The sequence below is a fragment of the Sminthopsis crassicaudata genome, chromosome 1, assembly GCF_048593235.1.
Source record: "Sminthopsis crassicaudata isolate SCR6 chromosome 1, ASM4859323v1, whole genome shotgun sequence".
Taxonomy (NCBI): Eukaryota; Metazoa; Chordata; class Mammalia; order Dasyuromorphia; family Dasyuridae; genus Sminthopsis; species Sminthopsis crassicaudata.
Window position 1 is genome coordinate 634,120,516 of NC_133617.1, and position 127,854 is coordinate 634,248,369.

The 127,854-nt window shown below is 35.2% G+C and overlaps 1 protein-coding gene across 2 annotated transcripts; it reads left to right on the top strand.

Moving 5' to 3' along the window:
* Positions 1–2,653: 2,653 nt before the first annotated feature.
* Positions 2,654–107,113, top strand: SLC1A1 (solute carrier family 1 member 1). 2 transcript variants are annotated; one of them, XM_074282837.1, is made up of 12 exons: positions 2,654–3,024; positions 51,492–51,632; positions 80,664–80,756; positions 83,057–83,171; positions 84,178–84,220; positions 86,426–86,524; positions 87,561–87,745; positions 92,200–92,307; positions 93,808–93,930; positions 94,364–94,558; positions 99,654–99,788; positions 105,215–107,113. In XM_074282837.1, the coding sequence occupies exons 1-12, from the start codon at positions 2,934–2,936 to the stop codon at positions 105,459–105,461; spliced, it is 1,575 nt and encodes a 524-aa protein (XP_074138938.1). In that variant the 5' UTR covers positions 2,654–2,933; the 3' UTR covers positions 105,462–107,113. The 2 variants fall into 2 exon arrangements, with proteins under 2 accessions (XP_074138938.1, XP_074138939.1); XM_074282838.1 differs by lacking the exons at positions 2,654–3,024; positions 51,492–51,632 and adding an exon at positions 59,929–60,106.
* Positions 107,114–127,854: the final 20,741 nt, after the last annotated feature.

Genomic DNA, 127,854 nt, shown 5'->3' on the forward strand with positions numbered 1-127,854 from the left:
GCTTCAGAAAAAGTCAAAGTCTTTTTTCTCTATAGAGTGACAGATAAGGCTTTGAATCTAGCATCAAAGAGATATTTTGTGATGTGAAAAAATTGAATTTAGAAAACTATTGCTCAAAATACATAAAAGATTAAAGAAAGCAACAAAAATATGATAAAAGGAAATGCTCTGAAAGCTGGCCAGAATCAGCGCTGTAGATTTTGGAATACTCTGTTGGAAATACACGGGAGCCACCTGTCAGTGGCTACTGGAGATCCATGGATCTCCTCTTGTGAGAGGATGATACAAGGAAACTGAGAGGCAATTGCTGTTCTCTGACTGAAAGACGATTGCCTCGTCTGACCTCTCTCCTCTTCCCTCTGCCTCCAATTTATCTCATTCCCAGTACGCCAACACCTGTATCAGCAAAGGCTGCCCTGCAAGTCCTTCAGATGTTATGATCCACAGCTGTGGAGACTCTAGAAGAATTGACCTGTCCCTTAACAATACTCTAGAATAGAAGATGTCTATTTACAAGAAAAACAATCACTTGTGTACTGTCCTTTTCCATTAGCACTTTTTTCCTTCAATGCCTAGAGTTAAGGGGCCAAGGGCCTAAAATCAGACAATAAGGGCAAGCTAGCAGATGTTCAGCATCTCTGACTTATCCGAGAGGACTTGACTGTGCTCTTTAGGCCAGTTACAGCTTTCCCTTCCAAACTTCACAAAGATTTTGTTTGGAATTAGATTAGATAGATAGATAGATAGATAGATAGATAGATAGATAGATAGATAGATAGATAGATAGATAGATAGATAGATAGATAGATAGATAGTCTGGACCCCTCAGACAATGGATTGCAATCTCATGACTCTTCAAAACAATGATTTCAAATGCATACGATACATAAGATTACAATATAATCACAGAATACAGTTAGCAAAATATCTTTTAAAGGATCCTAGTAGACCCCTTTGAGATATCCAGCACGCATCCAGTCTTCTCTACCTTTCATCCTCCCCTCCCCTTCTCCCCCCCCCCCAGGGGAGAACAACAACTTGGTTTTCTCAAAGAATGAAATTATTTTTTCACACTAAGACAGAAATTCTTAATAAGACTCTCTGGGGAGGTGCACTTACATTTCAAGAAGAACAAAGCCTCAAGCCAGAACTTTGGGTTTAAAAAAACAAACCTAGGTAAAAGCAAGTCATGTGGGAAAGTTATGTGTATGTGGGTTTTTTTTTTTCCCTCCAAGTAATAGAGCCTTCATTGAAACAGTGACTTGTGAATAAGCAAATTTAAAAGTTGACATAAACTGTCCAATTTTAGGAATGATGATCAGGCAAAATGGCTGTCAGGGTCAGTTAAAATAGAAAAAAATTCGTGAAGGTGAAAACTGGTTGTTATGAAATTGACAATGAGAAATTTACATAGTTATTAAAAGGAAGTAAATCTTGGGAATCTATCCAAAAGCCAGGACTATGGGAATGGAAAAGAATGAGGACTACTACTTTAGACTAACTAATCCCCTTATGATCATTTAAGTGCATCTAATCTCAAGGCATAGTTCCAAGACCTCAAGTAAGGACAGTCTCTCCAGGGAAAGCTAGACACCTTGCAGTGATTGCACCAGACATTAATCAGAGTTTATAATGCACATGCCCAATTAATCTCCAAGATGATCTGACCTTGCTGTGGTCTCTGAGACTTGGATTGAAGTTTGACACTTTCTTGAACAAAATCACTTTATCTCTGTGAGCCTTAGCTCTTCCTCTACAATAAAAGGGACTGATATTTATACTACTTTATTATTATTTTTATTTATACTACTTTAAAGGATTGTCCTAAGAAAAGCTCTGTATAAATCTTAAAGCACTCCTATAAGTGGTCATAATGAATGAACAGAGCTGTAACAATGAGAATGTGCTTTAGGTAAGCCGACTAGAGAAGCAGAAGAATATATAAGTATCTGTTACTCCCAGCACTTTGCCTCATTAGGAAAGGGAGTGCAGTTTTGTACCAAGAGTAGGTATTTAAGTGCAATTGAGTTCTGTGGGTGAACATTATGGAAGACTGCATAGTACTAATGACTAGTGAGGGGGCATTCAGGACGGACGATTTAGAAGATTGTATGTATGCTAAGAGCCAAATCTGGGAAAGTGAATGAGTTGAGCAACAAATCATAGTAGGGGGGAGGGAGCTTAGAGAAAATTTAGACTAAACCCCTGCCCTCATTTGACAGCTGTAGAAACTGAGGGTGGGGAAGAGGAAGTGGCTTGCCTCTTAGGTTGTTACACAGGTAATAAGCAGCAAAACCTGGGTTCGTAACGTATCACGATTTAAAAATACAAGCGTTCTCGTCTCTGAAAAAGCAAAAGGAGCAGAAGAGACTAAATAACTCTGGAGGCAGGGGAGACTAAAGAAAAGGGATCCGAGCTTCTGTCGCCGCCACTTGGCTGGGCACTGTAGTGCGGCCGGTGCGGAGCTCTCCCCGCAAGCCGCAAGCCCTTCGAGGACTTACTCAGCCTCCCACCCAACTGACTCCGGCTCGCGGCTGGCCGCTCCTCCCTCTCCAGGCCCTGGTTGGCCCGGGCGCTGCCTAGCGCAGAGGCAGCGGGAGGAGCCGAGCCTGCCCAACCCGGACGACTCCCCCCGCTCCCTTCCCGTCCCCCCACCCCTGAGGCTGGCACTCGGGTGGCAGAAGCAGCGCGCACGGTTGCGGGCTTCCGGCCTCAGAGAGGCAAGCACAGGAGCGGCAGCAGCCTCCGGAGCAACAGCCGGCCTTGCGGGTGGCACATCCAGTGGACTCATCCTCCGCTGCCCCAGCTCGTCACCGCCTGCTCTGTCCTGAGTGGCCGGAGGCTTCCGACCTCTTGGGACTCCCACCGCCAACATCAAAAGCCCCTCAGCAAAGGATCAGAGGCTGCTGGCGCCGGCAGCTTCAGCATCCACCATGGGGAAGCCAGCGAGGAGGAGATGGGACTGCAAACGATTCCTCAAGAACAACTGGCTTCTGCTATCCACAGTGCTAGCTGTGGTCCTAGGTTAGAGAGGCGGGGATGGGGATGGGGACCGGGATGGGGATGGGGACGGGGCAGATGCGAGGGCAGATGAGGGAGTCTCTAGGGAGAAGTATTTGAGGGGTTAGTTTCTTGACGATGCGACGGCACAACTCCCGAACAAAAAGTGTGCACCCCAAGACTCGAGGTTTTGTGCAGCATGTGTAGCGTATGTATGACTGTAAGTGTGGGTGGCACAGCTGTGCCTGCCCACGGGCAGCCTTGGAGCATGTGTCTCCGGTTGGGGAATAAGGAGAGGGGGGAGGGGGCAGAAAAAATTTTTTAACCTAGGCACAAAATCCAAAGTCTTAGAGGTGGAACGATTCCCCAGCGATCATGTAGGAGAACCCCCTGGTGTTTTTCAGACAGAGAGAGATGCTTCCCCGAGCCACCTCCTGGCCACGTTTATCTTTTCATGCAGAAGGAAAAAGGGCTTTTTCTGTGGCTCCCTATTTGCTGTTCGCTGCCGGTTTTTACCAAGAACTAGCAGTGGGTTGGGGGGAAAAGAGGGGTTAGTGCAGGGAGGAAAGGAAGGGAAAGGGAAAAGGAAATAGCCCTACTGTCTGGCAGCGAAAATAATTATGGTTTTAAAAATAATCTTTGTATCCTTTAAAAGAAAAAATTCCGAATCACCATCTTCTGGAAGGGGCTTGAAGGTGAATGAATGGACTATTCGACTAAGGCTTATTTAGATGCTGAATGTCATAGTCTCCTGATGGGGAACTGGTTCTTGGGTATATGGGGATGTGAGTGTATATCTGTGTATAACTGGTTTATATGTGTGTGTGTGTGTGTGTGTGTGTGTGTGTGTGTGTGTGTGTGTGTGTGTGTGTGTAAAACTGGTTTGTGGGAATGTGTGTTGCCGACACTAAAGGGAGGGGGTGGCTGCCACAGCGATAGCAGCAAGTGCATTCATTTTCACAATGTCTGAAAATCTGCCAGTTGGATTTCTATATGAAAGAAAGAAATAGAGAAGAAGGAAGGGGGGGGAGGTCTTATGGAAAAAAGAGGTAGCCGGAAAAACAAGATCCCTCCTCCTCATTACCATCTGAACATTATTCTTTATTGTCATTTGCTCAGATGACACTCCTCCCTTTCTAATCCAAGCTTTCTTTCACTCCATATTTCTTCTGTTTTTTTCCCCCTACTAGGCTGCATTTAAATAGCATAATTCAGGCAACTTACTTGGCTAGGTGAGGTTTCAGTAACTGATCAGAGAAGTAAATTAATCTCCTTCAGCTATTTAATTTCTGTTAATGTAAACAGATCCCTACCCTCCTCCCCCAAATCAATAATAATTTGATTTAACAATATGTTAATGTGTTAAGGATCTGTGGTTTCTTCCGTGTATTCCTTTTTTCTCTATAGATCTCAATCTATCTACAACTTGTAGTTTTAGAGCCTTAATAAATATTTATCTATTGAATGTTGCTATATATGAAGATTTATAACTTATAGAATTTAGAGTCTTTAATTATTGACATTTACAAAGTGTTTTATGTACTTTATCTTATTTTGAGCTTTGTAGTAACCCAGACAGGTGCATATTGTTGATATTATCCCCATTTTTCAGTGAGGAAAATCAGAGACTCAAGGAGAATAAAGTGACTTCTTGTTTGTTCGTGTCAGACTTTTCATGACCCCATCTGGAGTTTTCTTGCCAAAGATACTGGAGTGGTTTGCTATTTCCTTCTCCAGGACATTTTACAGATAAGGAAACTGAGGCAAATCGGATTAAGTGATTTGCCTAGGATCACAGAGTGTCTGAGATCAAATTTGAATTCAGGAAGATGTCTTCCTCATTCCAGGCTGAGCACTCTAACATTGTGCCACTTAGCTGTCCACGATATGAGTTGGGGATATGAGAATCCAGGTCTTCTTGACTTCAAGCCATTTATTTACTCTAACCTTTTATTCTATAAAAGATAAACTTGAGGCTACTTTTTCTCTTCTTAATACTTCTCCTCTGTGTCTTCTCCCCTCTGACAAACTTCTATAGAGTTGGGCCATCCCTTCTGAATCCCAATATTCTATATATTAATAATACTGTTACAGCCCATGGGCCTTTCAGAAGGCCCAAGATTGGAATATCCCTCTGACCTCTGTCCACTTTTGGAGCCTGTAATAAGAGCAAATTTGTAAAAGTAGCAGGGACAAATGTAGGTGTTTTTCCCTTCATTTATCTCATGCAGTTTTTTCTAATACTATTTTAGCATTTCTGCTGGTCTTCATGGAAAGATATGAGACAGAATTATATCCTTTTATCATTAATAACTTAAATTTACTTAAGGTCTTGCAGTTCTAAAAAGCCTTTGCAAACATTTTCTCAGTGAATCCTTAGAACAATCCTGGAAAATAGGCAGCAGTAATAATAGTTCATGTTGATATAGGGAGTCAAATGCTTTCCTCAGAACAATCCTGTAAGGTTGATAATGCATAGATAAAGAAATTGAGGTTCAGAGGGGTTGTATAGCTCAAAGACAAGGTATTTTAGAAATGGGACCACAAATCGGGTATTTTGATTTCTCCATGTTCAGAGGACCTTCTGGAATTCTTTACCATACCAGTGCCAAAATTATATGCACATCAAGGGGAGAAAGTGGAGTTAAGAGAAGTCATATAGAATGACAGGATTAGAGCTGCAAAGGACATCTGGGGTCATTTAGTCCAACTCCTCCTCTTACAGGTGAGGAAACTGAGACTCAGAGAAAGTAAGGTATTTTCCTACACAAGAAGTAAGAAGCAGATGTAAGATTTGAACCCAATTCCACTGACTCCAGAATCATTGATTTCTCTGTTGTCCCACACTGCCTAGAATCTTGTGTGGCAAGAGCCAAGGCAGGAATTCAGGTCTTTCTAACACCAAATTTAGTGTTCTTTCCAATATGACTACATTCATTCATACAGAGACTGAAAGTTTTCACACATCCTCACAACAAATCTGTGTGATAATTTAGGTGGTGCAAACAATGCACAATGGTAAAAGATATTTATTTAACTCTTTAGAATGATAGATATATACATATATGTGCGGATGAGGAAACTGAGACTTAGAGAAGTAAGTGACTTCAAGGTCACATAGTTCATAAGTATTTGAGATAGATTTTGAACCCAGATCTTTTCTGACTCCAGGTTCAGAATGCAAGCTATATTCTAGACTGTCACAGTAATATTGTTAGCTTTAATTTACAAATGAGAAAACTGGAGCTTTGGAAGTTTTAAGTTATTTGTTCCAGATTCTTTGGCTAATTAAATATCAACACCAATATTCAAATACAGTTTTTCTATCCAAGCTCCATGTTCTTCCTGCTATACTGTTCTGCCAAATAGATGTGGAACTTGGTAGAAGCCTTTAGAGGACCTCAGGTTTAAACCATATTATATTGTGCTATCTGAAAACACAGGGGTTCTGCCAATTTTCCCCCAACCCAACCCAACGTATCCCCCAGCCTGCATCCCAGACCCTTACAATTTTACATAGATTTTAGTGTCTCTACCAAGAAACAAGTCAATTCAACTATACAAATATTTATTAGGAACTTAAATGCATTTTTAAATTTACTTGTGACATTCATTTATTTTAAAAATCTTAATAACAAATTCCCTTCTTCCTCCACCAATTAAGAAGGCAATAAATATAATATCAATTATACAAATGAAGTAAAAAATATATTTTCATATTAATTAATTGCCAAAAAAATAAGGTAAAAACGTATGCTTCAATCTTCACTCTTGAGTTTATCAGTTCTCGCTCATTAGGTGGATAGCATTTTTCATTGTCCTCTGGAATTGTCTTGGATCATTGTCTTGATCATAGAAATAATCTTGTTAAAACTGTGTACAATGATCTGGTTCTGCTCTCTTCACTCTGCAAAAATCCACATAGACGTTCCTAAGTTTTTCTGAAGCCATCATGGCTGTCGTTCCTTATAGCCCAATGGCATTCCATCATAACCATATATTGCCAATTGTTCAGCCATTCCCCAATTGATGAGTATCCCCTCATTTTCCAATTCTTTGCCCTCACAAGAAGTGTTGCTATATGTAGGTTTTATATATAGGTACTTTTATTTGAGATACTAACTTGTTAATGATATTGATATATCAAACAGTTTTATTGCCCTTTGGATATGGTTCCAAATTATTCTCTAGGGTGGTTGGATCAGTTCACAATTCTAGCAACAGAAGCACCTAAACTTGTTAAGTAAAACATAGAAAACAGAGAGAGTTTAGAAAAATATATAAATATTTATTGAACTGGAAGGAGCCTTAATGCAGCCTTCTCACTTTCCAAATAAAAGAGCTAAGACCCAGAAAGGTCAAGTGACTTATTTGCCCAAGTCTATGCAGGTAGTAAGAGACAAGATGTAAACAGATCCCCCTGACTTCAAATCTAGGGTTCTTTCCATGATCAAAAAGAGGGGAAAATATAATTTTTAGGTTTTTAAAATGTTTTTGCAGCAAACTGAGTGAACAGATAGGGGAAGAAACTTGACAAATCATTTTTTTCCTACTAAGATTTTAGCCTTTCTAGAGAAGACTAATCTTTCTCATTGTTCATTAACAGACCCAAGAAAAGAAAGTTTTAACCTCCAAGCAAATCTTAAACAGCCAGATTAAAGCATGGTGGAAAGAGTACTAACACGGAGTCAGGAACCTGGATTCTCCTATATATACAATTTAGACCTGGAAGGAGCCTCAGAGATCTTGTTGTCCATGTGGTTCTTAACTGTCTTTGTACCATGAATATGGTACTCTAATGAAGCCTAGAGACATTTTCTCAGAATAATGATATTAAATGCACTAAAATACACAGAATTATGTAGCAAACTTACATAAGTCCCAAATACCTTCCCCAGGAAGTCTTCCTCAAACCTTCGTTATTTCCAGCCTAGATGTTCTAGTAGAGCCCTGTGATTATTCCTGGTTGGCATCCTAATCATAAGTGATAAATAAGTAGATTTTTTTCTTCAGGATGTTCTTGAATCTCCAAATTCTAGACTACCTTACTGGTCCTTTGTTATATGGACTGCCATTTGGAAGCCAGATCCCCATATCCTCATCCTGCCCTGTCCAAATGGTCTTGAAGCTGAGACTGGATGACCTTTGCTTCGAGCTATCTAGAGATATCAAAGAAGGTTTTTACTAAATAAAGTCTCAATTAAATCACTTCAGAGGTCCCTTTTAACCCTGAGGTCCTATGATGCTAAGATAGGTTAAATCATTTGCCCCAAATTCTCCAGTAAACAATTATCAAGGCTGGGATCTGAACCTAGATGCAGTAACTCCAAATAAGGAGCTCTTTCCATCACAGATGCTCAGCTCCTTCCTGGCTTGTGACCATGTCTAAATTATGTAACTTCCTTGAGCCTTAGTGATTTTATCTGTAAAATGGGTAAAATCATAACTTCATTGCCTACCTCACAGGGTTGTTGTAATAAGTAAAAGGAAAAATGAATATGAAGTATCTTTTAAACTAGAGCACAATGTTATCATCATTATTATTGTTGTTTCTTCATTAATTCAATAAAGATTTTATAGAGGGTCCAGATAGTGGGGAACTCTGGGTGAGGTATAAGACCCTTTAGTCCAGTGGCACTCTGTTGACATGTTTGGTTTGGCTCCCCATCCGTCCTGGGGATAAAGAAGTCAGGGGGCATGACAACCTATGTTGTAATTAAAGCAGACATATACTAAAGTTGTAAGGAGATATCCAAGTTCTTTATGTGGTCCCACATGCAAAGTAAACTATAGTTAGCACATGCATAGTGTGCTATAGTTATGTAAGTATATTAGAGTATATGAGACTAAAAAAATTTTGAATAAATGGACGTCTGCTTAAACATCTTTGTGAGTTCCACCCTTCCCTTCTCACCCATGATCAGGATTCAGGATGGCAGCAAAATCCTCTAGTGAGCAGGTCTGGACAAGATTTCATAAGCATCTACTACATTCAGAGATCTATGGTAGACATTGGGAGGAGAAAATGATTGAGAAGATCTGACCCTTCTTTGTCATGACATTGTAGTTGTGTCTTAAGAGGATAAGATTCATATGCATATAATCATGTGTAAAATAAAATGTTATTCATGGTCCAATGGGCAAAGGCATTTGCCCTGACTTTATTTGTTATTATTCCCTGTGAACCGTTTTGTTTTACACTTCTAAAGGCTTTTGCAGGGTGGTTGGCTATTAATTTGTTAACTCAACTATTCATTCTGGCCTTTTAGCTATCTGATGAATTAATTTGGAAGGATTTTAAAGTATTATTTAGTGTACTTCTTTCTCTGTTTTTATGAATAAATCTCCTGATATCATAAAGGCAATATCTTGTAGACATTTGTGTGTGTATGTGTGTGTGTGTGTAATATGGTGAATTGTTTTTTGTTTTTTTGTTTTAGTAGAGATGAGTTTTGTGAGCTTACTTGTTTCTTTTCTCTTTTTCTGAAGGCTCATAAAGTACATTCATGCTTTTAGCTTCTCTAGAAAAAAGTCATTACTTCTTCCTCAGATGGAGAACTGAAAGGGACCTTAGAGATAACCACTTTCCCATAACTTTCCTAGCCCAGAAACTGATATAGTAGATAGAGCACTGGACTTGGAGTCAAATTTGGTATCAACTTTTGCTAGCTGTGTAATCTTAAGAAGTCACTTTACCTCTGTTTTGCCTCATTTTTCCACATCTGCAAAATGGGGATGCTAATAGTAGCATTTATCTGCAGGGTTGTTATAAAGATCAACTAAGGTAATATTTGTCCAGCAATTAATGCCTGAGATCACATAAATATTAACTATTTCTTTTATTAATCTTTTGAGACCATTTCCCTTTACCTGTGCATCACACACACACACACACACACACACACACACACACACACACACACAAAAGATAGTTAACTTTAATTTCAATACCATATGACAAGAACTCACCTTTACAATGTATGTTAAATTTTAAAAAACTTTTTTTTCCACAAGAATCATGTGAGGCAGACTCAACCAAATATTATGCTGTCCATTATACAGATGAGTACATGAAAGTTTAGAGCAGCAAAGTGATTTGTCTCAGCATTCCTAAGCTAGTAAGTCAGTGACAAGATTTCTCCTTAGTCCAATCTTCTTTCCTCTGCAACATGTCTTTTAATTCATTCAGGGAAGAAGATTCTTTAGCCTCAAGGAAGTAGGCATCCTTTCTACTAGCAGGTGACATCTAGTTTAAAGTTGTCCCTCTAAGTGGTATAGGGGTGTTCAGGGAGGATTAACATCTCCAGTGAGAGGGCTTACTGAGCCTTTTTTAGGGCTATCACCTAACTCTCACCTGTGGCTTCAAGAAATTGTAGCACATCCAGTAGTCATGCCCCTATTAGACCATCTTAACAGATAGGCTATGCCATGTTAAGGATCTCAAACAGGTCTCAACCCCTGGATGAGTTAGGGGGTGTCTACACCAAACATGTGACTTTCCTCAGAGGAATAACAGATGAGAGCAATTTGTTTCAATGGCCATAAAAGTATCTGAAGCAGGCACCTAAGAGTGCTTAGAGCTTACTCAGAGATCAGACACCAAGGTTATCCACTTTAGCCAGGGCTTTCTGACTTTCATCTTGCCCCTAGACTTCAATTATCTGGAAGAAAGGGGTGAGACTGACAACTTTGTACAATTCTGACTCATTTAAATCCATTCACAAGCAAGTTAAAATATCACCCTTGTGATATCATTGATCCTCTTCAAAAACAAAGGATGAACAACAACAATTTGATGGTATGCATGTATAATCTACATTAGCCTGTTTATTTTGCTAATGGAGAAAAAAAATTTACAGTATCCTATCTATAATCCTTTAATAGATCATATTAATCTCTTGTAGTTTATCTCTTCTGCAAAAATGGACAAATAATACTTAGTCTCTCACAAAATTGAAAATGTTTTGTAAATCTTAAAAGTATTACGGAAATATGAGCTATTATATGTTCATATTTATACAATCTCCTTCAAATAGCTATACAAATGTTAGTTTTTCTCATTCATAATTATAAATAGTATTGGCTCAATAAGAGGTAATAGTTCCATAGCACTTTAGAGCTTACAAAAGTATTTTACCCATTATCTCATTTGGTGAATTCTCAACTCAAAAAAAAGATAATAACTAATGTTTATATGGGTATACAAGGTTCACAAAGCAATTTTCAAATATTATCTCATTTTATACTTAGAAGTCTGGGAAGAAGATGCTGTTATTTTCCCTTTTTACAGATGATGAAACTGAGGTAGGCAATTGTTAAAGTGGCTTGCCAAGGGACACACAGCTAATAAGTGTCTGAAGATCAGGTCTTCTGATTCAAGGATTAATGCTCTACCCTGGGCCACCAAAGTGCATTAACTTTATGAAATGACATTGCACATATTATTACCACCATTATACAGAAGAAGCAGCAAAAAAATCAGATTTCAATGACTCCCTGAGGTTCAGGTAATATAAGTAGCCAGTTTTGAGCCCACATCTCTCCTGATTCCAAGTATACTTGTTAAACAACTTTATGAACCAAGATCACAGTTAGATTTATTTTATTTCTTTTGGCAAACCTTTAGAAGAGAATAAATATTTATGTATTGCCTATTTTATGCCTGGCACTGTGTAAGCATTTTTCAACAGCTATTCACTTGATTCTCAAAACTACCTGTGAGGTATCTGCTGTTACTGCCATTTTACAGATATGGAAACTGAGGGCAAAAAAAAAAAAAAAAAAAAAAAAAGTTAAGTGACTTTCCCAGAATCATACAGTTAGTAGTGTTTGAAGCCATATTTGAACCCAGATACTTTTTGATTATTGCCTGTGTTTTTTAAGAGCAATAATGATTTGATTGTATTAGTCAATTGGAAAAAAAAAAATGTCATTCCCCATTTACACTCAAGGAAGGTGCTTATCTGTATCATTCTTTATTTCACTAAGTCTAGGATTTTAAGATGTTTTGTTATTAATTACAGCTTGGAAATGAAGATCTATGCTTTTATCTCCTTGCCTTGTGCAAACAATCAACTTTTGTTCTTTTAAAGACACAACCTAAGCTGCAAGAGGCATACACAAATACTTTTTACTAGCTGGAAGAATTAATTCTTTAGAACAGGAACAAGAGAAACATTAGGTCTAAGATTCCAACAAGGACTGAATGTTTCTCAAAAGCAGACCCTGTTAGAGGTTGGACTATCAGATTCTCATTCTAAGATTGTAGAATTTCTTTATCAGGTACTAAAAATAACTTTTTCTGGCTATTTATACATTGAAGTCAATGGTGGCATGAATACTTCTTGTTCTTATCCCCTTAAAATGAAAGGACTCTATAAACTGACTAAGAGAAATAGTCTAACTATGTCTTATTAGAGTTTATTTAGGTCCTTTCCATTCTGAAGTTCTAACATTTAACTTCAGGGAAATTTAAATTTTTCTTATATTGATAAATCAATAAGCTTTTATCCAATCTACCTTTTCAGCCTTACTATATGTTACTCTCCTTCAAGGACTCTGAGGTCCTTTCAAACTGAACTTTGTGTTTTTCGTAAACAAAACCTCATCTCCTTCCATAACCTTTGCCCAGGCTATTCTCTGTGCCTGGAATTCCCTTCTCATCTCTACCTCTTAATATCCTTTAGAGTTCTGCTCAGATGTCATCATATATTTAAAGCCTTTTCTTATCTCAAACTTATTAATAACTTTAACTATTCGCCCCTATTATTTCTATTTATTTTTAAGATATTTATTTATATATATATATGTGTGTGTTGTTCCCTGATATATATGTTCTTCCTTCTTGAGGGCAGCAGGTATTTAACATTTTTCTTTATATCAAATGAAATAACATGTATAAACATGTAAATTTTACAAACCTTAAAGTTCCATATAAATGATAGCTGTTGTTACTATTATAATTGTTGTTACTGTATTTAGTGCTTTAACAAATACTTGAAGATTGATTCATGTTTTGCCAAGCACCTTAACATTTTTCTGTTCTTTTCTCCAAAATAATCTTTCTTCTCTAGATTTTCATGATTCTTCTTTCTCCTATTCTCTTCCTCCATAACTTTTTTTAGGTCCCTTTGAATCTTCATCCTTATCATACTAACTGTAGGTAATTTCAAGTATCTGCCCAGAGTCCCCTTATCTTCTATCCCAACATTTGCTTTGTGACATCATCATTATCTCTTGATAGATTGTAAGTTCCTTGATCAGAAACTGGTATTTTTTGCCTTTTTGTCCCCCAGTACTTGATATATGGTGTGTGCTGTTGTGAAATTAAGCCAGTTTTCTTCAGGCAAGTTTTCTTTTTATTAAAAGTTCAAAGTTTTTATTAAAAAGATGGTTGTTTTACAGTAATTAGGAAAGATAAAATATTAAATACATTTAAAGATTATACACATTTTAAATATTTTTTAGGTTATGCTTTTGTTAAAAAAAAAAAAAGGCTATTGCCTTTTGAAGTCTTTAGAAAATGATTCTTAAGCCTTGAAGGGTTGAAGTGTATATATATATATATATAAAACATATATGAATGTATATGTTGTAGATCAATAAATATATAACCACCATATAAAGTCATAGGGTCAGGGACCTAGCTGTATTTGCCTGCAGGTCATTCCTCATCTTGCCATATAACATACAGCCCACATAATTTTACACTTATCTTCCTAAGTTCTAAAGAAATACAAGGTGAAAGAGAGCAAGTTTATTAACAAATTATAATGTTAATAATTAGCTCAAGTCCCCATTCCAGATAATTAACTATTAATCATGTAATAAACTGGAGAAATGTCCTTTTTCCTTTAATAACTTCATTCTTTTCTATAATTAAACATTAAAATCACTAAATTTATGCAATTTATTACAAATTAAAGTAATAATGTAGTGAAGACATTTATGTATTTTGTTAAAGTAATAATGTAGTGAAGACATTTATGTATTTTGATTAGGACAGATATCATTGCCAGAGTCGCTTCTAATCTTCATTACTATGTATTTATTGATAGATGGCATGTTTCTTGCCTGAAAACAGGCTTACACAACTCAGTTTACTCCAAATACTTATTAAAGGGTCTTCAGATTCTTCACATTTCTTCTCAAAATAATAGTTAAATTTAGTCTCTCAATTAATAAGCTAAATTAGGAAGTTTTTTTCAATAATCACAAATCATTTCAAAATACACTGTACTTATCATCTCCTCATGAACTTTCCATAAAATTCTCTTGATAAGGTTCCTTTGAAACATATCCCTTATGGCAGTACTGACAAGTAAGAAGTTTCACATCTTCTCCTTTTTTTTTTTGTCTTTTCCATAGATTTCTCATAAATTGTTCTGAATCATAAATAAAACACACTTTTCTTCCTCCTGATTCCAAGCTTTTCTTGGAAACTGCTTTTCTCAAATTCCATTTACCTTCTTTCTGACTGCTAAAGTTACAGTAATAATATCTATGTTTTCTGTAAGAGGTAGATTGAAAAGGAGTGTTACATATACATCAGCTAACAGAAAGAGGGGAAAAAGCATTAAATCTGATCAAGCTATCTCTTGGATCTAGATTTTCCTATGGCATCTGTCTTTAAATATCTTATCACAAACACGTGTGAGGAAGGATATAAACTCCAGGATTTACCTAAGGGTCACTGAGATTAGACTAATTGTAACAAATGAACATCTTCCTGGGTAAAGAATTGTAAAGTTGTGGAAGTAAAATAGAAAATGAGGGTTCTGAAACATATATGTTGAGTTGTATGATAGTGGGGAAAAAAAGACAATTTTAAAATAGAAGTAGCTAAGTTGACTTCTGTAAAGCTTAGTACATATGTATTGCTCCTTCCCGCTAGAATGCCCAGTTCACTTTAGCTAATTTTTGTAAAAAGAAAAAAAAGCCTCAAAGAACACTAGTAGTCAGCTTTTTTCTCCTTAATATTGAAGTTTTGAATTGAGGAGCAGCACAGTGGAGTATAGAGAAAGCCAGATTCAAAGTCCAGAACTCTTGGGTTCAAATTCCATTACTAATACATACTGGCTATATGGTCATGGACAAGTCACTTCTTCACTGACTTCTCAGTATGACTTCTCAATACCCTGGAGATTTGTCTAAGAGAAGATTCTGTTCTGTATTGGTGGAAGTTTTAAGGAATGCATTCTGCCCAGCCAACAAGGATATATTTCATTCCTCTGATTTTTCTGATATTTAGTACTGAGCATTTGCTGATTAATTAAATATTATTTTTAAATGTATGTTCTGTCTCCTCAATTAGATTGTAAACTACATGAGGTCAGGACCCTTGCTCTATATGCATCTTATTCTGTGTAATTCATGAGACTATTCATATATTCAGTATTCAGTAAATATTTGCTTTAGTGGGCATTCTCATCATGTGGGTATTCACATCTGGTAAAGTTAGCATATAATTCAGGATGAAAATATAAAAATTCTATTTCTCTTTCTTTTGCATTCTTAATAAAAGCTAATTCCTGGTGGAAAGAATGGAATAGATTTACTGTAGTATTAAAAAAAAAAAAAAAAGAAAGAAAGAAAGAAAGAAAAAGAAAGAGAGAGAAAGAAAGAAAGAAGCATTGAAAATATGTCTTTGGTGACTCTCAAGAACGAAGAATTTCTATTGTAAGCAGATGATCATTTAGCTCTGGATAGAGCTTTTTATCATAGACTGGCTACAGTGACAAATCATTCCCTGACTTTCTTCTGCATTTTCCAACCCATCCCTACCTTTGCACATTTATCCCAGCTGTTTCCTTATACACACTTGGGTTATTCTCCTTCCTTTTCCTCTGCTGAGATTTTATCCATTCTTCAAATCCAGCTTCCTCTATGTATTCCTTTCTTATAACTACAGGTCCCCCCCCAGACCTGAGCTGTACTTAGTCTGAGACAGTCAATATTTTAGTTGTTCTTTAGCAACTAATGGGTTTTCTCTACAAATCAATCAATATTAAACACCTCCTGTAGAGAGAACTCTGTACTAGACTGAGGGATATACAAAGTTAGTTGATATTTGGATTTGGAGAAAGTTAACTAAATTAATTAGGTAAAGGACTTTGATTTGTGGACTTCAGTAACCTACAGAACCTAGAAGAATTGGATTAGTCACTTAGCCCCATTTTTCATACGTAAATTTTCCTTCTGGAGAAGGAAATAACAAATCACTCCAGTACCTCTGCCAAGAAAACCCCAAATGGGGTTCAGATTCAGATATGACTGAAAAGCATAGGAAAATTTCTGTAAATATGAGATGTTTCTAAAGTAATGATATTGACACAAAGCCAAGTTTTACTGTTTGCTTCATAATCACACCTGATTATGATCTCACTGATTATAACCATATTATATTATATTATTCTATCTTATACTATTCTTGTGTTCACATTACATTGTTTTTATGTCATATATTAACATGACATACCTTGTTTGCATGTAGTCTTCCCCAGCAAACTATGAGCTTTGTAAAAGCAGGGAGTGGGTTGTTTGTTCATTTGTTATCGATTTTTTTGTTATGTTTTAAGTTTTTTTCTGTGTATCTCCAATACTTAGCAAAGTGTCTGGCACAGTAGGTGTTTAATAAATGCTTGTTGACTTGACTGAAATAATAAAATATCCCTTCCCTAAAGAAATTTCCATTCTACTGCCTGCCAATCAATCTTTACTCTATGCTGGGCTATCATTCCTTCAGAGATTACCTTGCCTACTCTCTATATATATCTTTTGTATACCTAGTTATTTATATTTTGTCTTTCCTATTAGAATAGAAGAACAAGGACAGTTTGCCTTTCTTTGTATACTCAGGACTTGGAGCACCTGGCTCATCCCAAGCATTTACTAAATATTTGTTGATTATAAGAACAGTTCCCACTTCTTTTTAACTCCTTCAGATTTAGAAAGTATTTGCTTCACAGCAACCCTATGAGGTAAGAATTACAAGTGTTATTCTATAATAATAACGGTTATTATTATTATTTAGATTAGAAATAAAGACTTGGAGAATTAAAATGACTTGCTCTTATTAACACAGACAGAAAATATAAGAGTAGGAACTTGAACTCAGGGCTTCGAACACCAGGTATAATCCTTTTTCCTCTTTCCACACAGTATTTATGTTTCTAAAATTTAATCAGTTTCAAATGCTGTGTTCCTGTAGCATTCCTTCCCAATTTTGCCCTTTATTTCTTGTGAGTGAAAAGGAAGTCACTCAGAAGGTTTATAGCTATCCAGAAATCTTTATTGTAGTTATTTAGTAGTTTTCAGTCATATCTGAATCTGAATCCCATTTGGGGTTTTCTTGGCAGAGGTACTGGAGTGATTTGTTATTTCCTTCTCCAGAAGGAAAATTTACATATGAAAAATGGGGCTATGTGACTAATCCAAGCTAATAAGTGTATGAGACCAGATTTGAACTCAGGAAAATGTCTTCCTGATTCCAGGCCCAGCACTCTGTCTACTATGCCACATAAGGGCCCATCTGAAAATCTATTGGAGCAAAATGCCTTCTTTACTTGAGCCACTTAAGTATTTCAGAGGATGGCCCACAGATTTCCCCCCAACCCAGGAGTCTTAGCAATCACCTGCCTTTGCTAAGACTTATTAATACCTTCACTGGAGTGTTCTTGAACTGATAGCTTCTGACTCCCCATTGTGTCTCAGGGACTGGAGGTCGGGGCAGATCAATAAGATTTGGCTGGGGGGGTATTACCAAGTTGACATAACATGGAATTATAAGTGTATTGTTTCATCACTGCAGGGATTGGAAGAAGCCTAATTAATTTATGTTTTTAGTTTTAAGCATCTTAGATTAAAGAGGCTTTCAAAGCATAGAAATGTCTTGCTTTGAAAAACTCATTGAAAACAACAGGAATGACCCAGTTCCCATATTAATAGAATGAAAGATGAAACAGACTTCTTGCATCACATGCAGTACTTAATCAACTTAATACAGCAGAAACATAAATGGCATAATTGTGAACCTTTTGTGCTTAGAGCAAAAGTGGCTCTTTGTATACAAATGCATTTCTGGACAGCTGTTGAAATACTCAAGTGGACACTTGTATTTATTTGATCTACAGTTTTTCTTCTATAGCATGCTGTAACTACAATGTTTTTGTTTTTTAAAAAAAAATCAACCATTACCATTTAAATAGGGTTGTAAACTAATGAGTTTCCTATAATGCTAGCAATAAATTTCAGAGGTTTATTGGCACTTTGATATTTTTGCAGGTCATTCATATCTTTTTCCACTAAATCTATCAATGACTCATTATGACATGGAAAGCTCAGCCACAGAAGTTCATTAAGTGACAGCTCAAGGCATTGAGAATTATGATTGTCCTAGTGACAGGAATATACAGACTAAGCAATCAATCAGAATTTATTAAGCATCAGTTCTGTGCCAGACACTCTTACCAGGGACTGGAGATACAAATTAAACAACAGACATTTATTAAGCTCCTACTTGCTGTGAGATATTTTTTCTAGATGCTAGAAATACAAAGATATTCTTGTTTATTAAAGGGAGAAAAAAGAGAAGAGGGAGATGAGGGAAAAAGAAAAAGAGAGGAAGATGAGAGGGAAGGAAGGGAGGGAGGAAAGAAGGGAAAAGAAAGGAAGGGAAAAAGAAAGAAGGGAAGGGAAGGAAGGGAAAGGAAGAAGGCGGGAAGGCAGATAGGAAGGGATTGGAGACAGAATCATATTTTAATTATAAATATTCTGTAATACACTGTATGTACACTTCTGAAAGGCTCCTACTAATCATTTTGATGGTCACAGATCCATAAAATAAAAGATTCAGACAATAAGCTATGTTTTTGTGTAGATAAAAATATGAGAGGTTAGATAGGTAGCATTAATGCCAAAGGAAAGTATCCATTCAAAATTTTTTCTTAGTTGCTACATATGAAACACTGATCTATACTAGATATAAAGTAAAAAAACGATAAAGTTCTTTCTTTCAAGGAATCCACAGGCAAACAAGGGGATTCCATACTCAAAAATCTTAGGTGGCTTTCAAACGTCTATGGAATCAAGTTCAAACATTTTTGCTAAGTATTCAAGATCCTCCACAATATGACTTCAACCTAATCTCACTTATTCCTTTCTCCATACTCTAGATTGGAGCCAGAATGATTTATTGTCCATTCCACAAACCTACCAAGTACTTCCCTATACCTGTTTTGCTCATGATATTCCATAAGCCTATAATTTCCTCCTTCCTCATACTAATCCTAAATTCCTATCCATTCTTTAAAACCCCACTTCTGTGACACTTTCACAAGTAGATCTTGTTTGATTGGCTTCACATTGCCAGAGATTAGTCAAACTTTCAGTCAGACATCTCACAACACATGTATAACTATATGTCTAAAATATATATACTCTAATGCTGTGTGTTAAGTTATTTGTTTTATCCTCTCCTGTTAGATTATAAGCTCTACGAGGGACTGTTACTTTTAAGCTTTAATAACAACAAAGTTTTGGTATAGTTTGTCACGGTGATTGTGGTGGTAGGAGGAGGAGAGTAATAATAGGTGGTAGTAGAAATAGTAGTAATAATAATAGTAGTAGCAGTAGTAGCTACGAGTAGTAGTAGCCAACATAAAAATAATGATTTAAGTTTTGTAAAGTACTTTTAATATATTATCTCATTTAATTCTCTCAACAACCCTATATTTAATGAATGAGATAGTCTGTGCTGCTTTAGAAGAATCAGAATCCCTAGGGGGCACCAGCTGCTTATATGTTTTTATATTAACAGTTAAAGTAATCTTATTTTTCACAAAATGTCTCACATCTTGTTAAATGATGTCTGATTTAATGCACAGTAGTCTTTTATGACACTGTAAAACCACTCAAAATACTCAACAGTTGGAGATGTTTTGAGAGGGGAACCTCCTTTTTGATAGCAGGAAGTCCCCATTAGGAACTCTCTACTCAGATGGAATGACAGATCTAGTTACAGTGGGTCTCAATGAATGTTTGTGATGGTGCTTTAATTAAGAAAGATGCTTTAAGCAATATGCTATGGTGGAAAGAGCATTGAATCACAGGAGTACTTGATGCACTATTCACAGCCTGTGACCTTGACTTCATACATCTATTTTCTCTGAACTTCATTTTCCTCATCTATAAAATGACAGGATTGCAATCTTGAGGTCTCTTTCAGCTCAAAATCTATGATCCTTTGATCCTAAAATGATATATATTAATTCTGGTTAAGCCTTGATGACTGAGGCCCAGTGGCATTTTGGATCCCCAAATTAGATAATAGACCATGGAGACTGGTCAGGAATAGTCAATCATGGTTCAGGATTATCTGTAGAAACATCTTTGCATATATATGTGTCTATGTGAGTAAGTCTCATTTCCACATTAATTACTTGTAGAGAAATGTGATTACATTTAATAGAAGCTGGAACTGAAAATAATTGTCTTAAGGAGGCAAAGCTCATTGGCCTCATGCCGGAAAAATGCCAGTAGCCTGAAAAACTGAAAGTCTATGGTAGTCCCAGATTTGCTACTGTCACATAAATAGTTAGGACTTCAAGATCCCTAAAAGAAAATTAGCAAGTTACAAATGCTAGCAGGCAGCCCATTTAAAATACACTGTCCCTACAGAGTAGATTCCTACTGAAATTGTTTAAATTGGGCTTTTCTACTTTTTAATTTTAAATCTTAACTGTGAGAGAACTCACAACCCAGCTGTGTTGGACCAGTAATTCAGGCCCCCATCTGGTTCTGTGCATAGATTTCAAGAGAGCTCTTCATTAATCTTTAGGACAAATATCTAAATAACAGCAAAGTGAATATGTGAAGGATCTAGCCCCTCTTAACCTCAATTTCTTAATTTATAAAATGAATACCTTGACTTTTATGGCCTGTCAGTCACTTCGAGTTCTAAATCTATGAACTAATGAATCCATGTCTTCAGATTCCAATCACTCAATCTATCTACTGGGCTTATCCATCTCATCAATTTTTTGTAACTAGACCTGTCATTCCATCTGAGTAGAGAGTTCCTAGTGGGGACTTCCCTCTACTAACTCAAGAACTCTGCTCCACAATTTATAGTCTAGAGAGTTGCTTGTGGACATGAACATTGAGAGGTTAAACTGTGATCTCAGAGTCAAAGGCAAGCCTTGAAGCAAGAACTTGAAAGAACTCTATTCCATAGGCTGCCTCTCCTAAAATTTGTGCTCTACACCTCAATAAAATTGGTACAATTTCCAAGTGACAAAAGTGAAATTTGGAATTCAAGAAGGTGTGTGTGTGTGTGTGTGTGTGTGTGTGTGTGTGTGTGTGTGTATATATACATATATATATATATACATATATATATATATACATATATATATATATATATATATATATATATATATATATATATATATATATATATATATATATATATACATATGTAAAATATGGTAGCTTTACAATGTTAAGAGAACTAAGGAAAGTATTCAGGGTATGTTGGACAGCTCCTCCTATGGCAAACTTATAGGACAATGTCTCTGAGAATGAGCAGAAGTAAATGAGGTGCATCCTTTGAAAGAAGCAGTGCAACTTAATTCTCTGTATGAAGCCTTTCCTGCTCTTCTCCCACACTCTCTGTTAGTACCCTGTTAGTACCAGTGGCACTGGGCTTTGGATCCCCATACTACTTTGTATTCATTTCATTCTTATTTACACATGCATATTTGTGTACATCTTGTCTCCCCCCAATAAAACATAATATCTTTGAAGTTAGGGACTGTTCTATTTTGGCTTTCTGGATATCTCCAAAGGACACAGTAGATCTTATATATTCTTATTCATAATTGTACATTTAACTATTGCTGGCAATATTTATTGACCTATGTGTATATGTGCATATGGATATGTAAATCAAAGGTATTGACCCTTAACGGAACACAGAAGTTGAGGTATACCCTGTAGAGGAAAGATATGAAATATAGTATTGTGTTTAAAAAGATACATAATCTTTGAAAGGAAATATTTCCATTTCAGTGTGGTCTATGATGTTATCAGTAGTGCTATACACAGTTTTATTAAAGCAATGAATCCTGGTGACATATTTCATTGTCATAAATTTTAAAAACAGAGGCAGAAATAAAAGAACAAATAGAAGACTATGTCTTGATGCTCTCCCTTGCTGCTAGTTCCTTCCTATAAACTTGATCAGATTTCTCCAATAACCCCAAATCAGTTCTTCCATTCTATTTCCCTACCCATTTCCACCATCTTTGTCCTCTTTTACAGGATAGATAGAACACTGGATCTGGAACCAGAAAAACTCAAATTAAAATTTGGTCCTAGATACTCACTACCTTTATGATTTTGGGCTAGTCATTTTCCCTCTGAGTTTCCTCATCTGTAAAATGAGGGTAAAATAATACCTACCTCCCAGTGGACTTAAGAAAAAAATGAGACAATGTTTATAAAATGCATTGGGAACTCCAAGGCATAATATAAATGCTAGCTGTTGTTATCATCATCATCATTATCACCATGCCTAGATCATCAAAACAGTCTCTTAACAGATCATCCTACTCTGCTCTCTACTTTGCTCCAATTCATCCATCATACTACTGTAGAAATAATTGTTCTTATATATAAATCTAATCATGTCCCTCCTTTGTTCAGAGGCACTTAGTAGATGAATAAAGTCTAGAAGTCATAGGGCCTCTTGGCTCACAAGGAGACAGTCTATTTCCATGGAACTTATGCTCTAATTAAAGAAGGTAAAACATTAAAGAGAGTTGGAAAATGAGGTAAGGAGATAGAGGAGAAGTTCAGTTGATCTAATAATGAAGTGAGACATATGACAGGTTTCTCAAGAAATGTTCATCCCAGTGAGGGACACACCAATCAATGAATATACTTTAGGGTAATAATTCTTAGGTGGTCACTGAAGTAGAGGTGGAATGATCTACCAAGTGACTTGAGCTGGGAGTGCAGAGATAAGGGACCATGGATAAGGGACTTTGTACATGTGGGACTTGGTTGATATATTAGTTAATTTTGCCAAATTGCCCTTTTTACCTCTTTCGATATTCTTTATTCTTGATTTGATAAGTAGTGGAGATAGACTGTAATAATAAAAATTATATAAAAACAAAAAATATATATATTTGAAAAAGTTGAGCTCATTTTTGGAGTTTCTGTTTTATTTTAATTCTGTGAACTTGTGAAAAATAGATTGGTGAAGTAGATCGGTTTAGGTAGGAATAATAGCCATTATAATTTAGACATTATTCTTTCTGCTCAACTGCATTCTAGGGAATTTTTGCTGTCAGTAAAATAAATAATAAGGGTTTTAATCTGGCTATTGAGAATTGCAGCTTTTTCAAACCTGGATATCCACTTACTTTGTCTTTTAAGAGGACAGAAAGAAATTTTTCAAGTAGGTTCATTAAAAGGTTGGAATACCCACTATTGACTATGTCTTAGATACTGATGCTAATGCTATGTGATCACATACCATCTTTTATAAAGGAAGTTGACCACATGCATGTACATATGTGTGCAAATGTAGATTTGCATGAGTTGATGCATGTATTATACATGTATACACACATGTACAGCAAAACACATATGTATTCCTCCTTTCTAACACAATGCATATACATTATACGTACATTTAAGCTATGTCTGTTACATATATATGTATATATTTAAATATACAAAGAGGATGTCACAAGGGTTTTAGTATAATTCCAAGTTTTTAGGGCTTCCCTATGTGTATGTGTGTATGTATATATATATATATATATATGTAGAGAGAGAGAGAGAATACATGTCTATAAAGAGTCAGTCTTTGAATCAGTGGGATATGAGCTCATTTCACCTCTGACACATGCTATTTTTGTGATCCCATGCAAAAACAATCAAATAGATCTCCAGATAGATTGCCAATGTTATCCGTAGAGGGAGGTTCCATACTCTGAGGGAAATACTGATCCAGACATGTGGTTTCACGCCATACTATATGTATGTATATAAGTCTGTGTTTCTTCTGAAACACAACTGAGGAAGGAGAAAATTTTCATCTATTTACCAACGTATTTTTAGAGTTTCTAACTCCTGATTTGATTGAGTATCTGGTATTTTATCTACCATTGGTAAAGTTCAATGAGATATAATGCTGTTATGGTGACAAAAGCATTGGTCCAGCACCTATTAGCTGTGGGACCTTGGGAAACTTCTTTGAACCTAATCTGGACCCTCTTTTATGTATTGTTATCCCCAATAATGTGTGAGGATTTTCTTTTTTTTTCTTTTTCTCCACATTTATTTATTTTTAATTTGTTAAATAAAACAAGTATTTCCATAGTGTAGTATAATAAAAATATGATTACACATGAAACTCCAAATCTTTTATGTATAATTTGCTATTCCTTTTAAATATATAGTAAAGTTATCATGTAATTTCTTTTTCACCCCTTTTTTTTCTTTCCCTTTCCCCACCTTGCTCCCACCCTATAGATAGCTACCATTAGATACAAATGTGGGAGTTTTCTGCCTATATCCCTAGCATTTAACCAAGTGCTAGACATATATTATGCACTTAGATGCTTTTTCATTCATTCATTCATCCATAAAAATAGAAAAAAATAATGCTGGCTATAACATTCTTCAGGGTTACTCTGAAGAAAGTACTCTGAAAACCTTAAAGTTTTGCATAAATATATTATTACTATTGCTTTATTAATGATAATTATAGACCCAACAATTATTATTATTGTAAGTAATAATAATTGACATAATTAGGCTTCTACAGGGAGGGCCCTAAAGTACCAAGGACTTCTTGATTAGTAAAGCAACTCTTGTCCTCTCCACATTCTGCTATCCCTTCTGAAACTTAGCTAGTTTATTAACTTTTGAAAAGGAAATATGAAAGGGAAGAAGAGAAAAGTAATTTATTAAATCATTACTATGAGCCAAATACTATGCTAAGTGTCTTATAAACATCATCTCATTTGATCCTCAGAAAAAACCTGAGAGATAAGTAATGTTCTTATTCTCATTTTAGAAGTGAAAAAACTGAGACAGAATGAAGTTAAAAATAATTTTTCCAGGATCACCTAGCTAATAAGTCTCTGAAGCCAAATTTGATCTCATATTTTCCTCACTTGAAGCCCAGCACTCTAATCCATTTTGCCACCTAACTATCCTGCTTTAGATTTAAGGTGACTTATTTATAGAGGCAAGGGGGTAGCAAAACTTTTTTTGAAGGGGGAAAAGTAGCCAGGGCAAGTCAACAAGTATTTCCTTTTTTCATGTCCTCTAATAATCTCAGAGGAGAAATTTTCCTCCAATTTCATTTTGCTTTTTGAAGTGGGAGCTCATGTTCCTAATAATTTAAGTACAGTGTTTCCCTTAGCAACCTCCTTGGCCTATCTTTTCCAATTCATTTTCTTTTTTTATCTTCTTTTCAGAGTCCTTTGGAACTTCTCTAAAAAAGCTGGCCAGCACTTTTCTAAAATGAAACATTTAAAAATTGGAAAATTGGAAAAAGGATTCTGAACAGAAATTTTTAAATAACTTATCTGACCAACTCCTCTGCAATAAGCATTCCACTCTCTGTCCTTACCTGGAGATATGAATTGGGCCCTGCTCCACAGAAACTTTTCCCCCTAACTCTGCCAAAACTTGGTCAGCCATATTTTACCTTTGTTCTTCTGAGTCAATGTTGGCAGCAACATCTGTGCAATGCATAAAGCAATGATTCTCCCACCTACGCTTGAAATACTCTAGTGTTTCTCCAGTTTTTTCAAGGAAATTCAGTAGAATTCATTTTTAATTAATTTAAATTATGATAGCTCATAGCTGCTATTTACAATCCTGTAGGCAGAACTCTAACCTATCCCTATCAAATAAGTTTATGAGAGGTAGAAGACAAATATGCTAAGAACAAAATAAAAATCTAAGGTGAGTGATGATAATAAGCATATTTACATAGATCTTGAAGCTCTACAAAAACCTTCTTTAAAATAGTTTTCTAAAGGTAGCATCCTAATCATACAAATTAGGCAAATGGAGCTCAAAGAGATTAAATTATTTATCCATGGTCACATAACTAATAAATATTAAAAACGGGACCCCAAATTCAGATTTCTAGTTCAATTCCAATACCAATATTCTTTCTACAATATATAATATTTTACTTAACTATGAAAGCCCATGAGTACAAACACATGCAAATTCTCTCTCTCTCTCTCTCTCTCTCTCTCTCTCTCTCTCTCTCTCTCTCTCTCTCTCTCTTTCTCTCTCTCTCTCTTTCTCTCTCTCTCTCTCTCTCTCTCTCTCTCTCTCTCTTTTTCTCTCTCTCTCTCTCTCTCTCTCTCTCTCTCTCTCTCTCTCTCTCTCTCTCTCTCATCTGCAGCATAGAATAATTCTAGAATTAGAAGGAAGAGATACTGCCACAACTCCTAGGAAGTTGAGAAAAACTATAATGTAAGAAATGAATTCCTGGTGAGCATATAGTTAGTAAGTTAGATAGAGCTAGGGTCAGGAGGAAAGAAAGAAATGTGACACAAGCTTGTGGGTTGAACTAACCAAACAAGTCACAAACGGGTTGAAAGAAACTTCCTTCTCTGCTAAATTTTTACTCCAGTTACAAATCTTAGCACCCAGACAGCCCACGTCCATAATTCAGGCAAGCAAAGACAAAAATGATGGAAGCCTTCCTCACTAAATGGCAGTAATTACATATGGAGAAAACCACATTTGGGGGAGTTGGTTGGATTTCCTCTACTGGAGATTTACTCTGAAGGGAAACTGCTTTATTGAAATTGTGTAATGAACCCAGAAGGTGTTTGAGAGACTTGTGAAACTAGTTATTAGTAAGAACAGCTCTGTGCTGAACTTAAGGAAGAGGTGTGGCATCTGAAGCCCAGAATTCCACAGCCTGCTATAAACACTAAAAGCTTGCTTGAAAGCTGGGCTGTCACCTCATGTGACATCATGGATTAAAGGAAATGCAGTTTATGTTATGTCTCTAAGACAACCTTTGAAGAATGAAAGGGGCTCTTAATAGAACCAGGACAGTGGAGAGGAATTGACAATGATATGCAGTAGCAAAAAAATAATAATTATTATAATTATAGGTTTACGCTAGTATTCTACTTCCAAGGGGAAAGTTTGAAGTATGAAGATTCAATTCAACAAGCATTTATTGAACACTTACTCCACACAAGGTAACAGCTAGGTGTTGAAGTGGCTAAAGTGATAGATGTAGAGTTAAAAAGTTCTAAATTAAAATCCTATGCACTTAATAGCTTTGTGACCCTGGGAAACACACTTAACTTCTGTTTCAGTTTCTTCTTCTGTAAAATAAAGATAAGATAGCATCTGCTTCCCAGAATTTTAATAAGGATAAAATAAAATAATATTTATGAAGCACTTGTAGACTTTAAGGTATCATATAAGTGCTAACTTTTATTATTATCACGATTACTATTAAAAAGGCAAAGCACTGTACATCATTTAAACAAATAAGTAAATACATTATGATTTGGAGAGTGAGAAAAGTAACAAGTCCTGAGTATATGGAAAGGTTTTAGTTAAGAGATGGGATCTAAGTTGATCCTTGAAAGAAGCTAAAAATTCTGTTGTGTAGAATGGTTTTTTGTTGTTCAGTCATTCAAGTTTGTCTGACTCTTTATGACCCCATCAGCTATATAGCACACTAGGCCCTTCAGGCTTTTCACTATTTTCCAAAGTCTGTCCAAGCTCATAATCATTTCTATAACAATATCTAACCACCTCATTCTTTGCCATTCCCTTCTCTTTTTGCCTTCAATTCTTCTCAAGCTGAGGGTCTTTTCCAGTGACTTTCTTTTCTTCTCACTGTGTAGTCAAAGTATGTAATCTTCAGTTTTAGTAGTTGTCTCCTAATAAATAGTATGAATTAATTTCTATAGTAATGTTTGATTTTATCTCCTTGCTATCCAAGAGACTCAAAAATCTTCTCCAGTGCTACAATTTGAAAGCTTAGATTCTGTGATACTTAGCTTCCTTTATTGTCTAAATCTCACAGCATAAATTACTACTGGAAAACCATGGCTTTGACTAAACTGATCTTCAATGACTAGATGACATCTCTGCTTTCCCATATGCTGTCTAGTTTGCCATAACTTTCCTTTCAAGGAGCAAGCATCTTTTAGTTTCATGGCTACAATCACCATCTGCAGTAATATTTGAGCCCAAGAATATAAAAAAGCTAACACACTGCTTCCATCTTTTTTCACTTCTATTTTCCAGGAAATGATGGGATCAGCTACTATGATTTTTTTATTTTTTTAATGTTAAGCTTAAAACTAGGTTTTACCCTTTCCTTTTTTACTCTCATCACAAGGCTTCTTAATTCTTGTCTTCTTTCTGCCAACAAAGTGCTGTTATCTGCATATCTGAGACTATAGATATTTCTCCTGGGAACCTTAATTCTGGATTTTGATTCATCCAACCTGCATTTCCCATGATGTGCTTTGTATTTAAGTTAAAGAAATAAGGTGACAATATACAGATTCATCAGACTCCTTTCCCAATTTCAAACCAATCAGTTGTACTATGTTTGGTTCTAACTGTTGTTTCTTGACCCATATATACATTTCCTCAGGGCACAAGTAAGGTGATCTGTACTCCCATTTCTAAGAATTGCCACATTTGTGATCCACACAAAAGCTTCAGTGTAGTTAATGAAGCAATAGATGTTTTTCTGGAACTCTCTTGCATAATCCAGCAAATGTTGACAGGTTGATTCCTAGTTCCTCTGCCATTTCAAAAACCAGCCTGTACTTCTGGTAAAACTAAAACCTAGTCTTGCTAAAACCTAGTTTTCAGAATCATAAACACAACAGCCAATTGTTTAGTGACTTAAATATTCTTTGGAATTGCTCTTCTTTAGGATTGGAATACTGATCTTTTCCAATTCAGTTGCCCACTATTGATTTTTCCAAATTTGCTGGCATGTTGAGTGTAGCACTTTAACAGAATCGTCTTTTAGGATTTTAAATAGCTTAGCTAAACTTCTGTCACCTCCATTAGTCTTATTTCTTCATCTGTATAATGAAGTTGATAATATCATCAACCTCAAAGATTTCTTTCAAGAATCAATTGAGATGTATGTAAAACACTTTGCAAACCTTAAAAGTTATATGTGTGTATATGTGTATATAATAAACATTATTATATTTCATATATATGCATATATATATATATAATGTAATAATGTTTATTATTTTCTTGCCCTCATGACTCTCAAAATCTAGTAGAACATTCACATATAATCATAATACACATTACTAAAAAGTTCACCATCAAGTTATAAAAGCATATCACGTGAGGCACAAAGGAGAAAAGTTTGGATTGAATTGGAGAAAGCTTCATAAAGTTTCATCCGATGATGAAGCCAAATTCAAAACATGTAAAGGGAGATGGGGGATATTCTAGAAATAAGACACAGCATGGAAACAAAAGCCCGAGGCCAAAAAGCACGGCATGTAATCAGGGGACAGAAGGTAATCCAGTTGGCTGGTGCCTAAAGTGTGTGAAAGTAATTCATATGAAATAAGCATAGAAAAGTTCATTGGCACCAGATTGTGGGCTGCTCTTGAAGGCCAGGAAAAGGGTTTGAACTTGACTCAACAAGAAATCTGGAACCACTGGAAATTTTTGAGTAGAGTAATGACCAAATACATGTACAATGAAGATTATCCTGGAAGCAGGATAAAGTTTGGATTAAAGGGGATCTATCCAGGAATACAATAATGAAAGTCTATATTAAAGTTTGGGCACTTATAACAAAGAGGAAAGGATAGATATTGGTGGCCCAAAGCAATTTAGCCTTCTACTCTCTATCTACTGCTTTTCAGTAGGAGGGTGGGGTAGAGGGAATAAGCATTTATATAGCACTTACTATGTGCCAGGCAGTGTGTTTTGTGTAGGGTTTTCCCCTACAAATATTGTCTTGGTCATTTTGAATAAAGCATTAACAAAGTCTCTTAAATTGTTTTCATGAACAGGATGGAGAAAAATGGGCTAGATGACAGTACCATTAGATAGATTTGGAACTGATTGAGTGACCAGACCCTACCAATCCCATCTTGTCAAAGAAGCCTTTGCCAGTACTTCTTATGCTAGAAACTTCTCTCTGAGATTATAGCTTTGTCTATATCTTATATGTATACAATTGTTTGCATGTTGTCTCCCTGTTGGAATGTGGGTCTGTCGAGGGAAGGACTATCATTGCCTTTCTTTGTATCTCTAGAACCTAGCATAGAATGAGCACTCAGTAAATGCTTATTTAATATGAATTTGGAAGGACTAGTACAATGGATTATTTCATTGAGCTGTCCTTGGTGTCAGACTGTTTAAAATTTTTATCAACATCTTTTTACTTTACTCACATATTTGGGGTTTTAGTGACATTTTAAAATCTAGTTACATTATTTAAACTTTTACCTGGACTCATAATTTTTAATTTTTTTTACCCGTGTTGTAATTATTTTGAGTATTTGAGTCATCATGAACACCAACTAATGTTCTTACCCTATAGTATCTATTTAAGAAGCAAAGGTTCTTAAGCTGTGGTCACCATCCCATAAGGGGTCATGTAACTGCATGTGGTTGTGAAAATTTGGCAGCAGTAAAATGTATCAAATATTCCATCAAGATCTAATTCTTTATGTAAAATAAACAAGCACATCCATGTTTTAGCATGCAAATTTGTTTTCATCTTTAATAAATGTTAAAATTATAATATAACAAAGAATTTTTAAAAATTAATTTCTTTATGATTTATTATCAGGAAATGTTTGATTTGTATATTTATTTTATATACCTATATATCCAGGGTCACAAAAAAATATCTTGGATGAAAAAGGGTTACAAATGGAAAAAGTTTAAGCCTTGTTTTAAAGGATCATGCATCTATCTGCAACTGTGTCTTTGATTCAATCCAAATTCAAACTTTATTTAAACAAATAAGAGATTTAGAAAAGAAGATCTTAATCTTGTCATTCTAAAAACAGTACAAGAAGTTATTAGACTTATCCTGATATGTTCTAAGGATAGAAGCAGGAGCAAAGAGAAAAGCTCAGAATAAAAAAGTTCTAAAAACTAGCACCACACAAAAACAGAATGGCAGCTTCAAGAAATGTTGCCAGTCACTGGAAATTATGTATAGATAGGTCTTCCCTATTCAGAAAAATGTATCACACCACTTCCATCCACTTAAATAAGTATCTTGTATCTTTCATCTGTTTTTTTCTGCCAAGTTCCTAAAAGAATTGTCTACTTTTCTCATAATTCTACTTTGGATTTTCTACCCACCTCTCAGCAACTTGCAACCAAGCTACCAATTCTATCTATCACCTTACCAAACCTGCTTCCTCTATGGTAGTAACCATATCTTTACTACTAAATCCAATGACCTTTTCTTGGGTCTCATCTTTCTTGACTTCTCTTCAGGTTCTGACACTGATGGTCAATCCCTCCTCTTGGATAGTCTTTCCTCCTTCAGCTCTTGTGACACCGCTCTCCTGATCTCTCCCATTGCTATTGATTGTTGTATATTGTTTTGCTTGTTCATCATCCATCTTTATCCCTTTAGTCATAGATATCCCTCAAGTCTCTGCCCCAGTACTTCTTCAATACAACAAATTTGTATTATCTATAATAGTCAAGGCACTCTTTTTTTATCTACATATTTTCTCTCTTAGAGATCTTAGGTTCAATTATCTTCTCTATGCAGATGATTCAACGCTATATATCAATAGACTTAATATTTCTCTTTAACTATACTCTATAATTACCAACTGCCTACTGAGTCACACATCAGCAAGTCAAACTCAACAAATCCAAAACAGAAATCATCATTTTCCCCCCAGATTGACTCCACTTTACCATACTTTCCTATTAATATCCAATGCACCACCATACTGTCTGGTTCATAACCTCAAAGTCATTCTTTACTCTTTTATCTCCCATGTACTCCTCTCCTATCACTTTCCAAGCCATATTGAGTCTACCTCCATAACATCTTAAACCCATCCCATTCTTTTCACTTATATGGCTTCACCTTACTGCCTTATATATAACTAGTTTTGTTTATTCTTTATGAGCATGTGTGTGTGTATGTGTGTGTGTTTTGCCTGCTCAATCAGAATGTAATCTCTTTAAGGGCAAGATCTATTTTATTTTTTCACAGTATCCCCAGAACCTACCTTAAGATCCCTTCCAGGGAAAGATATTTCAAATTATTTTTAAATAATAGAGGGCTCCTCATCCCTGACTATAGTGAAAACCAGGACTCTTTATCTGTTGGATTTCTACTATACTTTCCTTCTATCTACTGTATTTCCCCTCTATTATGTCTTCAGACTAGGCTTCTTTCCTGGAATACTATAGGCACTTAATAAATGCTAACTGACTGCTAATTCCCTTTATGGATCCTAAAGGCAGAAACTGGATCACAGACTTCCTTGCACATAGGACAGGAATTTATTGGATCTCTGCTAAGTCATCAGTTCTGTTTTTCTATTATAAAAATGCTTTGTCTCTATATTGATGGTTTTCCTTTTGTATTTCTTTTTAGATGACTCTAATTTAGATGTGAGATTTTTGATGTTATCCTTGATTTACTGAAGACCATAAATCAAGAATCACAGCTTCTTAAAAAATTGATCATCTTCTTTGAGCTGTTAATAAACAAGTCTAGCTTTCCTTAAGTTGTCAAATCTTCACCTACAGATGGTGAGAAATTAAAAATGAATAAGTTCAGACTTAAATAAGCAATTGGAAATTTGAACATAGAGCTATTTCTTTGGTAGTTTGCCATGCTACTAGCATAAAGATTTTTTCTCCCCTTTACACTTCATCAAATAACCAAATATGTAGGACAAAATAACCCATTCACTCAACAATTATGTATTTTATACCTTCTGTATATATTCTATCACACTAGGTGCTGGAGGAAATACAAAATTAAATAAGATACAGTCCCTACCCCCAAAGAGCATTTAGAAAAGGTATATGACAATACAATATTTGCCATTACAAAATACATGGATTAAAGTCATTAAAAAATAATACTTGAGGTCCCTGTTGAGAATATATCAGGAAAGTCTTCATGGAAAAGGTAGCATTTGAATTGGGCTTTAAAGGATAGGGAAGAAGAGAAGTATTTCTATCTCTGGTATCTATCACACCTTTTTAATCTCTACATCCTTTGATCATATCTTTAGTGGCCAAACTTTAAGTTGATGACCCTCTTAACACTCTGGCCTTCTCTTTCTCTCTCCCTTCCACTTAGAAACACAAAGGGCAGATAAGTCTCAGACTTCACCATTTCCCAAAACTTTTCTACCTCCATTGTCTTGTAATCTGAAATTTTCTTCTTTCATCATAGTTTCCTATCCTGTCCATGTTACTGCATTTCTCCAAAACTTGATCTTTATACTCAGCAGAACCTCAGATCCCAATATCTCTGCGTTCCCAAGGCATCATTAGTATTCTGGCTTACTTTACTTTCCTTCACAGTCTTGATCCTGATTACCAATTCAACAAAGAAACTCTTATTGGTCTTTTAATTCTCTGCTCTCTTTCCCTACCAGTATTTATCCCCTGCTATTCTTCATCCCTGGGTCACCCCAATCTATGCTCACTTTCAATTCCTACTCCTGAATTACTAGATACTGCTGGAAGATGTCACAATACCATGGAGACCGTCAATACAAATTCATGATTTCTGTCATCTTAGACCCTTCATCACTGTTTAAAAATCTTTTTTTTTCTTTCTCTGATTACCTCCTTATCATATTCCTCGAAGTGTCTGATCTTGCTTTACTTGAAAGATTGAGGACAACTATGAGGAGCTCTCTCATTTCAATTTATTTTCAATTCAAAACCTAACTATATCTTAACCATCTTCTCTTTCTTTACTTCAGTTCATTTTTAATTGAATTTTTTAAAAATTCTGTCAACAGTCACAAACAACTCAAAACACAAAGAACAATTATGTGAGAAACTGTGAAGCAACTATAATTTGCTCCATTTTCAAAGAAAGAAGAAATTCTTCTTGATAAGACTAAGCTCTCAATTTGTGCCTTGATCTTGATATTCATTCATTCATATTTCTCTCTCTGTTCTGTTTCTTATCCCTCTCCCTTCCTCTTTCTTTCCCTTTTCTTCTCCTTCCCCCTCTCACTCACTTCTTTCTCTCCTTTCTCATTTTCTTACTTTTTCTCTCCTTTGCCTTCTTTCTTTCTTTCTCTCTGCCCTTTCTCATCCTTTTCTGTCTATATATATATATATTTCTCTCTCCCTCTCTCCTCCTTCTTTCCTCCTTTCCTATCTCTTTTTTTCTCTCATTTCTTCTCTCATTCTCTTTTTCCCTTCCCCTCCTCTCTCTTTCTAAGGACAAAGCCTTTTTTACTACCTTACCCATATTACTTCTATTAAGCTCCTTGAGGAAGATATTTCTGTTCCATTGTTTTTATATGCCTAGCATCTAACCTGATACCTTGCATGTAATAAGCATATAATAAAAATTTGTTCAACTTAATTGTAATGTTGATTGTATTAGCTTATGTTATATCAGGCTCTTATAATATGTAGTATGTTCCGGGGAATATGAATTGATTCATCAAACCATATATTTCAACTGATTGATACTCTCACTAATATGAGCACTTCCTCCAGTAATGTAAAACATTAATCCATAACAGTTTTTTTTTTTCTTTCTATGCAGTTTTGATCTATATCTACCTACAAATTTTGCAGAAATGATCTACTTTTTTATCTCTTATCCCTGAGACTTTGGACAAATCACTTCATTTTGGGGAGACCTCAGTTCCTCTTCAGAGAATGATAATTATAATAACTAACATTTGTATAGTGCCAGGCATTATGTTATACACTTTAAAATTATAATTTCATTTGAGCCTAACAACCTTGGAAGATATTATCTCCACTTTACACATGAGGAAAGTATAGCACATAGAGGTTAAGTGATTTGCCTAGGGTGACAGAGCTGGCAGATCTTCCTAAATCCAAGCTGAGTGCTCTATTCACTATATAAAGTGCTCTATTCACCTTGCCAACTAGCTACTAAAGGAGCAGGCTGAACTAAATAGCCTCTGAGATCCATTTTATTTCAAAATGTTTGACTTCATAAATCTGTTCACCATCTGGAGACCTTTCTCTTGACTTTAACACTGAATGATTACCAGTAACGATCTGAAGCTATTATTTTGCCTCTTTTTCACTTTGTGTCCAACCCAATTTCTTTTTCTTTTACACATTTTCTTGATGATTTATTTTCTACCAGTTCTTCTATATAAGTCACCATTGCTAACCAGAACATAGTCTATTTTCACTCACTTTCTGTCTCTCCATTGTCCTTGGAGTTTAAAACTAAACTTGAAAATTGTTATATTTCATGATTTACTGCATTTTCAGAAGAACATTTTTGTTAAAAGATGGGATTGCTTTTTTATCAGGACATAGCTTCTAATCATTAAAAATACTATGTAAGTTCACAAACATAATATAACCTGCTGACTGCTATTTGGGTTCAGCTAGGCAGTTCAGGAATCAGGCTTGGAGTCAGGAAGGCTCATCTTCCTGAATTCAAATCTGGCCTCAGACATTTACTAACTTGGGCAAGTCACTTAATTATGTTTGCCCCAACTTCCTCATATGTAAAATCAGCTAGAGAAGAAAATGGCAAACAACTCTAGCATTTTTGCTAATATTCACTTCTGGACCCAGCCTGAACAAGACACATGTATTGATTAGCTCCATGGATAGCTTACCTAATTCTATGTTATAGTCTAGACCAGAGATTTTTAATATTGGATCCATAGATTTCAGGATTGAGTAGAGAAGGATGAGGAGAGGGAAGAACAACTATATAAGTGAAGAGGGGGAAAAATAGGGGTTTCCTTTGTAAACCTATGTAGTTTATTCATTTAAAGACATTTTTTGAGGAGTCCATAGGCTTTCCCAGACTACCAATGGGGTCCATGACACAAAAAAAGCTAAGAGCCCCTGAATTAGACAATAGGCATTCTTCTCCCTGTGTTTTTATAGGCTCATTTAATTATAGACATTATGGAAAGACATATAAATTGATTCTAACAGAAGCAAATAGAACTAAGAGAACATTGTAGACAGCAACAAGAATATGTGACAATCCACTGTGATAAACTTGGCTCTTTTCAAGAATGAGGTGATTCAAAGCAATTCCAATAGATTTGTGATAGAGAAAGCCATTCACATCCACAGAGAGAACTATGAAGAACGTAGCATTTTCACCTTTTTTATTATTGTTTTTTGCTTGCTTTGTTTCTTTCTATTTTTCTTTCTTGCATTTTTCCCTTTTGATTTGATTTCTATTGCACAATATGACAAATATGGAAATATGTTTAGAAGAATTGTTCATGGTTGCTTATTGTCTGGGGAGGAGGCAGGGAGAAAAATTTACACAAGACTTTTGCAAAAGGTGAATGTTAAAAACTATCATGTGTTTGAGAAAATAAAATACTTAAAAAAAAAAAAGAATTAGAGAGGTATAAGAAACTTCAAGATAATTATAAAGTCCCTTTAATTTTTAGGAAGAAACTTGAAAAACAAAAAAGCTAATTGACTTTTTAAAGATGACACAGCTAGTTGTAGATCAAAGAGGACGTGTTTTTTGTGACTTTACATAATTTTACAAAGCTCACTCAGATGACATAGGCCTAAGAAAGAATCAGAATCTAGAATCAGAAGATCTGGGTTCAAATCTTACCTATGATATTTATCACCTGTATGATTTGGGGCAAATGACTAACTTCCTTTGGTCTCAGTTTCCTCATCTGTAAAATGAAAGAATTAGACGAAATGCTCTTTAAGGTCTCTTCTTGCTCTAAGTCTGTGATCCTTTGAACATAAATAAAATATATGCAAAATAAATTCAAAGCAATTTAGAAAAGAAAAACCATTAATAACTGAGGATATCAGGAAAGACTAGGGGAATCATTCTAGGTAGGTATCCAGGGGTAAGAAGTAGAATATCACTATAGGAGCAATAAGTTGACCAGTTTAGCTGTAAAACATGTGAGGAGATAAAATATAAAATTAGTCTTGGAAGAACAGAAGTTTATAGGACTATTTTAAGGCCACTATTAACTGAAAAAAAAAAAAAGTTGAGTTTAATGATTTTCATTGAGTTCTAAACCATCCTAGAAGTCTATGAGGAACCCTGTATAAATCTGAGATAGTCAACCATGGCACAAGATGACAAAAGGAAGAAAAGACTCAGAGGTGAAAGGTTCTTTTCACTTGAATATTTGTTTAAGGAGAATTCGTCATCCCTGATCCAGCCAGATAAAATTCTATTGTACTGAGGACAAAGCTTGTTGTTGTATTAAAAGAAAAAGAAAAAAAAAGAAAAAACAATGATTTGGAGTTGAAGTGGAAAAGCACCCTACAGAAGATGAGTTCAAGCCTAGACTTTACTTATTTCATCTCTCTGGAAGTCTCAGTTTCCTCATCTGAACAGTTATATCTAGTTCACAGAATTGTTAGCTGAGAAACCCCTTTAAATACCAAGTAAATATGAGATATTATTCATTTGACCCTTGTCCTATCCTGATCTCATCTCCCCAATCCACAACCCTTATCAAACTTGAAAGTTACTCAAAAATCCTGGCTTTGAAACATCATTCATTGCAAAATTTATCTGCAAACTAAATACAAATAGCTATTTTGCCAATAGTTGATCCTGATGAGGTGAGATAAGGAATAAGTGAGATTCTTTCTCTTGGAGACACCAGTTCAGGAGTGAAAGAATTCGCTAATCCCAGAGGCTATGGCAAAGAGGCTTTATTGTTAAAGAAACACTAAGAGGGATTCTCTCAGCCACATATCTTTCTCAAGGGAGAGATCTGCAAAGAATCATTTTTTGAAGACCCATTTTATGTGTACGTCTAGGGGAAGTTTGATAATTCTCAATTGAATGTGAAATATTGCCTGGGTTATATGACTACCCAACAAGATCAATAGGACTTTGATTTGCTCTTGAATGATACAGCTTTTCTCACTCTGAGAGGATGTGAGCCATTTGGGTTGTAGATTAAAGAGGACATGTTTTTTGTGACTTTACATAATTTTACAGAGCTCACTCAGGTCATAGGTCATACAGAGTTTACTTGAGTCATCTCCACTCTCAAACAGTTAATCCCAAATTCTTTTGGAAAAGGAATGAGGGTCTCAGTTTTTCTGAAGGTTCTTCAGGCTAGGAGGGGTTGAAGAGCTGTCCCTATTAATGAGGAGTTGTGTTTGAAGGAGAGAAACCAGATCTGAAGACAGCAGCTGCAGCATCCAGCGGATGTTGTGCTTGCCCATCAGTTGTCCCATGATACCCAGGTCGCAGGAGAAGTTGGAAATTTGCAGCTCAAAGCCTAGAGGAAACAAATCTCATGAGTGATCTGAAAATGCAGGGGCCAAAATGATCAAAAAGGTAATAATTAGAAGTGGAGTTAGTATAAGGGCCAGTAGGGATCATATCCAGGAATTCCACCCAGAGGAGGACTGGGGAGGCATGAGAAAATTGCTCATGGATGTCTTGCATCCAGGCAGCTTTCTGTAAGATTCTCTCGGTGTGCAGCTAGACTTTTCTTGAGTTGTTAACATACATGCAGCAAAAGGTAATGACCAGAGCACAGACACCTCCGCCAGAGGCAAGGAGATAATCTAAGACCATTTAGTTATCTAAGACCATGTTAACAAGAGAGTCCAGGGACTCTTGTATTTCCCTGAGAGAATGTGCAGTTTCATTGGCAAACTGGTTGATTGTGGCTGTCAGGTTGGAGAGAACACTTTCATGCTCTAAATATGCAACCTAGGGAATTAGCATCCCAGTCCCTTTCTTCAAGTACCACAGAGCATTCTCCCCAAATCCCAGCTTTTGTCTCCTCAGTAGGGTGGGGCTGCATCTGGGGCCCTGGCTTTGTATACAGTGAAAGTGGTAATCAAGTAGTCTAAGTACAAGACTAAGTGCAAAGTGCTTGAAAGGAGTCAGGCACTGGGTGGAGAGAGTCACAGGTAGGAGAGGGTCCCAATCAGAGGCATTCCTCTTAACAAGCCTTTTAAAGACATTGAAGTATAATGGAGGACTTATTTTTCAGAGGAAAGCATATCCCTTTGGTGCACAAATAGTATCTGAGGTCAGATTCCGAAGCAGCCTCCTAGTTGTTCATCCTCATGGATGATTGTAGTCATGTAGCATTTTATCAATCAGAATGTTAGTTTTCAGGAGGTTATGGAGGAGCTTTAAAGAAGGAGCCATAGAAGCAATGTGAAGGAGCTTGCCAGGATAATCCCGGAATGAGTTCCCCACGGTTACTTTCTGAGGAGGTGCATGCTCACAGGTGCACCTGGCCTGTGACCCACCTGTGCAGCTGGTGTAAGTCTCCGAGGTGAAATTGCAGCAGGCCTGAGAGAGATCACACTCTCTTGCACCCACAGTATTGGTGGTACAGGCCAGGGTCCCCACATCAGGAATATAAACCTGGCCATAATGGGCCACAGTGACAACCACTGTCTCTGTGGTGTGATGATTGTAGATATGAGATCCTTCCCAGCCAGAAAGCAGGGGATAGCGGGGTCAGAGTAGTTCCCCTGGGGGGGTAGCTAGTACAAAAGAGGTAGCGTCCAGGGAAAAGATGGTGACATGTGGGAACGGGACCTTTGCAAAGACTGCATTAGGTCGCATCTGTGGGCGGGGGGGGGGGGAGAGGGGAGAGGGGTGGCACACCCAGCAATCCTGGATACCCCCATTCCCTGCAGAGTTCTCTAATCTGACCAGGAAGTTGTCGCCCCACTGGCAAGAGCCCACAGATAAGACCAGGAAAGCTGGAGAGAGAGCATCAGGAGTAGAGTCCTCATGATGAGAAGGAAAGATCACCCTTCCTTCTCCAGAGATGTCTCAGAATTCTTGTGGAAGAGAAACTTCAGGCCCTCTGTGGGCTCCCAGAAGTACTCTGGGGTATATGAAGGAGAGGAAATAGAAGCAGCATTTTTAATTCTAGAAATGAGTCCAGCTGGAGGACCTTGCAGTTTAACTGCCCTTGGAGTAGTCAGAATGATCTTGTATGGACCTTTCCACTTTACACCTAGAGGGTCAGATCCTGGGGCTTCCAGGTTTTTAGGGACACCGTGTCTCTAGGACTTACAGGGGAGGTAATTTGAGCCTGAGCCTCTTTGGGGCTAGGGAGATGCTCATTTGCGTATCAGAGAGCGCCTTTTGACCCGCACCCAGCTGAGTAGCAAAGGGAGTGACAAGATGCTGCTCCAAATTCACAGGAATGTCAGTAGTGAGGAAAGGCCGTCCATACAGGAGTTCAAAAGGGCTCAGCTTAATCATCTCCCGAGGGGCAATTCTGACTCTGAGAGTAGCCCCAATGGGAGATTCTTCATCCAGTCCTCTGGAGTCTCTAGGCATTCTCTTAAGCATGTGGTTCATTTTCTCCACCTTCCCAGAGGCCTAAGGACTTCAGGCAGAGTGGAGAGGATAAGAAATATGAAGTACTTGGCTATCCCTTGGGTTACCTGAGAAATGAAGGCTGGCCTGTTATCACTCTGTAAGAAGCTGGGCAAGCCAAAACGCAGTATGGTCTCTTTCAGCAAGCACTTGGTCACTTCCTGAGCCTGGGGTCAGATTCTAGAGCCTGAGTAAGGACCCCCAAAGCCTGCCCGAGCCTCTCATCCACATACAGGGTGAAAGGTTTCTGTAAATCAAGGAGGGCAAGGGCAGGGGCAGCGGTCAGTTTGGCTTTCAGGGTTTTAAAAGCCTTGGCCTGCTCAAGTCCCCATTCAAGAGGAAGATTATCGGGGCCTTGAGTAGAGTCATAGAGGGGTTTGGCAATAATTCAAAAATGAGGAATCCAGATTCTGCAGAAGCCAGCCATGTCTAAAAAGGTACGCAGTTGATTCTTTCAGGCAGGGTCTGAGAGGCTTAGGATAGTCTGTTTTTTCCCCTCAGAGAGCAGGAAGTGGGGGTGAGATTGTGGCCCAAATATTTGACAGACTGACAGGCTATGTGGGCCTTTGTTACGTAAAGACACCCTGTAGCCTCTTGAGGCTAGAATATTAGGGCCTTTGTGGCTGCTTTTAGGGACTGACTCTTCTCTGGCGGGGCTGCAGAACAAAATATTGTCCACATATTGGATAAGACTGCTGCCAGGCAGCTCTAATTCTCTTAAATCTTTAGCTAACTCTTGTCCAAACAGATGTGGATTCTCTCAAAAGCCTTGAGGTAGATCAAAGGGGACATGGTTTTGCGATTTTTACATAATTTTACAGAGCTCACTCAGATCAAACAGAGTTCACTAGCATCAACCCCTCCCAGAATTCTGTCCCAAAGAGAATTTGGCTTTTGATACTTTAATATACATTGTCCTATGTTATATTGGAATAACGATTTTAATTGTGATCCTTCGAACATAGTACATTTGTATAATTTTGTTGTTGAGTTGTTTTTCAGTCATGTCTAATTTTTTCTGATCCATTTATGGGGTTTTTCTTGCAAAGATATCATTTACTTTTCCAGCTCATTTTATACATGAGGAAATTGAGACAAATGGGGTTGTTCAGTTATATCTGACTCTTTGTGACTTTCTGGGCCATAGAATTCCAGTACTGTTCAAAGATAGTGGAGTGGTTTGCCATTTCCTTCTCCAGTGATTAAAGCAAAGAGAAGTTAAGTGGCTTGCCCAGTATCACACAACTAGTAAGTATCTGAGAGGGTCTTCCTGATTCTAAGCTCAATGCTGTATCTTCTGAACCACCTACCTGTCTCCAAAAACTTTTTTATGGTTAAGTTGACTTGGGTTCACACAGAAAAGACAAGATTGTGCATCAAAAACCACATTCTTGGTTATGTATTAAGTGCTCTTGGACTGAAAGGTTAACTTGGATGTAATTTCTGCTGGGCTGGGCACACAATTATAAAATGGAGGCAAGTGAATAATAGATCTTGGTTTGTTTTGTCACTATTTACATTTAGAATGAGACGGAAAAAGAAGATCCTCCTATGTACCTAAAGTGATAATAATCACTATTGCAGTATAGGACATAAATACATAAAAGTACCTATTAATGTTATTCTAGAACGTTAGAATATTCTATGTTCTATTAAAGTTTTATTTATTTTGTTAAATATTTTCCAGTTACATTTCAATGTGATCTACTACTGCTTTGGGTAATGCCTTAAATACTGTTGGTGGATTAAAAAAAAAAAAAAAAAAAAGGCCTGTTTATAAATTGACAAATATGTGCTGACCTACATTGTTTACAAATTCTATACCAATGAATTCATAGGTCTATTCCCTGTCCCCTATTAATATAATATCATTTGATCCCCATAACAACACTGTGAGACAGAATAAATATTATTACTTCTGATTCAAGGAGAATACATTGATGCTCAGAAAAATGACTTAATTTACCTATCATCTCACAGCTAAAAAGCAGAACTAGTATCTGAAGCCAGGTCTTCTGCTTCCACAATGCTGACTTTTGCTAATCATCCCAATGTCTTTCCAGAATAGTCATTGTTAATGTAGCTGGGCCAAGAAGTAAATGTTCTAGTTAATCAAGTGTTCTAGTTGATAGCTACTATTACATATTCAAGATAGAGTAGTAATTTTCAAAGAACAGAAATCCATTAAAGTGCACTTGATAAAAAGTTCTGTCTTTTATTCATAATGTTCTTGGAGTACTTCAGCCATAATTATGAATGTCAATTATTACATGGAAATTACAAATTCTGATTGAGAGCATGCCAGAGAAGCCAGTTCTTCCTTTATAAGTTTATAGAAGTACAATGATACAAGAGGTATCATTCCTCTCCCTCACATAGGAATTGAAAACCACAGGAAAGAGCGCAGGAATCTTAACTACCCATTTCATCTTTTAAAAACAATCATTTCAATAACCTAATCCCTCAATTTCCTTTGAGTAAAATTTGTACTATCTATCTCACCAGAGGTATGGAAATATTTAGGATCTTTATAAAGTTTTTTATATACGTCAGAGATTACAATAAGAACCACTAAACTTGTTTTTTATCTTAGGTTCCAGGATAACTGATTGAACTAACTCTTTAAGGTACTGATCAAAAAGGTAGTTGGCTCAGAGTAGCCTATCATCACTCTTAATCTAGATTTGGGAATTTGTTATTGTGGGGAAATCCAGCTGGTCTGCAACTGATCTGCAATTTTATATTCTTAGAAAGTTGCCTGGAAGCTCTGAATATTTAAGTGACTTACTTACAGTTATTTGTGCAGGGGCCCTCCATCCACTATGTCTTAGTGCCTTACTATGTCGTATCCTGGTAAATATCTTCATGTACAGAAGTCAATGCCTTATATTATTATCATTACTTTTGTTACCATTTTGTAGTAATGTGGATCACACGAAGACTGTAGTTCCTCCTAACTTTGAAACAGGAAAAGGAAAATTTGTTCATCTTTTCAATTGTGGTATTCAATTATAAAAAAAAAAAAGTGACAGCAATAAAATATCAGTATATAGTTAATAAAAATAGTTAATCCATAAAAGGAAGCAACCTAGAATGTAGTGAAATAAACAAAGACTTGAGATATTAAAGGAACCATTCAACTTGGACAGATATTCAATGAAGCATTCATGAAAATTTTCATGAATCACATGAAATAGGAACATATGGAGGAGTAACAATCTGTAAGAATGATAATAATAGCATGAATTTATATAAGTTTATATGGAATTATAAGATTTTCAAAATATTGGTCTTACAGTCACACACTTTGACACATTATCATAAAGTTATGGATGAGCAAATTAAGGATCAGAGAGATAATATGACCTAATGGTTACACAGCAAAAAAAAAAAAAATAAATAAAATAAAGTCTTGGAGCCAGAATTCTCAGCTCCTCTGCTTCTAAATCCAGAGATCTTTTTACTATAATACATAGCCTATTCTAATAGAAAAAATATTTATACATTTAACTATTTAGATACTATGTGAGTTTTCTTATAAAGAATGTGAGTGTCTTCTTTGTAAAAAGTAATAATATTACTAGAGAAAGAGGGCAGCAAAGTGGGGTGGTAAATAGATCACTAGGCCTAGAATCAAAACAACCTGAATCCAAATCCAGCTTCAGACACTTAATAACTATGTGAAGCTGGACAGGTCACTTACTCCTGTTTGTCTCAATTTCCTCATCTGTAAAATGACCTGGAGAAGGAAATCACCCCTGTACCTTTGCCAAAAAAAAAACTCTAAATGGAGTCACAGAGTCAGATAAGTCCAAAGCAACTGAACAATAAAAATATTTTAAAGTTATTTGCTAATATTTAGCAAATATTAATAAAATTCATCATCTCAGAGGATTATTATTAAATGCTATGCAGGCAGCCTTTAGGCTTCTTTCAGCTAGCATCTATTTTCTGAACTAAAGTGAGCATGTTGAACTGCAGCATCTCCTTTTAAATTAGTAATACTTATATTCCTTCCTCAAAGAACAGAGAAATTGCTGTGCTAAATGAGAGCTCAATTTCCAATCTCCTAGTTGTTTCATACCTGTTTTGACTGAGCACTTATAGATTTAATAGCTTTCTCATGGTAAAAGACTGTACTTTGGCTGTCCTGGAACCAAGAGCTGCTTACCCCAGTAAACGTGGCTAAATCTCACTTGACAGATTTATAGAGCCAGAAAGGCACCTGCATCTTTGCACAAAAGAGCATAAAAAGTATGTTCCTTTTGAATCCAATGGCCAAAGAACAGTTCACAAAAGAAATTTTAAAATTTAGTACATGGATGAAACATGGAATATTGCAAAAGAACTTGCATTTGGAGTCAAAGGACCCAAATTCAAATCCCAGTTTTGCCATTCTTCCAATATGATTTAGGGTATATCACTTTTTCACTCAGACAACTTAATGAGCCGTATGACCCTAGGCAAATCACTTTATCCTAATTGTCTCAGTTTACTTATCATAAAATAAGATGTAAAAGAAAATGGCAAATCACTCCAGTATCTTTGCCAATAATACCTCAAATGGGGACTGAAACGACTGAACAACTTTTCCATTTCATATGTCATCTGTTAAAATGCCCAAGGTCATTCTCAATGATATTTTTATCTTTATGATATCTTTATGATATTCTTGATTAAGTAAGACTCATAGACTGAGGAAATTATTTTAAGTACTTCTGAAAATAGTATTTACTCAGGAATATTTTCCAGCTACTATTTGAATAATTTTCCCTCTACAAACATTCTTAGAATCATAGGCACTTTAAGGATCTTTTTAAGGGTCTTAGTGATCATTTGGTTCAGCAGTTCTCAAAGTGTGATCTGGAGTTGCTCAGGGGACCCTGAAACTACTTTAGGCAGTCTCCAGAGTCAAAATATTTTCATAATAATACTAAGATATTTTTATTTCTAACATTATAAATATAATGTAAGATTAATATAATATAATATAAGAGGGGCAAATGAGAGATTTAGACTCAGTGCTCTAGAAAATTTTGAGATCATTTTCAGCCTACCAATAAGTTATGATCCAAAACAAACAATACAGACCAGAAAAAGATATCAAGGAAATTGTCATTTTTTAAAAAAATTTATATATTAGATGAGTTTATATATTGATTGATGGCTACTTATTTTTAACATGTTGGGTCTAGTCCTATGTCTTCTAAATGCCCTCCACTCTATTTTCTCCTATCCTATGCTAAAGCTTCTTAAACTGAGAGTCACCACCGTATTGGGTCATGTAACTGAATGTAGGAATCATGCAATTATCATTTATTATCAGTAAATGTTTGTTTTGTATACCTATTTGATATGCCTATATACCTGAGGTTGTGTAAAATTTCTTGGGGAAAAGGGGTCATGAATGGAAAAAAAGTTTAAGAAGCCCTGACCTAGGTTCCCAAATCCCCAAGTTGTGATTTTTGAGACTGAAAAGAACTAAGCATTGTAATCATGGTTTTTCCAGGTTTATTACCTCTAATTCCTTGCTCCTTTGGGAGTATTACCAGAAAATCAGATGCTAGTCATCACTGAGGGTGCAGTAGTCTTAGGAGAATGCTGTGATCTTTACTGTTCTTGATGCACTGGGAAGCCCAGCAGAAAGTTGACAAGCCTTATTTAAGCTCTTTCTATGTTGCCAGACAATGCAAAACATTAAGGATACAAAAAGGCAAAAACAGCATTATGGGAATTCTTAAACCTTTTACATTCCCTGTGACTGAAGGTAACACTTAGAGGACTCTGTTGGTTTTGTTACCCACAAACATCATGCTTGAGCTTGAACTTCCTGCTAGATTTGATTTTATTCTCAATTATCTTGTCTCTCCCATAAACCTGACCTGAGGTAGTCTTCTGGGAGCTTGTATTCCCTGTATGAAATACACTTAATAAAGAAGGAACATGGCCTATCAGATATAGAGTCATAGCATTTCAGAGTTGAAAAGGACCTTAGAGGCCATTTAATCTAACCCATGTCCCCCAAAAGAATCTTACATAATTAACAAACTAATCCTATATAGCAGGAATTAGTTGTTTTGGCTTCATAGACCCCTTTGTCAGTCTGTTGAGACCTATGTATCCCTTCTCTGAATGTTTTTAAAGGCAATAAATAAAACATACAGAATTACAAATGAAACCAATTATATTGAAATACTGTTATCAACTTTTAAAAAATCCTGATCCCCATGTTAAAACCTCTGCTGTTTAGAACCCTCTATAATTTATCTGAGTCATATCCATCTTTTGCCTGAAGACCTTAAAAGAAATGGGATTCACCACTTCCCAAGGCTTTTCATTCTACTCATGGATAGCTTGAATTGTTAGGGAGTTTGGGGTTTTTTTGTTTGTTTGTTTTTCTGAAGTCACATCTAAATTTGTCTCTTTTAACTTTCAACTTATTGCTCCAAGTTCTATTCTCCTAAATCCACAAAGAACAAATCCATTTAAATGGTGGTACATTGGACAAAGCAGGGGATCTTGTAGTCAAGAAGGCCTGGAGCCAAATTCTGCATCAAATACTTACAAGCTGTGTGTTCCTAGGCAAGTCACTTAACTTGTTTTACTTTCCACATCTATAAAATGAGCATGATAATAGCACCTACTTCCAGGAATTGTTTTAAGGATCACATTACTTAACAAATGTAAAGTATTTGGCATATCATTATCCCTCTTCAAGAAGATAGTCTTCAAATACTCAGATTGCTAAACTTCTGACTTAAAAATTTTTCCACTACTTGTCCTTTGTCTAGTTTTTCAAATTCAATTATTGGCCCAGAAATCCAAGTTAAAACCTATGTCTTCCTCTTATAGCTTTGTGACCTTAGTCCGATAACCACTCTAAACTTCTATTTCCTTATCTATAAAATGAGGATATTGGACTACATACATATCTAAAGTCACTTTTAGCTAAGAATTTCCACATTCTGCTGAAATGTAGTCATGTTCCTTGAGAATTCAATAATTACATCTTTGATTTTCCTATCATACCCTTTCTTTCAATAACTATATTCTCATGGGGTGAGGGTGGAGAGAGAAAAGTCATGTTAAAACAAATGACAACAACATATATCAAGAACATGGTTAATAAAAGTCTTCTATTGATAAATAACCTATAGCCTGCCAGGCTGGACCCTGACTACCATGATTGCATCTGACCTCTTGGATCTCTTATCTCTTTTATCTGCCCCATGTTAAGGTCACCGAACTCAAATGACATTCTCCCTCTAATTACCCTGCTTTCATGTGCTTTTTCAATGATACAGTCAATTACCAAAAGTACAAGTAATAAAACTGGAGGCAGATGACGCAGTTGAGCTTTTTGACTGCTCAAAAGTGCTAGTTGGGCACTTTTAGGATTTATCTCTATCCCCCTTCTTCTTATAGAGCCATCTGCTGTTAGCCTCCCCCAAGAGGCTTCCAGAGGAATCTGTATAATCACAGGAACACAGATATAGAGCTGAAAGGGACCTTACAGAGCATCTTTTCTAACCCTTTTATTTCACAGAAAAGAGGGCCTAGAGCCAGGGCACTTGTGATTAGCTCAAGATTATACTGGTTATAAGTGTCAGGACTAGGATCTGAACACAAACCCTATATGTGGTTCCAACTTCAGGATTCTTTCTGCTGTACCCTCATTATTTCTAATATTGTAAGTTTTTTAGAAAGGAGAAGGAGGTCTAGAGACAAACTGCTCTGAAACTTCACATCATCATAGGTTTAGAATTAGAAGGGACTTTAAGGCCATCAAGTCTTATAACCTCATTTTTACAGATGATCTGAGATCAAAAGAAAGTAGAAGCCTTGTCCAGGGTCCAACAACTAGTATGAAAGTAGTGGGATTTAAATCCAGGTTTTCCTTATTCCAAGTCAAACATTCTATCTACTATGTCTTGAAAAAGTTCCTTTGCACCTCAGTTTCCTCTTCTATTAAATGAGAAAAATAGACTTGATGTAAGAAACATAGCTTCTTAAATTGGAGTTCTCAACCCCTATGAGATCTAACAACTGAATGTGGGTATTTGATTTGTATACCTATTTTATATACCTATAAACCCGGGATCATGTAAAAATTTCTCAGGCAAAAAGAGTTGTAAGTTCCAAATGAAATACTCTACCATCATTATATTTCTTTTTATGGTCCTTTCATTTACTTGAAGTTGATATTTTGGTATATTAGAAGTTTTATGATTTCCTTGGTGTGGACACTTCCTAAAACAAGGTTGATCACAATCCCCTTTCCACCTTAGCTGATGGTTTCTTGAGGTACTGTAGCAAAAAAAAAAAAAAAAAAAAAAAAAAGTCATGATTTGACAGCCAAGTCTCTGAAGATTTTATTAGACTTTAAACTTTATTAGACTGAGCCCCAGAGAAAAATCGGCCATAAGGCCTATAGTCAGAGTATTTTTTAGCTTTGTAGAACCTGCTGGTAGCAAGGTCTTACAGGACTTAAGGGCTATTCCCTGAAAGAAGAATGAAGGACAAATAATGCATTCATTGGAATTTTACTCCTTGGGAATTTACCAAGTCCAGAATGAATTGAACATGTCTTTAAATTAAATACTGAACTCCTTGAAAGCAAAATCTGTTTTGACTTTCTTGCATTCACATCTTTCAACATAGTGCCTGGTACATATAAGGTGCTTAATAAATGCCTATTGAAAATATAAATTTATGTTTATAGAATTTTTTATTATTCTAGCATTTGCAGACATATCTTAATTTGACAAAATACAAATCAGTGGGAAAAACAGAACTGATATTCAAAGATTTGTGCTAGCAATATCATTTGGAAGTACCTGCATTTCAGTGTAAGATTATTAGATTTATAGCTACAAGGGACCTTAAAGATTACCATACCCATCTCCTTCATAAGATCATAAAATGAGAGCTGAGTGGGACCTGAAAAAGCATTGAGTCCTATTTTACAAATTTTACATTTTACAAATGAGGAAACTAAGACACAGAATGGTTGTGAGTTGTCTGGTATCACCTAGCTAATAAATGAATAAAGCAGAATTCAAAGTCTTATTTTCCTGATTTCAAAGCCAGTGATCTGTCCACTACACTGTAATAGCTTGATTTTAAAGACATGAAACTGAAACCTAGAAAATTGAAATGATTTGTTCAAAATTACTAATATTTGAGCTGAGACTTTAACTCTATTCTGACCTCAATTTCAGAGCTCTTTTGATAATCCCATCCAAATGTATAGCCCTTTTTATGTTTTTAAATACAACCCTTATGTTAAAATGTAAAAACCATTCTTAATTTATAAGCCTGAATAGGATAAGTAATGTTATTTAGATTTTATCTATGGATTTTAGCTCATGTTCATTTCCAATCTCACAAGTATAATATGACTCTAACATGTGTACAGAATTAAAGCATGTATCTTTTAGAGCAAGTCATTCAACTACGTTGAGTAATTTCCTAACCCAAGATCCTACCTAAGATGATACTACAACTAAGTTGCTCAAAAAGATATTTCAGATGAAACACTTCAACTTCCCCATGAGGCAGTTATAATAAATAAATAAAATTTGTGTCTCAATCAATTTGTTATCTTGCTGTAGAATAAATTTTATTTCATTATAAAATAAAAATTTTATTATGAAATATGTGAAAAATTAATAATTAAATGAAATATTTATTTTATTTAAAAAATTAAAACTTTTTAAAATAATTTTTTAAACAAAGAGAAACAATATGGATATCTAATTTGACCTCAGAGCAAAGAAGACTTGAGTTAAGTCTAGTCTCTGACACATGTTGACTTTGTAGCCTCAGCTAAGGAACTTAACTTTTTAATGCTTCTAAAGCAGGGCTTCTTAAACTTTCCCATTCACAACCCCTTTTCACCAGAAAAATTTTTATATGACCTCTGATATATAAATACATACATATATACATATATATATAATTATACAAATCAAACATTTATTGATAACAAATCACAAAGAAATTTCTTTTAAAACAATTCTTTGATGTGCATATACTTATACCATTTGTTAAAGACAAAAGCAATTTTACATACTAATGACATGGATTGTTTTTTACTTAAAGAGTTAAATCTTGGCTGAAATATGTGATACCTTTTACTACTGTCAAATTTTCCACAACTTCCACATTGTTATATGACCCTGTATGGGATGATTTACAGTTCAAAAACCTTTGTCCTAGATAACTTTCTTAAACTCAGGTGCAGCTCCTATCTCTTATTTAAAAAAAAAAAAAATGCATACAGCCTAAAGACATTCATTCACAGATTTATTTATTTATTTCATTAAGCTAGAAGTGGCATTAGCTTTTTCAGTAAAATTTTGATGGCTGATTATCCCTAAATTATCAACTAGTACTATCTGTTTCCTTAGATAATCTTGTTTTTCCTTAGGATTGGATAAGGTACAGTAGAGTAGGATAGAGTAGGGTAGGATAGGGTAGAATAGAATAGAATAATCTCGGAAAATGAGGTTGTTTGTAAATTCCTGGCTTCCACTCACAGGTATTTGAGAGAATGTCAAAAATTAATGCAGCTAGATATGAGGAGAAAGAACTGGTTTGGGAGCTGGAGGTTCTGGATTTAAACTCAAGCTGTATGCTCTTTGGAGAAATCACTTCTTAACCTTTGTGGACCTTAGTGAGTTAATCTGTAAAATAAATGGATTGGACAAGGTGTCCTCCTAGTTCTTTCTACCTCTGAATCTATGATCCTGGGTTTTTGGTCTTTTTGTTTTGTTTTGGTTTTTTATGGACCCTTCTTGAATGGTTCTATTCACCTGTCTTTGTCTTTAATTTGTGAATAAAATGCAAAGGAGGTTTAAACAATCTTGAGTCCAACTTTATTTTCTCTCCCCTTTAGGGATTGGAGTAGGAGTACTGGTCCGAGAATATAGCAAGCTCTCAAACCTGGACAAGTTCTACTTTGCCTTTCCTGGAGAGATTTTAATGCGAATGTTGAAGCTCGTCATCTTGCCTCTCATTATATCCAGCATGATTACAGGTACTCTCAGAAAAACTAATATCTATTAGTTTTTTGCTGGGTTTCACCAGTTAGAGACATATTCAGTAATACCAAGAGCTTTTGCATTTGGAGAGTGGTTTTGTCCTTTGGGGGAATTGTTTGTGAGAGACTTAAAAATAAACTTAGGTGATGTTAATGCTCTCAATTCTTGCCTCTCTGTTTCTCTCTATATGTTTTTTGCTGTGTGTCTTTGTCTCTCTGTGCCTGTATCTCTGTTTCTCTGTGTTTTCTTCTCTTGTCTTTCTATCTGTCCCCCCTTTCTCTCTGTATTTTTGTCTGTATTCCTCTTATCTGTCTGTGTCTGTCTATCTGTCTTTCTCTCCTTAGATCTTCATTGGTCAATTCAGATCATAGGTCTTCTAAAGAAGACACTATTATTCAGAGTTGCTATAAATAGACTCATACTCAGTGACAGGAGGCAAGAGAAAGAACATTTGGTTATCTAAATACCAGCCAGTGTCCTCTGGCAAAACAAGGATGTCAGTTTTAATAGCATTTCATATAACTCTTCTTCTTCTAGGCTTCTGTAGCTAGAAGAATGTAGCAAAAAAAGATTTCCCAGGTAGCTATAGGTCGAATCTATATCTATCTAACTAGAGATAGCATCACAGACCTAGGGCTGAAAGGGATCTTAGAGGCTATCATGTCCAACCCCCTCTTTTTAAGATGAGGAAACAGATTTATCCAAGCTCACCAAGATCACATAGTAATAAGCATCAGGGGAGAAATGTTCTTCCTGCTGCATCACTTCTATAATCTAACAGAAAGAACTTTAGTCTCCAGTCTAATAGGGGCAAAGGCAGAAGCTGGAATGAACCTAAGAGAACATCTAATCCAGATCCTTCATTTTGCAAATAAGAAAGTTGAGACCTAGTGAAAAAAATGATTATTTTTCTCTTAATATTAATAATGAATCATTGAATTAGAACCAGGATTTTTTTTTTTCAGAAGCTCATAGATTGTTCAGTCTCTAAGGAGCATTGTTGATTGATGAGATTACAGAATCCCCAGGGTACTTGCCTTTCAATTCTGGGTGAAAGATGCTTTCTAGAGAACTTTACAAAGAATTTAATATGAGGTCAATTCCAGTCCATTGTGTTGGATTTGTGTAGGGGAGGTAGATCCTTTTGTCTAGATTACCTTAGATGGGGTGATATAGATATAGAAAAGTCTCTTTGACCAACACTGTGATTAGAGTCACTTCCCTCAATTAAGATAGATCCACCTTTCATTATAATATTCATTCTTCTCATTAATTATTAGCCAACTGGAATCTATTGCCATCCTCAAGAACACCCATTCTTCTAAGAGCATATAAGGGTTGAGTAGGTTCCATGAGGAGGGTCTTCAGCATTTAAGAGTATCATTAACCTCTTTTATTAATTATTGCTTTCATTATTAATAAAAATGATTAATTACGCAGAAACTATGTCCCTCAAACTTTTTATACATCACTGTAGAGAAGGAGTTTCCCCAAGACCACACAGTTAAGTGTCAGAGCTGAGATTGAAGCCTAGGACCATTGATTCCAAAAATGACATTCTATACTGTAATATGTGACACTGCCCACAGCAAAGATTCAAAGAATTTCCTGGTGCCATCACAGTAGAGCAATTACTGAATAGCCAAGAGAGCTGATTTATTGCCTACCTCTAGCAAAGTATTAGCTCTGTTACCCTTAGCAAATCACTCGGGATCTGAGTTTTGTTCCTTCATCTGTTAAAATTGGGATAATAATACTTTGTCGACCTTACAGATTTATTGTGAAGGAAACCCTTTGTACAATAAAAAGAATTATAGAAAAAGCTCCTACTTCTGCAAAGAAGGGAAGAAGATGAACTTTTTTAAATCTTCTGGTACAAGTTTGAGGGGTTCTAAGTGGCATGGTGGCTATAGCACCAGACCTACAATCAGGAAGATTTGTCTTCCTGAGTTCAAATCTCTCCTCAGACACTTACTATACTTATCTATAAGATACTTATCTATGTGACTAGGTAAGTCACTTCACTTTGTTTGCCTCAGTTTCCTCATCTATAAAATGATCTGAAAAAAGGAAACGGCAAACCAGTCCAATATCTTTTCCAAGAAAACTCAAAATGGGGTCACAAAGAGTCAGGCACAATTGAAAAATGACTGAACAACAATATACTTAGTTATTATAAATACTCAGCATTCATTTTTCTCTACAGGTCTCTTTCCCATTTACATTGTTGTATTCATTGCATACAGTTTTTTTCGTGCCTCTACTTATCTTACTGTACATCAATTCATATAAGCCTTGCCATATTCATGAGTTCTTTCTATTTGTCATTTATTATAATGGAGTTAAGTATTTCATTATATACAAGTACCATAACTTATTTAGCCATTCTATAATTGATGGCACCTACTTTGTTTCCATCCTATCTTCATTCAAGAATATGACAGTGAAGAATGCTTTGGCTTACAGGCTTTAGGATTAAAAGCAACCATAAAAATCATCTAATCTCCTGCTCCTTAAACTGTGGTTCATGATCCTACATGGAGTCGCATAACTGAAGGTGGAAGAGTCTGACAGTTATGATTTAGTATCAATAAATATTTGGTGTGTATACCTATTTTATATATCTATATAACCAGGGTCATGTAAAATTATTCAGCCAAAAAGAGATTGTGAGTAGAAAAAATTTTAGAGGTCCTGGACTACCTCCCTTAGTTTATGCATGAAGAATATTGGGACTTGCCTGGAGTCTCACAGATACTAAATGCTTGAGGTCAGACCTAAAATCAGATTTTCCTGGCTTCAGGCCATGTACTCTATCTTCTTTGTCTCTAGCTATCACCAGGCAGATAAGGTAAAGGAAATGGGAAATTGTAAAAGCTGTACCTGTTGTCAAAGACTTGTTTCCTTCAATTTTCAGTATAGTGGCTACTTAGAACCATTTGGACCTCAAAGGGATCTCTGAAATCATTTAGTCCGACTCCTTCATTTAACAAATGAAGAAACTGAGGCCTCAAGTGCTTAAATTTTTTTGCCCGTGGTAGCAATGACACTCCTGAACCAAGACCAAGAGTTAACCCAAGGTCCACTAACTCCAAATTCGGTATCCTTTTTTTATTCATACCTTCTGCCTCATAAGTATGGTTCAATTATAGTCTTAAGACAATTCAATACACAAAAATTTTAACTTCTAGCACAATTGTATTTAAAAATAAATTCACTACAGAATTTCTTTAAATAAAAAGCTACAATGGAAATCAATAAATAATAAACATATATTAGTTACCTACTATGTATCAAACCAGGGATACAAACTAAAAAATGAAACAATCCCTATTCACTTAAGAATTTATATAAGGTGGGAATATAATTTAAAATGGCACACTAAAAACTCATCAGTTTTACATATGCTTTATTTATTTGGATTATTGTTTATTATGTATATATGTATAATGTATTATTATTTATACATAAATATATATAATTTTATATACATATGTACATAATAAATAATATTAATTTAATTTTTAAAAATGAAATAATAAAAATAAAAAAATTTTAGATTATGTATATAAATTAAAATTAAATTAAATAACAATAATAAATAAAATACAAATATATAAATAATAAATATACATAATTTATACATAAATGTACATATGTATCCATTGAATGAAGTAAGAAATACTTGGAATAATCCTATGAGATGTGAAGGTTTCTGTAAAGTTTTAGAAACCATTTGCCTAATCTATACCTTAGTAGGTAAATGAGTATCCATGTGTAAATGTGGCTTCCATGCAATTCTCTCAGCCCCCACTTTATTCATATGTAAAAAAAAGCATTTGGATCCTATGCAAATAAAGATCCCTTCCACATAGGAAATTTCATGGTCCAAGAATGGCCTTTCCTGTAGTGCTCCATTGGCTATCTATATCATGTGATTATCTTTAATATTTTTTCCCATTTTAATCATCTATTTCCTACACAACTTTATTAAATATAAGCTCAGAATTCTAGGAATATACAGACTAAAACAGCATTATTGGCATGAAAATAATGGAATTTTAGAGTCAAAACAACCCATAAGAATCATCTAGAATCAGGCCTATAAGTTCCATTATCTTGGGGAATATCACAAAATCATTTTATCTGTTCAAGATACAATGCTATCCATTAGTTCCAGATTGTCACTTGTATACAATGGTGTTATGGAAAAATGTTTAAAAAGCAGTTCTATAGTAGCAAAAATATCACAACATATTTTAAGTTTAATTCAAATTATTAACATTTCTCTATCACTTTACTAAGTCTATCAAATGAACAATAAAGCAAATCAAGCCCTAATATGTAGTTATGCTGATTTCAAGGGTGTAATTGTTCACACTGAAAATTTAATTATTAGCTCTTTCAAACTTACATAAACTGGGTCCAACACATTCTCTCCATTTCCATAAGTCTCTAATTGACTTGCAGTCCTAGGAAGTAACTGGGAAAATTGGCTTGGAAAATTCTTGAGCCCAGTGCTTCTTGAAAAGTCCAGGGGCAAGAATTTTTTTCTTCTGTTTCTTCTTCCTATGCTTTAGTCAAACTCTGTTGGGAAGTTCTTTGTCAAATATCTGACTTCTTTTCTCAAAACTTTCCAAGAATAAACTTTAGGAAAGTTCTTGATGACTTATTTGTAAATGTTAAGTATTTTTGAGTACCCATTATGTGCAAAGCTCTTTATGAAGTGCTATACAGATTGGAAAGGATAGAGGGTGTGAGGGGTAAAGAGAGAGAGAAGGATTGAGTAGAGGTGTAAGGAGAAGAAGGAAGGAAGGAAGGGAGGGAGGGAAGGAGGGGGAGAGGGGAGGAGGGAGGGAAAGAAAGAGGAAAGGAGGGATGAAAGGGAAGGGAAGAAGGGAGGGAGGAAAGGAGGGAAGAAAAGAAGAGGGAAGAGAGGGAAGGAGGGAAGAATAGAGGGAGGGAGGGAGAGAGGAAGAAAGGGAAAAAGGGAGGGAACCAGGGAGGGAGGGAGGCAGGAAAACACACATTTATTAAGTGTGTTCCAGGTTCTCTGCTAAGAAAAAGAAGACTGGATCTCTTCTCTCAAGATGTCTACTATTTAGTAGGGAAAGCAGAATACATTGAACTCTATTGTAAATAATAAACTGTCATTATAAAGAAAATGAAAGAATGAAGAATAAAGAAATAACTAGTATTTTATAGAATTAAAGGGGCAATAAAACATGGGTAAAAGCAACGGATTTGGAGTCTGAAGTAACATGAATTTGAAACACACCTCTATTACTTCTCTGCATGGTTGATTAATTTATATATCACAATGTCAGAGTTGGAAAATACTTCATAAATCATCTAATCTACCTCCCAAAATATTAAAAAGTAGAATGTTTCTAATTGTTAGAAAAAAATTCTTTACTTGAGCCTGAAGCTGCCTCTTTGAAATTTCCACATGATCTATCTAGCTCTTTCCTCCAGAGCTAAACAAAACAAACCTAATGCCTCTTCCATATGGCAGCCTTCAAATGTTAAAGATAATTCTCATACCTCCCCTAAGTATTTTTAAGCCAAACATCTAGATAATGACATAACTCATAGCTCCTCAACAACCTCAGGATGTTCTCCAGTTTAACAACATCCTGCTTTAAATGTGACATCCAGAACTGAACATGAGGAACTTGGTCAGAGAAGAGTACAGAGGAATTGTCATCTCCTCATTTGGGAACATTATTCCTCTTACCACAGACAAAGCTTTTTTGACTGCCATATCACATTGTTGACTACATGTTGCTATGATGTTTCCAAATGGTTATTTAATCTCTATTCACCTTTTCCTTCAGTTATAAAAGGGAAATAATTATAGATGCACTAGCTACCTAAATAACTTGTTATAAGGAAAGTGTTTTATAAATTTTCTCTCTCTCTCTCTCTCTCTCTCTCTCTCTCTATCTCTCTCTCTCTCTCTCTCTCTCTCTCTCTCTCTCCCTTCTTCTTTATATGTATTTATATATACAAATATGTATATATACACACACTAGTGGCAACAGCAGCAATAGTAGTAGTGATAGTGGTGGTAGTACTAGTGGTGGTAATAGTAGTAGTAATAGCAGTGGTATTCCTAGTGGCAGTAGTAGTAGTAGTGGTAGTAGTAGTAATAGCGATAGTGGTGGTAGTAGTAGTAATAGTAGTAGGAGTAGTATTGGTGGTAGTGGTAGTGATGGTGGTAGTAATAGTAGTAATAGTGGCAGTAGTAGTGATAGTAGTAGTAGTAGTGGTGGTAGCAGTAGTAGTACTAGAGGCAGTGATAGTATAGTGGTAGTAGTAGCAATAGTAGTACCAGTAGTAGTAGCATTTACCAAGAAACGCAGTAATAGAGAATACAGAGGATCAGTCTTCTTTGCTAAGAAGATCTGGGTTCAAATCCCACCATAGGCTGGGACCCTAAACAAGCAACTCTAAGTTTACCTAGATAAGTCTGTAAAACTATCATAAAGAAGTTGCTGACCTACATCGATAGAAATAATTTCTTCATTTTTGGTTTCCTAGACCAGTGAAATGATAGGTCCTGGCTTTGTCTCTGCTATTTACCAGGGAAGGTTGTTGTTAGTCAGTTGTTTTAGTTGTGTCTAACTCTTTGTGACCCAATTCAGGATTGTCTTGGCAAAGATGCCAGAGTAATTTGTCATTTCCTTTTCATTTTATAGATGATGGAATTGAGGCAAATAGAATTAAGTATGGGTCACATAGCTAGTAAATGTCAGTGGCGTGATGTGGAAGATTGAGGTCTTTGTGACTCCAAGTCCAGTGCTTTATCTATTGTACCACCTAGCTTCCTCAAAGTAGTAATGTTGAAAGTCAGGTTCAGATGGAGTTGAGGAACATATTTAAACAAAAAAAAAAAAAAAAAAGAAGAAAGAAAGAAAGGCATTTTATTTAGAAAATAGTCAAGAGAGAGCCAAGATGCCAGGAAGAAACCAGGAAGTTACCTGAGCCCTCCTCAGTTTCCCTCAAGTCTCTAAACAGATCCTGGAGCAACAGAACCCATAAAAAGACAGAGTAAAACAAGTTTCTAGTTTAAGATAACTTAGAAAGACATTAGCAAAGATTTATCTCATTTGGTTAAAAAGGGGAAAGCAGCTCAACTTAGACATGTCCAGGCAAGACAGATGGAGATTTTTAAGCCACAGCACACATCCGCAACTGAGACCCTTCAATTCTAGCTCAGCAGACTAGTGGCACAGCAGGCAACTCCAACACAAAAGGCAAATCGCTGATCTCAGAACCCCAGTACAAAGATGTGACTAGGCTGAGCCCAATGCATTGGGCAAGTGGCAAGCATCTCAGCCTCCAGCATGGAAAGCCAGTGACCAGGCTCTTGGCCCAGAGCACAAGAAGCTTAGGACAGTATCCCCTGTACTCCAGGGGTAATCCTCTACTTTAAAAAGAAAAAAGAAACAAAAAAAGTCCTAACCATAGAAAGCTACTATGGCAACAGGGAAAATCAAATTAAAAACTTAGAAGAGCATAACAATGTCAAAATGGCTACAATATGAATTGGCCTCAAGTCTAAAAAGTCCTTTTTGAAGAGCTCAAAAAAGCTTTTAGAATCAAATAATAAGAAAGAAGAAAAATTGGGAAAGGACATAAGAGTTATGCAAATTATGAAAAAAGAATCAACAACTTGGAAAAGGAAGCATAAAAGTTGACTGAAAAAAACAACTCCTAAAAAATAGAATTGGCCAAGTGGAAAATATCCATTGGCTAAATGGGAAAACAATTCCTTAAAAATAGAATTAATCAAATGGAAAGAAGGTTCAAAAATAACCAAATAAAAAAATTCCTTAAAACTCAGAATTGGGCAAGTGGAAACTAATGACTCAATGATACATCAAGAATTGGTCAAACAAAATCAAAAGAATAAAAAGATAAAATAAAATGTAAAATATCTCATTGGAATAACAAATAGATCCAGGAGAAATCATTTTTAAATTACTAAAAAATATTGAAAAAACCTGAAAACCATGATTAAAAAAAAAAAAAGTCTGGGAAACATCTTTCAAGAAATTATCAAGTATAATTGCCCTGATATCCTAGAAGCAGAGGGTAAAATAGCCATTGAAAAAATTCTCCCAAGGACGACAAAATGAAAACTCCAAAGGAACATTACAGCCAAAATCCTGAATTATTAGGTGAAAAAGAAAATATTGCAAACAGCCAGAAAGAAACTATGCAAATATCAAGGAGTCACAGTCAGGATTACATTAGCATCTTCTCCCTTAAAGGATCAGAGGGATATTCCAAAAGGCAAAGGAGCTGGAATTGCAAACAAGAATCAACCCCAGCAAAATTGAGCACAACTTTCAGGGAAAGATAGACATTCAATAAAATGGGGGCCTAACTTTTCTGATGAAAAGACCAGAGCTGAACAGAAAATTCAATCTTCAAATACAAGACTCAAGAGAAGCACAAAAAGGTAAACAGAAAAAAAATTGTTATTCAATATGATTAAGCTGTTTACATCCCTATTTAAAAAGATGATACTTATAATACTTGAAAATCATAATTTTATTATAACAGTTGTATGTATAGACAAAGAATGACTTTGAAGTGATGATATTTTAAAAAGTAAGAGGGTAAAAAAAAGAATTGTACTGAGAGAAGAGGAAAAAGAAAGGCAGAATAGGATAAAATATATCACATGAAAAGGCACAAAAGAACTATTATAGTAGAGGGAAAGAAAGGAGGTGGGATGAGCATTTTTTTAACCTAACTCTCATCAGATTTGGCTCAAAAAGTGAATAACACACACATTCAGTTGGGTATAGAAATGAATGTTATGAAATAAGTAGAAGGAAATGGGGGAAAGAAAAGGGAAAGGGGGTTGCTAAGAGGGAGGGCAGAAATGGGAGGGGAAGGAAAGGAGGTGCTAAGAGAAGGGAGAGCAGATCAAGGAATATGAAAGTCATAAGCAAATAGGAGAAATAGGGTAAAAAAACAGAGAAAAGTATAAAAGGGGGAATGGATGAAGGGAAATATATAGTAATCATAACTGTGAAAGTGAATAGATAAATTATCCCATAAAATGGATGTGGATAGTACAGTGGATTAAAAACCAGAAGTCTATAATAAAATACATAAAAGAAATATTTTTGAAGCAGAAAGATACACATAGATAAAGGTAAAATATTGGGGTATAATATGTTTCAGCAAAAGTTAAAAAAAAAACAGGGGTAGAAATGCTTATCTGAAACAAAACAAAAGCAAAATATTAAAAAAAATTTTAAATTATTATAAAGATACCATAGACAATGAAGTAATATTAATACTAACCAGTGGTATACATCTAAATTCTTAGAGGAAAAGTTAAATGAATTATAGGAAGAAATAGCATAACTATAATAGTAACGACCTCAATTTCCCTCTCTCAGAACTAGATAAATCTAAGCACAAAATAAATAAGAAAGAAGTTAATGAAGTAAATAGAATATTAGAAAACTTAGATATGATAGACCTTTGGAGAAAATTTAATGGGGATATAAAGGAAATCACTGGGGCAGCTAGATGGACCTGAGTTCAAATATGACCTAAGACACTTACCATTTCCTAGTTGTGTGACCCTAGACAAATCACTTGACCCCAATTGCCTCAGCAAAAAAAAAAGAAAGACCTTTTTCCTCAGTGGTATATGGCACCTTCACAAATACTGACTATGTATTAGAGCATAAAAACCTCATAATCAAATGTAAAAAGGAAGAAATGTTAAATGCATCCTTTTCAGATGATACAGTAAAAATTATATATAATAAAGGGCCATGAAAAAATAAACTAAAAATTAATTGGAAATTAAGTAATAGAATCCTAAAGAATGAGTGGGTCAAACAACAAATCATTGAACCAATCAATAACTTCTTCAAAGAGAATGACAAGAGAGATGACATACTAAAATGTAAGGGATGCAGTCAAAGCAGTTCTTAGGGAATATTTGATGTCTCTAAATGAATTCTACTAAACATTTAAAGAACTAATAATTCCAATACTATGTAAACTATTTGAAAAAATAAGTGGAGTCTTATAAATGAATAAAATAAAGATATCAATAAATTGGGCGTGCAGCTAAGGAACTAGAAAAAGAACAAATTAAAAATCCCCAACTTAATATCAAATTAAAAATTCTGAAAATAAAGGTGAGATTAATAAAATTTAAAGTAAGAAAACTATTTAACAAATAAAACTAAGAGCTAGTTTTATGGGGGAAACAATAAAATAAATTAATCTTTGTTTAATTTTTTTTTAATTTTGATTTTAAAAAGAAAAGCATATTACCAGTTTCAAAAATGAAAAGGGTAAATTCACCACCAATAAAAAAGAAATTAAAGCAATAATTAGGAGCTATTTTACCCAACTCTGTGCCAATAAATATGACAATCTAAGTGAAAAGGATAAACATTTACAAAAATATGAATTGCCCACATTAAGAAAAGAAGAAATAAAATATTTAAATAACTTCATTTTAGAAAAAGAAATTGAACAAATTATCAATGAATTTCCTAGGGAAAAATCTCTAAACAGATATATTTATAAGTGAATTCTACCAAACATTTAAAGAACTATTAATTCCAATATTATATAAACTATTTGGAAAAATAAGTAGAGTCTTATAAATTTATTTTGTGACATAAATATGATACAGAAACCAAGAAGAGCCAAATAAAGAAAAGTATAAGCCAATTTCTCTAATGAATATTGATGCAAAATTTTTCAATAAAATATTAGCAAAGAGATTACTATTTATAATGATAATACTATACTATGACCAAATGGGATTTATACCCGGAATATAAAGTTGGTTCAATATTAGTGAAAATATTAGTATAAATGACCATATTATAGCAAAACTGACAGAATTCATACGATTATCCCAATACAGAAAAAGCTTTCCATAACATACAGCACCCATTCTTATTAAAAACACTAAAGAGCATTGGAATAAATGAAGTTTTCCTTAAAATGATAGAACAATGATAGATTAGCAGGCATTATATGTAATGTAATTTAGCTAGAAATTTCTCAGTAATATCAGGGCAGAAACAGAGATGTCCATTATCAAAACTATTATTCAGTATTATACTAGAAATGCTAACTTCAGTAATAAGAAAAAGAAATTAAAGAAATTAGAATTGGTAATGTGAATACAAAAACTCATACTTTACAGATAATATGATAATATATTTAGAGAATCCTAGAGAATCAACTAAAAAATTATTTGAAAAAACAACTTTAGCAGTTGCAGGCTATGAAATAAACCCATATAAATCATTAGCATTTCCATATGCTACCAATAAAGTCCAGAAGCAAGAGACAGGAAGAAAAGTTCTATTTAAAGTAACTATAGACAATATAAAATATTTGGGAGTTTACCTGCCAAGACAATCCCACGAACTATATGAACACAATTACAAAACACAGACCTAAACAACTGAGAAAATATCAATTGCTCATGGGCATACCAATCTAATATAATTGAAATGACAATTCTATCTAAATCAATTTATTTCTTCAGTGCCATACCAACCAAATTACCAAAAAAAGTATTTCATAAAGCTAGAAAAAAAAATAACAAAATTCATCTGGAAGAACAAAATGTCAATAACATAAAGGGAATTGATGGAAAAAAATACAAAGGAAGTTTGCCTAGTCATACCAAAACTGAATTATAGAGCTACAATCATTAAAACTATTTGGTACTGACAGAGGAATAGAGTGATAAATCACTGGAATAGGTTAGGTATACAAGACACAGTAGTAAATGATTATAATAATCTACTGTTAAATCCAAAAATGATAATTGTTGAAGAAGATTGGGATAATTAGGATTGATCAAAATTAGCCAGTTTGAAAAACAATTTGGAACTATGCCCAAAGGGCTATAAAACTCTGTGTACCTTTTGATCCAGCAATACCAATATTAGGGCTGTATCCCAAAGAAATCATAGAAAAAGGAAAAGAACTTACATGAGCAAAAATATTTATAACACCTCTTTTTATAGTGGCAAAGAATTGGAAATTAAGGGGATGCTCATCAATTGAGGAACAAGCTATGGTATATGAATGTAATGGAATGCTGTTATAAGAAATTATGAAGGTAGATTTCAGAAAAACCAGAACCAGTAGAACATTGCACACAGTAACAGTAACATTGTGCAACGATCAACTAGATCAAGATTTAGCTCTTCTCAGCCAATACAATGATCTAAGACAATTCTAAAATACTCAAGTTAGAAAATGCTATACATATCCAGGGGAAAAAATTAAGGACTCTGAATGTAGATTGAAACATAATATTTTCGCTTTTTTTCCTCTCTCTCTCCCGGTTTTTCCCTTTTGTTCTGATTCTTCTTTCAGAACTTGACTAATGTGAAGATACATTTAAAATAATTGTGCATGTATAACCTATATGAGATTACTTGCTGTCTGGGGGAGGAGGAAGGAAGAAAAATTTGAAACTCAAAATCTTATTTAAAAAAAAAAAAAAAAAAAAGGAATCTTTGGGGCAGTTAAATGGTGTAATGGATAGAACACTAGCCATGAAGACAGGAGTACCTGAGTTCAAATTTGACCTGAGACATTTAATACCTCCTACTGTGTGAACCTAGAAAAGTCATTTAACTACAATTGCCTCAGCAAAAAAAAAAAAAAAAAAAAATTAAAAAGAAAGAAAAGAAAAAAAATCTTTATGTGTAATCAGAAAAAATTTTTTTTACCAATTATAGAAGGAACAGGAAGGGCATTTTGAAGAATGGTCTTTTGGGTAGAGGGCATATTCATCCACCCACATATAGCTACACTACCTCCATGTAGTTATGTGAACTATCCTACTCTGCCTAAAGTGAGAAGCTAGAATCCCATCAGCAATGTCTAGAGATCAGATTATCCCTAGTTTTCTATTATCCATGCTAATGAGTGCCTCCATTATTGTGAATAACTATATACATTTGTCCAAGTATATATTTAAATGTTTTTCTTCTTAGATTTATATTTATATATTTTATGTTATATATATATATATTCTTATATTTATGAACAGCTTATAAGATGATATAATATCTATTATTTATAATTAAATATTAAAGAATATTAATGCTTTCTTTAGAAACACTGGTAGCATGCCACATACTTAATATTGTGTGGAAGCTTGTGTAAAATGTGAGAATTGAACTAGTGGTCCCAGAAGGCTTGAATTTTAATTCCAATTCTGAAACTTACCCTTATATAACCCTGAGCAACTCATCCTTCCCTCAGTTTCCTTATCTCTAAAATCAGTGAATTGAGCTCAATTACCTGTAAATTTCTTTTTTAGCTCTAACTCCTATGATCTCATTATATTGTAATCTGTATGGTGTACAAAAAAAGATGCTAGTTCACATTAAAGACAGTGATAAGACAGTTCCAAAGAAAAGGCTTAGCTACTAGCATTCCCTTGTTTTGTCCTCTCTACTCCAGAACTAAAATAACTTGCCATAAATTGTTCCTTAGTGTCAAAAGTGAGTTGGTCTAAGCAGTTTTGCACCAATGATTTAAGCCTTTCCCTGAGTTCATCATAAAATAAGTGCTTAGTGCCAGCACATCTATTGAATCAAGAGGAGTTATGATATTAATTTGCCTTTCCTCCACAGAACCAGCAAAGGAGCTATATAAAGAGCTTCAATCTTTCAACAGGGAACATACTCTTACATCAAATAATACCAAGAAAAAAGATAGTCCTAGAGACTGGGACAAAAGAAAACACAAAAAAGAAAAATATGCCCTAAGGGAAATTTGCTTAGCCAAATTCCATTTCCCCCTTTCTTGAAAAGTAGCATTATATATAATAGAACCGCCCTAAAGCTTCAATTCAAGGAACTGGGTTTAAGTCTTGATACTGCTTTTTTGGGCTTAGAAAAGGCACTTGTCTCGCTCTGTCTCAGTTTTCTTATTTGCAAAATAGAGGGGACCGACTTATTGATCTCTAATATATATATACACACACTACACATATAGATGTGTGTACATACATGCCATATATTGGGCCATGTGTCTGTAAACTTGTGTACATGGGAAGGTAGATGGTGCTGCATAAAGCACTGGGCTTGGAATCAGGATGACTCATCTTCCTAAATTCCAATCCAGCCTTAGTTACTTCCTTGTTGTTCGAGCTTGGATAACTCACTAAATCCTATTTACCTCTAGGGTAAAATGAGCTGGAAAAAGGAAATGGCAAACCACACTAGTATCTTTACTAAGAAAACCCTAAATAAGGATATGAAGAGTCAGAAATATCTGAAATGACTGAACGACATATCCATGTACATACATACTAAAAATTTAAGTGATTTGCTCAGATCACACAGCCAGCATGTGGCAAAGGCAGGGGTTTGAATCCAAAGTTAGCCCTCTACCCAGTTGGGCATACTTCTCTTATTTTATTTCATTATATTGGCTACAGCCACAGCAACATCCATTTACCTACATGATAAATGAGCCTGCCTCCTTTTCTTCTGCCTCTGTGATGGCTGATGTCTCCTATTCCCCCTTGTTGTATGTGAGCCATCATTAGCTATGTGCTATAAACCTACTGTTGTCCAGTGCACCTTTTCCTTTAGCCCTTTGACTCACCCATCATCTTGATTCTCCTGAGCTCATGGTGTTCTGTGATTCATATGAAGCATCACCAGGAGAATGCTGGTCTTGGCAAGATGGGTTATTATCATCATTATTAAAACAAGAATAGTCAGATCTCCCATTCTGTCTCACTAAGTTGTTGTGAGAACCTGATGAGATAATGTATGTAACTATACTTGGCTAACCCCGAAGAGCTGTGTGAAGGGAAGGTATTATTATCCCCATTATTGTTTATTAGAGAGAGCTATGGAGATGGATGCTAGAGTAATCACTGGGTTGTGGGGCATGTAATCAGTAGGCATAAGCTAAGTCTCACTAGGTCTTTGATTTGACTACTGGTGCCAGAGTTTTATATGGACTTTGGAGCTAAAAATGGCAAATTTCTCCAAATCTCTGTGGTGCTTCTGATGGTTTTCACGGGCTTTGGTTAAGCAATAAGCTGCTTAAACATTGCTCTAAAGTTGAAAAGGAAAACAAAAAATTATCTCACATATTCTTAGACAAATTGGACTGAATGCTGCCACTAGGCACAATTGCAGAAATGCTCAGCTCTTTTGAAATCTAACTAGGAGGGCCTCAAACAAAAGCAAAAAAACACTTCCAAGACTTATTTTGGTTTTGTATTTGACTCCCCTGATGAAACACAAGTTACTTGAAATCATGAATTATTTCATTTCTTCATCATTTTATGTCCAGTGCCTACCTAACTGCCTGGTACATGGTAATTGTTTAATAAATGTTTATGATTGATGGATTGATATCAATCCATCATCATACGGACTCATCAATTCATTGATTTTTCATATGGAAATTTCATTTTCAAAACAGGGGATGGACTTATTGATCTCTAATATATACATGTATATGCATGTATATATGGGAAGGTTAATGGTGCAATGTCAAAAACATCAACAATTCATAGCTATGAGGACAATCAAGCAAATATCAATAAATACTTGTTAAATGCCTACCATAGTCATTATATTAGGTGTTATGGACATAAAGACCAGTACTTAATACAGTGCCTAACAGAATGTTAAGTAGCTGACTTACTGATAAGTAATAGTTCCTGTCTTCAAGAAGCTTACAATCTATCAGAGGAAACAACATATATGTGTATATATATAAATATATTAATACGTACATAGATATATATGTATATGTGATAAACAGACTTTTGTGCATGCAATATAGAAAGTAAATATATAAATGAAATATAATTTAAGAGGAGACATCAGCATCTGGAAGGGTCAGGAAAATTTTCATGTAGAAGGTGATATCTGAACTGAACTTCAAAGGATATTAGGGATTCCAGACCAGAAGAATAATAGAAAAATCTAAGGCATTGATTTTTAAAATTATAAAGAAATAAAACATGAAAGTTTTCTAGACAGGATTCATTTTCTTCCACCCCTTTTCTTCTAAAATCATATCAACTCTTTGATCTAATTTCTTCATCTGTGAAATGGGATAATAATACCTCTAAGTCAGAGGATTGTTGTAAATATCAAATGGGATAATATGTGTAAATTTTTTTTGCAAATCTTAAAGCTAACTGCTATTATTAGTAATAAAATTATAATCATCTGAACAATCTAGATATATTAGAGAGAAACCAGACAAGAACATCCAGGATGAGGGCTCCAAATATTTCATAGGAGGAATGTTTGAATTGGAAATGTTTAGTCTGGAGAAGAAAAGATTTGTTATTAATGGGAACATGATTATAATTTTTAAATATTTGGAGGGTTGTCACATGAAAGAGAGATTAGAACTTATTCTGCTTGGCTCTGAAAGGCAGAGTATGACATAAAGTGTATTCTTCAGGATGGAAAAGAGGTATTGTCCCCCACTCCTTGTGAAGACGCCCTAACAACTAGAAGGCTGCAAAAACAGAATGGATGCTTCTCATCATGGAGTGAGTTTCCTACAGGATCTTTGCATAGAGCCTGTAAGTGACAAGTTAACCAGAGACTCCTGCCCAAGTTTGAGTCTGGCGAAGTCACCCTGGCCCCTGGAAGACCTAGATTCTGAGAGAACTGCCTTCATTCTGAACTAATAGGGCAGGAGCTCTGGTGACCTTTACATTTCTGGAGAATGTGTTTAAGTTTCCCATTTTAGTAAAAGAAGAATCTCAGATTTTAGAGAAGGAAAAAAAGATGATTTGAGGTATTTGAATGTTTCCTGAGGTGGAGATGCACAATTCAGCAAAAGTATACCCAAGGACTCCCTGGCTGCAAAAGACATTCTGGTTCTACTGATGTGAATTGTTTTTAATTTCTGTTTTGTGTTTTAAATAGTTATTAGTGGCCCGAACTCATTTATATCTGTCCTGATTTCATTCTTTTAATCAAGTCAAGAAGAACTGAGTTAAAATTCTGCTTCAGATACTTATTAGTTATGTGACCCTGAATAACTTAATCTGTTTGTCTTATTCCATTGGAGAAGAAAATGACAAATTACTCCAGTATTTAAAAAAAAAAAAAAACATGTATGATATGGTCACAGGGTCACCAAGAGTCGAATAACAACAATAATAGTATCTACTTCCCGGAGTTGTGACAATCAAATGAGGTACTTGTGAGACTTTTTGCAAATCTCAAAGCATTTGAATGCTAGTTATAATAAGCATTTCACAAATCTTGAAGCATTATAATAATATAAGTTAATATTATTATGACTTCCTATATGAACCTGAGCAAGTCACAAAATCTCTGATGTTCAATTTTCCCATCTTTAATTACTGATATAATAATATCTTCCTCAGAGGGTTGTTTTGAGGACCAAATAAGCTATTAGGTAAAACATTCTGCAAACCTTAAAACCCTATCTATTATTTTAATTCCATACATACTAGCTATATGATCCTGGAAAGTCATTTAAACTGTCTGAGCTTCAGTTTCCCCATCTTTAAACAAGGCTAATAATAGCACTTACCTCAGAGGGTTGTTTTGAGGACCACATAAAATAATATTAGATAAAACATTTTGCATACTTAAAACCTATAATGTTATCTTTTATTATCATTGTTATTGTTAGCTGTATGGTGCTAAGAAGTCACTTAAACTCTCTGAGTCTCAATTTCCTTATCTATAAAATGGAACTAATAATAACATCTACCTGAGAAGGTAAAGATCAAATAAGGATCTCTGGTCTTCCTATCAAATTTAGTTAACAAGCGTTTCTTAAGCCTGTAATATGTGCCAACATGAATCTATAAATACATAGTGAGGTCCTGATATGAAATTGGCAGTAGGGTGAAAAATATAGAAGATAGCACCTTGAGTCAAGAAAGCCTTAGTTCAGCTATACACCTTAGAGAATGTGTATGTATGTATGTGTATATATAGATGTACATTGGTTTAAAAATGTAACACAAATACACACTAAGGTACATAGTTGACTTTGGCCAGAAACCCTGAAGGTCTTTCCTCCCAGATTTATTTATTTAGTTACTTTTATTTTGTTTTGTTTTTTTAACTAAGCAAAAGAGGAGATTCTTTGCTCCAATTGATACCTAACCTTAATCATTGAATGGATGTGACTTCAATCAAACTGTTAAAGACCTTAGCTTAAAAAAGCCAAGATCTCCCACTGCATCCAAGGCCACCTCCAGTCTTCCTGATCTATATCTGGCTATGGGACTCAGTTGACTCTGAAGGGGAAAGTGAGACTGGTGACTTTACACAGCCCTCCCTCACTTAAATTCATTTGTATGTCATGACATCACTTCTCTAATGTCCTCTTTCAGAAAGAAGGAAAAACAACAATATGTATATACACACACATGTATATATTTATATATATGTATATATAAATACACATATTATCAAAGTCACCATGGGCAAGTCACTCAACCTGTGAATCTCAGTTTTCTGCATCTAAAATGTAGAGAAAATAATAGAATCCCTCCCATTTCTTGATGGGATTGTTTTGGCCATCACTTTAGATAACATATGCAAAGAATTTTGCTATCCTTAAAGGCTCCTTGATTAGGATCCCATATTAGGCATTAGGCTATATTCTGGAAAAGACAGAATGAAGCATAACAGAAAGGATCACAAATTTAGTACTGGAAGAGGCTATTTAGCCCAGTAACAGAAAGGAAAGATATCTTATTACAATTAATTCGGTCCAATCTCTCACGTTCAGATAACAGAACTGAGGACCAGAAGGCTTAATTGATAGTCCCAAGACAACATTGCTACTAACAAAGAGAATTATGTTTTGAAACTGATCTTCTGACCAAGGCCAGGACTTTTTCCCATTACACCATATGGAATGACTTATTCAAATCATCACAATGAGAACAGGGATTGTCTCACTTTTGTATTTGTGTCCCTCACAACATAGTGTTCATAGCATATAGAAAACATTTAATAAATGCTACTTCTCAGAAAGATGGAAAACAATTTGTATAGTAATTATTTCTGAGAATGGCCACATTTCTCAAAAATATATAAAATTGAGCAAATGTATAAGATTACAAATCATTCCCTAGTTAATAAATGATCAGTGGATATGAAAAGAAGTTTTCAGATCCAGAAATTAAAATTATCTATAGATGTATAGATTTAAATCATTATTGATTAGAAAAATGAAAATTAAAGCAACTCTCAAATACTATCTCATACCTATCAGATTGGCTAATATAACAGAAAAAGAAAATGATAAATGATACAGTAAAATTGGGTTTCTAATGCATTGTTGTGAACTGATCTAACCATTCCAGAGAACAATTTGGAGCTATGCCCAAAGGACTATAAAACGATGCATATTCTTTGATTCATTGATACTACTACAAGATCTACATCACAAAGAGATCTTGAAAAAAGGAAAAGGACCAACATGTGCAAAAAATATTTATAGTAGCTCTTTTTGTGATGGCAATAAATTAGAAATTCAAAGAGTGCCCATCAATGGGAAATGGCTGAACAAGTTGTGGTATATGAATGTAATGGAATATTATTGTGCTATAAGAAATGATGAACAGACAGATTTCAGAAAAATCTGTGAAGACTTGCATATATGAACTGATGCTGACTGAAGTGAGCAGCACCAGGAGAACATTGTACATAGTAACAATTGTACAATGATCAACTATGATTGACTTAGGACTGCTCAACAATACAGTGATCCAAGACAATTCCAAAAGACTCATGATGGTAAAGGCTGTCGCTGTCCATATCCAGAGACAGAACTATGAAGTCTGAATGCAAATCGAAGCATACTATTTTCACTTGTTTTTATTTTTTATTTTTATAGCTTTTCTCTTTTGTTCTGTTTATTCTTTTACAACATGACTAATGTGGAAATGTTTACATGATTTTATATATATATATATATATGCTTATGCATAACCTGTATCAAATTGCTTCCTGTCTTGGGGAATAAGAGGAAAAGAAAAGAAATTGGAAACTCAAAAATCTTTTTTTAAATGAATGTTAAAAACTCTCTTTACATGTAACTGAAAAAATTTTTTAACTATTTACTAAAAGAATGCTGCTTTTTTTCATTCATTCAAGATGTTTTAGTGACCCAAATGGGACTATAACCCAAGGCACCTGACTCCCCAGTCCATTTTTCTCTTCAAAAATGTCTTAAAATAAATGATGCTTATGAAAGAGGATAGGGTGGGCAATACAGATTTGGAAATAGCCTACATTTAAAATAATAATAATCATTAATTCTTTGGTACCAGGACATATCCATTCATAATTCCAGAATCAGAGCCAAATACCAGAAGTGAAAGTGATTGATGCAGTGATTAATTCCAGGACTTGAGCATTAAGACTGTTAAATGCTGCTGGTCTGAGTAGAGGAGATGTGATGAAAAATAACTTTTTGGAAAAATCAGTGGGTGGTAGTTTAAGTCAGAGAGCTGTAGGAAGACCCATGTGCCTTAAGATGTTTATTTTTAAAACTTGCTATTGTTTAGCTCACAGCATCTGCTTCCTTTGTAGCAGTCTTGTTCAAAGTTCAGGCTGTACACTTCCGGCCAGCAGCTGGAGCTTCAATCTGTCAGATCCAGCTCTGTCATTTCTAATCAGGAAATCGGAAGTATACAGGTTCCTAAGGTAAAAAGTTTCTTGATATCCCATAGTCTGAGGCACCCTCTGTCTCACTTTGTGTAGTAGATAGAGTGTAGTAGATAGACCCATTTACTGGGTCTGTGAACCAGAACAAATTGTTTCAGGCAGATCCTTTAAATTTATTATCTAAGACAGGATCATGATTCTTCACAAGGAATTCTCTTCACCAATTTCAATCACATCTCCTATGTTTAGAAGGAATAATGCTATTGCTATTTAATCTTACAGCCCTCCTAATTATCCACTTCCATATATTTATTCTTATTCTTCAGATATTCATTCTGACTAAATCCCATCCTTCAGAACATCCATAGTTATATGGACTTACCTTGGGTTTACTGCCTGCCAAAATTCTTCCCCTCCTTAAAGGCTCTTCTCCAAAACCTTCCCATTCTTCAAAGTCCACCTCCAATGTCATCTCCTTCATGAAGTCTTCCCTAAGTAGCAATATGTTGTTATATCAAGAACCCAAGACTTGAAGTTAAGAGAAGTGAGTTCGTAATCCCACTAAATGTGTTCTGAGCCTAGTTTCCTCTTCCGTAAAATTTCCTAAAATGCCATATAAATGAATACTATTATTAGTTACCATTACTGTCACCCCAGCCAGATTTGCTCTGAACCCTCACAAGATGTACTCCATATGCCACAGGAATGGGATTTCAGTTCATGAAATATATATTAGGCACCCTTATATAGAGACTATTTTGCCATGCTCTGGAGGACATAGATGAGTGGGACATAATTCCTACCCTTAATAAATTTACACTCAAACAAGGAAGCATTTATTCAGAACTATAATAAATGCTAAGAATGTATTATATCAAGAATTCTGTTGGGTCCCTGGCATAAAAAAAAAAAAAACAAAAACGTTATTTCCATCAGGAACTTATTTTATATTTGATGGTTTAAGCATGTTCAAGGATAAATAAGTACAGAATATAACCTATGTGAAGTGCTTTGCAAACCTTCAAGAGCCATATAAAAGTTATTTCTTATATGTATATGTACATACATGAAGGGGGCAAAGTAGGTGCCACAGTGGGTAGAGTGCTGAACCTGGACTCAGAAAATATTATCTTCCTGAGTTAAAAATCCAGTCTCAGACACTGACTGTGTGACCTTGGACAGTTAATCTTGTTTGCCTCGGTTTCCTTATCTGTAAAACAAACTGGTAAAGGAAATGGCAAGCTACTCCAATAACTTTGCCAAGAAAAACCCAAATAGAGTCATAAAGACCCAAAAATGACTGAACAATAACATAATTGTATATGTATATTCACACATAGGCATATGCATACACATATGTGTGTGTGTGTTGTATGTGTTATTTACATAGATAAAAGACGTAAAAATATGTAGTCTAAAGTGTTGTTGCCCTTGACCAGTGTATCTCTCCTTTTGGCAAGAAGAACAAGTGTTTTCTTATTAAGGTGTTTTCTAGCTAGGATATACTGATTTTATTTATATATTTAACAAGTGGCTTTCTGGAAATTCATGACATTCTTTTAAAATTTAATCTGCATTATTACCATTTTTCTCTATCACTTTCTTATGCAATCTTATACAACAAAACAATTAATCAAGCTCTGATTTGTAGCACTGACCAATTTCTGAAATATAAATGTTCATACTAAAAAATTTAACAATTGGCTAGAACTAGTTTGAGTATGTTCTAATATGCCCCTGTTTTCTAAGCTCTTCTGGCCTCCTTATATGGGGTAATTGCTTTATGCTGATTAAGCTTCCATAAGAAATGATGATAACCCACACTGATGAATCTTTTATCCATTTTTTTTAATTTAGAATTTTTTTTCACAGTATATATGCATGAGTAATTTTTTTTTATAATATTATCCCTTGTATTCATTTTTCCAAATTATCCCCCCCTCTCTCCATTCCCTCCCCCTGATGACAGGCAATCCCATACATTTTACATGTATTACAATAAAACCTAGATACAATATATGTGTATAAATACCATTTTCTTGTTGCACATTAAGTATTAGATTCCGAAGGTATAAGTAACCTGGGTAGATAGACAATAGTGCTAACAATTTACATTCACTTCCCAGTGTTCCATCTCTGGGTGTAGTTATTTCTGTCCATCATTGATCAACTGGAAGTGAGTTGGATCTTCTTTATGTTGAAGATATCCACTTCCATCAGAATACATCTTCATACAACATTGAAGTGTACAGCGATCTTCTGGTTCTGTTCATTTCACTCAGCATCAGTTGATGTAAGTCTCTCCAAGCCTCTCTGTATTCCTCCTGCTGGTCATTTCTTACAGAGCAATAGTATTCCATAACCTTCATATGCCATAATTTACCCAACCATTCTCCAATTGATGGACATCCATTCATTTTCCAGTTTTTAGCTACAACAAAAAGAGCTGCCACAAACATTTTGGCACATACAGGTCCCTTTCCTTTCTTTAGTATTTTCTTGGGATATAAGCCCAGTAGTAGCACTGCTAGGTCAAAGGGTATGCACAGTTTGATAACTTTTTGGGCATAATTCCAGATTGCTCTCCAGAATGGCTGGATTCTTTCACAACTCCACCAACAATGTATCAGTGTCCCAGTTTTCCCCCATCCCCTCCAACATTCATCATTATTTGTTCCTGTCATCTTAGCCAATCTGACAGGTGTATAGTGGTATCTCAGAGTTGTCTTAATTTGCATTTCTCTGATCAATAGTGATTTGGAACACTATTTCATATGAGTGGATATAGTTTCAATTTCATCATCTGAGAATTGTCTGTTCATATCCTTTGACCATTTATCAATTGGGGAATGGTTTGTCTTTTATCCATTTTTAGGCATCAGTACCTTATTCAAATAGGCTAATTTGGAGCTTCCCTGATTGAGTACTATATCAACTGAGCTAGAGGATTTTAACAGCATTATTCCTTCTAATTGTGTTATATGGCTCTGTTAAACTCTGAGGGGGTTTCCTTTTCTGATTCTTTTGTGAAGACAAAATAGGCCATCTTTTACTTAAATGCTTACCTATACTTTAACTACTGAATGATGTTGCCATCTGAGATTTGGGAAAGGCCTTAATTTAAAAAGGCCAAGATCTCCCACTACATCGTAATCCATCACCAGTTGTCCTGACCTGTGTTGCCATTGGATTCTGATGACTTTGGAGGAGAGAGTGAGATTGATGACTTCTGCACAGCTTAGCTTCACTTAACTCCAATTCATTTGCACATCAAGACATCACCCTGCTGATGTCATCGGTTCTCTTGGAAAACAAAGGGCAAACAACAACAATGGCTTTAAATCATAGAATAGTGTGCTTAAAAATAAATAAATAAAGGTCACCAATAAGGCAATAAAAAACCATATGGTGGAACTAAAAAGACTATAGCATGTTACCAACAACAAAGTGTATACAAGAAGCACTAAGATAATAAAATCTCCTTATTGAGTAATGAGAATCTCCATCGTTAAAGATCTTCCAACAAAGGCTGGATGACAGCTTATCAAGGATGTTGTGGAAGAAATTCATAATAACACAACAACAGAAGTCTTGATCTATTAATTCAGTCCTGCCCATTTGTCATCGAGCTTCATGAACAATGTCCTTTACTTAATCCAAATAGAAGAATTCTTTCCAGATGATGAATGTCTCCAGATGTTTCTGTTTGAGGGCAAAATGATATTAATTGTCCCACAATAATAAAGGGCTTCTTTGATGAGTTCCCCAGCTTTTCAAAAGATATCTGCCTGGTAATCTAAATAATGATGATGATAATATAATAAAAAATATCATATACTATATATATTAAACACCTTGAAAATATTTTATTTGATCCTTGCAATAGTTGTAGAATGTAGATGCTATTATTACTCCCATTTTACAGATGAGGAAACTGAGGTAAATGGAGGTGAAGTGATTTTCCCAGGGGGAAACAGCTATTAAATGGCTGAGACTAAATTTGAACTCAGTTCTTCCTGACTATCTACTATACCACTTATCTGCCTTCACATATAGGAAAAACTTGGTTAATGATGATTACAAATAAGCCAGATATGACATGTAGTCAGCTTGGATAGGAATAACAGAGGGACACTTTTCAGGGCCTACAAGTGAAGAGGAGGAAGAGAGAAAGGTAGACTTGATCAGCCTACTAGGAGATTATACCAAGATAGCAAGCTGTCCTAAAAAAAAGTGTGTCCACATCCTATGTCATCAAGAAATACCTATGCAGAATTATGATAGACTTAGTTCTTCTCAGCAATCCAGTGATCCAGGATAATTTCAATGGATTTGAATTAGAAAATTCCATCTACATCCAGAGAGAGAAACATGGAGACAATGTCAATCTAAACATATTATTTTCACCATTTTTTTTTTGCTTTTTCTTTCTCATGATTTTTCCTTTTTATTCTAATTTTTCTTTCACAATATGACTAATATGGAAATATGTTTTAAAATATTGTACATGTATAACCTATATCAGATTGCTTCCTATCTTAGGGAAGGTGGGAGCTAAGAGAGGGAGGATAAAAAAAAAAATTGGAACTCAAAATCTTACAAAAAATGAATGTTGAAATTTATCTTTACATGTAACTGAAAAAATTAAATACTTTTGAAATTTCTTTAAAAAAGAAATAGACATGCACTTTTTGAAAAAGTTAAAAACAGACTTTAGTAGTTATAATAATAGTAGACCTCTCCCCCTTCAAAAAAATAAAAATAAAAATAAGAGCTTTTCTTCAACAGAATTCCAAGCTTGTATAGAGACAATAGTTGAATATTTAATCTTCAATCCTTTAATTCTTTAGATACAGTGTTTCAAATTAAACAATTCAACATCATATAAGATGTTCACAGTAGATAGGATCATATATGAATCAGAGAATTGTGCCTCTTGTACTTTTTAATTCTTTCTCAAGATTTATTTCTAGCGATATTAGATTTCACATGTTCCTGTCAGAGTGAATTAAATCCATATGCATGATTGTTTTCAGCATATGATAATATTTTATAATTTGTTTTAGTGATTTGGCAACTGACCAATGCCTGTACTTCTGCTCTAGGCCATGACTGGCAATAGAGTTCTTTGATTCATCTTAATAGGATTTGGGGGTGGAAATGACTTAAATAGTTACTTCCTAGGGGCAGCAGCGAGAGTGGATTTTCTTTGCTCCTGGAGTTCAATAAATGTCATGTTTTCATGTGCTTTGGAAAATAGCATAAGGTTTTCAGTAGAAAGATTCCATACCTCCTGTCCAGTCACAATTTGGCAAGGACATGAACTTCAAAGTAATTTTTTCCAAATAAAATAAACATGAGACTGGTATGAAACAAACATCCAGTACTATATCTCATCAGTATTAGCCCTTTACAACTGCAGTTAACTCCCAGGGCATGTTAGGAGCATTAGAGAAACACCCTAACTACCTGAGGGTTATCCTTAGAATCCTGACAGATACAGCCAGCCTCACAGGCTTTTAGTGGGTTCTGTACCAATCACTAATGCAGCAAGAGCCAAGTTGTCAAAGTTCTTAATGCTTTTGGTAAAATTAAATTAAATTAAAAAGCACATGCAATTCTTAGGCACTTACTATGGGTAAGACACTGTGCTAAGTACTTTAAAAATTATCTCATTTGTAAAAGGTAAGAAGATATACATAAAGATAAGATCTTGGCTGTTTCATTGTGACACAGGGATCATCTCAAGTTTTTGAAGGTTATAACAAAGAAGTACAAATTCTGGTTTTTTCAAGACAGAAAGGCTTCAAGTCCAGGCCTAATTTCATATTGTGTGCTTATTGTCCAAGCATCAACCTAGCTAAATTTAGAGGGCGGCCATCAGGTGGCTGTAAAGTTGTAATTTGGGGAAAGAGGGTAAAGTGGAAGGGTAAACATAACAATACTGGAAGATTATCTTCGAAGTCCTTATGGGTGCCATCTAAATAGTTTTTTAAATTGATGAAATCAGGGACTCTGGAAGGTAGAAACAGAGTTAAAGGCTAATTGCATTGTTATTGATAATGATAGCTACTCTTTAAAGATATTGTCTAGTCATTTTCAATCATGTCCAACTCTTCATTATCCCATTTGGCGTTTTCTTGACAAAAATACTAGAGTAGTTTGTCATTTTTTTCTCCAATTCATTTTATAGATAAAGAAACTGAGACAAACAAGGTTAAGTGACTTGCCTAGCATCACATAAATAGTAAAAGTCTGAGGCTGGATTTGAATTCCTAGATCTGATTCCAAGTCTGGTGTTCTAGCCACTCTACCACCTAGATGCCCCATTAAAGCATAACTCTTTCCTTTTTGTTTTGGTTCCTAACATTTAATTGTAGAATAATTTGAGAAAATATTTTTAAATTATTGTAAGAAGAGATTTAGAAATAGATAACAGATCAAATCATATTCTTGCTAGTTTTCTTTTTTAATTAAAATTTTTTTTCAGAAATTTAAAACCTCAATATAAAAAGATTTTACTTGCTTAGTAATAGTCAATATTTAGATCAATTATTTTCATTGTTTAAAATGTGCTAACTTTTTTTCAGTCCATTTTTCTAATCCCCAGTAGGATACTTTGTCCACTCATTCTCATTTCCTCCTATGATCCTTATTCAGCATATTCTTTCCTATGCTTGTTTCTGGCTTTTTTCATTTTGCATTATTTCATTATTCCAGATTTCTTTGTATTCCTCAAAACCATTCATATTAATAGCTTCAATGTATGTAATCAATCAGCCAATAAAAAAAGGACTTGTTAAGCATTTACTGGGTGCCATACCCCATACTAAACAGAGAAAATTCACAGGATACCCCACCTCCCTATTTGAAAGTGGATCTTTTTTTCATTTTAAGGAATCTAGTCCCAGGTACTTCATAAATGTCATTTGCAGAAGAAACTCTGGGGATTAGTTAGTATGATCCCTCAATTTGACAGATGAGAAATTTGAGACTTAGCAAGAATATAGTGACTTATCTGTTTATTAGAAAGCAATTAATAGAAGTAGGATTCAAACCAAATTCCTCTGACTTTTTCTCTTTCCATCAGAACATGCTACTATGTCCTAATTCTTCCCTTGGAGGGAAAGGGAAGGGAGGCAATCGGCATTAAATGACTTACTCAAGTTCATATAGCTATTAAGGGTTTGAGGTCAGATTTTAACTTGGGTCTTCCTGATTCCAGAGCTGGTATTCTATCTACCATGTCACCTAGCTGTCCCCTAATTCCATCTTTAAAGGATTCTAAATCATTAGGAGTATGAGGGCAAACAGAGAATTAAGCTCAAAAACTCCTCACTTCCCTAGTGTCCATTTATTTTTCATTTTGTCCTTGTAGAAAGTGAGTACCTATTTGATTCCAAAAAAATGTATCTTCTCATACAAAAAAGAAAGTATTATGTCTACCCCAGCCTCACCCCATTAAAACTGTACTTGGCATTTCAGGCTAGTCTTTGAGGAGTAAAAATCTATCATATTTCCTCAATAGCCAAAAACCCCAATTTAAGACTACTAAGACTTCATCAAAGAGAAACCTCTATAATTATAATATGATGATGTTAATGATAATAATAGCTAACATTTATATAGCACTTATTATGTACCAGGCAATGGGCTAAGTGCTTTTAGTAATTATCTAAATAACACTGAGAGGTAGGTACTATTATTTCCATTTTACAGTTGAAGAAACTGGGGCAAATAAAGGTTAAGTGATTTGTTAAGTCACACAGCTAGTAGGCATATGAACCTGGATTTTAATTCAAGTATTCATGCTTCCAAGCCCAGTGTTCTATCCATTGTAACTCCTAAGAAGTCAACAAATAAGCTTCTCGTAAGCCAGGATCTTGCATTGGAGGTGCAAAGAAAGACAAAAATACTCCCTGCCTTCATGGAGCTTCCAATTTACTAGGAGAGACAAAATCTTAAGAATTCTGTATATAAAAGATATATAAGGGTGGCCTATATTCATTTTAGTAGTTTAAAACTGCACTAATACTTTTGAGAGACCATATATATATGGTGAATTAGAGATAATTTCAAATAGAAGGCTGTGCTGGAGATTTATTAAACTCTAAAAAGATCTCCTAGTCTATGATTCTTTGGAATACTTTTTGCTATTGTTATTGCCCACAATATCATCACATCCCAGATCTTTAAAATTAGGTTCACTCCCCTATAGTTGAACAAAGCCTCTCATCCTTTGCCCTTCACACCTCAAAGATTATGTTAGCAGTGGGTGCTCAATAATAGGAAATTGAACTTCTAAAATTATAAAATGTTTTTTAATATTTCCAGGTGTTGCTGCTCTGGATTCCAATGTCTCTGGAAAAATCGGTTTACGAGCTGTTGTATATTATTTCTGCACTACGGTCATTGCTGTCATTCTTGGTAAATTCTGGGTCTTGTACATAGAGCATGTGGTTTTGTTACCTTATAACATTTTTTTATAACACCCTGAAAATAGATGGGCTAATTTTTATTATCAAGCATAAAATTTGAGACTGCATTTCTATGGGAAATCTTTTGGCTGAAAGAATTGAATTGTCTGACCTTCGGCTATTGCTCTATTCAACAGGACCTCTCTAAGCAGGAAGAAAAATAAGGTGATCATTTTGTGCTCCATTAACCAATTCAGGGAGGAGGAAGAAAAGCCCAAGAGCTCAGATAATGTTTCTGAATGTACAACTGAGAGTAATCATGAAATAACTTCAGGGAAATGCATTTTAATACCTAGAGTGTAGATACAGCAGTAAGAGCTAGCAATTAATAAAGTGTTGCCAAGGATGCATCCAGCTGGACCTGCTTTAACGAAAGGGATGTTTCAGCATAACTCTTCCTGTGATTCAGTACTTCAGAGGTCTGTCATTTCATCTGTGTGGGAGGACTTTCTCCACCAGTATAGACCTTCCCCTCTCCCATACTTCAAAAGGCACTTCCTTAAGTTGCTGTTGTCTAATCCTAGTGATGAGATTCTCTGAAGGTAGCTATGTTTGTATTTGAATGAAGATCCTAGTTCATCACTAGGCCCATACTCAACACCTTTCCACTTTGATAAATACCTTCAAGAACCCGAGGCTATCTTAATGACACAGTAAGGAAGAAGATTCATATTCACAGGGTCATAGATCTTGAACTAAGGATCTCCTCATCTAGTCCAGATCTTTCATTTTGCAAAAGAGGAAACTAAGAAACTAAGAAGTAACTTGCAAACTTTTCACACAAATAATAATGTTAGAGGTGGAAAGAATTAGGTCCTCTCATTCTTGCCTTTTTGAGTCACAGTTTCCTATGGTAATCTAATGAAACCTGTGGACCCTGTCACAGAATGAAATGCTAAATTTTATTTAAGAAGTTAATGATAATGAAGATGAATTTTTTCCCATCTAACTTCATAGAAATCTATGCACAAATCCTTTGGGGTTCTATAGTATCATACAACTTCTTTATCATTCCCTTCTCATCTTCAACTTTTACAATTTCTAGTTTCCTTCAAATCTTAGCTCAAGCTAAGATACATAAGGCCTTTCCTATTCCCTACCCTATCCAAACCACTAGTTTCATCCTCTACCAATTACCTAGTATTCATGTGTTTATTTTATATATATATATATATAGCCCCTTGATATCATATTAAACTAAGGGAAGTAAAGGGTTTTTTCTTTATAACCTTATGCCAAGAATGCCTAGCTTAATCCTTAGCTGATTGTCATATCTTCAAGAAGAATAATACATGATATTAAAAAGGAGGTTTGAATCCTCTCCATTGATATTTTTGCATTTTTTAAAACATGAAAAATATGGTTATATAATTTATATGTTCATGCTATTCTAAGCTATTAACTATAAATATTATCTATAGAGATTAATAAATGTTGCAATAATATGGATTTTTTCAATGTGAGGAGAGAAAAGAATAGGATCAACCCAGGGAAACAGGTGGAATAAGGTGGTAGATATGGTTATTCTAAGACAGTTCTGTTTTAATGAATAGATAAGAAACATTGGTAATTAATACATTAAATTTATGCCAGTAGTTCTTCCAAAGTGTATACATATCTCTTAAATTGTCCATTTTTTTTCTCTTCAGCAATATATTTATGCTTTTCTTTTACTTAGTAAAAGTACAGTATCTTTTTTTAGATCATAAGAAAAATGAAAAACAAAGGGTTATGGCAAACTTGAGTCCATTCTGCATTGAATACCCTAAAGACAAAATTAGTACAATCTGAATTAATGAGATTTCACATAGCACTTGGTATTTTTTTTTTCCTTTCTGCTGCCAACTTCACACAATTCAAGCCACCTTCTTGAAAGAGCTTCCTGGAAAGGAAAATGATTCATACTCCCACCTGCTAAATCTAGCTTTATTGGCTAAGGAAGAGAAAAGGAATTGTCTTGTCAGCAGGTGCTTCCAGAAGCATTTGGGAGATACAAGCCAAGTCACTCCAGCTTTTTACAAATATAGAATTAATGCCATCTGGTTACTCCTTTAAACAGGACCAAAAGTTTAAGCAGCAACTGTTTTATTATACAGGAGTATAAGTTCTTGACACTCAAATCAAAAGCCACCTTTTTTGCAAAGTTCATAATTTAATCATTCTTAGAGTTCTAGTTTCAGAATGACCCATCAAAGTTACAAACATTCTAAAAGGTTCTGACTCTGATGCGGGATTTATCGTTGATCACAGGGATCGTGCTGGTGGTAAGCATCAAGCCTGGTGTGTCCCAGAATGCTGAAGAGTTTGACAGGACAGGCAGCACCCCTGAAGTCAGTACAGTAGATGCCATGCTAGATCTGATCAGGTAAGTGGTTGTCATGCTTCAAGGAAGAATGATGGAGAGATCATAATATCAATTTCATTTAGGAGATGATATAACAAAAGCATGCCTTCTATTAAAGATTTATGATGCAGAATGAAACTATTCCATTGAAACCAATTGATAAGAACACTGATAATTGATACATTAAATCAGTGGTCCTCAAATAGGAAGCCAGTTTACTTTCCCTCAGACTGTTGGAGGGCTGGACTATAGTAAAAACCAAACCTCACACTCTGTCTCCGCCCCTCAGCCCATTTGCCATAACCTGGCAGAGCTGCATAAACATCGTCAGCAGGCCACATATGGCCTGCAGGCCGTAGTTTGAGAACCCCTACATTAAATTATATGCCAATGGTGCTTTTAAAGCATATAAATTTCCTTCAAGTTGTGCATCCTTTCTCTTCTGAAGACATCTCTTTCTCTCCCAGCAGGTCTAAGAAGATCATATCTGTACCTTCTAAATGTATTTAAGAGAATATCAATTTATTATATGCCTATTATGTATCAGAAATTCATGTTAAGAACTAGGAATAAAAAGAAAAATAAGCAACAGTTCCTGGCCTCAAAGGTCTTGTATTGTTTCTGGAGATGTACATAAACAATCAATAAAGCAATATGTACATATAATAGACCCAGTAGAATATAAGCTTTTGAGGACAAGACCTGTTTCATGTTTATCTTTGTAACCCCAGCACTTGACACATAGTAGGCACCTAATTAATGCTTGTTGAACTAAATTAAATGAAATAGAGAATTGAAGTCTTTAGATAAAAAGCAGGGGTGATATCAGAAAGTGTGCCATGGGGGTAAGGGGCCAGGGGACCCCATATGATCCAAATGTATGATTTCTAAGAATTAAAAATGCTACTTAGATTAGTTAAATTTCATCAGCTTTTAGAGAGACACAAAATTCTTCTTGCATATATAATAAATAATTCTACTAGTTCTTGTTATTTTAATCTAGTTCTATGTTCCATGTCTCCAACAGGAATATGTTTCCAGAGAATCTCGTCCAAGCCTGTTTTCAGCAGGTAATATCAATGACTACTTTAGGTTTTAGTTTCCTCCTCTTCCCTTCAATTAAATTTAATTTTGTGCTAGTCTGGTCCAGGAAATAGTTCTTTAAAAATTCCAGCCCAAAATGTAGCCATGGATGAGAACTCTTGGGATGTTCTCAAATTGCAGGGGACTTCCCATGCTCTGGATTTACATGTCTGCCAGCCCACAATTCCAGGAATGAAGTTCCTTTATACCTTGTGAGTCACATTGCTAAGAAAATGGGATAGAAGGTCTAACGTGTATTATACCACTCCTCCTTTCCCTTTCTCGCCCAGCAGATCTAAGGGGAAGAAGTTGAACATCTAGCCAGTGATCTTGGAGGACTGTGATTTAGCACTGAATGACTTTAGGCTTTCTTTCTTTGAAAAAAAAATGCAATGAAATAAAGAGCATATAGAGTAATGTTTAGAAACATACTTAACATATGTAACAACTTAATATGTAATAACAAGATACAGGAAAACAATAAACAAGTTAGGTCTTCCTTTTCCTCTAGTATTAGGAAATCTTATGCTCATAGAGCATATACTTAACATTTCCAGTGATTCAGTCTCCTTAACAGTGTCTTACTCAGTATAAGCATTCTGCTCTCCCATTTAGCAGAGCTGAGCTTTTCTTTGGGAAATTGTTTGAACAGTCCATTCACCCCATATATTTCGAGCCTTGTTCTCTTGTTTATTTTTGCATTATACAGCTGGGTCCATCACATACTGCTGCATTCATTTGAATAGATTGAGTGAACAGAACGCTCTATGTTCACCAACAAAATTACACTGCTTCATACTGACCTCTGGAGCATGGAACCATGCCTTTTCCAAAGGTGTCTTTGCAGACACAGCACAGTGATTATTTGTGAATGTTTTTATACACTTCATTCAGTTACAGTGAAGCTTTATGCCTAATGTAATTACTCCTTGGTTCCTTTCACCTACATGCAAAGTGGCACAGACTTGATAAAACACAAGGTCTTTTAAATGAAGGGTGACAAGGATAGAAAAAAAACCGGAAATCATACCATGAGAATATCAGTTATAGGAACTGGAGGTGTTTAGCCTGGAAAAGAGAAGAACTGGGGAGATGAGAAAAGAAATACATCAAGTATGATGAAGTATTTGAAGAATTTTTCTAGGGAAAGGGGACAACTTGTTATACCACTGAGGACAAAACTGAAAACCATGAAGGGAAGTTAGAGACAAAATTTGGATTGATATTTTAAAAATCTTTCTAATAATTAGAATTATTCAGTAGAATGGGTTACCTCACAAAATATAGGGTTCCCTATTCCCAAAAGTTTTCAGATGAAGGTTACGTAATTACTCAACAGAGATATTGTTTAAAAAAAAAGGCTTTACTGCTGAGATTATTTTCAATTCTGCATTTGTTCAATTCTATGAAGTCTAACATAGAACAGACATATTAAACTGACTAGAGAAATTTTACATAATTGTGTCATTTATTTATCTCCACTGACAATATACATGTTGATAGCTTAGACTATAGTAGAAGTATAAATCATATGACCACATTGTTTTTATTTTTAAAATAATTAACAAAAATGTAAATGATTAGGATTTAGTCTATTAAACAAAATATCTATTACTAGGATCTGAATCTCCACTTTAATATTATGCCACATATTTGTTCCTAGTTTTATCTTTGAAATTTTGAAAAGGAAGACTTTTTTTTGAGTGGAGGTTGTGAGATTTAGTGGTTTAATCTCATTACTTAAATTTTTGACCCTTTAAACTACTCTTTTCTACAATTGTCAAAATACCCATTAAAGAAGTCTTCAAAACAAATAAGAATCAGAATTGGCTTCAGAAAGTGTCTCAATTTTAAACTTTTGTGCTTTCATACTTTCCAATTTTACTCTACATGCTGTGTCTTTGATCTTTAGTTTCTTCTTCTGTAAAATGATAGTATTAAGTGTATTACCTATTTCATAATATTTTTGTGAAGAAAATGCTTTGTAAATCTCAAAAGACTACAGAAATCTAAGTAGTTATAATCATGATCACTTATTGGCTCAGGCAGGATTTTTTTGGGGGGGAGGGAGGAATTATGACTCTGTCACTTGTTTGCTCAATGATAGATGCCACCTTTATTAATTCTTATGGCCAGAATTTCATTTGTTCTTATTTAGCCAAGTTTAAAATTTTTTTTTTCCCAATTCACAGTACAAAACCAAACGTGAAGAGTTGAAGCTTTCAGATGAACCAGAGATGAATACCACAAGAGAATCTGTGACAGCTGTCATGACGACTGCCCTATCCAAAGTACTATTTTTTTCATAATTAGTTTCTCTCCTTGACAGTAAAGAATCACTGAGAAATTAGAGGGCGTAGAAAATAGAAATGTTATTTATTCATTAATGCTCTTGGATTAAGGATCCTTGGATTCCAGTGCTACCTCCAAGTTAGTGACCCTTGTCTTCAAATATATCTTAACAATAAAGTTAACAATAACTATTCTTAACAATAAATTGTTAAGAAAGCTCTTTGTAAATGTGCATTATTAATTTGAGCCAGTATTGTCCCAGTATCTTGGCTACTCTTTTTTCAACATGTATTTTTTTTTCTTTTGCAAGAAAATTAGGGTTAAGTGATTTGCTCAGGGTTATATAGTTAGGAGGTATTACTTGTCTGAGGCTGGATTTGAGCTCAGGTCCTCCTGAATCCAGGACCAGTGCACTATTTACTGCATCAGCTATCTGCCCCCATCTTGGCTACAATTTGACTCTCAAGTCAGGTATCTAGAAACTGCTTTCCTTCCTTCAGACATCCATTACATAATAACAGTCATTTCAAGTGCTGGCCTTGGAAGAAGCTCTCTGTAAAATGAGCAGGTTCAACTAACTGACCTCTGAAGTCTCTTAACAACTCTAGAGATGTAATTAATACATCTTTTATTCCCCAATCATTTCCTAATAATCTCTCAATGATAATTCCCTTATTTCCCCCTTTCATATAAAAATTAAATCAAAGTTAAGCCAATAGAGACAAAAGGATTTGACCTGAGTTTCTTAACTTCCCTAAGTCTGTTTCCTCATCTGTTAAATGAAGATAGCATCTGCCTACAAAGGTTATTATGAAGACCAAATGAAATTATGTATGTTAAGTGCTTTCCAAGCCTTAAAGTCCTATGTAAATGCTATTCTTGTTCTTATTATTAATATAATCTACACTGAATGGATAGGTGAGCCAATTCATATTACAACTTTTCTTAAGAAAGGTAATATCATTTCATGTCAGAGATTATACAACCAGCTATATTGTTATCATTCACTGATATTTTCTTGGCTTTGTTCCACAGAACAAAACAAAAGATTACAAAATAGTGGGCATGTACTCAGATGGCATAAATGTCCTGGGCTTGATTGTCTTTTGCCTTGTATTTGGAATCGTGATTGGGAAAATGGGAGAAAAGGGCCAAGTTCTGGTGGATTTCTTCAACGCACTCAATGATGCTACCATGCAAATCGTTCAGATCATCATGTGGTGAGAGGGCTCATTTTTGTCTGACTTTTGTTTTTCTTCCCCCCCCCCCCAAAAAAAAAAAAAAAAAAACCTTTGAAGGAAGAAGTTTATTTTTCTCTCCAATAGGAGAGTTATCTATACATCTGAGCAATCTATGTGCTTCTACACTCCAAGGAGCTATGCTTCTGCAGTATGAAATCATTCCAATCCTTTTCATGTCTCCCTTAAACTACAGTTCCATCATTTGGATTTAATTTTAAAAATTCCTATCCTGGTAGCCATCCCTCTAGTAATGGACAATCGTCAGACATATCATCCATTTCTGGACCAATTTTTGAACCTTTTTGGCTTTGTGCTTTGCTGATACTTTTTTAAAGAACCTGGGTATGAATCACCTCTACACTGTGATTTAGCATTGAGGAAGAGTTTACACATAGGGGAGGACATAGGCAACCCAACTTTTTACTCTAGACAATCCAACTATTAACATTTTATGATAAGGCCAAAGGAGTAGGAGCTACCCTCTTATTGTATTTTAAGATTCTGCCATAAAAACCTAGCATTTTATTTGAAATATGACTTTCATAAACAAAACATGAAATTGTTTTCAGGATTTATGCATAAGGCAAATTTATAGGAAATGGTTTAAAAGGATGATAGGAAAATGCATTATATGACCCTGACCACTCAGGAAAGAATTGTCAACTTGGCTTACTCCAAAATGACTACCTCTTCCATGTGTCTGGCATGTATTCATCCCACAGTTAAATCACAGAATCTTAGGAGTTCAAAGTTCTTATAGACCTTAGCAGCCATCTGGCCCTCACCTTCTTAAACTGTGGTTCGTGACCTCTTATGGTGTCTTGTAACTGAATGTGAGGGTTGTGAAATTATGACTTACTATGAGTAAATGTTTTATTTCTATACTGTTTTATATACCTTTTCCTTGGGGTCATGTAAAAACTTCTCCGGTGAAAAAGGATTGCAAGTGGAAAAAGTTTAAGAAGCCTTGGTCTAGTCCTGAAAAGGAATCTCTTCTATCACATATCCCACTGGGTATCATTCAACCTTAACTGAAGACCTCCAAACAAGGGGTACTTTTTACCCTCAGAGATCACCCATTACACTTCTGGAATAATTGGGGGAGTTACACAAGCCAATATCTGTACAATGACATGGAAGTGACAGAGCCAAATATCTAGGTTGTGTTTTTTTTCCTCCATAAAGAAAAATCACAAAATTATCTGTCAAAGAAAAAAATGGGGGAGAAAAAAGCCTTTTTTCCATTGACAAAAGAAATTAATATGGGGGGCAAGAAAAGTGTGAGTATATTTGGTAGTTAGACAAATTACTTAGTAATTAACCTTGCTCTGGCTTCTAATGATAGAGATGAGAAGGAATGACTCAAAAACCTTTCGTTTCAAACCATTCATACACAATAAATCTTAAGGGTTTACTGTCTTTGGTTTACTTTTCTGAGTTCCATGAATGTCAAGTATTTTTGCTGGTAGGTAGAGGTTAGAAGAACTATTGTTCTTCCTGGGGTCCTGGGTCCCAAAGGACTGCAAGAGGATCCCTTGAGTTCTCACTTTTCATTCGCAGAACTGTCTTCTGATCAGATGACTGAGACTACTTTTGGCCTGTTAACCTGACAGCATGTAAATGTTACATGCAACATAAATATTATTTGCAAGAAATCCTCAAATCTTCCTTCAGTTGTGACCTGTTTTTCTTTATTTTTTAAAGAAAGGATCCAGCCTCTGCTGAAACAAACTGTGTCCTTATTTGGAAAGAGACAAGCCCTTACTAACAGTGAGCATCAGCTGTCTTGTATTAGTTTTTAGCCAAGTAATGCAACAACAGCTTTCCTGTCTTAACAAAATGACTGCCTCAATCCTTCGCTTTCTTTTATTTGCCCAGATGTCGTTATCTCCTGTCCAGAGATCTGCTGCCTCGCCATATAGAATGTAGTTTCAGTCCTCAGTCTCTTTATCTGCCAAATAAGGCAGGCTGGACAAGATGATCCTTAAAGTCCCTTCTGAGCCAAACGTCTGTGAGCATCTTGCCAGGGTCACATATTCTATTAGTGTTCACACTACATTGTAGAATCAATTTACATGTTGTACAGGAAGAAAAATGTCAGTGAAAAAGCAAATGAGAACTTATGTATGACCCTCCAAGATACATCCTTTTTCTCTATTAATGAAAATCATATTAGGAATATTAGACTGTGGTCCCTTCTCCTTTCTCTCTCACTCTCCTAACTCCTCCCTCTCCCTCTCTTTCCCTCTCTCTCCCTCCTCCTCTCTCTTCCTCTCCCTTTATTTCTCCCCTCCTCTTTCCCTCCCCCTCTCTCCTTCTTTCTCTCTCTCCCTCCTTCCCTCTCTCTCTCTCCTTCCCTCTCTCTTCCTGTGTCTCCTTCCTTCTACCTCACTCTTTCCCTCCCTCTCTCCCTCCTACTGCCTTTCCTTCTCTCCTATTCCCCTTTTCCTTTTGTCTCACCCTCACTCTCTCTTCCTCCACATGTGCCCAGTGCTCTTTTGCCCCTGTTGGTAGATCAGCTAACAAGCTGTCCTTTCTCTTCACCAGACACAGTATTAAGCACTAGAAACACAAAGAAAGGCAACATTAGTTACTGCCTACAGGACATTCTAATGGGGGGTAGAGCATGCAAATAACTGGGTACAATATAAATGGAGTGCATTTATTTATTCTACTTCCCCCTCAAACACTCTCTGAAGGCAGAGCCTCTATCATTTCTCATCCTTAGCATTTAACATATCCATGAACACAGGAGGTGCTTAATACAGGCATATCCAATGTTTGGGGCCATCATCCTGAATTAGAGGCAGCTAGGTAAACAATGGAGAAGGTGTTATTTCTAGAGCCAGGAAGATCTGAGTTCAAATTCAATATTAGACACATTATTCTGGGCGAATCAATTAAAATCTCTGCTTCAGTTTTCTCGTTGATAAAATGGGTAATAGCACTTATCTCCCAGACTTGCTCTAAGGATCAAGTGAGATAATATTTTGTAAAGTGCCTGGCACATAGCAGCCACTTGAAAAATGCTTATTGCCTTCCTGCCTTCCTTGCCCAGTTCCCCTTGTTATCAAGAGGATTCATTCATGAGGTGACTGCTTAGATATAGTCTGTGAACATGAAAAAGAATCAGTGTATCATTCTAATGTCATTACAGGAAAGAGTTTTTTGTTCTTCATTCTCAAAGAGGGCCATGATATCAGGGAGGTGATTGCCATAACATGCAAATGAATTGGATTTAAGGGAGGGAGGGCTGTGCAAGGTCACCTGCCTCACTTTCCCATCCAGAGACATCTAAGTCCAAATATAGATCAGGAGGACTGGGGATAGCCCTAGATGAAATGGGCCTTTTTAAGCTAAGGTCTTCAACAGGTCACAGTGTGACTGAGGCTGCACTCATTCTGTGATTAAGACTAAGTAGCAACTGAGGCAAAGAATCTCCTGGTTCACCTAGTCCAAAAAAATCTAAATGAGTGAATGAATGGATAAATGAATAGATAAATGAATGAATGAATTATTTTGAGAGGGGAAGATCCTCAAGATTTGTAGTCAAAGGAGAAATTACTGCTGTTTACATTCAGTCTGAGTTGATCAGAACCCAACTATGACCAAATGGGACTTGGCCTAAGACCTATTGGAGGGCAATTAGAATCAGATCAGTTTTGTTTTAAGATTTGGTCCTTAAAAAAGAAATCTAGCCAGTAAACCCCAAATACCTTGGGATGATTCAGAGCTGCAAAAGAGAGAAAAAAAATGCTTTTAAGAACATATAAAGATATGATACCCTATATGAACAGAGGGAAGAAAGGAAAAGAAGCAAAGGAAGGATGGAAGCAAAAGAAGGAAGGAAGGAAGGAAGGAAGGAGAGAAAGAGAGAGAGGGAAGGAAGAAAGGGAAGAATGGAGTGAGGGGGAGGGAGAGTAGAAAGGAAGGAGGGAAAGAATGAAGAAAGGAAGAAAAGAATAAAAAAGGAAGGAAGGAAAGAAGAGAAGAGGGGAGGGAGAGTGAGGGAAGGAAGGAGGGAGGGAGGGAAAGAGGGAAGGAGGAATCTTCCAACTGACCAATTCCAGGTCAGCTTATTGTTTGCCCTTAATCCTGGAAGAGAACGATGACATCAGGAAGATAATGCAAGTGAATTGGAATCAAGGGGAAAAGTAGGATTTGGTGTCAGAGGACCTCAGTTTAAATCCTGAATTTGTTACTCGATCTCCATTTCCTCCTTTACAAAATAAAGGTTTTGGTCCAGGTGTTCTTTAAAGGCCCTTTCCAGATATAAATGGATGATCTGGTGATGGTAAGCACTCTGTTCTCTGGAATAGGAAAGAAATTTTAGAAGTCATCCGGTCCTCTCTTTACTAGTAGCCTAATTGTCAATTCTATTACCACAGAATATAATAATTTCTTTTCCTCTCTCTGTGGTGCTCATTTTCTAGGTATATGCCACTGGGCATTATATTTCTGATTGCTGGGAAGATCATTGAAGTTGAAGACTGGGAAATATTTCGCAAACTGGGGCTGTACATGGCCACGGTGCTTAGTGGGTATGTCAGTTTTTGGATAGAGGGTGGGATGGGGTTGGGGAAAGAATGCTGTTGGGTTGTACCATGGGAAGAGACTCCTTCATCTAGAGCTAGAGAACTTGACTTGAATTTTGCCACCACTATCTACTGCCTGCATGATCTTAGGCAAGCCCAAATAATATATAGCAAGAGAGAATATCTTGGACTTAAGAGTCAGAAGTCACATATTCAGGAAGGAACATGGGTGATCTTGATGAACTCATTTCATATTTTCATCCTCAATTTCTTCATCTGTAAAATATAGAAGTCCCCTAAAATCTCTTCCTATTAAAAAATCTGTAATGGCAAGAAACCTCTAAGCCCCAGTTTCCTCATCTACCAAATGAGAGTCTTGGACAATATGATCTCAGCTCTAGATCCTATGAACTCTTTTTATTTTTTTTAAATCAGACTTTCTGGCTATTTATTTTTTAAAAAGAGTTCTAAGACAAGTAGATTCGAGATCTGCTCTTTAATTGTTAAATTAGAAATAGATTACACTGTGATGATTGCTGGCTTTTGGGACAATGAGCTGATTTCATTGCTCCAGGCCTCCTAGTTGCTCAGAAATCATTCTCTGAGAACATCTTGTAGGGTTTTAGGAACATTCTAAGGAAATATTCATCTCACTGCTGGCATCTCTTGGTTATCCAAATGCCTTCCAGGGCTTAGTTCTGTTTTGAAGCCCGTGATACCCCTTGGGCTATTATAGTTATCATTACTCAAATTCTATAGTTTTTTAAGTTGACAAAAGCATTATTTTCAGAATAACCCAATGAGGTTTATATCTCCATTTTAGAGATGAGGTAACTGAGGCTTGGAGTTTTTAAATGATATACCCAAAGTCACACATCAAGAGAACAAGCATGGTAAAGGGCCCAGCTTCTTAAACTGGGGTTTATGACCCCATATGGGGTCTTGTAACTGAATGTGGGGATTGCAAAAATATGATTTATCAGTAAATGTTGATTTGCATATTTACTTTATACATCTATATACATGGGATTACACAAAAAATTTTTCAGGCTTGAAGCAACTAGATAATGCAGTAGGTAGAGCACTAGCCCTGGAGTCAGGAGGATCTGAGTTCAAATCCAGTCTCAGACACTTAATACTTCCTAGTTGTATGACCCTGAGCAAGTCACTTAACCCCAATTGCACTTAACCAGAAAAAACAAAATTCCCAGATTGAGGAAGGCCTGAATTTGTATCCCTCTGCTGACACATGAGGGACTCTGGGACAGTCACTTAAATATTTGAGTGTTCTAAGCAATTTCTAAGACTATAAATTACAAAGAAGATGTCAACTTACATTGATAGATGTATTACACACATATACAAATAGATATAGATATATACACATATACATACATACACATATTCAAAACACTTTAATGCTTTGATGGATCTATTATCCCAGTAAAAGTGGTCATTCCTCCTACTAGAATTATTATGTATAAAATTGTCTCTCTTTATTTGCAGGCTTGCCATACATTCCATTGTAATCCTCCCACTCATATACTTGCTAGTTGTAAGAAAGAATCCTTTCCGGTTTGCCATGGGAATGGCTCAGGCTCTGCTCACAGCCCTCATGATCTCTTCCAGGTAAATGAAGATATTTTGTTTTCCCGGTAACAAATAAGGTCAAAGGGAGTCTCTGAATGTTGTCTTTATCTATCTGTCCCTTCCTCTATTTTGTAATGGCAAATGCAAAAACTCTATGGTTTTAGAGATAACCTTTAGGTTGAAAAATAATATTCTTAGTGTCTTTTGGTAGTAATCGTGGTGTCTCTACCTGGGAATATATTTCCTCTTCCACTAAATGTTTTTCACTTTTCCTAGTGTAAAACAATTTTAAGGATTTTGTTGTAAGAGATATTATTAGCCCACAGAATTTTTGTAGATGTATTACTGAGTGGTAAATATAATGCTAAATGCTCTTTAAAATTAGCCTTCTAAAAGAAAAAAAACTCAATATTCAAGAAGTATGGGGCTGGCATTCTGTAACTATGAGCTGTTTTCCATTTTTGTTGTTCAGCTCAGCAACACTACCCATTACCTTTCGCTGTGCAGAAGAAAAGAACCAAGTAGACAGGAGAATCACCAGATTTGTTCTGCCCGTTGGTGCAACAATCAACATGGATGGAACTGCCCTCTATGAAGCAGTCGCTGCTGTGTTCATTGCACAACTCAACAATTTGGATCTGGACATTGGACAGATAATCACCATTAGGTGGGGTGAGGGTGTCATATAAATGTTCATCACTTTACATAAAGCACTTCTATAGACTTCCCTATAAAGCACCTGTGAAGATAGCTCAAGCTATTAAGTTTTCTCCAGTTAAAGATTATGTTCTTTTGGCTTCTACTCTGTCTGCATAGCCTTTTCCCCAAGAATAACCAAAGCTACATATAATGAAACTCTTAAACTCAAGATCTTAGACATTATGGTTTCTTCTATGGGCATGTCTGTTCATTGAAATCGGCCTCAGAGTAGGACTGACCTAAAACCTTCATTACAATCTACCATATTCTACCAATATTAGGCCTGCTCTGTAGTAGACTTGAACTTCTGGATTTAAAACTAAGTCAAACATTTCCTTCACCTTCTTGACCATCTTGGTTTGTTGTTCAGTCATTTTTCAGTGGTATCTGACTCTTCATGACCCCATTTGAGGTTTCCTTGGCAAAAATATTGGAATGTTTTGCTATTTCCTTCTCTAGCTCATTTTATAAAAGATGAGGAAACTTATGCAGACCAAGTAAAGTGATTTGTGCAGAGTCACACAGCTATTAAATTTCTGAGGTCAAATTTGAACTCAGGTCCTGAATCCAGGTCACCACTCTTTGAATTGTATTCCAAGATGGCTTTCAGATGAGAACACTGAAGTACATAACTTATGTGGTAGCATTTCTTCTTCATCTTAGTTCTACATTTTCTAGATTCCTCTAATTTTTTACTCTGACTACTAGAGTAGTCTTTGGACCTATATTTAAAACAGCCAAGATATATACACATTTGTTCATTATTCTTTAACTATAAACTTAAGTCATCCTCAGCCACTGGACCCAGCCCAATAATAATATGTGAGATCCATAAAAATTGTTTTTAAATAAACCTTTGCTGATTCCACCTGGAAGTTTCTTGACCTTTCTAAAATTTTGTATTCCTTGTGTATTTTGTACTTCTTGTATAGTGTAGATGTTTAATAAATGTTTGCTGAATTAAATTTGTTCACCTCACCTTCTAGATACCCTGTCATCCCTTAAGGCAGCCAATGATGTGGTAGAGTACTAGACTTGGAATCAATAATCAACAGTGTCACTTTGGAGGATTCATTTAACTCCTCTGGGTCTCAATATTCTCCTCTGTAAATACAGGAGTTTTGACTACATGATCCCTATGATCATGATGCACAGTAGATAGTATCTTAGGGCTAGAATCAGGAAGATCTGGATTAAAATCTGGACTAAGTCATTTATATGCTATGTGACCCTGCCTCAGTTTCTTCAAATGTAAAATTATAGACCATAATGGCACCTACTTCCCAAAATTATCTTAAGGATCTATTGAGAAAATATATGTAAAGTGCTTAGCAAAGTGCCTACTCACATAGTAGAATATAATGAATGCTAATTTTCCTTCTTTCTTTCTTTTCTTCCTTACTTTTTTCTTTTTCTCCTTTCTTCCTCCCTCTCTTAGTTTTAACACTACAATAGGAAGATTGCTATGAGACCCCTGGGTAGTTAAGACCCTCACAGTGGCACAAACTAAATCATATTTAACATCATAGAATTTAACCTTCTTGAAAATCACTCTGTGTACCATAAAATTGTGAAATAACTAAATTCTGTTCAAGTACAATTTTATCTAGGATTGAATCTAGACTAGTGATAAGATCTCTGATCTTTGTATCTCTTCCAATGCAGTGCTCTTCAAATGCCTAAGGGCTCCTTTTCTATAAATGTTTATTAACTAGAATTAAATTCTAAATCCCTGAATACCCCAATTCTTAAAACTGAGACCTGAGAATGTGAAAAGAGCCCTCTTAAAAGTTGTTTTCTTCTACTTAAAAAAAAACAAAACCAACTTTTGAATCAAAGGCAAATTTCACTGAAGCCTCAGAAATTGCTTAAAGTTGAGTTTCAGGCATGAGGAAGTGGTGTGTCTGGACTTTATGGGGCAGAACTGAGGTCAAAGTCAGAATCCTCCTTGACTACATGTACTCTCCCAGTGCAGTCTGCAGAAAATTGTTGGTAATTCTTGATATGCCATGGTTTCCTGTTTGGTAAGCCAAAGTGGTCTAAAATGCAGTTGTGGCCACAAAACCATTCCTTTTGGCAAAGAAGTAGTGTTATGGGCTCAGCCTAAGTCATCTACTTACCAGGAAGAGGGAAGCTGTGTTGAAACTGAGGCAAACCAGAGCCCAGACTTTGGGCTGGGCTGCAGACATATAACCAAATTGAGCAGTGTTGGCAGGATGCTTGAAATTTTGTAACTCATGGTGGAGATTTGTATGTGGAAAGTACCTCAGTAATACAATAACAGTAACATATTTATAAAACTTTTTAAGACATATTTTTCCTATAAAAGCTATTTGGAGATAGGTAGGTTAAGAATTATTTATTTATTTATATTATTTATCTTACTCATTTTAGAGAAGAAATGGAACTCAAGAGGTTAAATGATTGGTCCATAGTTACATAGCTTAGTATATAAGAGCCAAGGTTCAAACTCAGGGTGCCTTTCCATCAAACAATACTACTAAAACTTGAGAAGTATAGAGGATTTCACCTGAGAGTAATTTGGTAGAAATGAAGTGTCAAATATCTAGTCATTTGATCTATGTGAAGTCTATGGTTCGAAGGGAAAGATAAATTGGAAAACACAATTCTTTGCCTCAGACATAGGAATTCCTAGGTCCAACCAAAAACAAGTTCCCACAATAATATTCTTTCTTTTTCACTGACCAAAGCTTTAGGAAGTGTATTGATAAGACAATGGATTCCCCAATTAGAGAGTGAGCAAGGACTTTTGTGTTTCTATGGATCATCCCCATTCTTAATAATAGTGCCTGGCAAATGCTAGTACATTTGTCATTCACTTGTCATTCATCGTCAATCAACCATCCTTAACTGACTGACAAGAATGTTAAGGGGTCTCTGAAACATGCTGTAGGAGGATCTATTGAAAAAAAAAAGAAAAGAAATGGTCATATGGACCACTTAGGGGAAACCTGCTAGATATTTTCAAAACAGATGGAAGAGAAATCTAACTTGTCCTGCCTTATCCCAGAAAGCAGAAGTTCAATCGATAAGTGGAAATTGTATTGAGGTCTATTTTTGCTAAATAAAAGGGGGGAAAACCCCTTAGAAAATCAGGCAAAGTGGAATGGATTGCCTTGGAAAGTAATGGGTTTTCTTTAGTAGAAGACCTTAAGTAAAGACTATATGGAATTGCTTGTAGGATATGTTGTAGAGCAAAGCTTCCTAAACTATGGGTCACAACTCCACATGAATAACTGAATGTGGGGATCATGAAATTATGATTAATTATCAATAAATGTTTGATATGTATACCTATTTTATATACCTAGGGTTATGTAAAAACATTCTCTGGGGGAAAGAGGGATATGAGTAGAAAAACCTATTATAATAGAGATTCTTCATCAACTAAGGAGTTATTTAAATAATCTCCAGCCTTTCCTTTTCACTCTGAAATTCTCCCTGGATAGAGCACCAGATTTGGAGTCAGGAAGATCTGAATTTAAACCTAGATTCAGATAGTTATTAGCTATGTCATCCCAGGCAAGTAACTTAGTTCATCTGTCTCAGATTCTTTTTCTGTAAAATATAGATAATAATAGTATCTACCTTCCAGAATTATGATGATGATTAAATGAGATAATAGTAAAGCTCTCTGCAAATTTTAAGTGCTATATAAGTATTATTGTTGCTAATTTTTATTATTATAACTGTGTCAGCTTTTGAACACTTTGCATTCTGTTTTCTAATTTGCTAAAAGTTCACTCTCCAAGAGTACTAATGATTTTTCATAATCAAATCCAATTTGCTTTGCTCCATCCTCATTTGCTTGCAGCATTTTACATGAGGATGCTCCCTTTTTCTGGACACTTTCTCATCTATGACTTCTGCAATCTGCAACATTGTGCTTTGGGGGTTCCCCTCCTATTTCTCTTACCAAGCCTTTCCATTCTTTTCCTTTCCTCCTAATGTGACTATCTCCCAATGATCTGTCTTTGACATTTTATTCATTCTATACTATCTCTTGTAGTCGCTTTCATTATTTACCACTAAGTAAATACTTCTGTACTCCAGATAGAATTTACAGCTATTTAACAATGTAAGGACCCAAAGGTCACCTTATAATAGACAAATTAAGATACCAAAGACATCAACTATAAAACCTGGTATGCTCTTTCTTGTGATATTCTCCTATCTACTATTCTTCCTGTCTACTAGTTGCATAAAAAGATAAAACAATTCCCTTCTTGGAGCCTCAGTTTGTACATCTATTTTAAAAAAGGAGGGGAAGAAAAATACTTGTAAATCACTATTTAATGAAGTTGTTAGGAATGTATTTTGTGAACCTTAACAAATGAACAAATGAATGAAAGAAAATGTATTTATTAAACATTTCTTATGTGTTAAGTTCTGGGGATACAAATTCTTTTTTTTTTTTTTTTTTTTTTGGAGCATTTGGGGCAGAGTACTAATTACTAAATTCCTTTAAGGCCAAATCACAAATCTTTCAGAGAAGCTAGGTGGTGCAGTATGGATAGAATGCTGGTCCTGAAATCTGGAAGAGTTAAAATCTGACCTCAGACACTTCCTAGCTATGTGATCCAGGATAAATCATTTTACTCTCTTTGTCTCAGTTTCCTTCTTTGTAAAATGAGCTCAAGAAGGAAATAGCAAATTACTCCAGTACCTTTGCCCCCCCCCAAAAAAAAAAACCCTAAATGGGATCATGAAGAGTCAGAAATGACTAAAAAAATTGACTACAGTATGAACCTTCCTCTGACCACATCAGCAAGACGTATTTCCCTCTTCTCTAAAACTCTTCTTCATTTGATATCTGTAAATATTCATGCCATTTGCCTTATTTCCCTACTAGGTCATAAGCTTCTTGAGGGAAGAGGTAGGATATAATCCTCCTTCCTTTGCCCCCACAGAGTCACATAGTTATGAACTTTTCTTGGTTTGATTTGGGAAAGAAATGGCAACTTGTCAGGTATAAGACAGAGGACTTTAAAAGGAAGATTACATTTCCAACTCATTCTTGTGTATATATATTTTGGCCATAGTGTCACAGCAACGGCTGCCAGTATTGGAGCTGCGGGAGTGCCTCAAGCGGGGCTAGTCACCATGGTCATTGTACTGAGTGCTGTTGGCCTGCCAGCTGAAGACGTCACCCTCATCATTGCTGTCGACTGGCTTTTGTGAGTTGTACTTTTCTGACTTGAAAACATCTATAACAACCTCATTGTCCTTCACAGGGTGGGTGGACAAGTTCTTTCAAGATGGACCAAGGAGCCATGTGCTGCTATCTAAATTTCTTTCCAATGAGGCCACCTGATAAGATATGCTTAAAAATTAACTCATCATAATAAAGATGAGTGCTGATTTTAAAATACCAATAAAGAGAATCATCATCATCTCATCTGATTAGGCCCAAGGTTAGATATTGGGCAGGGAACAAAAGACAGATAGTAGTGAGATGACTATCCATGGTTTCACATCTATTGCCAGGGTGCCTCCCAGACCTCAACAATCTATGATCATAATATTTTAAAGCTTGAAAGATCATAGGATTTATTACACCAAAGGGAACTTAGAGAACATTTAGTCCGGTTCCTTTGGTTTATTGGTAAGAAAACTGAGGCAGTCACCACACAGGTGACTGTAAGTGCAGGGATCCAAACTCAGATTTTTCTGGTTACAAATGAAATGTTCTATCTGCTTCATGACAGATTCTAGTTCAATTCCTTCATTTTATGGAAAAGAAAACTGATTCTGAAAAAGGGAAGGGCCTTTCACATGATCACATATTATGGCAAGAGGACTCAAACCCAGGGTTTCTGCCTCCAAACCTAACCCTCTTTCCTTGACTCTGCTTCTTCTACAAACACATCTTCCCAAGAGTCCCCAGGATGCTGAATAATTCAGGAGGAAGCTGACTCTCTTATGGGGATATTAGAGTACAAAGCTTCATACCAGTCATATATCTATGTCTTTGGGAACTTCAGAGATTGAGCTAGAATTAGCCAGGTCACCACAGAGAAGGGATGTATTTTGCAGTATTCTATAAGGAATATGAACTGCTGCAGGGTGGCACCATAATGCATGAAGTACCAGGTCTGGAGTCAGGAAGGCGCATCTTCCTCTAGCCTTAGATACTTATTAGCTGTGTGGCCCTGGGCAAGTTACTTAATCCTGATTACCTCAGTTTCCTCATCTGTAAAATGAGCTAGAGGTAGTTTTTTGTTTTTTTTTTCCAAGAAAACCCCTAATGAGTTAACAAAGAGTTGGCCATGACTGAGAAATAACTGAACAACAACATAAAGACTGTAGAATTAGACCTCTAAAACTGAAAGAGCCATTAATTTTTATGTGTTATCTTCTCTCATCAGAATGTAATCTCTTTAAGGTAAAGGACTGTTTTTCTTTCTATTCATTACTTGTATTCTTGATTCTTAGCATAATACGTGGCACATATCAAGGTTTAATAAATGTTTTTTGACAAGACTTGACATTAATTACTGATTATACAACAGAAGAGAAAACTTGAACCTAGTGCATTTTGAACCAAGTAAGTGACTTGTCCAAAGCAACATGAATAGTAAAGGTCAGAAGCAGGATTTTAAACATTTTCTAATTCCAGAGCCAAGTCAATCTCTCTTTTTTGTCCCACTCATTACCCATGGCATTCACTTCTGAGCTTGCTGAAAACAGAAAGCAGCCAATTGATCCAAAAGAGGATCAATCAGTCATCTACTATGTCCCATGCTGGCACAATCTAGATTGGGCATAAATACATTATTTGTGAGCACAAACTAATTTAGTCTATACTGTATTTTTCACAAGAATGAGGCTTTGTCCAACTCTTGGCAGTGAAGGTCACTTTTCTCTGAAGCCTCAAGATTTGTCTTTCTCAGAGGATTACACTTCCTTAATTGAACTGGGTGTGTTTAACTTGGAGAAATAGAACCTAGAAAGGGTATAAAACTGTCTTCAAGTTTTTAAAGGACTAATATGTCTCTCTCCTCCTCCACCCCTCTCTTCAGAGAGCAGAGCTAGGAATGAGGAGTAGAAGTGGCAAAAAAGTGAATCTAGGCTTGATGTCAGGAAATATGTCCTAATAGAATTATACAAAAATAGAATGCGATCAGTTCCCCTTCATTGGAGGCTTTCCCCTCATCAGGCATGTTATCCTGATGATTCTTATTCAGGTACAAATAGACCCAGACCTCCTTTTCTGATCTCCTTTCCTACTGTATACTCTGATTCTATAAAAGTCCTACCACCTCCTGTTTCCTCTAAGAAACAAATGCCAAGTCTTATCTATTCTGCTTTGATAGAATTTCTCACATCCATTCCCTTATCTCCACTCACATGTAATTCAGCCTTTGTCATCTCTCCCTGGACTGCGCCAATAGGTACCTAATTGGTCTCCCTTTGTCAAGTCTCTCTGTATTCTAAACTATTCTCACACAGTTGCCAAAGTGATATTCTTACTGTATAGTTCTGACCTTGTTACTCTTCTACTTGAAATGCTCCAGTGTTTCTCTTTTGCCTCTCCAATTAACTTCTATTTGGCTTTGAAAGCCCTTCACAATCCAGTTCTGGTTTTCCTTTCCAAGCTTATTACATATTACTACTCTCTATATTCTTCCAACCAAAATGGTCTATTTGCTATTTCTTGTGCATGATTTTTCATCTTTAATGTTTGTGCCTTTGTACAAACTGTGCTCCATTCCTGGAATATACAACTTCCTTACCTGCACTCCTTAAAAGTTCCTTCAAAGTTCAGTTCTGGAGATACTTCTAACTAGAAGGTTTTCGTCATTCTAATTTGCAGTGCTTTCCCTCCTTTACCCCTTAAAAATTTTCTTTTATTTATTTTTACTGTATTTGGTAATTACTTATATTTGTATATGTTGTTATCCCTAGTAATTCCTTGAGGTCTTTGATATCTGTATTTATATCTTCAAGCCTTAGCATATAGGAGGCTCATAATATATGTTGATTGATCAGTGGATCAAGTTTCAACCTACATATGCCTGCTTTGATATTGGCCACTATAAAGGATAATGAATAATAACTACACAAACAATCCAAGCATAGATGAATTATTCCAACAGAATAGGTCAATGTACTTCCCTAGTTAGTCCAAAAAAAACAAAAACACAAATATAGAATAAATCAGATTTTTATATCCCCCCAAAATTAAGTGCAAAAAGTCTGCTTAATTATTATAAAAAATAATTAGCCAGAATATGAAATAAGATAATCTAATTTCTAACTGAAGAAAACTTAGGGATTTTCTAAGTTGGGAGGGGGAAAAAATAAGTTTTGGTCCAACTGAGAGGGAAATGAGAGTTCTATTTAACATGCTCCTATTATTTAACACAAAAAAATTGATTATATTCACCTATATGAAACATAATCTAAACATTTGATCTATCATAAAAAGCAAAAAATAAAGGAGAATACATGTATTAACACAAGATTTGAGTCAGTATTCAAAGATAAAATCTGATTGGTCCTTCAGATTCTCACACTAAACTAATTGCATTTTATACATGATCTTCATTTTATCTTAACACTATGATACAGTAGAAAAAACACTGGAGTTAGCATTTGGGATAAATGTGGGAAAGTTGGTAATGGCCTAAATTTTTTTTTATTTTTGAATGGGTGGGAATTAGTGAGCAGAGCCAAGACAAGGTGTTAGCATAGCTCAAGCAAGGTTTAGGAACTGTGTTTTTGCTACCACTATTAGAACATGTGAATTAAATATAAGCACAGGCAGGTACTTTATATCTTGGAGCCTCAATTTTCTCATCTATAGAATACTGACTATATAAAGATAAATATCATAAAGTATAGTTTCTAAAAATAAAATTTTATGTAATAAAAGGTATCCTTCTTACATATTCTAGAATAGGCAGTTACCTATTTTTAATCACAGTTTCATTGAAAAGCCATGGCTTCAGTGTGTTTCAGTAATTAAATCGACTGATCTAATTCCAAAGTTCCATATGTACCATTATACTTCAGTTCCAAGAGAGACAGGAGGGAAGGAGGGAAGGGGAGAGAGAGAGACAGAGACAGAGAGAGAAAGAAAAAGAGGGAGGGAGGGAGGGAGGGAGAGAGAGAGAGAAAGAAAGAGGGGGGGGGAGGCGGAGAGGGAGAGGCAGAAGTGCAAACAAGGTAGGGGCAACTAGGTGGCACAGAGGATAGTGCTCTCAGCCTGGAGTCAGAAAGACTTATCTTCCTAAATTCAAATCTTTCCTCAGACACTTCCTAGCCTCTGTGACCCTAGCAAGTCACTTAATCCTGATTATCTCAGTTTCCTTATCTGTATAATGAGCTAGGGCATGAATTGGCAAACCACTCCAGTATTTTCACCAAGAAAATCCCAAATGGGGTCATGAAGAGCCAAATATAATTGGAATGACTGAACAATAGGTATAGTATGGATGTGAGTAAAGAAATACATGAAACAGGGAGACCAATTTAAAAGTTATAGCAATAGTCCAGGAGAGTGGTGATTAGGGCCCAAATGAAAATTGTGGCTATATATGAGAGAAATATGGAAATCAAATAGACAAGATTTGGCATTTGATTGGATATATGGAATTAGAATAAGGAGGGGTTTAAGTTGACAGAGATCACAAATGACTATTTGAAAGTATACTACTAGAGGGTTAGAGAGGGCCTTATTTAGAGGCCATTAAGATTTATCCCCTCATCTTATAGGTGAGAAATCTAAGGCTCAGGGAGGCTTATTGAAGATCATGCAGATCTAGTAAATGGTGGACAGCAAGTCCATCACTCTACCCACTATCCCAAAGAAGTGATGCTATAAACAAAAATATAAAAGTTTGGGAGGTTATATTTAGAGAAAAAATGAGTTATGTTTTGGAACATGGTGGTGTTTGAGATTCTTATGGACATGAAACTCAAAAAATCTGATATTTGATGATGTGAAACTAAAATCTCAGGAGAAAGACTAGAGTTGCATATATACATTTGGGAGTTAAGCTAACTAAAGATGAAATTTAAACCCCTGAGAGCTAATGAGGTTCCCCAGTGAGGATATAGAGAGAAAAGTGGGGGCCCCATAACATTGTCTTGGGGTACACCTAGAGTTAGGGGCACCTGGAAGTGATCAGAAAGGTGGGAGAACCTAAACAGCAGTATTGTGAAATCTAGAGAGGAAAAAGTAGCTAGGAGATAATGAGCAGTTTTAAATGATTCAGAGAGATCAAGAACAATGAAGATAGAGAAAAAGGTCATTAGATTTTACTATTAAGAGAGTATTAGTAACTTTGGAGAAAATAGTTTCAGTTGAACAGTAAGAGATTGCCCCAAAGTAAATTGGCTTTCTTCAGGAGATATTATGTTTCCTTCTTTAATGGTCTTTAAACAAAGGTTAGATAACTCCTTATCTAGTACTTTGTAGAGAGAATCCATTTTCAGGTATGAATTTAAAAAATGGTCATTGAGATCTGCCCCATTTCTGAAATGCTCTGATTTGCTAGCCTGATTGGAAACCAAATAGTTTCCATTTCATATCCTTCAACCTGAGTTTAAAAAAACAAATTCAAATTCTGTCTAACCCAAAGACTCTCTCTTCTAGGGACCGGTTCAGGACCATGGTGAATGTCCTTGGTGATGCATATGGAACAGGAATTGTAGAGAAGCTTTCTAAAAAAGAACTAGAGCAAATGGATGTCACATCTGAAGTCAACATTGTGAACCCCTTTGCCTTGGAATCCACAATACTTGATAATGAAGATGCAGAGACCAAGAAATCTTATGTCAATGGAGGCTTTGCCATAGACAAATCTGACACTATCTCATTTACGCAAACATCACAGTTCTAGAGCCCCTTTCATACCCAGGGCTGGGAACATTTCAGGACATCACCACAAGAGGGATCTCTCAGCAAATTAAAACATAATTAAGAGGGGGGAAAGCAATTAGCCAACCTGAGTGCTTTTGATTCGATAACCAGACTTCCAGATTATTTTCTATATTGGATGTTCAACTCTTGCTCAGAAAGCAAAGAAGAAGGAGGGAGAGAGAAAGTGGTAAAAGGAATGATTAAGAGATAAGTTGAATTATATGCATTTTTAAAAAAAAATTATCACTAATGGAATTTGAAAGTATGTAAACCAGTGACTGTTGGAATCACAACCATAAAAAGCAAAGATTGTTCAGTTTTCTCGGGCATAGTTCAATTCTTCGCTTTTTTTTTTTTTTTTTTTTTAAACTCTTCTGCCATTCTGAGCCCAGGACTTCATTTGAACTCTATTTTGATATGTGTTTCCTTTTGCTTAACACATTCTATTTTTTTTCCTTTTTTTGGCAGATTATATTATATCCAAATGGTCCAGTGGATAATGTGCCAAACTATCCATTTTGCACTTTTGTCTGAAGCAAAATACTTTGGAAAGAAAACAGACCATCAGAGTACTGCAATAAATATTTTAAGATGGGGGAGTGGGTAGTGGTGGTCTTGTTTTGTGTTTTTAAAGTACAGTATTGAAAATCTAGGAACAATTAATACCACCACCACCACCATGTTCATTATCTATTATATATAATTTTTTTCATAGAGTTGCCAGAGGACAGAATTGAACTGTCAACGTGAAATCAATATTTTCTTTGTTCTTCAAAAGCAACAACGAAGCCACTGTTAATAAGCTTGGGTAGCATTTGAGTACTTCTTCATCAAGGGCACAGAAGGAAAAAGTGAGTCTGGCTCTACAGAACCATCTTATGTACCAGCCCCAGGACAGATGGAAGGAATAAAGCCAATGCTTTAGGACTTCCGGAACTTAGTTGCTAGAGAGAAAAATCCCTTCATCTCTGCTTCGTAGAAGATAAGACAATATACCACCGAGCCACTCACAGACTAGATAAATTTTTGCTCCATCCAGGCCTGAATGAAAGGGTTTCAAACTGCATCAGCCAAGTTGTATTTTACTAAATATCCTGGACTGAACAAACCTCAAGGACCAAAAAAGGACTGTGCCTATGATGGATTTCCACAGAGAAGGAGCTCCGTAGTATCCAACGTTTGTACTCAGAACCCCAAGGGAGTCTCTTCCATTCTTTGATCCTCATTATTCTCTCATGGGGAGCTGTCCAGCTCTAGTGGTCATCATTCTTCTGAAGCATAAGGAAGCTCATGCTTTGACTGTTCTCCATTTGTAAATAATGCTTAGCATAAACTGCACTTACACTGTTGTCCAAGATAATCAAGTTTCTGCAGTATTAGTCCATTTCAACCTACACTTTTGTATTTAAGAAAATCAGGAAATGTGCCAAAGAAACAATGACAAGAAAAATAAATGTGGGTATAGACTGACTGCACCTTAAATTAAGTTTGTGAGATTAAAAAAATGCTGTATGTAATCCCAGCCCCAGAAAATCTCCAGTGTGATGCTCTGTGAATTTTAGAATCCCAGTATCGGTGTTGTTTATATGAAATAAAGTTCTCTCTCTAAATAAAGAAAAGTTGACCTTAGAATGACTCCCCCGATCTTGACCATGAACTCACTTAGTCGTAACACTAAGGTTTCCAGGGTTGTTTATTAACTCGGGATCTTCTTTGTTTTGTAATCAGTTTGTTATCTGCTGCCTAACTGCACTGTACTGCTATTAACTCATAAAGGAGAATAAGGTTGCCATTTCAATCTAAAAAAATTATTTCCTTCAACCTTTCCCCCCCACCTCTTCCTTCCTTCCTTCCTCAGGTGTAGATAGATATAAAGGTAAATCATTTCTGTTTTATATAGTATCATAGATTTAAATCCAGAAAGGATCTTAGAGTTCACTTAGCCCAATAGCCCCAGTAGAGGAAACAGTCCTAGAGATAATAAAAGATTTGCCCAAAATCACAAGTAAGAAGCAACCAAGTTGGAGTCAGAACTCGGGCCTCTTACTCCAAAGCTAGTATTCTTTCTAAACCATTCTATCCTATTCTATCTATGTCTCTACTCACCTACCATATAATCTCATGCAATCAAAAAGGATGTTGACAAATTGTAGATTAAAAACCTGATAACTACCATGTAGCACCTAGCCATGTGTTAACATATGCATAGCAATACAAAATACATAGCACTCTCTCTTCCAAACCTTTTAAATTTATCTCTTTTGATGCTCACAATAGTCTTATAAAATAAGTAGTGTAGGGATTATTATCCATGTGTTACAGATGGTTTGCTCAAAGGGAGTATGTCTATGAGGGCAGAGGTAGGAAATGGATAAGCTGGATTTGAATCCAGGTCATCTCTCTCTGAATCACAATGTGCTCCTCAGGTTGGTCATTTCTAAGATCTCTTTTAGCTTTCAATCCTGTGGTTCCTTGCAGAAGCTCACTTCCAAACCTCCATTCAAGAGTGTTGATGGAGCACCACATTCCAATTCCAATTCTTTTATAACCTACATGACTTTGGGCAAGTCAAGAAGTTATCTAAGCCTCAGTTTCCCCATCTAAGGGACTGGATTAGATGAACTCTAAGACATCTTTCAACTCAATTTATGATCCTATGATCTTTTCTCCTTGCTATACTTTGAAATTGCAGGGAAGAAAAGCAAAGCTTGAGAAAACTGGTTATATAATTCTCATTCTTATCCAATGGAAATCACAGGGCTAAAATCTAGTGCTATTCTGACAGTGCTTAATCAGATTTTACAATTTTAATCGTAGGAGAAGGTAAGTTACAGGAAGAACTTTCATAATGTCACAATAATACTGGTTTTAAGTATTCTTATTTAAGTTATGAAACAAGGCAAATAGGATCAGAGAATTTTAGATTTGGAATGGGAATTAGAACCCACGTCCTTCTTTTATGTCATAGATGAAGGAATAGAGGCCCAGAGAGGGGAAGCTACTTAGTCACATCACTATTAAATGACAGGATTCAAATCCAGGTTCCCAGACTTTAGTTCCAAATGTTTGTTCTATGATATCATAGCTTCTGTCTTCTGACTGTGTACAATCCCATAACCTGTTGTACAATAACTACCCCATGAAGTGTGCTTGAATCTTAACCTACTATAGTGTCTCAGAATCTTGCATGGCTTTCCATTGCTTCTGGTGAATTAACTAGACCCTGAGCTGCTGTTTCATGGATGCCCACTTGGCCCTCCCGTTGTTATGACAGTTCAGACTTGGTGGGCTGCTGACCTTTAACTCAAAATGTACTCCCATTGAGGGAGGAGCTCCCTATTGTGGCACAAAATCACTGGTGACCATTCCACAGCACCACAATTGTCAATAACAAAGCAGAAATATCATTAGGTAGAATCTTCTTCATAGGCCCAGAGTTCGAATGGACCTCAGAGGCCAGTGAACCCAGCTTTCTCCTTTCAGAAATGAACAGACTGAAGCTTAAGGAGATGGCTCAACCACTTACCTAAGGTTTCACTAATTGTGCCAGAAGTGGGATTTAAAATTCCTAGAATTGCTGTTGATATCACTGCATTAATTTTTGATTAAATTAAATCTAAAGCTTGGGAAGAACTAATAAAGGATGGCATTGCAATGAATCAGATTAGTGAGTTTTAAAACCACATATTTTTAATTTTTAAAATTTGTATTTACGTTTGCTGTTTCCCTCAATCTTTACAATTCTCCCTATGATATTGGTAATTGCTAAATATCCTTGTTAGAGGCCATTCAGTAGAGTGGGAAGAATGATAGATCTAGATATAAAAAATCTTTGTTCAAAATCACACCTCCATCACTTATGCATATGACTTTGAGCAATTCTCCAAGTCCTTGAACCTATAATGAAAACATTTCAGTTCACAAAGTACTGTGACTATTCCAAGATTACAAGGACAAACTTATAAATGGCAGAGGAGAAACTACAACTCAGCTCTTTCAATTCCCCTTCTAACACTCTTCCTACTGGACTTTGCTTAGTTGAGCTTAGTGTTAAAACACAAACTCATGAGAAACTTCAATATTTCGGTGAATTTGTGATCTTAGTGTTATGGGCATTCCTTCCAAAGATGCAGATTTCCTAAATGTGGCAGCTTTCATTGGGCAGTTCTGATCTATATTTTTCATAAATTCTTCAAAGGTTCTACTTAAGCTTAAGTCTCCTGACATTGTATGAATAGCACTCAAGATGTCCATCACATCTCTTCCCTCTCACTATGTGATCCCATATTTTACAATCATGTATATATCCTTCTTAAGAGGCAACACTGGCCTTAGTGAAGAGAAAGTCAACCTCAAAGCCAAAGAGAACTGGATCCAAGTCCTATATCTGACATGCAGTCCTGAACATGTTACTTAATTTCTCATTGTAGATTCTGTTCTCTTAGGTTATTGCAGAGCAAGATTGGATTTGTATTTTTAGAAATATATAGAACTGTGTGCATGTGTGTATATGTGTTATATACATGTTTGCATATCCAAATATATATCCATATATATACTATATTCTGTCAGTGTGTGTGTATGTGTATATATATATATATATATACATATGTATATGTATATATATATAACTAGGTGGAAAGATATATGTATACTTGTGTATATATGTAAGGATAGATACATGGAAAGATTTGTAGGTATACTTGTATGTTTATGTATATAGATAGAAAGATAAGTATGTATACTTGTGTGTATGCATGTAAGGAGAGATATAGGGAAAGATTTGTGTGTGTACTTGTATATACATAGAGATAGATGAAAAGATGTATATCTACTTATGTAAATGTATATATAGATAGAGGAAAGATGCATGTATACTTGTGTGTCTGTATGTACAGGTAGATGGAAAGACAATTCCTCCTTCAGCCACTTCTATATAATTCTACCATGTGCCTTTTGATTGATTGATTTTGATTGAAAAACATTTATATTTGTCTTTAAAATCAAATGCATTTCTTCTAAATGAGTTTGGGGTATTTTGGAATCAGATGATCCAGATTTGAATTCCCTCTAGGTTCCTATCTAGTTTCTGTCTCTGAAAAATGAGAAGATTGAACTAGATGAATTATTTAGGCCCTTCCCAATGTCTGAATCCTGTGATCTTATGAATATGCACTGGATCAAGAAATTATGAAATCTTGACACAAATGTGTTGATTTTTACATCTTGTTTCCTACTTTTCTTTGAAGCTACAATGGGAAAGAGGACATTCTAATGATAAGGCAGGGAGAACCTGAAACACCAGAAAGAGAAATAAAAATAAAGCTTAATATAATTTGCTTTACAGCAAACAATTGACTGCAAATTCTCCCCTTTGAAGTCATAAGGCATACCAGTGGCATTGTTATTAGATTATTTAAGGCTAAAATCCCTTCATATGGTTGGTATAAACAAGTCATCTGAATCAGTCCTTATCTAAGAGGAACTTGGGGACCAGCTTTTCCTGCTTTTTGGTTTCCCTCTATGCTCTCCTCCTTGTCCATATCTTTCCTCAAACACGACTCCCAAAATTTTACATAGTACTCCTCTTGACCAAGGGAGAATATATACTTCAATATGGCTACAGTGATATATTCTGTGAGATGAGGTGCATTTATTTGAAGCAAACTCTTGTTTCTGTGACATTTGGACAAGATGGTTCAGCATGAAAGTAATTTTTGAGAATTGAACATGTAACTTGGAAAAGTACAGAATTTAATCACTTAAGTTTTCTCTGAAGAAAGTAGTGTGGGAAGCTGAAATATCTTTATTCATAATCTTTCTACAGTTGGCAATGCCTAAGTATTATGGTAATAGGAAAATTGTGACATGAACACAGCTCCAGATTTATGAATTTTAAAGCCCTTTACTGATTTCTTGCCATGAAGGCATTTAAAATATCTAGATGTATAAGTTGAGAGGGTAGTTGGCTTAAAAGATAAAATACTAACCCTAGAAACCAGAAGATTTGAATTCAAACCTTACCTCTGACACCTAATTGTGTGATCACAAGCAAGTTATTTAAATTCTGTAAAGCAACTCTTAGATTTATCTACAATGGGTTGCTTCTAATCTGTGGATGGGGCCCAGTTTTCAAGCTGATGAAATCACAGGTCCTATATACTTACATATATATACCCATACGCATAAATATATATATATGTGTGTGTATGTGTGTATACTTTGTCTAGTGTTGCCCCAAATAATATGATTTCACAACTTTTGCTATTTGTGTTGATGATAGCATCAATACATGATAAGCAGTCACAAAATCTATCTGGGGTATCATTTGGGCAATTATTTGAGGAATAAATCTGATTGGCTAAAATTCAAGCTAATGATTGAACTCTACCAGTGTATACTGGACTGACAGAGGACTTAAATTGGCATCCTAGTGACATTGAGCAAGTCATTACATTTCATTTGGGATTCACTTTCTCCACCTACTAAGTGAAGCAGCTAAATATCCTCCTCTAAGGTCACTGACTCTAATATTGTGAATGCATAAGCAATTTTTAAATCTATAAAACAAATATCAAACTTTTCAATTGTGTGACCTTGTATACATGACCTCCATAGGTTCCAATTTCTTCCTATATAAAAATAATAGAGCTCAACAGGAAAATCTCTAAGGTCCATCCTAGCTCCAAACTCTGTGGTGCTCTGATTTAATTCTTTATTTTGTGCCTCATATATGGTTTTTGAAAAATAAAATGCTTCTAGGGGAGGAAAGCATGTCATAGTAGATGGAGTTAAGAAGTTAGTCAAACTTAAGACCTAGGAAGAGCTTGTAAATGTTTAACAGTAACCTCTCTGAGGGGTAGCTAGGTAGCAACATAGAGTGCCAAGTCTAAACTCAGAAAAACCTGAGTTCAAATGTCGACTCAGATAGGATGACCAGGGCAGATCACTTAAACCTGATTGCCTTCCAAAAAAAAAAAAAAAAAGCCTCTCTAAAACACGACATACTTTTAAGTTTAATCCTTACTAACATTTTCTCTATCACTTTCTTAGGTTTAGACAGCCAACAAAAAAATAAATCAAGTCCCAATTTGTAGCATTTACTGATTTCTGAGATAGAAATGCTCATATTGAAATTTTAACTGGCTCACACAGGCCAGTATGAACTGACTCCAGCACACTCTGTGGAGACCTAAGGTCAAATCTCATCTCTTGTATATTCTGTGATGAAGAACACGCTATTTATTCTCTCATTCTATAAATTGTTGACAGATTCCAGTCTTTTATCTGTGGAAAAAGTTTCAACATCAGAAATTTCCTTAACAATGCAATCACCATGGAGAGAGCTATCTCCATCCAGAAAGAAGATTATGAGGACTGGATGTGGATCACAACTTAGTATCTATATCTTTTGCTTTATTTTTTTTTTCCTCTTTTCCTTTTTGATTTAATTTTTCTTCTGCAGCATGATAAATGTGGAAATATGTTTAGAGGAACGGCACATGTTTAAGCTATATTGGATTACTTGCTGTCTAGAGAAGGAGCAGGGAGAGAAGGAGAAAAATTTGAACACAAGGTTTTGCAAGAGTGAATGTTGAAAACTATCTTTGCATATATTTTTAAAATTAAAATCTATTATTAAAAATTTAAAAATTTAAAGATTCATGATGGAAAATGCTATGCATATGCAGAAAAAGAACTATGGAGTCCAAATAAAGATCAAAACATACTTTAAAAATGCAATCAGAGGTTTAGACACCAAAAGCAAAACAAACAAAACAAAGACAAGAAAAAAAGAACAAAAACCATAGCCAGAAACTATCCCTTTCCCTGCTTTATATGATGTGCCCAGGGCAATGAACAATATTCTCAAATTTCAGGCAAAATTCTTGTCAAATAAGCACCTTGAAGCTAAATGTAGCAGCGAATAGAGTATTAGTCCTAGAATCAGAAGGACCTGAATTCAAATCTGACCTTATAGACACTTAATATTTACTGTGTGACCCTGAGCAAAACTCCGATTGCCTCACCACGGGAAAAAAAATGATTTAAGCCAAGACAATGTTGAGACTAGAGGTTGATTCAATTATCTCAACCTAAGGGAATTACCAACTTTCTTGCATATTGACACAGATTAATGTTAAGTGTGTTAATCAAAATGAAGGTGATGGAATTCCTAAATAGTATAATAAAAGCCATGATCATTCAATTTAAAGACATATCTTCATATCTTTACTTGATTGTACATCACTGATAAATGTATAATTCTGTAGAATTGTGAAGTTTATAAAGTGCTTTCCCCAAAACAAACCTGTGAAGCAACTAATAAAAGAATTATCACTTCCAATTTACAACAAAACTGAGGCTCAATGATGTAAAGAAACTCGGCCATGATCACACAATTAAGTAATGAAATCATAATTTGAACCCAGGACTAATGATTCCTAACCTATCATACTTCATACTAAGAGTGTTTAGGAGAATAGCTAAATTATTCTTTTTCATACCCAATTATTACTAAATTGTTTGTTTTAATCCTAAATTACCTCTATTTGTTGACACTTCAGAGAAATTATTGTTTCTAATAAAAGAGACTTTCAAATCATCTCATCCATTCCAATTTTCTATGACAAGAAAAATATTAATGTTTCAAGGAACTTCTGATGATAAACAAGAGGTGTAGAAAAATTCTTAAATATATCAAAAACTTCTTTCAACCTAATTTACTGGCCAAAAGCTTTCTGTAATTTCAGCCATTGGAGGGAGTGAAAAGGTATCCATTTTGCTGATAGAACCTGGATGTGTAACTTTTAAGAAAACTTTATTATTAAAGCTTGGCATAACTGATGCAGGATCATCTCAGAAAACAAAACAGTTTTTTGTTTTTTTTTAAATTTCTATTGAAATGGACCATATCTTGAATTTCAAGCTACTATTCTCCACAAAATTTCTTGTTTATGCAAGATTGAATCTACTTGTACCTAAAATAATGTTGAGATTAAGCCTAGAAATTCTATTGTTTCTACAAAAGTTATCAAGAAGTGTTTATAGGTATCTTCTAATCTACATCCTCTTTCCCTGACCAGGACATTCAAGGAAAGGCAAAGCAATTGTTCATTAGACTAGAATCATATGACCTTTCCAAAGAGAAGTTTCCAGGCATAAAAAGAACTCTCCTTCTCTATGGTTTATGGGTATAAGAAAAGTACCTTTTCAAAAGTTATATTACAAGGTTGATTGAAACAAATGGAAAGGTCTAATGACTAATGGTGAGTATCCAAGCCTATAAAAGTACATTAGAATCATTTTTCTAATGTTTTTTTTTTCTTCTCAAAGCTCTCTCAGGAATTTTTCACTCTTGTTAGGTATGCTAGAAGAACAGGAGGAAGGCAAAGAATTTCCCAATGGCATCAATAAAACTTTTTGTGGGTACCAGAGTCAAATTAGAGATTATTATTTCCCTGAGGGGTCAAATTTAAAAGAAAGGCTCTTAAATTAGGATCCAGGAAGTTTTTTTTTTTTTATTTTATAATAATTTCAATGTAATTTATTTCCTTTGCAATCCTATGTATTTCATTTTATACACTTAAAAATGTTAATCTTAGAAGAGATCTTTAGGTGTCACCAGACTGCCAGAAGAATCTATGTCTTACAAAAAAAGGTTTAGAATCCTAAATTTAAAGGAAGTTGGTTGGAGAAAAGGGAGAATAAGAGAATGATGAGAATAGATGATTGTGGTGGAGACAACAACTACATTGGTTGTTAAAACAATGGTATATAACTCATATTCTCACTGACTAATTAGTTGATCACACAGAACTGGAGGTCATAAAAAAGGTCTCCACTTCTGAGACCACTGCTGTAAGTTATTATCCCTCTCTCAGAGTGCTAATGATGGGCCATTTTCAAATCTCATTTATATTTAAGGCTCCCTAAGGCTTTCTCCCCAAAATGAGCCAATTTCACCTTTGCAAAAGCAAGAAGTCAGGAAAAAAAGTTCATCGGAGGTCTCTGCCAAAAATGGCTTCCCTTCAATAAATCTCCAGAAAAACATTGATGGGCTTTTGAGAGCTGATATGTCTACCAGACTTCAGAAAAGTTCATATTCTTTGCCAGGTCTAGAGTATTCCTAAAGAGAACTTGTTAAAATATATTTGTCTTTAACCACAATTGCAAAAAAAGCCAAAGATGAAGCATTCTATCTACCCCCTTGCAAAGATGATAAACTCAAAATGCTAAATAAGCCACACATTTTTGGTGTAGTTTTGCTTGGCATATTTGTTCCTAGATTTTTGTTGTTGTTGTTGTTGTTGTTGTTCAGTTAAAGGGGAAGAGTGGGAAGGAAAAGAAAAGAAATGTTTGTATTTCAGAACAAGTAAACTTGAAATATAAACACATTTGTTATTCTAATTTGATCTAGGGAGTTTCAAATTAAAAAGACAAGGAGAAGAAAGAAGATTATATATGGTGGACAGCAAGATACCAGAAAATAATAGATACAACATAGAAAGAATAATAGTGTAGAGAAGAACAGTTATTAAAAATGCTATCTGAGAGTCAGCAATAAAATCCATAGCCTAAGGTGTCTATCATAAATTCACAAATTATGGGTAATGAACTAAGGGAACTAGATCCCCTAAGAATTCAAGGAAGCAGATTCAAACTCTTAGCTTTGGTGGGATAGGGAACTGAGAATATCTCTCTAAGATTAGGCTTTATTCAAAAGAAATGTATTATAGATATATAGATAATAAAATTACAGAACTTGTCAGGGCCACAAATGGATACAGCACTGGCTCTGAAATCAAAAGGACCTGAATTCAAATGTGACCTCAGATAGTTAACACTCAGTTGTGTGACTCTGGCCAGGTCACTTAAATCTAATTGCTTTGAAAGAAAGGAAGGAAAGAAGTTAGAGTATCTGGATATGGATAAATGAACAAAAGAAACAAAAATGATTAGTCCAATGATTCCTAACCAAGCAAACATCATAAATATAGAACAGTCAGTCTAACGGTATTGGGAGTGGGTGGTGTTAGCTATCTGATGTAGATCATATAGTTGCATTAGCACTATCCCCTCATTTTATTATAGATGAAGAACTGAGGTCTCAGGGAGGTTAAATGATTATTAAGATCACATAGTGATAGAGCCAGAATTTAAATTCAAGTTCTTGCTTATATCAGCACAGAGACTAAAATCTTTATTTTCCAAAAAGTTAAGAAAACAAGAGCAACCTCTTCTGGATCTGATTTTGACTAAGAAGAATCATAATACTATGATACTAATAATACCAGCAATACCATTGCTAGGTCTCTTTTCATAAAGATGATGGGATGATTAGGGAAAAAGGAAAAAAATCAATATGTTCTAAAATATCTATAGCAGCTTTCTTTGTAGTGGCAAAAAACTGGAAGTCTCAGGAGTACCCATCAATTGGGGAATGGCTGAACAAGTTGTGGTACATAATTGTAATAGAATACTACTATGCTATGAAATGATGAGCTCAATGATCTTAGAAAAACAAGAATAGACTTGCATGAAATAATGAAGAGTGAAATGAGTAGAACCAAGAAAACATTGTATACAGTAATATTATTATTTTTATTAGAACTTTTAAGCAAATAAGTCATTTTGATTATTATAATTATCCAAATTAACTTCACAGGATGTATGATGGAAGATGCTATCTGCTACTAAATAAAGAACTGATAGATGTATAGAATGATTTTATATATATACATATTTGTATTATCCCATTTTAAGGGGAAGAGGAAGACTTAAAAAATGAAATTTTCATTATGACTTTATTACATAATTAAACAGAATAGCAAGTTTTACATAATAGATTCACAGTTTCATTGCAATCATCTTTTTTATTATACTGTTATCAAAATGCTTGTTTTATTCCATGAATTTAAATTTAAATTTAAAAAATAAAGGCAACTAGAAAGATGAAAAAGATAGGTAAAAAAGAGAGAAAATGAAAGCAATGCATTAGGGGACACCCATTTTTCTATTTGTGGTATTATTAAAATTTGATGACATTTAAGAATAGAGATTTCCCTTTTAATTTTGTCCAATATTTATTAAATTGTTTTAATAGAAATAAAAGATTAAATTGTTGTGAAATGTCAAAAAATTCATAGGATCCAAGGGTTAAAATAGACTGCAAGTTATCTAATACTTTTTTACTATTTACTATTTTATAAAAATAAATTTGAATAGGAATTCTAATATTTTCTTTCCCTCCTCTATTGTTTCAGTTTATTCAACCTCTGGAGTAAACACAGCTCACTTTGAAGTGTTGCATTCATGTATCAATGAATTCCAACCTCCTAGACTGACATAGCACAAATGACCAAGATAAGGGACAATGTCTAAGTTTGGGTTTTGCTTGTCAGGGCTCTATGCCTCTTTTTCAATAGATACTTCCTCCCACTCTATGGCTTTTCCCAGGCATTATTTTTTCTTTGTTTTCAGTGAGCCAGAGTCCAATGCTGAACTGTTGTGCTACCAAGAGTCCCCTGACAGTAGCTGCTAGAGAACCAACCCAGACCTGCATCCTCATGTGAGAGGATGGTACAAGGAGACTGAGAAGCAGTTGCTGTTTTCTGAGCTCTCTGAGAGGCCATTGCGTTGTCTGACCTCTCTCTTCTTCCCTCTGCCTCTAATTTATCTCATTCCCAGGCTGCAACACCTGTGTCAGCAAAGGCTGCCTTGCAACTCCTTCAGATGTTATGATTCACAGCTGTGGAGGTTCTCGGAGAATTGACCTGTTCCAAAAAGATGACAAATGTTGGAGATGTGGGAAAACTGGGACACTAATACATTGTTGGTGGAGTTGTGAATGAATCCAACCATTCTGATGAGCAGTTTAGAACTATGCTCAAAAAAGTTATCAAACTGTGCATACCCTTTGATCCAGCAGTGTTACTACTGGGCTTACATCCCAAAAAGATCTTAAAGGAGGGAAAGGGACCCACATGTGCAAAAATGTTTGTGGTAGCCCTCTTTGTAGTGGCAAGAAAATGGAAATTGAATGGATGCCCATCAATTGGAGAATGGCTGAATAAGTTATGATATATGAATGTTACAGAATATATTGTTCTGTAAGAAATGACCAGCAGGATAATTTCATAGAGGTCTGGAGAGACTTACGTGAACTGATGCTGAGTGAAATGAGCAGAACCAGGAGATCATTATACACGGCAACAAGTAGACTACACGATGATCAATTTTGGTGGATGTGACTCTCCAACAATGAGATGATCCAAATCAGTTCCAATTGTTCAGTAATGAAGAGAACCAGCTATATTCAGAGAGAGGACTATTGGAAATGAGTGTGGACCACAACATAGTATTTCTACTCCTTCTGTTTGTTCACTTGTATTTTTGTTTTTCTTCCCAGGTTATTTTTACCTTATTTCTAAATCCGATTTTCCTTGTGCAGCAAGATAACTATATAATCATATATACATATATTGTATTTAACATGTACTTTTAACATATTTAACATGTATTGGATTGCCTACCATCTAGGGGAGGAGATGGGGGAAGGAGGGGAAAAGTTGGAACAGAAGGTTTTGCAAGAGTCAGTGTTGAAAAATTACCCATGCATATATCTTGTAAATAAAAAGCTTTAAAAAAAAAATTGTCATTGTCCTGTCCCTTAACACTGAACTGCTGCTATCTACTCTTGCCAAATATCATTGTATTTTGCTCTCTCCTTGGAGAGAATACTCCATCTTCTATCTCCATGGCAGCTATACCCATTATCTGTTCATGCCATCCATTTCTGTCTCTGCAATACTACTCTTGCCTTGCCATTATACACCCTCTATTTGCTCTCTTCCACAAGTGCTACAACGAGATAGAAAACACATCCTTCTAGTTTATCTGAAATGTTTCTGCTTTTTTCATTCAGATCTCACAGCCCTGGCATCTAATGAAAAATGGGCTCTTATCTTAACTGATGCTAAGTGAGCATTAAGAGAATATTGTACATAGTAAAAAGATTATGTGATGATCAACTGTGATGTACATCTTTTCAACAATTCAGTGATTCAAGGCAGTTCTAATGGACTTGGGATGGAAAACACCATTCACATCTAGAGAAAGAACTTTGGAGCCTGAATGTGGATCAAAGCACAAAATTTTCACTTTTGTTGTTGCTTGGTGGTTTTTTTTTTCTTTTCTCATGATTTTTCTCTTTTGATCTGATTATTCTTGTACAGCATGATGAATATGAAAATATGTTAGAAGAATTTCACATTTAACCTCTATCAGATTGCTTGCTCTCAAGGAGCATGAGAGAGGGAGCAAAATTTGGAATACAAAGTCTTGCAAAGATGAATGTTGAAAACTTTTTGTAAGTATTTGGAAAAATAAAATATTAAAAGAAAAAATGAAAAAGCTGTCTTATGGAATGGCCATAAAGTGTTCTCAACATGTCTAATTTCTATTACTATTCAAATTAAGGTGATTTGGTTGCATGCATCATTCACATGTCTCATCCTCAGGGCTCAAGCAATGTGATCTCCACCCAAACAACACTTAAAGCTGATAAGAGCAATCTTATCCAAAAGATAAGAACTCCTAAGGTTTTATTTTTAAGGTACTATGGCTATTATCTGCCATCTCTCTTTTAAAATCTTCAGGGATTACTGTGTACAACTCAGTTTCTTAAACTGTGGGTTGTAACCCATGTGGGGTCTCTTAACTGAATGTAGGAGTCACAAAGTTATGATTACCAGTGATTGATTTGTTTACTTTTTTAATACTTAGATATCCAAGATCACATAAAAATTTCTCAATCAAAAGAGATTGGGGGAGGGGGGAGGGATTAGGAATGGAAAAAGTCTGAGAATCCCTGGTCTGTAGAACTCTAAATTCTGGAATTTTCTACAGACTACCTTGCGTCATACCATTCTACCTTTATTGCACCCTGTAGACTTCATGTTCTCAAATATTTTTCTGTTGTGTCCCAATACTCTTTATTGGTCAGTTCTTGCTGTATTTTGCCTTGATTAGAAGTCCCTTAGTCACTTCCAGGCCTTAATTGTACCTACACATCACCACCCTGACACTTACCTGTCTGTTTCCAACAACCCATCCAACCTTACCTCTTACCCATCCCACAATGTTGCCTTGGAGTGAAGACCATCTGAGTTAGAGTGCAGAAATTTTGGCTAGAATCCATGGCCTGACACTTACTAGCTAAGATCAAGTTACTTCACCTTTCTTCCTCAGTTTCTTCATCTGAAGAATGGGATAAATAATACTTGCATTAACAACTTCACAGAATTATTACAAATAGAACAATCTGTAAACCATAAAGCAGTAGGGACATGTAAATTAGGATTGTTATATTTTATGTAATTTACTTCCACAAGCCATGTGAGAAACCTATCTCATTACCTTATTTTTATTCCTTGAATAATTTTTTCTCCTTAGCTAATATGACATCTCCTTGAAAGATTTTTTCCCCCCTGAGGCTGGGGTTAAGTGACTTGCCCAGGGTCACACAGGTAGGAAGTCTGAGATCAGATTTGAACTCGGGTCCTCCTGAATTCAAGGCTGGTGCTCTATCCACTGCACCACCTACCTGCCCCGAAAGATTAAATCTTAACTTTATTTTTGCATCCCTCACATTGTCTAGTATAGGACTGCACAGGGTGAGTACTCAATATCAATCTTTTTATTTAATGAATGGCAAGTTTCAGAATCTACACACACACACTACACATACCACATACTTGTTAATTGTCTTATGTATTTAAGATTTTTCCTTGCAAATCTTGGCTCTATCATTTACTCCCTCTGAACAAAAGCATTTTCTCTCTCTGGGTCTCACTAACCAACCTTTAAAGGGCCTTCCAGCTTTCACATCCCATGATTTCTTCCAATTTTCTCAGATCTGTTATGCTACAATTCTGTTGATAATTTAACTGTTACTGACCTTTCTGTACTTTGTCCTTCATATACTGGTTCTGATAAATGTGTATATTATTTTCTTGACCCTGCTTACTTTGCATTGATTCAATTCACATAAGTCTTTCTATGATTCTCTATATTCATCATTTCTTATAACACATAAAATTCCATTACTTTCTCTACATTTTACTTAAGCACCCTAATCCTGGTTGACACTAAATAAATGTCAAATAACTATAGACTCTCAAACTGAGTCTTTTTAGAAAGGCTATAACTAGAGTAGCACAGTAGATGTTAACACCAGACTTGGAATCAGAAAGACTTCATGAGTTCAAATTTGACCTCAGACACTTACTTTGTAACCCTGGGCAAGTCATTTAACCCTGTTTGCCTCAGTTTCCTCATTGTAATGTGAATTAGAGAAGGAAACTACTCCAGTATCTTTGCCAAAAAAAAAACAAAAAACAAAAACAAAAAAAAAACCCTAAATGTAGTTGTAGAAAGTGGATAATAACTGAAAATGACTGAACACATTGCTAGGAAAGTTTGATGTCACTATGTAACATCAGCCACAGATTTTGCAAGAAATTTGAAGCTGAAACACAGCCTATGAACTTGGTACCCCTCCTCTTTCCTCTGTACATATAGCAAGTAACACAAGCATATCATAGATTGAAGCAAGCTTAATTATGTTTAGTACATCTTTGTTGTGTTGTTCAATTGTTTCTGACTCTTTGCAATCCCATTTGGGATTTTCTTGGTAAAGATACCAGAGTAGTTTGCCATTTCCTTCTCCAACTTATTTTACAGATGAGGAAAGGATTAAGTAACTTGCCCAGGATCACATATTTGAACTCAAGTTTTCCTCACTCCATTCCTGGGCCTTCATCCACTGAGCAGAGAGATTGATCCAGGCCCATAGAACATAGATTTAAGTCCCAGTTCTGTGGCTTACTATGACTTCAGTGACTTCAGAAAAGTCATTTACTATGACCTCTCTGGGTCTTAAGTTTCCTCATCTGTAGAAAGAGCTGAAAGATGTTCTCTGAAATCTCTTCTAGCTCTGAAGGCTAATGTACAATTTTTAATACTTCAATAGTTCTAAGATCTACACATGTAGGAACTCCTTTCAAGCTTTAAGTCTCAACCTAAGTACATCTTTTCATTCTGTGAAAGTATAGGTCTCCTGACTCCACAGCTAGCCAAGGAGGTTAAAGTAGATCCAATTTTGCATATTTCATTTACTAAAATCAGTCTAAAAAAGTCAAGTCACTATATATGGCTACTTTTAAAATAAAGCATCATAAAAAACACTGATAAAGTTTTGTTTTTTTGTTTTTTTGTTTTTTTTTTAATTTGTTTGGGGGTTTTTGGAGGAGTAGTTAAGTTTGGAAATGCAAACCAAAATAACTCTGAAATTTTACCTCACTCCCAATAAACTCTCCAAAAAAGAGAGAAAAAAAATGGAAAAAGTATTGAGAGGTGGAAAGATAAACATTTAATTATATTGTTGGTGGAATTGTTAATTGGGCCAATCATACTGGGAAACAATTTAAGTAACCAAAAAGTCCATACTCCTTAGCAGAGATACCCCTGAGGCATATCATGGTTGAGAATACAATCTCCATAAAGACCAGAATATTGATAGCAGAAGTTTTGTGGTAACAAAATACTAAAAACAAAATAGATGCCTTTATCTAAGGAATAGATAAACAAATTGTGTGAAAAGAAAGTAATAGCATTTTATGTGCTATAAGAAATGATGAATAGAAAGACTTATGTAAACTGATACAAAGCAATGTAAACAAGAGTTAATAAAAGAATATATTCAGTGACAACAACAATGTAAATGTTAAGTACAATAACAACAAAATAATCAAAACATTCTGTTGTGAAAATATAAAGAACAAACTTGTCCCCAGAAATGATGACTAGAAGAAACTTCCCTCACTCTTCTCATTTTCAAATACCCATGGGTATGAAGCATCAGATATAAGATTTTTTTTTGATGTGTTGATCAGTTTGGCTGATTTTTTTCTCTTCTTTTTACAAAATTTTGTTATAAGGGATGACTCTCTGTGAGGAGGAAAAAAGGAATAGAGGGGGAAATCTGGGTAATATAAAATCAAAAGATATCAACGAAAATCTATTTTTATTTTGTTTAAAGTGACTAATATGTCCAAATCCTTCAACCTACAGATTCCATTGCTGGACAAATATTCTAAACAGATTTTTAAAAAAAGATTCACTAATGCCAAATTATTCACTATAACATTTTTTGGTAAATTCTTTTATTTTAAACTTAAATATAAAAAATGAGAAAAGAAAGAAAAAAATGCCATGGACACACAGACCATAAAAGAGGATTTGTAGCAATATTTTTATAAGAACAAAGAACAGGAAACAAAGTGCCTATTGATTAGAAAATATGCTACATGGATGCACATTTACCAATATAAGAAGCAATAATTATGACATATTCAAGAAACATGAGGCTAATGTCAAGTGAAATAAATCTAAACAGTAAAACAATATGAAGAATGACTGCAACAATGTAAATGAGAGGGGGGAAAAAAGTATCCAAACTCTGAATACTATACAATTATAATGATGGAGAATAATTCTTAAGAAGAAGGGGAAAATTACTCCCATCTTCCTTCTTTGCAAAGATGGTGAGGGACTATGGATTTTCAGTCTATGGATTGTTTTTCTGAACTGATTTTCTCCCTTGTTCTCTTTTTATTACAAGGGACAAGGTAGGGAGTAGGTAAGGTAGAGAGGAATATTCAGATATGATGATGGCAATATATATGTCAGTTTAAAAAAATTAACTCTGGCCTAAAACAAAAAAATACCATGATTATTACTATCAATGCTAATTCTAGAAGTTTACTGTGCTAGAAAATATTTCCAGTGATTTCATTGAATGGTTCAATAATTAGGAAGGAAATAACATTTATAATGTGCCAAGCATTATGCTAAAAATTTTACAAATTTCATCTCATTTTATCCTCATAGCAACCTTGTCATGTACAAAATTGAATTTATTAATTTTACAGTGAAGAAATTAAAGCAAACAGAGATGAAGTGGTTTGTTCTGGGTCATACAGCTATTAAGTGCCTGAGGCCACATTTGGATTCAAGTCTTCCTAAGTTCATTAATGTTTCCACTATACCACCTAGGTGCAAGATGCAATCTATTATATTAAATAATATACATGAGAGAGAGGAGGGAGGGAGGGAAGGAGAGAAGGAGGGAGAGAAGGAAAGAGAGAGGGAAGGAGGGAAGGAAGGAGAGAAGGAAAGAAGGAAGGAGGGAGGGAGGGAGGAAGGAAGGAGGGGAGGGAGGGAGGGAAGAGACAGAGAAAGAGAGACAAAGAGATGGGGGAAGGAAATAAGGGGGGAATTCTCTTAATAGTGAGGTATATGTGTATGGATGTTTAGGAATATAAATATATAATTGGAAATCTAAAATGAACCAGAAACCCATAACCATTTATTTGATTGAATAGGTCTAGATAAATGCCACACTTACTTTAGCAGGATGGCATTCATGTAGGAAATAAGTTTCTGTGGTAGGAATTAAAGTCAGGTGCTGCTGACTCCAATCCAAAATACTAACCATTCACTGTTGTTACCTAGCTGCCCCATGCTTACCATTTCATGTCTCACCTTTGTAAATTTCTGAAGGCTGACCCAGCCACCATGCCTGAAATGTGTTCCATTTTCATCTCCACTTCAAAAAATGCCTCTTAAAAAATAGAACCTGACATTTATATGGCAATGTGTAGGCTTCACAGCAATATATAAATGATGGATATTAAGTAGGGTTAAAAAGTATCATTTTGAATATATAATTCACTTATTTATTTTTTCATCAATTATTTGTTAAATCCTATTTCAAAGCACCATATATAAAGCCAGGGGAGAAACAAACAACAAAAAAAGATAGTTTAGACATGTATCTGCCCTCATGGAGGTCACAATCTATCACAGGTAGAATTCATTCCATTTAAGACTAAATTGATGGCTCCTTATTCTGCTGAAAAGAAATAAAATTTCAGAAAGAAAAAAGGACCCAGTTATACTAGTGAAAAACTTCTATCTTTAATAAGACCCCAAAATAGTTATGCTTCTAATAGATAGCATGGACATTAAGCATAAACATACTTATGTATACATTTACTTAGAAATATAACCATCTGACAAGTAGGCATGCAATAAGCAATTATTAACCACTTACAATGTGATAGCAATTGTGCTAAGTAAATGGCAATGATGAAAATTAAGGAAAGAATAAATAAAATGAAGCAAGAAGATGAGCTTTTTTTTCTTTCCATTTATTAATCACCACCTTTCACAAAACAACCTAAATCCCACCACTTCATAAAATAGTTCAGTTATTACATGCACAAAAAGAAACAACTAAAACAAATACTGCTCCCCAAAAAGAAAACATGATCAAAAAAACTGGATATGAATTGTTTTAAGAAACCATTTAAAAGAATTAGGTAAATGTGCAAGTTACAAAAATTCTCTTATTTAGTGCTTTAAAAAAATAATGGCAATTGTTAACAATATGGACAATAAATGTTCCTACATGGAACTTAGGCATTAAAATTAAACAATGAAGAAAATTAAATATTACAATTACTTGGTGTAAATATGCTTACAGGTGAGATGACATGCCCATTACTTTCACCTGATTATCTACAATTAATAAAAAAAAAGTCCCAATGCTAGACAATTTGGGCCTTTGTTAGGATTATTCTGTAGCTCTTAATTGGTTCATACATTATATTCCCTTTTGAAGAATATTTAGAGGATGATTACAAAATAATAAATTGAAACACAAAGGAAATAGAAGATTTTTAAAGAAGACAAAAATAAACTTTATTCCAGTGATTTAATCTAGGAATGGTAAAGAACATGATCTTGTGGAAAATATATATTTTTGGATTCAGGGAAGTTATGAGTGCTATTGGGATGATCTTGGGCAAATTTCACTCAATTTCTTCATTTGTAAATATGGGACTAGGCTAGAGGGTCTCTAGAGTACTTTTCAGCTTTGGATCTATAATCTTGTCATTGATTCTATGAACTTAATTTCTCTGAAATTCAGTTCTCATCTACAAAACAAGGTATTATAATACCAACTGTTCCCCTCAACTCCATAATTCATAGTGTGACTATAAGGATCAAATAGGATTGTGAATGTAAAGTATGTTGCAAATCTTAAAATCTTAGTTACCTAAATAAATATAAGCTAATTATGATACTAAATTTCAGGGAGAAGATGAATGGGTCTGAAAATAGAACTTGGAAGAGGAATATCTTTTTAATTTTCCTCAGAAGGATTAGATCCACTTAGGGTAGGAAAGGGGATTTTTTTTTTTTCTCAATCAATAAAAATTATAGGAGGGATCTCCATATTATAATAGGAGGTGAAGAAGATGGTTTCACTCTACAAGTGGTGATGTCATACAGATAAACTCTTATGTATCATATCTCCTGAATGGCACTCCCTGAAAACCCTGCTCTGAGTGATTATCTGAAGAAGTCCACTGATTTGCAGTTGATCATATGGAGAAAAGCCTGAGCTTCTGATGTGTAAGAATAATCCAACCTTCTGTCTCAACTTAGACTACAGTATAGGGTAGGTAATTATTTTTTTCTCATTTTATAAACATGTCAAGAGAGATCTCTGACTTCAAAGGAAGAACTAGGCTCTATGAATACCATGAACTCATGATTTCAATGATTGTACATACAGGTGTACCTCACTTCAAGCATATCAGATAAATGGAAGTCCAAATTTCTACTATTGTTGTTCATTCATATTTATATAGTGTTTTAAAGTTCACAAAGTGCCTTACTCACAAGAACCCTGTAAGGTAGGCGGTACAGAGGCAATGCAGCATAGCAGAAAGAGCTTAAGATTTAGAATCAAGAGATACTGCTTCCCTCTTACTCTGATACTAGCTATATAACCACGGATAAATGATTTCACCAGCCTTAGCTTCCCCCTCTGTATAATGGGGATAATAGTATCTATACTCTGAGAAGGCATTTGGTTCATCCAAAGTACTACATGCATATCCTATATGTGTTCTCCCTCCCTTAAGAAAAATCCTTCCCCAGTATACTCTTAGCTAGGGAGTTTGGCAATAACCTTATGTTCATTTTACAGACCAAGAAACTGAGGCTTAAGTGAAAACAATTCATTCATAGTCATGGAGTTAGTAAGTACTGGAGTTGAGATTTTAATCTAGTCTAGATTTCAAGATAGAAGGGAATTTGGAGATCAAGTAATTTGAGCCCCACATTTGACAGAGAAGTAAACTGGGGTAGAAATAAAAGGATTTGCTCAGTCCCCCAGGGAGATGGTGTCAGGGAAAGGCCTTAGAAAATAAGTGTTCTGATTTCTAACGTAATGT

Excerpts from the sequence above, each read along its gene's own strand:
- SLC1A1 (XM_074282837.1), top strand. The coding sequence starts at position 2,934 with ATGGGGAAGCCAGCGAGGAGGAGATGGGACTGCAAACGATTCCTCAAG. Across the intron at positions 3,025-51,491 it reads AGTGCTAGCTGTGGTCCTAG|GGATTGGAGTAGGAGTACTG; the intron begins GTTAGAGAGGCG and ends TCTCCCCTTTAG. Across the intron at positions 99,789-105,214 it reads ATTGCTGTCGACTGGCTTTT|GGACCGGTTCAGGACCATGG; the intron begins GTGAGTTGTACT and ends TCTCTCTTCTAG.